This window comes from Cnephaeus nilssonii (genome assembly GCF_951640355.1).
Source record: "Cnephaeus nilssonii genome assembly, chromosome: 17".
In the NCBI taxonomy this organism is placed as follows: Eukaryota; Metazoa; Chordata; class Mammalia; order Chiroptera; family Vespertilionidae; genus Cnephaeus; species Cnephaeus nilssonii.
The window spans coordinates 37974372-38118550 of record NC_137088.1 but is presented as its reverse complement, the minus strand read 5'-3'; the positions used below and the strand labels follow the sequence as shown (position 1 = coordinate 38118550).

The window sequence follows — 144179 nt, the reverse complement described above, 5'->3', positions numbered from 1 at the left end:
AATTTGCCAGAAGCATCTTTATGGCCTGCGGCGGTATTCAAGGCCCTTGAAGGCATGTCTAAGAGATCTCTGTTTATGGTTCCCAATAGGACCTCATCCAATTTCCTCCGGATCACCAGTGTGCATTTTTTTTTTTTTTTTTTTTTTTTTTGTACTCCAGCTCCAATTTTTGTCTTCCAGGCTTGAGCATGAGCTAATGCTTCCTTCCAGGCCTGTGCCAGTCAGATCCTTGATCCTCTCCCCTAAGCAGCTGGCCCTCACCCTGAAGGGCCCACCACTAAAAGCCCATCAGGGGCCCCTGCCTCAGGGGGAGCCGCATTTTCACAAGAACTAAATTAACATTCTTTTTAAAAAATGAGAAAATTCTCATTAACAAAAAACACACCCTATGTTTTAATTTTCACTCTTAATTATAAATTTTTTCTTGTTAATTACTACACAAAATGAGGTGCAATGGGTCACAGGATGCAGGTTCCCGCCCTCCCCCCTCCCCCTTCCCAGTCCTGCAGCACCTAATTATTCCAATGGAATTAAAATCCCAGCCTCTGCACTCTAGGTTATGAGGACACAAACACCCACCAGGCTAAGCTAATGTAAAATACATCTCCCTAGATTCAGTTCCTAGAATTGCATGTTTATTTATGAAGGATAATTAAATAGTTTAACAAACACATCATGCTTTCTTTCTATGTGCAAGGCACTGCTCCATACACTTCACAAGAACTATGACTCTTGTAATACTTGCAATATGAGGAACCGAATAACCCTATGAGGGTTACCATCTTGTAACCCTAGGAGGCAGGGTATTATAATGATTAGCTACATTTTGCAGATGAGGAACGCAAAGCACAGAGAGGTAGAGCTACTTGCCCAAAGTCACATAGCTAGTCAGTAGTAGGAAACAATTTAAACACAGGCAAGCTGGCTGAATACAGTGTCTGTGCGCATAGCCACGATACTAGGCCGAAAACATTGTGATTGGAATTTTCCACTACACCTGGGAAAACACGAATGCCGCCAGGACAGATGGTAAGTAAAATCCACCATCTCAAAAGAGCGAGTTTGAGTGACCCCTGATGGCCACTCTGAGATGATGCTGAGGAATTACCTTGGGGTCAGCCCTGGCCAGTTCTCAATCTTGCCTAGTCATTTCACCTCTCTAAACCTCAGCCCCTGCTGCTGTGAGAATTAAAAGGTTATTACTTGCAACGTATTCAGAGCAGTACCTAGCGCAACTTACGAGTTCAATAAATATTAGTATCCATTATCGTTTTGCAGATGCAAACATCCCGAGAAGCAATGACTCCCTCAAAGCAAAGCCACAGAGCTGGAGCATGAGGGGCCCAAATGGAGACTCAGATCCGTGGGCCTTGCCGCCTGAAACAGATTCTACTACCTCGGGTGCGGATTCATTTTGCCCTGTGCTCTGCCCCACCTGCTGGGATATCTGTTCATTCCAAATATCCTCAAGTGAGGGCTCCTGGCTCCAAAGAAAGCCCGAAAGCCATCAGAAAGGAAAGCGATTTGGAATTCCAGCCTTGCCCACAAGCCTGTAGCCAGTGACTCCTTATGGAATCAGACAGGTTTGCGGTCGGCCTTCACACGCCGGTGTGGTCAGTGTGTTGAATTGCTGTTTGTTTATTTCAAGGCTGCGCTCCAGTGCCGTGATGGTTGGAGAAGGTAAATGTGAGCCAACAAGGGAGAAAGCGCTACACAGGCAACCCAAACAGTCAGCAATCGATATAATTAATCTGTCGGAAAGCCAGGCACCGAACTCAAGTGAGTTTGCTGCCAGTTTGAAGCATTTGTCTTCAAGGCGGAGATGCATTGAGTCTGCTGAGAGAACCAGTTTGCATTTCAAAGATGCCTTGAGGAGAAGGGGTACCCTGGCCTGCAAACAAGAACTCCGAAGGTTTGTCATTCCTCAGCACCTAGCGAAACAATCACTCCATGACGGTGGCTTAACTCTGTTAGAGGCTCAGCTGTGTGGATGGGGCATCTCTTCACATTTTGTACCAGAGACCCTGGGAGCTTCTCTGCCCACATGTTTGTGGCAGGTGTGGATCATCCACCTGGGGAGTCAGATTGTAAAGATGAGCCAGACCAGCCACCTTTCCCTCCCAGTACGCTTCTCCAGAGCCAACGCATCCATCAGACACAGAGGTCCACAGCAACACCTTTAGGGGACCTTGGACCTGGCTCAATTCCTTTCAACATAAAAAGAAACAGCCCTCGTCGGTTTGGCTCAGTGGATAGAGCAGGGGTCCTCAAACTTTTTAAACAGGGGGCCAGTTCACTGTCCCTCAGACCGTTGGAGGGCCGGACTATAGTTTAAAAAAAACTATGAACAAATTCCTATTCACACTGCACATATCTTATTTTGAAGTAAAAAAAACAAAATGGCAAAAACACCCACATGTGGCCCGCGGGCCGTAGTTTGAGGACGCCTGGGATAGAGCCGCGGCCCTTGGACTGAAGGGTCCCGGGTTCAATTCTGGTCAAGGGCACGTACCTCAGTTGCAGGCTTGATGCCTGGCCCTGGTCGGGGTGCGTGCAGGAGGCAACCAATCAATGTGCCTTTCTCACATCGATGTTTCTCTCTGTCTCACCCCTTCCCTTCTACTCTCTCTGAAAATCAATGGAAAAATATCCTCAGGTGAGGATTAACAAAAAAGCAAAATAATAATAATTTTTAAAAAGAAACAAACTTTTAACTTGATGAAAATGTTTTATACATGATGTTAATATAGTTCTCTTTATACCAAGTAATTTCTCACTACACCTGTGCACTTTCTTAATGCACACAGGGTCACTGAAGGTGAAAATTCCTAGGTCCCATGACCCGAGTTTCTCTAAAGGCCAAATGCACAATGTGGTTAAACGGGAAAAGACTTCACTTTTAAAATGTTAACGTGAATAGAAAGCAGCAAGCTGATGGAGAAATGGCCCTTGGCTACGTAGGGTCCATGTGAGGCCCATGGCCACCCCGGAGACTCTAGCCCCAAAGGTGAACATTCCCAAATTACGAAAATCCTGGAAATCATAACTTCATGTGTGGGCACAGCCCCAGTCATTTCGGGTCCCCTGAAGCAGACACAGGGCCCCTTCCCCATCCTCAGACCTTCCCCTGGGCTCCCACGAGCCTCTAACCAGTGGAATCTGCATTTCTGCCCCAGAGGACTTTCACCGTCTAGGACTGTGGACAGTCAACCTGCCAGGCCTCTCAGGAGTCAGTGTACAAACACGCCGGCTCCCTTACCCCTCCATGGCATCACTGTGAGGTGTGTGTTTGGAACCATTTCCCAGTTGAGTTCGATCATGCATCTCCATTGCTGGTTTTCACAGTTCACTCAAGAGATAATATTCAAAATATCTAAGAAATTCACACAACGCAGTAGCAGAGAAGCAAACAACCCAATTAAAAATGGGCAGAGGCCCTGAATAGGCATTTTCCCAAAGACATACAGATGGCCAACAGACATGTAAAAAGGTGCTCAATAGCACTAATCATCAGGGAAATGCAAAACAAAACCCCTGTGAGATGCCACCTCACAGGGGTCAGGATGGCTATGACCAAAAAGCCAAAAAATAACAAGTGTTGGCGTGGAGAAAAGGGAACCCTGGTGCATTATTAGCAGGACTGTAAATTGGTGCGGCCACTTCAGAAAACAACATGGAGGTTCCTCAAAAAAATTAAGAATTGAACTAATATACAATCCAGCAATTCCACTTCTGGGTATTCATCTGAAGAAAATGAAAACACTCGCTTAAAAAGATACATGCATCCCCATTTTCCTTGCAGCATTATTCACAGAAGTCACAATATGTGAACAACCTAAGCGTCCACAGATGGGTGAGTGGATAAAGAAGTTATGGTGCATACATGCAATGGAATAATATTCACCCATGAAAAGAAGGAAGCCTTGCCATTTGTGACAATGTGGATGGACCTTGAAGGCATTAAGCTAAATGAAGTAAGTCAGACAGAAAGACAAATACCAGCTGTCTCACTTACATGTAGAATTAAAATAAAATAAAAACTAAGCTCATACATACGGAGAACAGATTATTGGTTGCCAGAGGCAGAGAGTGAGAGGTGGGCAAAATGGGTGAAAGGGATCAAAAGGTACAAACTTCCAGTGGTAAACAAGTCCTGGTGACGTAATGTACCGCATGGTGACTATGTGACTATTGTTAATAATACCGTCTTTCATATTTGGAAGTTGTTAAAAGAATAGAGCTTCAGTTCTCATCACAAGAAAAAACTTCTGTAACAATGTGTGGCCATGGATATTAACTAGACTTATTGTGGTGATCATTTCACATTATATAGAAATATCGAATCATTATGTTACACACCCGAAACTAATATCATGTTGTATGTTAATTTTACTCCAATAAAAAAAAAAAATAGTGCACCCAATTGGCTGCCTTCTCTTCCTGGCATCACCTCCCCACACCTTCTATACTTTCTTCCATCTCACAAATAAAATCTTGAACTCAAATCCTCAATTCAGGGTCTACTTCTGGGAGAACTCAAAGACACCCACCCTCTGTTAGCAATCATCAACCGGTTTATGCTCAAGGCACAGTGTGAGCCTCGGGGAAATACACACAAAGAAGACAGAGCTCACCCACTCCCGTGACCCCACCCAATCCCTTTCTCCTAATGGATTTTTTTTTTTTTTTTTTTTTGCTTATTTTCCACAATCTGTCCCTGACTTGATGTGATAGGACAATTTATTGATACATTAAGGTTTTTTTTCTTCATTCATTTTTTTCTCTGCTATCTACCCAATGCCACCATGTATTTCCTTGACTTGGAGAATTTTGGAAAAGCAGACCCTGCTTAAAGTCAACAGCTTTGCCTATGCATTGTAAAAACCTAATTTAATTGTCATGAATATGTTAGATGTCCCCAAGGGGGAAGGGAGGGGTGGGCATTCTGTCTTAAGAGTAGCAAAAAAAAAAAAGAAGGAAAAGAAGTTTCCAGAGGTTCCCAAGAGTTGCAGCACCCCAGGAGTAAAAGGACATTGGTGGGACCCCAACCTCTAGACCCAGCCCCAAGCGGTGGCAGCAGAGTCCCCAGACTCCAGTGGACCAGGCGAGCTGGGACACTGGGCCCCTATGGAGTAACCAGTGAGGACCAATGCTTCGGAGCTACCTAAGACCCTGGCATCCAGGGCCTTAGAAAGACCCCAGGGAGAGGAGCCGAATAATCATGAGATAGAGCATATTAGCACCCTGTGCAGTGGAAGCTCACAGATGAGTTTAAATTGATCAAATTTAAAAAGAACTTGATGGGTCATGTCAAAGGGACACAAGAGCTATGGTAGACAAAATCAGGGCCCCTCCCCGAAGATGTCCATGCCATAATCCCCAGAATCTATCTCTATGTTACCTTACATGGCTAAAGGATTTTACAGATGTGATTAAGTTAAAGATCCTGAGATGGAAAGTGCTATGGACTGAATTGCGTACCCCTCAAAATTCATCCATTGAAGCCCTTAATCCTCTATGTGACTGCATTTGGAGACCGGCCTACAGGGAGGTAATGAAGGTTAAATGAGGTCATAAGGGCAGGGCCTTAATGTGCTAGGATTAGTGCTCACAGCAATTCTACTTCTGGATATTTATCCAAACAAAACAGAAACACTAACCTGGGAAGGATATATACATCCCATGTTCACTGAAGCATTATTTACAATATATTGCCAAGACATGGAAGCAAATAACAACCTATGTGTCCATAGGTGGATGAATGGATAAAGAAAATGTGATAGCCTATATAATAAAACCCTAATATGCAAATCAACCAAACAGCGGCACGACTAATCGCTATGCTGCACACTGACCACCAGGGGGCAGATGCTCAACACAGGAGCTGCCCCCTGGTGGTCAGTGCACTCCCACAGGGGGAGTTTTGCTCAGCCAGAAGCCAGGCTCAGAAGCTGGGCTCACAGCTGGCGAGTGCAGCAGTGGTAAGGAGCGAGGGGTCCCGGACTGCGAGAGGGATGTCCAACTGCCACTTAGGCCCACAGTTCTGGACTATGAGAGGCCACAGGCTGGGCTGAGGGACCCCCTCCTCCCCCAGTGCACGAAATTTTGTGCACCAGACCTCTAGTATAGATATAAATATGGATATGGATATAGGTATAGGTTTGGGTATAGGTATAGTTATACACACATACACACACAATGGAATATTAAAGCTTGTCATTTACAACAATATGGATGGACCTTGAGGGCATTTGCCAAGTGAAATAAGTCAGAGAGAGAAAGAGAAATGTCATATGATCTAACTTATATGTGGAATATAAAAAACAAACAAAACCCAAACTCATAGACACAAAGAACAGATCAGTGGATGCCAGAGGCAGAGAGCAGGGTAACAAAATGTGTGAAGTGGGTCAAAGGTATAAACTTCCAGTATAAAATAAATAAGCCATGAGGATGTAATGTACAGCATGGTTACTCTAGTTTAAAAAACAATAATTCTACCAAGTAGATATTCTTGTTACAATTTTATAGCTAATAAAAATACAAATAATGTATTCACTATTGTGATAACAACCATCATTATCATTAGTTAAGTGTTTACTATATGGCAGGTGTTATAATAAGTGCTCATATGTATATACACTGGATCTTGCTAATTCTAAGGTATGGTCACTTATAAGACACATGATTAATTTAAAAGAAGAAAAATTATCTATACATATAAAAGCCAAGCTACCGGAACGCCAGAATGACTGAAATGACTGGTTGCTATGATGCGTACTGAGGCCGGCCAACAGGCCCGATCAGGGGGGTGGCTCCTTCCCTCCCCCTCCCCACCCCCCCACCCCAGCCAGATTGGGGGCAGGGCTGGCTGGCCAACTTCCTGCGGCCCCTTCCCGCTGGCTGACCCCGCCCCCAATTGGCCCCCCACACCTCAATTGGGGGCAGGGCCACTGGCCAACTGCCCATGGCCCCTCCCCCCAGCTGGCCCCACCCTAATCAGGCCCCGATCGGGGGCAGGGCCAGCGGCCAACCTACCGTGGCCCCTCCCCCTGGCAGTCCGGCCCAATCAGCCCCCATCGGGGCGGGCCTGCGGGACCCCACCCATGCATGAATTCGTGCACTGGGCCTCTAGTAAACTATAATAATAAAACACTTATGGGCTGAATTGTGTCCTCACAAAGTTGGTATATTAAAGTTCTAACCCCCAGAGCTTCAGAATGGGAATAGAGTCGTTGCAGATTACAGATGTAATCAGTTAATATAAGGACGTACTGGAGTACAGTGGACCCCCGATCCGATAGGACTGGTGTCCATGGAAAAAGAACTGGTGGCCATGTGAAGAGACAGACACCACGCAGGGAGAATGCTGTGGAGACTGGAGTTCTGCAGCCATAAGCCAACGAAGCACCAAGAGCTAAGAGACGCCTGGGACAGACCCTTCCCTAGCACCTCAGAGGGAGCGTGGCCCTGCCAACACCTTCATCTCAGACTTCCAGCCTCCAGAACATGAGGGAACAAATTGTCTAAGCCACTCAATTTGTTGCATGTACTTACATTACAGCAGCCCTAACAAACTAATATACATTGGAGAATTTGAATTACATGATATTAAAATGTCAGTGGTCCAATCATGAAATAAGGTAGTTTGGTCTTCACTACAAATCTAAACATGCATGTGCAATGCCTCGTTTAAGGGAGATAAGAGTTCTGTCAAACCTCCAGATGGACCACAGGTACGTGAAAAGGGGCGCAACGTCACTTACCATCAGGGGAATGCAAATCCAAACCACGAAGAGATACCATAGATGGAGAAATTGAGGTACTAAGTATCTTACCCAAGATTCATGTTATGCATTGATGGAGCCAGGACTGAATGCAACACTGGGTTCTTAAATAATATCTGTGCTGCCTCCCAGAGGCCCCTGTGACTACACATGTGCAAGCACACATGCGTGTGTGTACACACACACACACACACACACACACACACACACACACACCTAGATTTATACTTAGGTCCTCAACTTTTAGACCATTTAGAACTAGTGACAAAGTTCCATCCCCAAAGAGGGATGACCATATGCCCAAGGGGACTCACAACTTACTATTCTTTTTCTCACTCTGTGGCCAAAACCAGTACAAACTTTGCTCTTTGCTCAGGCCACTTTTGTGCCTAGAGCTTCAGCTCTTCACTGAGAGATTGACATTCTACAGGCCGTTCCTCGGTACAATTTTAACCAAGAGCAGATCAGAATGGGTTCTCCTCGAGGGACACAGCAGGAATGCAGACAGAGGCCACAGCTTGCCCCTCCGCACAAGTGGGACACAACATCTCAACGTCCCTTTCTGAAGCCTCCCACATGGCTCAGGGGACATTTGGGCCTGGCCTGGCAACCCTGCTGAACTCTGGGCGTGCCTCTCAGCACTTCACCCATTCGCTATGTTCTTTTCGTTTTTAAAAGCATCTTGTGGAAAGGGCATTTGCAACAGCCCTTAGAGATAGTCCATTTGGTGAGGAGTGGGGAAAATGTGAAGACAAATGACTCCAGGGTTTTTGTTTAGGAGTTCAGGATAAAGTGCCAGGGCTCCACGCACACCAGACGGGTCAACAGCTGCTGGTCGCCAGTCCGCAGCAGGAGGCTGGCTCTGTCTGTTCCCTGCAGTATCCCAGGCGCCTGTCCCGGAGCCTTGCACACAGCAAGCACTCAATAACTCTCTGAGAATTCATGAAAAGGGAACATCTCCTGTCTCAGGGGTTTTTCAGAGTCCCCTGGCTGTGCCTACAATTTTATTATTATAAATTCACTAGAGGCCAGGTGCACGAATTTGTGCACGGGTGGGGTCCAGCCGGCCCGCCCCAATGGTGGCCCATCGGGCCGGACCCGCCAGGGGGAGGGGCTGCAGGCAGTTGACCAGTTGTCCCCGCCCCCAATTGGGGTGTTGGGGGCCAATCGAGGGCTGGGCTGGTGGGAGCAGGGGGTGGCGGAGGCTGATCGGCCCTGGATCAGGCTGGTTGGCTGCCACAGTTCACATCATAGCCACCAGTCGTTCCACTGTTCAGGTCACTGGGCTTTTATATATGTAGATTCCTTTGGACTTAAATAAAAGTGTCCTAATCAAATGCACTAAGGATCAAAAGTCAAATATCTTACAAAAGGGGAAGAAAGAAGAATTAAGAGCATAGGCAAATAGAAGCCTGAACAAAGAAGCATGACAAGACCTCCTAGTAGCATGTGCTAGGGACTCCCCAGGCAGCTCCCCAGACATTAGTTTTGCCCTGAAATGACTAGGTCCCCAGGATGAAGGACTTTCAGGCTAAAATCAGGAAAGTCCCACGCAAACTGGAGTAAGTTGGTTATTCTATTTGCATCCTCTTATTTAATCCTCACAACACTCCTAGATGGTACAGATGTCCCACTTTATAGATGAAGAAACAGAGGTTCGGAAATGTAAAGTCTTGCCTAAAGCCATACAGAAAGTGGTTCATTTGGGCAAGACTTAAATCAAGACATGTCTAGTTCCAGAGACCAAGCTTACCAACCTGACCTTGCCATGAAACCCAATGGACTTCCTAGTTTATCCAAATATCATTCCAGCCTCTTAATCCTTCCAGGGCAGCAAATCCTGGCTCACCACCTTTGAGAACTTCCTGGAATAGGTTCCATGCCTTCCCGGGGCAAGTCTTCAATAAAAATCTGTTGAGTGAATAAACGGTCAGTTGGGAAACCATCCCCTTCCTCCCCGCAGTCTAACCTGCACAGTGACCTCTACCCTTGGGCCTCCGTTTCCCCGAGTTTTTCTGAAATGGAAGGATCTGGAACCAGATCTTCAAAGGTATTAGGTTGGATAGTGCAAGGAGGAGAGGGCGAGCGCCAGGAGGGCGGAAATGCATGAACACGGCAGGGAGACGGGGCAGCATGGGCAGGAGGTGTGAGTAAGCAGACTGGAGAAGCATTTGTGTCAGAGCGATGGGCCCAGAAGGCAGAAGGCTCGGGATGCCAGGACTAACCCGGCTCTTCAAAGCGGGACGGCACAGACCAGGGGGACAGAGATGAACCTCTGGGTAAAGGAGAAAAGCTTTAGACATCTGTTTACCTTTTCTCATAGTTTTTAAATTTCTCTTTTGTATGCTTTATAATGAAAATATGTGTTACTGAAGGATACATATGACTTATAAGTAACATACATATGTATACTAGGGTCTCAGTTTTACAGCTGAGGCGCAGTCAAAATACTGGAAATCACTGTATTTGACTCAGGGGGCGCTTACTTTTCTTAAAGTAGGGAAATGAACTGGTCAAAGCCCACACTATAACTGTTCGCTTTACCTTTACACCCCCAAAATCCATGGCACTTTTCTTCCAATTTCTGGTTACTTATTGTGCTGTATTATCTCAAGTTGAACTAGCTATAGATTTGTGTCCATTCTGATTCTTAGTCACATTTGAGATCACTTAGGCTATAACTTGAAGAGTACTAGATTAGTTCTGAATGGCCAAAAATGAGCCAAGGGGACTGATATTCTGTGCATTTATGACTCTTTTGTGTTTAACACTGATAAAGGTATTGAAAAATACATTGTTATTTAGAAGATGCTGTGTGTTGGCACCTGGAATATAAAAGAGGAAGGAAGTGAGAGTGAGCGGATGAGGAGGGAAAAAGTGGAGGGGAAATCTCACTGTTTAATGCAGACTCAGGCATGTGAATATATTGCTACAATTCAATGTAATAAGTACTGCTATATAGTGGGTTTGCAGTAAACAGTATTGACTAAATGAGATTATTTTAAAAGTTAAACAAAAGGGAAATAATAAATGTCTTGAAACCCCAGAGGAGCAAGTGCCTGGCTTGGTCTGGGCAGAGCAGGGAAGATTCAAGGTGGGCGTCATCACACCAGCATGGAAGCCTCAATCCCAGTCATCCTAGCCGTGCCCCTCCGGGGAGAGGGAATGGGTCAGGGACAAGGTAGGTGAGGAAGGTTGGAAGAGAGATGCTATATAGATGCTGCCTGAATCCAGAGACGGAAGAACAGAGACATGAAGGAGACAGACAGGAGTGGGTGGGGAAGGTAGAACAGGGAAGGGAAGAACAAATCCAAGGCTTTGCATTCTGCTTTCACAACTACCTCATCCAACCACTAGATGTCACCAAACACAAAACCTGCTGGAAACTTAGGGGGAAGGAAGCCAGGGAATCTGATCTTAAAGAATTCCTGGTCTCAGAGCCCAGGAATTATCTTAAAGCTAAAGAATGTTACACCCAAATCACTCTAGGTCAAGGAGAACTGATGTTCATAACTGTCGCCGAAGGATTTGCCACAACTCTGGTATCACAGTATCTCAGTAAACGTTCAGAACATCCCCGAGGGGCAGTACCACTAGTAGCCCCATTTGACAGGTGAGAACACTGAGGGCCTGAGAGAGGTTCTCACGTACTCAAGTGCACACAGCTAGGAAGAGGATGAACTAGGATTAAACCCAGGTCTTTCCAACTTTTCTTCTACACAATGACATACGTCCCAGGGCTGAGACATGCTGTCACCAGCACCCTGAGTCACCGGGCACAGGCTCAAATGGCAGACCTGAGCAATTCTTTCATTCATTAACTCCGCTATTCTAATACAAGTATCTCTCCCTGGTTTTGCAGCAGCTGGAGGGGAATGATAGCCTGGATGACCGCGAACAGCAGAACTTTTTAAAATGTTTTGCCTCCATTATATATGTTGCACTTTATTTGAAGGGATGAGGGAGGTATTGTGTTTTTAATCAATTTATGTAGCTTCTCAGTGTTGTCTGGTGTGGGATATTACTCAGCTGAATGTATATGTTGTCTGATACAGGAGGTGGGTGAGAATGTAGACAGAAAGAGAGACATGGCCCACTATGCGGCCTAGAAGGCTCAGCCAGGTTCCAACTGCCATTCCAACATCAAAAGTTTAGGGACAATACAGTTTGGAGTGGAGATGTGCTACAAGCCTAAAATACACAGATTTTGAAGACTCAGTGAGAACAAAGAAAGTAAAATAGGTATACTAATAAAAGTGTAATATGCTAATTAGACCAGGTCAACCTGACATCTTCTGGACAGTTAGGGGGCGAGCAGGCCAGCAGGGGGGCAGTTAGGGGGAACCAGGCCAGCAGGGGGGCAGTTAAGGGGTGATCAGGCCGGCAAGCAGAGGCAGTTAGGGACGCAAGTGGTTAGGAGCCAGCGGTCCCGGACTGCGAGAGGGATGTCCAACTGCCGGTTTAGGCCCCATCCCACAAGGCAGTCGGACATCCCCCGAGGGGTCCCAGATTGGAGAGGGTGCAGGCCGGGCTGAGGGACCCCCCCACCCCCGTGCACAAATTTCATGCACTGGGCCTCTAGTCTTTAGTATGTTTATATTGTTTGGCTAATGATATTTGGGATATACTGAGCTAAAAAAAAACCACACTATTTTATTAAGTTCACCTGCTTAAGTTTACTATTTTCCTGTGGCTCCTAGAAAATTGAAGATGGCATCTGTGGCTGGCACTCCAGCTCCATGGGACAGTGCTGAGCTCCTTCGGGCATGTCGGCACCGAGTGCCATCCTAAGGGGCGTGGGCTCTTCTTGCAACAGAGGCTAAGCTGTGGTTTAGAAGCACCCGGGGAGGGCTGCCTGGGAAGGGAAGCTATGGGCCGGGAGAGCCCTCTGGGGGCTGCTGGGATTTCCCAACTGCGACATGTTTAGGACCAAACACAGCAGAGAAGGGAAACTTGAGAGAGCTATTTAGGAGGAGAAAATACCTGCCCGGTCAAATTGGGAAGATCGCACTGCAAAAAGGCACCTGATCCGGGTACAGTGTTCGGAGGGAAGTTTCTACTCAGCAAATCACACCATCAAGCCTCGCTGGCTGATGGGGAGCACAAAGCTGAAAGGATAGTTTTCAGGGCACAGGAAAATACAGCGAGAATGCTTCAGTGAAGGGCTACTCCTGTTTCCTTGTTAAGGATCCAAGAGAAAAATCCGGCCTCATTAGGCTCCAGACAGCAATACCCAACAGTGTGCTCTTTTAAACCTCCCCGCAAGGCTGCTGACAGGAAAGGCCGTTGCCATGGAAGCAGGCCCCGCCGGGAAGCGGCGTGGCGCAAACACAGACAGTCTCACGGCCCGCTGTGTCCACAGAGCCGACCGGTTGGTAAATATTGCACCAGGCGCATACCAGAGCCGCAAAGCAAACAGTAAGTCATCCCGAGGCCGCGCTGGCAGGGCTCCACGAGGAAATGTTGAACTTGGAAACGGCGTGGCTCGCTTGCCAACTTACGAAGGACCATCTCCCAGTGCAACAGGGTGACGATGGGGCACCTCGACATTTGCTGGACAGCTGGCCCTGGAGCATCGGGCTCGACCTGCACGGGCCCATTTATATGCAGTTGTGGTGGGGGGTTTTTTCAATAAATACAGTCGGCCCTGCAAATATATCTGCGGGTTTTGTATCCAAACGTGTCGCATCCGCAGATTCAACCAACCGTGGATGGAAAACAGTGTTTTCGCATTTGCAGATGCAGCTTCCCAACCGCAGATTCCCGGCCGCGGATTTCCATCCAGGGTTGCGTGACTCCACAGATGCAAAGGGCCAAATGCAGCGTCAAAAGTTATTGACTTGTCAACCCTCCCAGGTAGTCCCCGTTTTATTAGATGGAGGCCATAGCTCTGGTCTAGCAAGAGTAGAAAGCTGGCCTGTATCCTCAGAGAGCCTGCTATCTGAAATAGTGTTTTTCAAAAGGTGGTCTCCTCACCACCCTTAATCAGAATTAACTGAGGGGATTACCTAAAATGCGGGTGCCCAGGCCCCATCCTAGACTCATTGAATCAGAACATCTGGGCGTGGTGCCCGGTAGCCTGTATTTTTAGTCAACTTCCCAAGTGATATTCATGCCCAATGAAGTTTGAAAATCAATTCTCCCTCCGTTATTTTTGCATTTCTTAAATGAATTCTTGGAGCATCTGCATTGGAATGTCCTGGATGCCTGTCTGTGAACATCACCCACATCCAAGAAATCCTGATCTCTGGTCTCAGGAACCAACGTGTAGAATGAGACCTCAGGTGATTCTTACCCACAGAGAGGTTTGAACCACTGGCCTAATGCACAGTAAAGCAGTGCTCCTCGCCCCTGCACGCATAGGAGGCTGGAGGGCTTGGGAAGAAAGAAACTCTACGGTAGGTAAAATGCTACCAAACAGCATCACATGCTACAGACAAAGTGTAATGTCGATGCAGCAAACTTCTTTGTCTTGTTTTCGGAAATTGTCACACACCCCAGCCTTCAGCAACCACCCCGATCAGCCAGCAGTCATCAACCTCAAGACAAGACCCTCCAACGGGTAAAAGGTTACAACTCATTGAAGGCTCAGATGATGGTTAGCATTTTTTAGCTATAAATTATTTTTTAATTAAGATATATACATTGGTTTTTGATACAGGGCTAGTTACACATACAAGACTACAGTATAGTGTAGCAGTAAAGCGAAGCATGAATTTTTTGGTTTCCCAGTGCATATGACATGCTGTATTGCTATATTTCCTTTGATGTGGTAGTCTGGAACCAAATCTGCAATATCGCTGAGGTATGCCTATACAAGCTTTGAACACCATTATCAATTCATTTAGGTATACTAGGAATGAAATTGCTGGGTCATATGATAATTCTGTTTAATTTATTGAGAGACTGCCAAATTGTTTTTCACAGGGATATACCATTTTATATTGCAACCAGCAATGCATGAGTTCCAATTCTTTCATATCCTCACTAATACTTATTTTCCTTTTTGTTGTTATTGTTATGGCCAACCCACTGGGTGTGAACTGTTATCTCATTGTGGTTTTGATTTAGTATTTCCCTAATGACTATTGACATTAAGCATCTTTTCATGTGCTTGAGGGCCATTTTATCTTCTTTGAAGAAATGTCTATTCAAATCCTTTGCCCATGTTTTAATTGGATTGTTTGCATTTTTGTTGCTGAGTCATGTTATTTATATAGTCTTGATACTTACACCCTTATCAGATACATGATTTAAATAGTTTATCCCATTCCAAGGGATGTCCTTTCACTCTCTTGAAAGGCCATACCATCTTGAAGATTAATTCAATTCCAAGGCAATGTCATTACTACAGAAGTTCATAACAGACAAGGGCCTGGATACTTTCAGTCAAAAGCATTCCAAGGAGAAATTGAAGCCTAGAGAGCTACAGTGGCTATTTCAAGGTCTCATGGACACTCACCAGTATTAGAAAGGACAAGGAGGACATTCAGTCCACTCCCCTAACACCCAACATGCATTTGCAAACATATACACATGCATATGATATCCTTTTATGTCCGGAATGTTAAGAGCACTGAAATACACCCATAGAAAGTTACCTCTTCTCAAAAGACAAAATGCAATACACCTTTAGAATTTGTTTGTTCATACCCTACTTCCTTTTCAAAGGGGTTTTGTAGAAGCCGACAACAAAGGGTCTAATGAGGTTAGTAAGGTAAATACAGGAGTAGTGAATCTAGACAAAGGAAAAGGAAAGAAAGGAAATATGAGGCATAGTAGCATAGATAACATAGAATCTATGAGTAGCTCCAGATTTTGCTGTGAGCTCCCTGGCATCCTGGAGGGGAAAAAAGAAAAGAAAATACTACATAATTCTTAGTATCAGGGCTAGTTATTCTTAACAAATACTTTTCCTAATGGCAATTCCCCAAAACATCATCAGATAGTTAAACATGTTTTGGTAAGTGTTTCTGAGCACTGACAGGCTCCCATTAGTGCTTTCCCTTGATATTTTGCAGTAGAGCAGCTCATGCAGACACAGAAAGGTGGTCTCCTAACCACAGAAAGGTGGTTAGGAGACCACCTTTAGAGCTAAGAGGAGATGGCATATAATCTTGGGAAAGGTGGAGGGCTCACGCGTTCAGCTGCACACACCATCCCCGATATAGCCATCCTCAAACATCAAGGACAGTCTACACCACACATCTCTAGGAGTGGAACAATTCCAGAGTCTTAGATAACTTTCCAGGAAAACAGAATGGGTAGTCTCCAAGTCCAAAAAAATTAACAATTCCTTTTTTGGAGAGAGAGAACTGCATCTGCGACATGGGAAAGATAAATCTGTGGAAAAAGTCCAGATAGACGTCCCCTAGTAAGATGATGTCTTCTGAAGCAAGGAATTTTCCAGTAGCCGATGCTGAGTGAAGTAGCAAAGCAAGAGTCTTTCTCCCGAGGGGACTGTTCACTATTTTAATTAATTAATCCAACCCTATACAACTGTCAATCGAATGTATGTGAAGGTGGGAAAGAGGGAGGAAGTGGAGAGTCAGGAACCAGGAGAAGTGATCACCGTCAAGCAGAGTTCTCCTTTCCATTGTGTCTACAGATACTTTTTAGTTCTTGGGTTAGAGATTCCAAGTCATAAAATTTAACAGATTAGTCACTATATTCATTAAGAGTCTTTCATCAAAGGCAACAGAACTGATTCAGATTAACTGAAGCAGAGAAGAAATTTATTGAAGGCTCTGGGTGACGCAGAATCAGAGGAAAACTCCGAATCAGAGGAGGGAAAACAAGGCTTAGTCTCTTTAGGACACAGCATTCTTGATTAATCACCCCCAGCCATGTATGCTCTTGCATCACTCGGCAAGAGCGAAATTCCTGGGTGGGAGAGTCTGACTACTGCAGCTTGGGTCAAATGTCCATCCCCCAGCCAGGGGAAGGCAGATCACCTGACCAGCGGTTCTCAGTGGGGGGCGATTTTGCCCCCAGGAGACACTTGTCACCGTCTGGAGATACTGTCGAGCATCAGTGGGTTGTGACAACTAGGGATGCTGCTGAGCATCCACTGAGGCACAGGCCAGCCCCTACCACCAAGAATCCTCCCACCCCAAATGCCAATAGTGCAGAGGTTGAGAAACCCTGATCCCGACTGATGGGCCCCAAAAGAATGCAAAGAGGACATCCCCTCCATGAAAAACTGAGGAGTACAGAGGACACATCCAATGTCTGCTCCGTTCACATTCCCTTGAACCCCTTTGACCTTCTCTCTTCCCCCTGCCCCAGCATGTTTCTCCCAGCGCCCACGCGCAACCTTCTTCAAAGGATGTTGCTTGGGCTGCTGGAGCCACTTGTGAGCTCAGAGAGCCAGGGGACCCGGAGTTGACAGCTCCCATGGGTGACCCTGAGTTGGGGGCGGGGGGGAATTCAGCTCTCTGGCCTCAAGTCGGTGCAGTTTACACTCCAGAGCTCCAGTGGAATCGGGCTGAGGCTAAAGGGTCCCTTGCTGGGCAGCTCCTCCTGTCCCAGGCCTACTTCCCGACTTCCTTACCAGGTTCTCCTGGAAACACATTCTTTTTCTTAATTAAATGTATTGGGGTGACACTGATTAATAAACACATAGAGGTTTCAAGTGTACAATTCTGTGATACATCATCTATATATCACACTGTGTGCCCAGCAAAGTCAAATCTTCTCCCTTCACCATATATTTCTGAATAGCTCATCTGAACTTATATCCCCTCTGAGGGTCTGCTTTGGGGAACCTGGCCCAAGCCAAGGTGCTCTTCCCAAAAGGAAGGAAAGAAAAGATTGCTGGGCAGCCCAAAGCAACAGAGACCCACCATAACGCCACGCACCTTCCTGCCCGGCTCCCAGCTCTGCCCTCGCTACGTGACAGCGCACTGTGTGGCCCAGGGTTAAGTGCACGGGCTTTGCAGTCAAACCTGCATCTGAAGCCTGCTTTGGCCACTGTGCAGCTTTGGGTGAGTTATTTCCTCAGTTTTTCCCTGTTCCTATCTATAACAGAGGCTAATGCTAGGACCTTCCTCACAGGGTGGTCTTGAGAGTTAAAGGGAAGAATAGGAAGCCTTTATTCTGGGGTGCAGTCCTTTTTGAATGCTGATCAAATGGGCACTCATCCACTGCAGATGCTCTGATTACTAATCTTTAGGAGAATCTCTGGCACAGCGCAATGAACACTATGCCTGTAAATTAACTAGAGCTGCACGACGTCAGCTTTCAACGCGAATCCGGGAAGGAGGGGTGTGCAGGAAGGTGACGAAGACACTTGCAGTCTGTGAAGTGATGAATACCTTCGCATCATTCTTTTCATTTTAAAACTGCACCTGTCAGAATGTCTATCACCAACAAATTAACAAACAGCAAAGGTTGGCCAGAACGTGGAGAAGAGGGAAGTCTTGAGCACTGTTGGTGGGATTGAAAACTGGCACAGCCACTGTGGGAATCAGTATGGAGATTCCTCAAAAAAATAAAAAATAAAACTACCTTTTGGCCAAGCAATTCCACTTCTGGGTTTTTATGTAAAGAAATCTAAAACACTAATTCAAAAAGACATATGCACCCCTATGTTCATTGCAGTGTTATCTGCAATAGCAAAGTATGGAAGTAACCTAAGTGTCCATTGATAGATGCCTGGATAAAGAAGATGTGGTGCGTATACACAATGGAATATCACTTGGCCATAAAATAGAATGAAATCTTACCATGTATAACAACATGGGTGGACCTAGAGGGTATGAAGCTAAGTAAAATAAGTCAGACAGAGGAAGGCAAATATCATATGATTTCACTCATAGGTGGAATCTAAAAAAAAAACAACCACACACACAAAATAACTGAACAAACAAAACAGAAACAAACCCACAGATACAGAGAACAGACGGACGGTTGCTAGATGGAAGGGGTTTGGGAGGCAGAAGAAGGTGAAGGGATTAAGAAGTAAAAGTGGCCACAGGGATGGAAAGCACAGCACAGGTAATATAGTCAATACCATCGTAATAACTATGTGTGGTGCCAGGTGGGTACTGGACTTACCAGGGGGGTCACTTTGTAAGTTAAATAAATGTCTACCCACTATGCCGTACACCTAAAACTCATGCAATATTAAATGTCAACTCTAATGGAAAAATAAAAAGAAATTTTAAAGTACATGGTTACCTTCTGAAAATCAGTAATAATAAAAACAAAGCAAGAAAGAAAGAGGGAGGAAGGAAGGAAAGGAGGGAGGGAGGGAGGGAGGGAGGGAGGGAGGGAGGGAGGGAGGGAGGGAGGGAGGGAGGGAGGGCCATTGTATCTAAGTCAGCTAAGAAACAGCGGCCAGGAAGTGCCCCAGGCTAGAGGAATTCTGATGGGTGGGTTGCAGGCCAGCTGTTATCTAGAATGACACCTTCGTAACCAGAAGCAGAGACTTAAGGCTCCAAGATGCTTTCTCATTATTAACAACAGGTTGGTGCTTTCTAATCACTACCAATACATTCAGCAAAATCACCTCTGTGGCCAGCCCAGGCAGCATCCTTTCAGATGGCTGGAGAGGCAGCGGCTCACCCAGGCAGGAAGAGACGATTAGACAGAGGGAGAATTATGGTGCTTAATCACAGCAAGGAGACGGGGGAAGGCATGAGAGAAACCGAAGTGTGGACCCCTGGGAAGCTGAATTGCTAGTTCCTTGTGGAAATCAGCGTAGCTGAAGTGCAAGGTGGAGATAAATGCCTTATGAATGAAACATAAGAGGCCGCTAGTCTGCAGATAAGAAAATTAGATGTTTGCAAGCAGCAGAGATGAGCAGAGGAGAGCCAGCAATCCTCACGATGTGCAAACACAGTCCTCCAAGTGGACTGAGATCAAACAAAGGCTATTAAGGGAGACCTAGAACAGGGGCAGAACACTGGTCCCTGGGTGGGAAGGGAGGAAGAGCTCAAACAGCTCTCACGCCTCTGCCTTCTCTGCTGCTTGTCCGGTAAAGACATCAGGGTTCTCAGTGAGGTGAGGAGGATGCATGCTTCTAAGGCTCCGCAGCTTTAGGAGTTCTGATGGGGGGGGGGCGGTTTGCAGGCCTGCTGTTATCTAGAATTACACCTTCGTAAGGAGAAGCAGAGACTTAAGGCTCTAAGATGCTTTCTCATGATTGAAATAGCCACACGTGGCTAGTGGTTCTGGTACAGGAGCCCCTAGCCACATGTGGCTATTATTTAAATTTAAAATATTTAAATAAAAATTAAAATTTCGTTTTACAATGGCACGGGGTGCTAATTCCAGCTCGGTCCAGCTAATTCCAGCTTAAGCAAGTCACATCCCTCCCAGACCTCGGAATCCCTCCCAGTAAGTGAGGGGGCTGACAAGGTCTGCACGATCTCTTCCAGTCCAGTGTCCTCTGCTCTGCAGTCTGTCCTGGAAAACAAGTCAGGAGGAGCGTCCCAGATGAACAGCCACACATAGGCCCCTGCAGTCCCAGCGCTGTCCGAGGGCGTGGCCTTCCAGGCACAGCCTGTCACTTAGCACTTAGACTTAGAGTGTGCCAGGCTCTATACTCAGAGCTTGACGTCTATTCAATTCTTTCACCCCTGCAACAGATGTGGAAACCGAGGCTCAGAGAGGTAAAGTCACTTCCCCAAGCTCACAAAGCGGGGAAGTAGAGCCAGGGATTACACACAGCAGGCTCCGGCATCCGTGCTCTTGACCTCTGATGACTCACAGCATCAAGCACCACCAGCAGCACTTATTCAAAGTAAACATGCTCTTCCCACTTGGCACCCCCGTCCTGGCCACCCCACAAAGCAGCAGGAGACTAAGGGGGTGAGGAGAAGAGACAGGGAGGGGAGGAGAGTGAGAGAGGGGACAGGAAGGAGATGGGGAGGGAAAGACGCCAGACAGACAGAGATGGCTCAACAAGGGACGGCACTATCTGGTGTTCCAGTCTAACACCTGGCCAGACAATGGATGAGGTATTCCTTCCTCTTGCTGGGAGGAGAGAGACTTGAAGACAGAGGCAGTGGACAGAGGCTGGGGGCAGGGTAAGTGAGGTCCTGTTGGTTCGGAGCAGGCTAGTCCCTGGAGGAAGCACTTCTGACCTGCACCGGCTCATTTAATCCCCACCACAGCCCCAGGAGACAGGCACTTCTTGATCCCACCGCGCAGGTGAGGAAAGTGAGGTACAGAGGGTGGAAGGATCGCCCACAGTCACACAGCCAGTAAGCGCTCCCCTGAGTCTCATCTCCGCTTAGTGAATTATCTTCAGTCCCCACGATCATGAGTTACCGTTGTAGCACTTAGTCCAAGGGCTTGATCCCGGAGGAATGAAAGAAACGCTGCACTGGGAGTCAGGGGGCCTGGGTCTGGGGCCACCTCTGCCCCCAGCAAATTTAGATCTTGGCAGGTTCTTTCTTCTCTCTCAGCCAGCGTTTCCTCATTTATAAAATGACCATATTGACATAAATGATGAGCTCATGTAGGAGTAGCAGTAGTAATAATATTAAAAGTAGCCGTGGTGGCAAAAGAAGAACTAATAGTAGATGCAATAGTGATTGAAGTCATATTAGTAGTAATAGAAGTAGGAGTAATAGAAATAGCAGTGGAAGTCATACCAGTAATAGAAGAAGGAAGAGGAAGAGAAGAAATAGTAATAGTAGTGATGAAGGAAGTAGTACTAATAGAAGAAAGCAGAGGAGTAACAGTAGTAGTCATAGACATAGACACAGTAGTGACAGTAGCAACAGAATTAGTAAAATATAGTACTAGTAACAGATTATGTAATAGGAGAAGTAGTGGTAATAATGAGAGAAGTAACAGTAAAGATAGAATAGCAGTAGTAATGAGAGAAGTAAGAATAATGATAGTCACCGAGGAGGAAGCGGAGGAGGAGGGAAGGAGAAAGACACTGCCAACATTCACTGACAAGCACTGTGTGCCAGGCACTGTGCCAGGCACCGTTCCAGACATCACGCTGAGTGTGGCTTGTGCACTCACTCCTTACATCCTTGTTAGATAACGACCTAGAGTTGTGCCCGTTTTACAGATGGGAAAACTGAGACCTGGAGACATCAACCTGTGCAAGGGGGTGGGAGAGTTTGTGCCTTGACCGTCAGCTGTGTTGCAGGTTCCCAGGCGCCCCCACCAGGTCTGGCTGCCTCTTCTAAGGCCTCCCCACAGGCTCCACGGGAGTAGCTCTGTCCTCTCAGCTTTTACAGTGCTCATCCAAAAGTCTTGCTACAAAACCTAGCAATTTGACCCCTTGTCTTCTGGATTAGAAGGAAGCTTAGAACTCATTTCCCTCAGCTAAGGTTCTGCATAAATACTTTCCATGGAATGCCCTCTCTGCTTTGTTTGAAAGATCCGCATGAGACTGGTTGTCACCCAACACTCTGTTGATGTTTCCTTTTTAAAGAACATAACGTACATTCTTGGGCTGGATTCAAACATTCTTACATTTTGTATTTTTCTTTAAAAAAAAAACAACTATTTATGGAAAAACATAATCTTTGGAAATGTTAGGTGGAAGCCCTGAGTTCTCGCTTCCTCTGTGATGAGGGGCATAAGATGTCAGCCCTCAGCAATTCTGGGGGCATTACTCCCCTCACCCGCCCCAGGACTGGCACAAAGCTTCAGAATAAGAACATTAATTGAGCATTCGGTGTGTTTCCGGCACTGTGCAAAGCATTTACATGCATCTTTTTCATTTAAGTCTCTCCATAACCTTATGAAACAGGGTGTTGCCATCAGCCCCATCTACAGGTGGTGAAACTAAAGCTCCCAAACATTAAGAAAATCTCCCATGGTCCTAAGTGACAAGGAAAAGAATCTTAAATACAGGTCGGTGTGAATCTAAACAGGACTCCGGATTGACTGGGAATGGCTGCAAATAACCAGCTAAGGGAATGTAAGAAACTACAGAAGGGATGAAAACTTCATTCAGCAACTGACACACACACACACAAATGAGCATGAGAGGTCCCTGGTAGCACCCACCTAAGTAAGATGGGAAGGGAGAGGCTCTGTGAATATCTTCACAGTCATTCATTCATTGTTTATTCAACAAACATGTACTGACCACCTGGAATGCCAAGCAAAGACTTAGGAACTGGGGATACACACAGCTGAGGGGGAGCCAGCAAGCCAATAGACAGTTACAATTCAGTGGGAGAAATGAAACGCCTAGCTTAACACAAAAGACTATAGCAATCTGGGAGGGGGCCTGATACAGCCTAGGCGGTGATCAGAATAGCATTAACTTACAGAGTTTCTGGGAGGACTAAATGACACAGAAAATGTCCAGTCCAGCACCTCCCACAATTGTTTTAGAATCCCAGCATTAATCACAGCTATTTGTGGATGTGTGTGCACCAATGGGTTGTGAATTATTCTGGGGAGGAACAACATGTGTTTCTCTCTGTATTCTCATGCCTCAGACATAGTACCTGCTCAATAAATGCTTGTCAAACCCGGCCGGCGCGGCTCAGTGGTTGAGCATTGACCTGTGAACCAGGAGGCCACGGTCAGATTCCCAGTCAAGGGCACATGCCAGGGTTGCAGGCTCCATCCCCAGTATGGGGCATGCAGGAGGCAGCCGATCAGTGATTCTCTCTCATCATTGATGCTTCTATCTCCCTCTTCCTCTCCCTCTCCCTCTCCCTCTCCCTCTCCCTCTCCTCTCTGAAAGCAATAAAAATATATTAAAAATAAATAAATCAATACTTGTCAAATTCAATTGGATGCCACTCTAACAGGACCCAGGCATTTTAGTGGCTTCAGCCTGCCTTCTCCCTGACCTGCAGCTGTCTAAAGAAGGCAAACCCATATGGCTCATGTCTTACGCAGAACTTTAAGAAATGTTGCCAGCCATGAGAAAATGACCATGCCCTGGGTTCCCACACCCAACAGAATTGTTTTCAATCAAGTGCCTAGTCTGCACTCTGCCCTTCTGACCCGCGTTGTCAGTGTGAGCAATCAAGAGGTTACTCTGAGAAACTGCACGGAGCGAGCAGGAAATAACATTTGGTTGGTGTCTGAGCCCCTCGTTGCTCTCTCTATGGATGCGTTTTCATGTTCACTTCTCAAGCAGAGGTCCGTTCCCCCAAAAAACTGTTCTGAAGACACAAGACCTAATGTCCTAGCCCTTTGCTGCCTAAACTTGCCAACTGTTCCCTTCTTCAGCTCAGGAACTGTGTCAACTTTCAGATCCTGACCACAGGCCACAGAGGAGCCAGACATGCTAACCAAATATTATTTGCTTCCCTGGTTGCTAGTGCATTCTACAGGAGCATTCAGCTCCCAGAGTCCCAAGACTCTGCAAATTATTACCCCAACCCTTCACCACTCACTCAGGCACCAGTCATATTCTCAGACACCTCAGGTGGCTCCAGCGTCTCATTCCAAGTGTTGACTATGCTTTCTTTTTCCAACGTTATGAATGTGCTTCTTTTTAAGACATATTTTGCTTGGAAAGATCTGCATGTCCTCACTACAGGTCTCTCAGACTTCACCAGCATAATATATCCCTTAAAAAGTCAAGCACAACTGGTCAAAGAGCTTCAGTGCAGACATTCAGCAGGAAGGCAGCGAGATCTGCTACCTCGTTCTAAGACAGTAGTGGGGTCGGGAGGGGAAGGCTGTGAAGGGCATGAGGTCACAGACGTGCCATCAGGGGACCATTCTTCATTCTGAAAATTGTCATTTCCTTGGAATACCTCTTCTGTTCCACGGATGTTAGGCATGTTTTCTTGTTCAATGAGAAAATGGAAGGAATAGGTCATTGAGGCCTTCCATTTTTCTCATTCTTGTCATATAAGCATGCAGAAACTGGCCTCTCCAAAAAATGCTACTAAGTTAGGGCAGCCCAGGGATATTTTGAGCCTGCATTTCTGGCCATTTCTCTCTGTTTTATGTGGCTTCCTGCTCTCACATCTGATGAAAATAGCTCTTTCCATAGCAACACCACATAGAGATATGGCAGGTTTTGGTTTCTTTTTAAAGAAATACTGTTTATCTTGAAACTGAACAGAATTCTCCCCCTCTTTCTCTCACTCCTCAATCACACCAGTGTTGGCAGGCTCTCTTGAGGGCATGTGAGGACATCTTAGCCATCTTTACCAAGAGACGATAGTTCTTTCTCTAGTCGCCCATATGACATTAATCCTGTGTCCTTATAAACAGTTCTGAACTTTGAATGCTCAAGTCCAAGTTCTTAGCTTGATGTTCAAGGCCATTTACACAATGGCCCAACCTGCTTGTAAATGTCCATGTCCTAGCACTGCCTACATTTTACTTGGCATGCCAACAATGCCATGATGCTTATCTGGGACTCAAATGTACCTGGACTTCATGGCCAGTCCCCCATTTCATTACAGTCAAGTTCAATATATCACCTCCTATCAAACAAGCAGTTGCTTACACGCACATAAACACAAATACATAGACACTAAAATATACTCTCTATTACATTCAGACAGTAAAGTAGAATTTTACTGAAGGTCTGTGGAGAGAAACTGAAGAAAGGCATTAGGTTGTGATCCATTTGGCCAAATCCTTTAATAATTCTTTTAAAAGTATTTCCTCAGAGTACCTTTCCCTATGATAACTGTCAAGTGTATCTCTCCCCCCTTTATGCAAAAATCATTCTCCAAAAGTTAAACTCTTTCTCCTCACCCCACACTCAGCTCAAATATCCACTGAACAAAATAAGAGCCAGGAAACCAGCTGGCAGGTTTCAGTGAAACCAGGTCATTAGGCATACTCTGGTCACCCAGCGTTCCTGGTGAGTCCCTGGCTGGGAGAGGTGGGTGCTGATGCTCAGTTCACTGTGTAGAGTTTACAGATACATCAGGCAGCTCTGACTCCACAAGTGTATGCGCTGGTCCCTCTTCCTGGAATGCCCTTCCCACATTGCCTATCTGATGAACAACTTAAGGCTTCAAGATCCAGGTCAAGAATCACTACTTCTGAGAAACGGTGGGGATTTCAGACATGTTTCCTCATCCAAAGGGAAAAAATGGAAGTCCAGAGCAGACCACTCTGACTTAGCACTGTTACATGACCCCTGGGTTTCATACTTGTTGGCATATCCCTTGGCCCTATTATAGTATAAATTTCTTAAAGGGGAAGTCCTCCTACCCAAATCTCAGGCCAGCACAGTGCCGGCAGAGTGTATAAATGTACCAATAAATGTTTGTCATATGTAATTTTATTTTTATCACACACTGAGAGTTAGGTGGACTGGGGGCATATATGAATAGAAATCACTGGGCAAATTCCTTTTCCTTTCTCAGACACAGGATATATTGTGTGTGCATGCTGTAAACACTTTCCATGCATTAACTCATTCAACCAACACAGTAATCCTATATAGTGTACACTATTATCATCCATGTTTTACAGATGGTGAAGGTGAAATTTAAATTTCCCTTCCACAGATTTGTCTTAATTGTTTCAAAAACTTATCTCCCACCCTGGGAGGCCCCTCTGCAGGAAGAATCTACACTCAGGCATGACTATGTGACTTGCTTTGACCTACAGAGAATAAGAAGTGACATGTGTCGTCCTAGCCAGTGTGGCTCAGAGGGTTGGAGCATCGTCCCATACACCAAGAGGTTGTTGGTTTGATTCCCTGTCAGGACACATATCTAAGCTGCAGGTTCGATTCCCCAGTCAGGGTGCCTATGGGAGGCATCTGATCAACGTTTCTCTCTCTTTCTCTCTCTCCCCTCCCCGCCTCTCTAAAATCAATAAACATATCCTTGGATGAGGATTTAAAAAAAGAAGTGATGCGTGTAATTTCCAAAACTGCAAGAATCAGTATGTCTCAATTCCCCCTGCCCTGTGAGCAGCCTCTGCTCATCACCCTACCGTGAAGATGATGTAGGACAGAAATACAGCTGACCCCATGTTCAAATAGTACAGCAAAAAAATGAGCCTTTGTTTTGACCATGATTTGGGGGTCATTTGTTACCTCAGCATAACTTAGCTTAAACTTACGAATAAACTCAACCAACCCGGTCTTTTTTCAAGTGAATGAGATTAACATCCATCTATTCCCATAAACCATGAATCTGGAATTTATCTATGGTGCCTCTTCTCCCTTCTCCAACCCCTCCCCACGAAGACAAATTCCAAGTCCTGTCAGTGTACTTACTAAAACTCCCTGAACTGGACTAGCACCTTCTTAGGTCAGGCCACGGTCATTTCTCCCCTAGGGCTGCTGAAATGATATATCTGAACTCCCCAACCCCACACTCCACCACCTTTTCCTCCCTCTATACTCCCCTCCACCGATGCTTTAAGGACAGCACCAATCATGTTACCCTGGTGCTTGGAAGTCTTCAATGCCTTCCCATTGTTCTCAGGACACTGAGCAATAGCCTGAAGTTGGAGACAAGTTCCTCTGTGACCTGGCTCCTGCCCACCTCCCCAGTCTCATCTTACCCCACCCTCTCACTTAGCCTCAATGATCCAGCCACTCTGGCCTTCTTTCCACCTGAAATAGGTATGTTATCTTCCACCTTTGAGTCTTCTACCTGGGGTTCTCTCTCCACTACCCACCATCAACCCCCACCTGACTCTTCAAATGTCACTTCCTTGGGGAAGCCTCCAGGACCCCCATAGTTCTGGCCCCTTAATTAAGTCTTTCATTGGATCATATACTTCCCTTTCATAACATTTTTCACAGTTGCAATTTTAGATGTATTTATAGGATTGCTTTATGGAGCCGCCTTCTCTACTAGACCATAAGCTTCGTATTAATGAGAATCATGCCAAATTCATCTCTTAATGTGAATACCCAACAATTTCTGAAACATGGAAGCTGCTCAAACATTTGGTGAATGAACAAATGAAATAAAGTCCCTTTCCATTTGTATATTCTAGGGCTCCTTGTAATGCTTGAAAACCCGCCCCATTCAACTTGTTGGGTCCAAAAAAAAACCCAGATACGATACTAGTAATATTTCATTAGTGTTTCTAAAGATCCATTTACATGTAATTTCATCTACTTAGGCCCTCTGGCCATGGAGGTAAGTTAAACTCAGGACTGCTCTGGATACTGGCCCTGGACTGAAGACAAATAAGATGAACGTGAGTACTGACAAGTAGGGCTGGGTCCCTGCAGTCTCAGAGTTAACTTGGTCATGAGCTAAAATGGACTGTTTTTCTTTTGGAATGTGTGTAGATGAGGACCAGAAATGGAGCCCTGGCTGATATTTTCCCTCAACAACCAGCCAGGGATTTGGACATCCCCAGGGCATGGTCTGAGCAGTCTCATATAAACAGTACCAGAGGCCCACAGCGGGGCCCCTGTGTTTTTCTAGGCCACTGGTCCTGACACTGGCCGTGCCACTGTTCTTACTGATGGTGGTCAGAGGAAGGAGGGCTGGGCCGGCCGCCAACAGATGCTCCGTGATCGGCATAGCTGTTTATGTCAGAGTTCCAACCCGAGTTCCAAAAAGCACCCTTGTTGAAGTTCACAGGACAGGGGAGCCCAAGCGTCAGCAGCATGGAACAAGGGAAAGAAGCAAGTTTCCCCCATGCTCCTGGGTTCAAATCTCAGCACAGCCACTCAGCAGTGATGTAAAATCGGGCAAGTCACTAATTTCTTTGAATCCTAGTATCTTCATCTGTTGAGTGGGGAGCAGGGTGAGGATAATTCTTTCTACCTCTGAGATTATTAAATGCATATGAAGCACCTAGAGCATAGTAGGTACTCAATAAACATCCACATCTTCTCTCCATCCCTAATTCTTCTTCCAGCAGAGTGGAATTCTCAGCTTTTACCCAAATAACTAAGAGAGTGATTCTTTGAACCTCATACTCTCATCCTTAATTTAATGGAAAAGATGAAATGTTTTTAGTTCCTTTAGAAGAATGACATGGGGGGGGGGTCGGTGAACTGTATGAGAACCAATAGAACATTAGAGAAATGACTGAACATTAAGAAATAGCTTGCCCTGGCCAGTGTGCTCAGTGGTTAGTGTTGGCCCATGCACCGAAGGGTAGCGGATTCGATTCCCGATCAAAGGGCATGTACCTGGGGTGCAGATTTGATCACTGGCCCAGTCAGGGTGCATGTGGGAGGCAACCAATCGATGTGTCTCTCACATCAATGTTTCTCTCTTTCTCTCTCTTCCTCCCATTTTCCATTCTCTAGAAGATGGAGGAGGAGGAGGAGGGGGAGGAGAGGAGGAGGAGGAGGGGAGGAGCAGGAGGAGAAGGAGGGGGAAGAGGAGGAGGAGGGGGAGTAGGAATCTCGCCTATCTTTTCCTGGGCCAGTGGGCCAGGCACTGAGCTGAGGGCCAGCAGTGTGACGGTGGGCAAATCACCCTACTATGCCTCCACGGCACCTGCTGAATAAGGATGATCATGACAGCTCATCATAGGGCTGCTTCGAAGAGTAAGTGCTTAGCACTGCACTCAGAGTAAGTGTTCAGCAAATGCTAGATCCTGTTTTCACCATGAACACGCTGGAGCAAGTGTGCTGGCTTCCCAGAGCGGAGCGGACCGCATGTCCTTCCTCCCAGCTCGGCGCTTAGCACATCGCGTAGCTTCAAATCGGCCAGCATGGCATTTACACCACGGAAATCAGAAAACACTACAGATAAGGACCTCTTTATTTTCAGAGAGCTTGTTATCAGCTATTTGCCAGCACGGAACTCTAATTATTCTTTCTGTCCCCCATGAAGAAAACGTCGCTTCCAGGGAGGCTAAGTGACTTTCCCAAGGTCACACGGCCAGTGAATGGCAGGTCTGGGAGTTACATCAAGTCTGTTTGGCATCAAATTTCATAGTTTCTTTCCATAAGAGATGTTCTGATATTTAGAATAAAGGAAGAGGCAGCAACTTGCATTTTTAATAGGTTCCGTATACTGTATATTGTGAAGGTCTTAAAGGGAATCAAATTATCTGACCAACTATTGTTAATGTAGCAAACACCTTTATAGCATGTGCTTTCCCTTTCTAACAGCACTTCAGTGTTCCTTCATGATCCTAGTCATGACTATGAGGTCCTTCTTACTGTCGTCCCACTTTCTAGATGAGATAACGGAGGAGAGGGGAGAGGAGTGGCTTGTTCAGGGTCACGCCGCGGAACAGAGGTGCCTCCCTGAATCTACTAGTGACTCCACCATCTGCTGTGCTCTCAGCCACGGGGCTGAGCTACGCCTCCATGACATCCAGGAGCGTTGGCCTGGAGCTCCAGCACAAAACCCGCCCACTCCTTAGCCCCGGGAACTTAGTGGCACTGTGCTTTTCCTTCCGGAATCACAGAGAAAACATTGACGGATGCTCCACCATCGCACCACGGGGGCAGAAGTCAGTTTGCACAAGGGCCCCGCAGGTGGACTTCTTCTGTCAGCAGAATTCTAACTGTGTCACGAACCTCTCCTCTGGAGCAAGGCCTCGTGTGGCTGAGGGTTGACGGCTGCGGCCTTTGAGAGCGCAGCCCGAGGTGGTGCGTGGGAAGGATCTATATTGATCATTTCCTATTTGAAGACTGATTTCTTTACCTAATCAGCAGTGTTTGACTCCCACGTTTAGGAGGTAAATGAGGCGAGTCCAAATAGATTCAAATTCCAATCACTTCTCCCTGAGTCCATTGCTGTGCCCTTGGCCCTGGCTGATGGTATCACTGCCTGGAAAACTGTGGTTGACTTTAGATGGGTCTCCTGGCTTCCATTCCTGCTGCCCAAAACTCTGTTCTCCAGAAATTAAACACAGTGAGACTGATAAAGTATAAACGACATTATGTAACATCCCTGCCGAAGCCCTTCCGTGGCTTCCCCTCATACAAGAATCAAATCCAAACTTTTATCATAGCCCATCAGACCCCAAGAGATCAGCCATCAGCCAATATCCTCAACCTTATCTCCCACCAACTCCCTCTATTATCTCAGCTCCAGCCAATGGGCTTTCTCTTTCAGTTCCTCCCACAGGCCAATTCCTTCTCACCTCAGGGCCTTTGCACTTGCTGTTTTCCTAGCTTAATTTTTTTTCCAAATGGAGATATGGCTGGCTCTTTGTCACCATTCAAGGCTCAACTCTAATACCACTTCCTCAGAGCACTTTCTGTGATCGCCCCATTTAAAGCGCTCCTTAGCATGTTCTATCCACACTTTATTTCCTTCAGAGCCCTGTCACTTGCTTGTGCATTTCTTGGTTTAGTTATTTTTCTCCTCCACCCCTTCAAACTAGAATATAAAGTGCATGAGAAAAGAACTTTGTCAAGTTCACAATTGTCTCCCCAATGCCTGAAACAGTGCCCAGTACCTGATAGGTGTTTAATTAATATTTGTTGGATGAACAAATAATAAGCAATGAAACATACGCAATGGCATGACTCCACCCAGTGTCTGATAGTCTTGGGGTGCTTTTCCCGAATAGCAGGGCTGCTGTGGAAATGTCCTATGGTATCATTTCTGAATGGAGGAAGAGGTCTCCAGAACTGATTGACATCCAGCCCAAGTCCTCGGGAAAGCAAAGTGTCTGTGGGATGAGGAGGTACCTGCCATTCTGCCCACACTACATCTTCCGATTGGAAAGAGAGGGTGACAGACAGAGCCGCCCGCTCATCAGACCTTTGTACAGTGTGGCAGGAACTGTGACTTGTTTCTAACAGAATGAATAGAGCAAAGGTGACAGCATTTCATTAAACAAGACTCCACCTCAGCAGACTGGAGTGAGAGACGCTCTCTCCCTTGCTGGCTGCCATGCTGTGAGAGGGCCACGTGGCCACGGCCCGCAGGAATCCTCTAGAAGAGCAGTCGCCAATCTTTCGGACCTCACAGACCACTGGTTAGCAATTAGCAACCGTTGCTCTAGAGCAGTGGTTCTCAGCCTTTTTAATGCCACTACCCTTTAATACAGTTCCTCATGTTGTGGTGACCCTCAACCATAAAGTTATTTTCGTTGCTACTTCATAACTGTAATTTTGCTACTATTATGAATCGTAATGTAAATCTCTGTGTTTTCCGATGGTCGTGACCCACAGGTTGAGAACTGCTAGCAGGGTCGCCTAAGACCATCGGAAAACAGGGATATTTACATTACGATTCATAACAGTAGCAAAATTACAGTTATGAAATAGCAACGAAAATAACTTTATGGTTGGGGGTCACCACAACATGAGGAACTGTATTAAAGGGTCGCGGCATTAAAAAGGCTGAGAACCACTGCTCTAGAAGCTGAGGATGACCTCCAGATCACAACCAGAGACAAACAAACAGGGACCTCAGTCCTACAACCAGAGCAGATGGATTCTGCCCACAACCTGAGGAGCTTGGAGTAGTTCTTTCCACAGTCAAACCTCTGATGAGACCACAGTCCTGGCTGGTAAGACTCTAAGCAGGGGACCCAGCTGAGCTGTGCCAGGACTCCAAACCCACAGAAACGGTGAGGTAATTAACATTGATGTTGTTTTAAACCACTAACTATGTAGCAAGTTGTTACACAGAAATATGTAGTAAATTTAACACAGAGGAAATTAAAGCCATTCATTCATTTACAGAAAGGAAGGTCCTTCACTAAAGATGTCTGCACTAAGGCCAAGTCAGAAGCGATTAGAATTTATAGAGCCTGCCATCAAGAAAATGAAGAACACGAGGCATTTCTTTACCACTCCAAAGACAAGCTTGGTGAACCAATGGCCAATACGGTTGTGATGCCCCCTGGTAGTTTGCATTAAATTAAGCAAAATGCCCCTGTGGACTTGTCTTCTGGAGCAACCCGGAAAAAGACAGCCAGGCCTGGGAGGAGAGATTCCCAAGGGATAGTGCATATACTGAGAGGAGAACAGAGCAGGCTGAGACCCTGGGCCTGTGAGAAAAGGAAGGAAGAAAACATTTTGTTTAGCTCAACAGGGCCCCAAAATGTAAAGGGAGGCTTAGCAAGAAAGGATCATGGGCTCCCAGGTAGTAGCTACCCTCTCTCCTGTCTCTCTCTGGAACAGCTATAAACAGCTTCAGATCACTGACTTGCTCGGGCAGGAGCGTAAGGGTGTGCCAGGGCACACGTAGTCTTGGTCTCCCTGGCAGTCCAGTTCGCTAGGTGAGCTGGGCTCGCTGGGAGGTACACGATGATGCTGGATAGCACCAGCACTGGGCTGCATTCTGAGTATGAGTTAGGCTTCAAGGCCAACCACTTCCCAAACTCCTGGGTCAGTTTCACAACACACTTGTTATGATCCCATGGGGATCATCCTCATCCCTCGCAAGTCATTAAAGTCAGTGCCTTGTGATGGCTGCCACCAGGCACCAGACAGTTTGGGGAAGTGAAAGTACAAAGATGTAGCACAGATGCAAAACAAATAAGCCATCATTGATAGAGCCAAGGGACCCATCTACTTCCTAGGGCATTATCTTCACATCGACTGGCGACCTCTTCCCACAACAGGGTGTGTTTCCTGCTGGAGGTTATGACTCAGCCGCCTGCTGTGGCTGGCGTGTCTGTCGGGCAGGCTCCAGGTATGCTCTGGGTTCTCTCACCTTCTAGGAGCAAGGAGAACACATGTCATGGGGCTAGGGAGGAGGAGGAAGGTAGAGGAGCTCTCTGGGTTGTAGAATCAAGGAAATGAGGGAAATGAATGGGACTGAGGGACAAAAGGCGTTGGAATAGGGTTGGCATGAAACCAGAGGGGAGAGGGCTAGACCAAGCCCAGGCTGGATCAGCACTAACGACCATGAGCTTGCCTTCAGTGATAACCATTCCCCTCGAGAAGTGGTTCTCAAAGTGCAGTTCCTGTCTGCACAGCATCAGCGTTACTTAGAAATATGTTGAAAGTACAAATTCTCAGGCCCCATCCCAAACCTACTGCATCAGGAATTCTGGAGGTGGGGCCGGTCAATCTGTGTTCACAAGACCTCCGGGGAGTTTCAATACATGCTCACGTTTGAGAACCACTGCTCTTGGGTACCCAGGGCCCTCACATTGTCCAAATCGAGGCTCGATCTGGAAAATAACTGGGGTTTTGTCTATATTTTTCTCACCCGCCCTCATGGAATTGTATGAGTCCTATCTGCCAGGCCTTCTCATCACTACTCTCTCCTCTCCCTGGTCTAAGCCACCTAGTTCACGCTCCGATGTTAATGCTGGTCATAGAATGAATTACCGGCCCCACTTTTTCATCCCTCCCTCTAACTGGTGCCTTTTGCCATGAAATCATGCAGTCCCTCTGCAAGAGGCAGATTATATGACCCCATCCCTTTCCTTTGGGCTTGGTCCTGTGACTTGCTCTGGCCAATGGGGTGATGCAGGGGCCTGAAATGTGCCTGTGCATCCCAGCTTGCCCTCTGACCTCTGCCAGCCCAGGCGATGGGCTCCCCAGGGAACCACCACCCCTCAGCCTGGACCCAGAGTGAACACATGTATAGCAGAGCCTGGGCCATCACATAAGCCAACGCACTGACTTACAAGCAAAATTGTACACCCCAGGATCCTGGGTTGGTTTGGTACCCAGCCAGCAATAGCTGACATTGGGCACCTATGGATTTGGGTGCTGGTCTCCTGGGTGATCTCTCTCCCCATGACATCAGACTCCTGAAATCCCAGCATCTTACAGCAGAGTCACCTTCAGGCACTTGTACGGACACAATGAGGTATATACTGAAGGGGGACCAGTTTGAGGGACAGGGAGCTCTCCCCGTCTCTCCAGCCGACTGGGAGCAGAACTCGCACAAGACACTACTGAGTCAGACAATGAGAAAGACAGAGGACCTCGTGGGAAACAAGGTCAGAAGGAGAAACAGGAAAGGATTTGAACAGAAAGGGACAGCAGCTTAGGATGAGAAAAAAGTGACCAGTGATGTGTCATGTTGTATCCTCACTACCTCCCCCTGGGACGGCCCCCTGAGGGGATGTACAGGTGTCTCAGCTCCAGGCAAACCCACCTTCTTGTACTCCCGCTCTGGCCGTGCTACCTGCCGCCGCCTCTTAGCCAGCCTGCCCTGCAGCGGGGAGAGCAGCAGCGCTCAGTGGGAGGTGGCTGGGACTGTTTGCATTGAGGGAACTGCTCACTTTGGAAGCCAAGCACTCCCACCAGGGTCCTAGAGAGCAGTTTATGGTTGCTGAAGTCCTCTCGGGTTGGGTCACAGTGCCACAGGGGCTCCGAACTAAGAGCCACCTGGGAACCTCGATGTCGGAGAGGCATGCTAGCCACCACAGGACAACCCACCCACGCAAGGAAAGCTGAGGTCACCCCGGTCATCGGCACATGGCTCCCTTGTGTGGTGCATGATGCTTGCTCTGAGCACAGCAGAGGCATTGCCCTACAAGTCAAGTCCTGTCCAAAGAGGAAATAATTTCATGAGCATTTTCTGGGCACTCAGGGGTGCGGATTTGGCAGCTTCCAGTACTGCGATGATATGTTGTGAAATACCCTCTCTTTTTAACCCCAGTGAATTCAGCGGGCTGGGCCATACCAGTATCAGCCACCCCATCTGCAGCACAGGGATGTGGGCTCACCCCAGCTTCTCAGAAAGAAAAGGAGGTGAAGGATACTACCACTGAGCACTTGCTTTGTGGTTTACATAAATTGCCTTGATTTACCTCCTAACTCTACAAGGTGGTATCCTTATCCCCATTTTACAGATAAGAATAGTAAGTCTACAGTTGTTAGTGGACAGCCAGAGCTGAAATCCAAACAGCTAAAACCAACATTTGTATTCTTGCTATAGTAATGTTATTATAGGGACTTGTCCATTTTATTAATAGTCATTTTAATATTAACTCCTTGAGGACAAAGACTGGGCCTACTCTCTCCCTGGGCTAAATTTTACACTCATTGTCACCTCTAGTCTTCTCAACATCAGTGTTGTCCTCATTTTACAGATTAAAAAAGTAAAGCTCAGAGAGGTTAAGTAACTTGCCTTAAGATCACACAGCTAGTAAGTGGTAGAGCTAGGATTTGAATACAAGTCTGACTCCAGAGTCTGAATTCCTAATCAGATGCCATTCCTTAGGTTGTGAGTATCTACGCATTATGAGAAGTGGTTATCAAGAGGAAAAGAACTCCGCAGCAGTCGCCAACCAGTGGTCCGCTGGTTGGCAACCGCTGATTTAAGGAAACCTAGAGCATTGCTGCCTAGAAGCCACAATAGACACCCCATACCTCAGAGACATGTGACCTTGCTAACTAACGTCTGTGTCTATGGCAACCGTGAAGCTTCAAACATACTTTGGGAGTGAATTCTACCCGCTCATACAGTTGCCCTGACCCAGCCTCTGGAGCCCACCTTTGGAAACCATGACGACAGTGAGTTTTAAGGAGCATCTATAAAGTAAATCACTTCTTGGATGAGAAACATTATTAAAAATGTATTCCAAAGGGTCACACTTCCCCAGCCTGAAAATATCCAAAGATGGAGATAAGAGAGGTAAACTGGAAGAAACAGCAAGAGCCATGTTCTATGATAGTTTCCCTTAGTTCATCATGAGCTGAGAGTAACCCAGGAGGGGTTTCCCTCTGGGAATATCAGGGCTCCCTACCTAAGCTCATATCATAATAAAGAAAACAGTTTTTTTTTTTTATTTCTAAAGACCTGCTTTTTCTGTTTGGCTTGGTTTCACCTGCCTACCATCTACTCTCTTCTTCTGCAAGCATCACCCTATTTTTCCTAGAGGGAAGCCACCATCTCCCCTTGGTGTTCTGGGGGTTGGGAGAGGAAAGTTCCACTCCCACTGCCAAGGGCCCCAGATGCGCCCAGGTCTCACCAAGTAGCATACTCTTCGCCTGCCCACGGGATTGGTTCAGGATCACCTCTCAGTTCCATCGGAGTCCCATCGGAGTCGCTCACAGGGAGCCTGAGGCTTCTCCTCCCCTGCCGGTGCCTCCAACTGCGCAGGGGGATGGTGGGAGGAGACTGTCAGGGGACCTTGCAGAGGGGCAAACTGAGAGATGGGTGTGGGGCTTGGGGCCTGACTATTTGAGCCACTTTGGCCAAATGAGCAGGAGTAACCTCCCTTTCCCTGTGTGGCCAGACTTATACTGAGACACCTGTCATTTCTCTACCAATGGCTACCAAGGAAATCTTAATTAATTTAATATTAATGAGTAAAATCCGGGAAAGACCCACAAACAGCAACCCCTGTATCCTGGAGTGCTGGACTGGAAATCTAATATTAACCAAGCACCTTCTATGTCCCACAGCCTGGGCCAACAGTTTTCTTACCCTGAGGGCAACTACACTTGCTTCTACCCAAGTGGTGCTTCTTACTGAAAAAATCTCTCTGCTCGTCTCTATCCAGTGCACTCCTACTCATCCCGCAAAACCCTCCATCACCTCCTCCTCTAGAGTTAGGCGCTGCCTCACCTGGGCTCTCACAGCACCAGCCCAAAACTCTGTTACCACCTGTGTCATACTTCCTTGTTTTATTTATTTATTTACTTACTTATTTATTTATAATAAGTCCTTATTGTTGAAAGTATTACATATGTTCCCTTTTTTTCCCCTATTGACCCTCTCCAGGCCGCCCCCACCACCCCCACCTCAGGCCCTCACCTGCCCCATTGTCTATGGCCTTGGGCACGCATATATGCATACAAGGTCCTTGGTTGATTACTTCCCACCCTTCCCCGCCTTCCTCTGAGATTCAGCACTCTGTTCCATGCTTCCATGTCTCTGGATCCACTCCATTCATCAGTTTGTGTTGTTACTTAGATTCCGCATATGAGTGCAATCATGTGATATTTGTCTTTCTCTGGCTGACTTATTTCACTTAGCATGATACTCTCCAGGTCCCTCCATGCTATCCTTCTTTGTTTTATATCTAACATATGGTGATCTTTTTATTACCAAAATATGAGTTATTCAATGTAAAAAAAAAAATCCTAAAAAAATGAAGAAGATAAAAAGTGAGATCAAGTCTCCCTTTCAACTCAGTGTCTCTCTCCAGAAGTAAACATCAACAACACTCAATGTGAATCCATCCAGATGCTTTCGCTCGCATGCAGTGAACTGTGTGTCTGTCCCAGGACACAAGAACTCTCCAAGGGCAGGAATTTGGCTTCCCTCGCCTTGTACCGGTACTGTGGGGCCATTCAGCCTGGATTCCAACCCTGGCTCACACATTCATTAGTCTGCGACCTAGGATGAGTTAACTCATCCATACCATTTCCCAAGACCATGCACACACTGTGGACTGGACAAGATGAAGTGGGAGCTGGCAGGAGACGTTCCTTCCTCAAAAGGAACTTAAGCCACATCGGTACTTAAAACCAGTAAGAATGATCTTAGCTGGTTTGGCTCAGTGGATAGAGCATCGGCCCGTGGACTGAAGGGTCCTAGGTTCTAGTCTGTTCAAGGGCATGTACCTCGGTTGCCGGGCCCTGGTTGGGATGCATGCAGGAGGCAACCAATCGATGTGTCTGTCTCTCTCACATCCATATTGTTCTCTTTGTCTCTTCCCCTCCCTTCCATTCTCTCTAAAAATCAATGGAAAAATACCCCAGGTGAGGGTCAGCAAAACAAAACAAAAAGCAGTAAGAATCAAAACAATTAGAGATAGGTCCACAGGGCTTTGCAGGAAGAGAACTGAAGCCCAAAGACATAGGGCCGATCCATGCTCTCAGCCAGCTGCTGGTGCAGCTGGGGCAAGAACAAGACCTCCCAGCCCAGGTCCAGACTTTGCAGTAGGAAGACAGCGTGGCCCTGGTACCCTGGATAGACAGCGGGTCAGTCAGGCCCTACGTGGATAGCTACGTGACCTTGAACAAGTAGGACACTCGGTTACTCCATTGATAAAATGCAGGTACTAATTCTTTCATTGAATTAGTAACAAGAACATATAAAAAGCCCTCAAAACATCAGTAAATAAAATACAACCAAGGAAATAGGAAAAGTGGGCAAAATAAACAGACAATTCACAAAAGAAGAAACATAAGGTCAAAAAAATATATATATGAATTAATGTTCCATATCCTTAGCGCTCAAGGAAATGCAAATCAAAATTACAATGGGAGACCACTTTTTTATGTCTATTAGTGTGGAAACAATTTTCAAATATGACAATTTCAAACACTGCATTGGACGTAATCTGCAGGCTCTCAGATATGTTGCCGGTAAGTGCACACATCAGGGCAACCACTTTGGAAAACCAAGATGCACAAGAATGTTCAAAGGCCATGTTTACAAGAGCAAGACTCTGGCGATCACCCAAAATGTCCTGAGGAGAAGACTGAATGCACCGCGAGATACAGTAGTCATGCATGTAGTAGTATGTAGGGTAACTTTCTACAGCCGTCATTCAGATGAACCACAGAGAAGTCACCATATGGATGGATCCCAGCAAAGTATTACATGGAAACCAAGTCCCTAAAATTAGGTTAAGTGTGGTAGCCTTTTATATACAGATAAAAAAGGAAAATGAAATATACATATATGTTTATGAATTTACAATCACACATATGATTGTATCGAGAGGAAAGCCAGAGGGTGGGGGACATGGGGTTACCTCTGGCAATGGTTACCTCTGATGGTGTTAAGGAGGGAGCCACACTCTTGTGTTTAGAAGTCCAGGTCATGAGTGTTCATCTCGTCATTAAAATATGTAATGTTTGGTGCGTGTCATAAACCCAGAGTCATTAGTAATCTAATTCTGTGAAGCTGAGGACCAATGACAATGCGGACAAAGATTCCACTTGGCAGTGAAACGGAATTTTTGGACTGGAACACGCGTGTTCCCTGGGCAGGATTGTTCCCCGGATGCTTTGTCCGCCAGAGTCAAAGAATGAATCCACGGACGGACAGTGGTAGAGCAAAGGTGAAAATTTATTGAAGAACAAGTACAGACTCCATGTGGGGAGGGGGAAGGGTCCCACTGAGTACCTTTTCCCCAGGGCTTATAAAGGCTGCAGATCCTGGTGCCTTGATATCCCCTCTGATGGGTCACTATTCCCTTAGACTGGTTACCATAGTAACTCCTGAGCTGAAAGGTTGAACCTCACATGGAGGTTCCCCTGCCCCCCCCCCCCGCCCCCCCTCCTGTTTTCCTATCCCTATTCCCTTTGGGGTTTCTTCTCCTTCTGGATGAAGGGCTTCCTTCCCTTTATTTTGTAAATATAGGCCTTTTGCTGTTCCCAGCTCCCTCATTCTATGGAAATGTACCTGTTGCAGCTTTTCAGCCCCCCCATTCTATGGAAATATACCTTCTGCTGCTCTGCAGCCCTGTGCTTCCTCCATGGTCCTCTTAATTTCCAAAATTTCCTAACCCTGTCTTTTTCACCCCTAAAAATTCCTGTCTCAGCAGGTGTGGCATGAGGGTTCAGGGGTGGCCCAGCTCTTAGGCAGCTCCCTAATAGCAGCCAGCTCTGGGGTGGTGGGTCCGTGTATGTGTGGCTCCAACCCAGCTTGAAAGGAGCTAAAGAAGATAAAAGCCCTTTCCACACCACCTCCATCCACCTGGGGACTCAACCGATTCTGTGAATCGATATAATCTCTTGGCTCTTTTGAGCTCCAGGTTTGAAGATCACACAAGTCTTGTCTGGTGGATAACCAGGCCCAGTTATTTCCAAAAGTCTCCAGCTGACCCTCTCTGAATGGTAGCCGCCCTCTTTAAAGTTCTGTGGCGGGTCCGCACTGCCCTCCCTTCTGAAGTTACACCCCTAGTTGGGTGTCTGGCCCAAGGATTTCACCCAGCCTCGACTCCCGGTTAAAAGAAAAACTGCTTTCGGCAGGAAGGGGGCGGGGACACCTTGTTGACACTGCTCTCCCGAGGCTGGAGGTGAGTTTTCTTTTTCCTCCCACGCAACACAAGGAACAGAGAAGTCATTTAAGCCTCATAAATACTGGCAGGCTCCAAAAGCAAGTCGCCAGCCTTAAAAACATGTCTCTGTTTCCTTTGGCCAATTTGCAAATCCAGTCATATTTTCAGATAGCAAGATAAACAGAGGGTGGGGACGGGGAAGGAGGCCTATCTTGGGCGGACCAGCATCCTCACAGAGAAGCTCGGAGGAATGGCACTGGATAGAATGGCAGCCACGCCCACACTAGCCCCAAAGCCAGGAGGGTAATATTTTTCTCTGCATCTTCGGGTAAAAAAATCAGAATGTCCGTGAAAAGGGTGCCACACCTATCCCAGTCTCGGGGCTCAGAGGCAGGGAACAGGTCGGCGGGGGGGAGGGAAACTGGTCAAGTCTGTCCTCTCCAGAGCTCTGGGATGCAATGGGCGGCCTGCAGAGGTAGAAAGTGCCCCCATCTCTTTAAAAAACACAACTCCCTGCCCTGTGGTGAGCCCCTCTGGGCAAGGCTGCGGGGGAATGTTCTCAAGTTGGTAGGAGCAGAGCAGAAGCTGGAGGGTGGGAGGCTGAGACCAAAAGCCTCTGAGACTGAAGGCTGAGTCTGCCTAAGCTCCAGAAGCCTGTGACTCTAAGAAAGACAATGAACCAAGAGACTAGACCAGTGGTCGGCAAACTGCGGCTCGCGAGCCACATGCGGCTCTCGAACAGCGGTTTGCCACTCTGTTGACTAATGAGTTTGCCAACCATTGGACTAGATGATCTTGAAGTTTCTCCTCCCCTCACCATCACCAAACCCCTGGACTTACAATCGGTTCTCTATGTCTCTGAATTCAGGCTCTTCTATGATGTAAAGCTCTACCCTAACTGGACTGTGGGCTCCACGGAGGCAAGGATTTCTGGGTGTTCGCGTCCCTGTTATCACAGCTACAACAGTGGCTGACACTAAGTACTGGGGAGACATTTGTTGATGAATATGGAGGAAAGAACCCTAGCCAAGGCCGCTACTTCTTTTCCGTAGGTGATCCAAGGACAGACAATGCCTCATCTGGCTGCCGGTGGCGGTGGCTGGGCCGCAGCAAATGCTCATCTTTGGAGCGTCTCTGCACAGACTCAGAGAGTCCTCCCGCCCCCGTAAGTCTAGCCAGAGCCACACCTGGAATCTAATGTCAGCTCCGGGTTACGTCATGTTGGAGCAGCCCTGAAACGTCCCCCTACACCGACACTAGAAAGGAAGGTGTAAACTGGCCCGGGACACCAGATGTATAAAAAGACTTCCGCTGCCCTGGGCTTCAAACTTTCCCGTGTTGTTGACATCGAACCCTAATTATGTTGACATTGGTCTCCAGGGTAAACAAAGCTTACAGGGGAAATGTTTGGACCTCGAGATTCCTGTTTGCTCCAAGTTTGGACAAATGTCCGGAATAATGAGCATTTCCATTCATTTCCTTTTAAAGCGCTGCTGATAATGGAGCTAAATGGACAGCCCCAAACCATTCCTATTGGTCAATTGTCAAAAAACAGTCTCTGGAATGCAATCAATACGCCCCACCCCGGTGGAATTTCTCCTAGAGGAAATGCCAAGAATGGTACCTCCATGAGGGCCCCGAGGTCCTGAGAGTAAAAGCAAGGAGAGAAAGGAGAAGAAGGGGAAGTTAGGAGAGATGAGGGTGCCAGACAGCAACAGCTCATCTGACTGCTGATCTCCATCCTTAGGATGAGCCTGGTACAAAATTAAGTCTCTGAAGTACCTGTCCGCATTGAACCCTTCAACAGCCTGAGACAAAGATTTTACATTCTCCATTTACTAGATGAGAAAACTGAGGCCCAGAGACGTGTCCAAGGTCACACAGCTGAGGTGTGACCGGGCTAAAGCCTGTGCTCTTGACCACTAGTCTGCCCTGCCTGTCTTTGTGCCCAAATCCTGCTCCTCTCTCTTCTCCATATGCATCCTTCCCCATCCTCCGAGGATGGTTTCTGAGTTGCACTGAGACTCCTCAGGCCTGGACGACAAGAAAGTGAGCATATGAAGTAAGGAACTAACGGAGGTTCCGTGTGGCTGGGTAGTAGATGGCGAAGGCTGGAGATGGGAGCGAGCTCTGTGGGTAAGCCAATGAGCGGGCCCGGGCAGGGTTTGAAGTGGGGAGGAGCGTGGCCAGGACTGTGTGTTAGAAACATCATGCTGACTGTGGCGTGCCAACCCTCCTGGGGCCCCAAGCAAGACAGAAACCGCGGGGCTGAGGAAGTCGTCTGGCCCACGGCACACCCGGAAGGGGCAAGCCTGGCCAACCTCGGGCCAGTAACCTAGTCTGGGGAGCCGGTCCCTGCTGGATCTGGCAAGGAGGCAGTCATGAGCTCAGCAGGAGAGAATGCAAGTGTCCCTGGGTTAGAGTCGCCAAGGGTCTGCTCCTGAGGTCACAGCGGGGCCATCGCACAGAAGGGCTGGCCGAGAGCCAGAGCTACCTCTGTTTCTGACACGGGTGGTGGTGTTGCATCAAACTGGAGTCAGGCTCATCCTTGGCACATGAGGGCTTAAAGCTCTGAAAATGAGCACCAGGAACTTGGCTACTCTGAGTATGTCCAGAGCCCAGCAGCAGCAACATCACCTGGGGGCTCCTCAGAAATGTAGAATCTGCCCTGGCTGGTGTTCTCAGTGGTTAGAGCGTTGCCCACAGACCAAGGAGTCAAGGGGTTCAATTCCTGATCAAGGGCACATACTTCCTTTGCAGGTTCAATCTCCGGCCCTGGTTGAGGTGTGAGCAGGAGGCAACCAATTGATGTGTCTCTCTCACATCAATGTTTCTCTCCCTCTCCCCCCCTCCCGCCCCCCTGCTCCTCCCTCCCTTCTACTCTGCCTAAAAATCTTGGAAAACATATTCTCTGGTGAGGATTAAAAAGGAAAGAAAAAAGGGAGGGAGAGAAGGAAGGAGAGAAGGAGGGAGGGAGGGAGGGAGGGAGACATGCAGAATCTCAGACTCCACCCAGACCAGCTGACTCAGACTCTTCAAGTCAGAAACGCTGCCCCAGAGCTGCCCTACGTAGGATCAGAATCCCAGAGGAGCATTTCTTGAATCTGCTTGACATATGAACTTCCCCAGGTGAACTAGATACATGCTGAATTTTAAGAACGAGTACAAGAAACCTGTGAATGTCATAAGGACGTCAATATAATGGCATTCAAACCACATCTTTCAGATGCCTCCCCCACCCAGGAAAATGACAGAAGTTCCCTTTGCGATGCCACGGAAAAATACCATCAACCTCTCAGAAAGGATGTGTGACAGCTCATAAACGGAGCTGGTGGGCAGCTAAGTAGAATGAATTACAGGAAAACGCCACAAGCCCACAACCCACTGAGCACCTTTCTCCACATTTGGACTACGACAGAGCCCCAAATCCCACCCCTGGTTTACGTCCACGCTTCTCGTTTAAAAGCACAAGTTTTCCTAGGAAGAAAAAGCATATTTGCATTCAGACAAAGTTGATGACTTTTCAGAGCCTGCTTTTCCCAGTGGCAATCTGTCAGCAAGTCTCATTCTACCTCCAAAGAAAACCTTGAGGGTTCCACCTCCCCACACCTCCACTGCTGCGTCATGTCTCGTTTGCATGTCCGCCAAGAGCGTCCCAGCTGGTCTCTCTGCTCAGACTCCTGCCTCTCTCCGATCTGTGCCCCACGTGGCACCCAAAGTGGTCACTGAAAGCGGTAATTCACATCATGTCATAGTCTAGCCGAAAGCTAAGAACTGCCTGTATCACTTTCCTTGGCTGGAACAAATTACCACAAATATGGTGGCTTAAAGAAAGCCTTATTGTCTCACAATTCTGGAGGCCAGAAGTCCAACATCAGTATCACTGGCTTGAAATCAGCCTGTCGACAGGGCCATGCTCCCTCTGGAGGCTCTAGAGAAGAATCTGTTCTTTGCCTCCTGCGGCTTCTGAAGGCTGCCAGCATTCCTTGGCTTGTGGCCACATGAGTCCAATCTCTGATTCTGTGGTCACACTGCCTCCTCCTCTGTCTGTGTCAACTCTCCCTCCGTCTCCCTCTTTATAGGGATAAAGGTGATGGAATTTAGGGCCCACCTGCAGAACCCAGGATAATCTCCCCATCTCAGGATCCTTAACTTAATCACACCTGCAAAGTCTGCTTTTGTCATAACATTTACAGGTTCTAGGCATAGGAGGTGGATATCTTTGGGGCTTATTATTCAGCCTACCACCCTGCCTTTCCATTGTCCTTGATAAAATCCAAAGTCTTGACTGTGACCCCAAGGTCTATGTAACCTGACCTCTCTCCACCTCTCAGACCCCATCTTGCTCCACTTGCCTCCTCTCGCAGCCCATGCCTCGGTCTGCTTTTAGATCTTCAAGTATGTTCCTGCCACAGGGCCTTTGCCCTGGTGGTTCCTTTCTCTTGGAATGCTACTACTCTTAAGTCTCATTTGGCGAATGAACGAATGTGATATTCCCAAGAATTCAGAAAACAAGTTGGTGGGAAAAATAGAAGCAGCAGCACGGGTAGAGATTAAACCCACCTACTTCTCTGTTTTACCTATAAAGTTGTTTGGCTAAAGATTTGGCTAAAGGTGCTTGTACCTGCTTTTTTTTTTTTTCCTTCAGTTGCCTAATACCTCCAGTTACCTGTAGGCTCTTTGGGAAGGAGTTGCTTAGACAGCAGTAGCTAAGCTAGAACGGGGTATTGATAGGAAACTCACATGGAACCATCCGCAGCCTCCTTGATCTTGGAAAAATAAGACAAGGTACAGAAAGCTATTTGGACTTCCAGCAATAATTTCAATGATGTTTCTTCTTCTAGTGATCAATGAATGCTCATTGTTGATTTTGGTGGCAATTTGTAAAGGCCACTGCTAATGGCTGCATCCTGACCCACAGACGGGAGCCCGGCCTGTGATTGAATGACCTTTGATTATCTCCTGACTCTGAGAGCAGGTCTGTCACTAAATGGCATTCCCAGGGTGCTATTATGATGAAATGTACATAGATGTTCTTTCTTGCCCCAGAGAGAAGTCGGAGTTCTGTATAGTTATCTGAATCAACAGCTGCCGCTGTATTATAGCTGGTATGTGGCCCCGACTGATCCATTCCCCCTGTTCCAGTTTGCCTGGGTCTCTCTCCATTAGCACCTTAATTCCTGCATCCCAAGTGATCCCTCAGTTTCCGGTAAACTGGGATGACTGGTCATTCTAGTGGTAACTAACAGGCCTATCCTTAACACTTGAGGGACCCAGGGCAAAAGGGTGCAAGTAGAGGTCTCCATAGTGTCTGTCTAAATATATAGATATTATAAATCACGTTAACACACTGCTAAATAAGCGTGTTCCATCCTCCTACTGTGATAAATGTCTTCAAAACAACCCGGAAGGCCAGGCTTGAGCTCTGAGCTCTAGGTCTCCCACCTGGCTTCCAGTCTACCTCTATCTTCTCTTCTCACTCCTAGCTGCCCCCGCCCTCCATGGGTCTTGCTCATTTAAGTGCAGACACTGAAACTCCATGCCCATAAACAGCCACCTCTTATTTCCCCCTCCCAGGGTCTGGGGGCCTAGGGGTAACTGTGATAATGTCCATACTGGGAGGAGAATACCCCCAGGAAGAAGCCCACTCTGCTCTGGAAGTGGGATTATGGCTTTTCAATCAGGGTGTTCTGGAGTTCAGGGAACCTAAGCCTGGCCTGGAAGAGTGGGTCACCAGAGGGCCAGAGTGGGGTCCCTAAGACAAAGGCCCCTTGAAATTAGAAACCATGAGCCGAAACCGGTTTGGCTCAGTGGATAGAGTGTCGGCCTGTGGACTGAAGTGTCCCAGGTTCGATTCCGGTCAAGGGCATGTACCTTGGTTGCGGGCACATCCCCAGTGGGGGGTGTGCAAGAGGCAGCTGATCGATGTTTCTCTCTCATCAATGTTTCTAACTCTCTATCCTTCTCCCTTCCTATCTGTAAAAAAATCAATAAAATATAAAATAAAAAAAGGAAATTAGAAACCATGAGATAATTTTCAATTACCAAACACACCACCAGGTCCTACTGGGCAAAGGTTAGAGCTGTTCAGCTTGAAGTAACGTTTGCACAAAGCCTTATAGATGCTCTCAGACTCTTCCTAGAAAGAACCAAGGTCCTCACTAGAGGACATGAAATACTATAGTAGGGAATAAACCTGTGGCAAAGAGGAGACCAGGAGCTTAAGACCCACCCTTCTGAGTCCATGCTAATGCAGGACTTCTGTTTTCCTTCTTGGGATTCACTTTGATGGATGATGCAGATTGTGGTCAAAGTGTCAGTAGGTTAGAAGCACTACACACTGAAATGACTGGTCTGCTCTAGCAGCTTTATTCATCTGAGTGTGGCGAGCGTCAGGCGCTGGTATTACACAAATAACAGCACAGGGGTGATATATTATGAGGTGGTGGAAAAGATCACGAAGGCAGAAAACACTGATGTCATGGTTCAAAGCATACGTCAGATAAGTTGGATTTAGATAAGGCCTCTGCCATTTGCTAATAGCAAGTCATTAGGTGAGTTACTTTGCTTACTTGAGCCTTGGTTTTTCTTTTTTTCTTTTATTTTTTTAAAATATATTTTCTTGATTTTTTATGGAGAGGAAGGGAGAGGGATAGAGAGTTAGAAACATCGATGAGAGCGAAACATCGATCAGCTACCTCCTGCACACCCCCTGCTGAGGATGTGCCCACAACCAAGGTACATTCCCTTGACCGGAATCGAACCTGGGACCCTTCAGTCCGCAGGCCGACGCTCTATTAACTGAGCCAAACCAGTTAGGCCAAGCCTTGGTTTTTCTTGCTGTACAAAATCGGGATCCAAATAAGACCAACCATATGTGATTGGTATGAGGATTGAGATACAACATATAAAGAACTAAGCCAGTGTCTCTAACATTGTAAGTGTTCCAAAATATTACCTGCTTGTAGTAAGAGAAGAGGTGGTGATGGTGGTGAATGTGATAGTGACGGTGGTGAATGTGATAGTGATGGTGGTGAATGTGATAGCGATGGTGGTGAATGTGATAGTGATGGTGGTGAATGTGATAGCGATGGTGGTGAATGTGATAGTGATGGTGGTGAGTGTGATAGTGATGGTGGTGAATGTGATAGCGATGGCGGTGAGTGTGATAGCGATGGCGGTGAGTGTGATAGCGATGGCGGTGAGTGTGATAGCGATGGCGGTGAGTGTGATAGCGATGGCGGTGAGTGTGATAGCGATGGCGGTGAATGTGATAGCGATGGCGGTGAGTGTGATAGCGATGGCGGTGAGTGTGATAGCGATGGCGGTGAATATGATAGTGATGGTGGTGAATGTAATAGTGATGGTGGTGAATGTGATAGCGATGGTGGTGAATGTGATAGTGATGGTGGTGAGTGTGATAGTGATGGTGGTGAATGTGATAGCGATGGCGGTGAGTGTGATAGCGATGGCGGTGAATGTGATAGCGATGGCGGTGAGTGTGATAGTGATGGTGGTGAATGTGATAGCGATGGCGGTGAGTGTGATAGGGATGGCGGTGAATGTGATAGCGATGGCGGTGAGTGTGATAGTGATGGCGGTGAATGTGATAGCGATGGCGGTGAGTGTGATAGCGATGGCGGTGAGTGTGATAGCGATGGCGGTGAACGTGATAGCGATGGCGGTGAGTGTGATAGCGATGGCGGTGAATATGATAGTGATGGCGGTGAATGTGATAGTGATGGTGGTGAATGTGATAGCGATGGTGGTGAATGTGATAGCGATGGTGGTGAATGTGATCGTGATGGTGGTGAATGTGATAGTGATGGTAGTGATGGTGGTGGTGGTGGTGGTTGTGGTGGTGGTGGTGAATGTGATGGCGGTGATGGCGATGGCAGTAACTGCAGCATTGCACTAGTAGAGTAGTACTAGCTGTTGTCAAGAAGGGGCAGTACCACTGTAGTTATATGGGATTTAGGCAGATTAGTTGGATTCTAAGGCTCACTATTCTTGAGTCTGGAAAGAAGGGAGACATCTTTATTGATAATGAGATATTGGGTAAAAGAACCCCCTGTGACAGAAGAGATGATGTATGAACTAATCCTGTGGTAACTGCAGAATACCAAATAGAACTGCTGGGAGACACAAGGAAACATGACTCACTCAAGCCTTCATTGAAAACATGTGGCATAAACCCTGCAGTGCCCTCAGCACAGAATCATCGCAGGCCGCGTGAGGGACGCCAAGAGAAGCTGCTGAGGGAGCTCACCGTTGTATTCATGGTTGGACGGGCTCAAGCTGAGTCATCCTAGCGATTCAGCGGCATCTCAAGCGATAGAAGACGGATCACTCACAGGCCAGCCTGAATCACCACCTCCACTAGCAACTAACCCCATCCCTGGCCAAACTTAGGTACTACTCAATTTGTAAATGAATCATTTCTAAATTAAGCATGAAGATTTCCAAATTAGCTCAAAATGCTCTAACATCTGGACAAGAGATACATATTACTGAGTTGGAGGAAGGGACATTAAGAGAGAAGAAAAAAATAGAGAGAAGGCTATGTTCTCTAAGAAAACTATTTTCTTTTGAAATATTGGGTCTATTTTTACAAAAATGACTGACTCACTTTATTTTTCTGATCATTGAAAAGGAAGGGGAGTGTGTGTAATGATTGCTTTACAACCAAATAAAGCTGTCATGTGGACATCAGCCTTTCTAAATGGGTTTATATTATTCTAGCTACATTTAAAACGCACATGCGAGCACAAGATTAATTCCTCAGTTGGATTGCCCAAGGTCTTTCTACTGTTACAAATAGCTTCCCGCAAAGCTTTCTCATGCCTTCTGGGATGCAGGAATATAGCTCACCTCACAGTGCTCTCTGACCTGGTCACCCCAAGTTCTTGTTCCTGTGGACTGCGAGCCTCACCACAGAGCTCTTGGCTCTTGGGAATACACCAGAAAGGTCCAACGGCTCTCTTTGCCCTGACTTCTCAGTGCCTTTTGCTATAGGCTTTCCAGTTCCAGGGCACATGGGGGAGGGGAGGAAAGCGTTCGTAGTTATTTACCCTGAGACAGATCAGGGTTCAACTCCTGGCTCTGCCACTTCACTCTACACGACTACAGACAAGTGGCTTATCCTCTGGGAGCCTCAGCTTCCTCATCTGTGAAATGGGGATACTTAGAGTGCCTAACTGAGGATTATTGGGAGGATTAAGTGTGAGCATATTTGTAAAGGGTTTGGCTCAGTGCCTGGCTACATGGCAAGAGTTCCACAAATGTTAGCTCTTAATCCTTCTAATGGAGGAGTATTTTGGAGTTATTTATTCAGACACCCCAGAAGTTAAGCCACTTGAAACTGATGTTTTAGGTAATAAAAAATTGTAATCTTCCGCCAAACTAAACTTTCACCTCGGGGCCCACGCTTTTCCAACCATGAGGCTCCCCATTCATCACCTTTAGTTGTAATTGCTTGTTTAAGATCTGTCTTCCCAAGGAGAGTGGATCCTGTGAATCCTTTCTCATTGCGCATGCCCAACACCCAGCAGAGCTCTTGGTACAGAAAGAGATAAGCAATAGTAATTTGTCGAATGACTGAAAGATTGAATGACTGATATACCGATGGAATGGCAGACTGAATGAATGAACCACAGACCAAATGGCTGAATGACCAACTGAGTGACTCACTGAATGAATGAATGAATGAATGAATGAATTGGTTATCTAAACTCAACTGGATGATATGAAAATACTTTCCTAGCATGACAAAAGATGAGACTACTAAATACAGAATTTTAATTTGAAAAAATAGCATCTTTGGAGGGAATATATTATAACTGTTTTTTAACATCTTACAGTTCAATTCTTTCCTCCCTAACCCCCCAAAGATGGGATAATGTTAGTACCCTACTGGAAAACATTACTCACTCCACACTCACATGGCCCTCAAAATGCATATCCCCCAACCTCCATCAGAACCAGGATCTGCTTGAAAGCTTCTGGCCTCAGTGTGTCTATCCATGTCAGATGACATCATGGCCAAACCATGTGTCTTGGGCTATGAGAACAACTGGGGGAATCAACAGGAAGCCCCAGAGCGTCCACTGCCTGACTTCTGATAACTAAGAATCTTTCCTGAAATCTCCCACCCACCCCTTTCTTCTGGGTGAGCTCATCCAGGCTTTCCAGAAAGGCTGGTCAGTGGTGAGGCATTGCTGGACTTCGTCAGGGGGATTTGGTGTCTTCATACCTTCTTCATCAGACACAGGACACACTCATCTTTCAGAAGCTCTGGAATTCTGCCCATGGACGTCTGGACATTCCATTGCTTTCCCACGGGGCCTCTTAGGGTGTACATGGTTAAGCCATAGAAGATCCAAATTGTTTTTAAATTAAAACCTGCTACAAACGAACATCCTAAAACAACCTCTGAACTAGTATTTTGACTAGTCTATCCTCCTACAAAGAATCTGTGGTTGTAATGAAATAAGTGAAACACATATTCAATGTCATTTTCCTGGTAAAGGGAGGGGGAAACTCCTAAATTCAGGCTGATCAAAACCCTAAAAGTCACCGAGAAGATTTTCTAGTAAGAGAACCAAACATGGTGACTGGCAATTAGTCAATAACAATTACACAGCTGCCAGGAATCAAGCGCCTTCTCCAGGCCAGGCACCAGAGCACACGTTTTCTCTATATCAGAACATCTCATCGGCATGGCAGTACTATGAGGCTGGTATTATTGCTTCCATTTTATGGAGGGGTAAACTGAGGTTCCCAGCAGGTGCCCAAGCAGGAATTTGAAGCAAATTGTCTGACTTCAAAGCTGGTGCTCCTGCCCCTCCACAGGCTGCACCACAGCCAGACAGGAGGAAAGGATGACTGCCGATGAGGTGGGATGGAATGGTGGGATGTAACTGAGGCGGGATAAAACAATGCCTGAAATCTGCAGGAAAGCATGGAGAGAAGACCGCGTGAACACATGATCAGTTTTCTAATAGATCCACTGTCATCAACGGGAGAGCCCCTCAATAGGCCCCAAGGGCTGGAAAGAACAGATGGGTGACAGCGCTGGGGAGAGAGTGGCAGCCCCAGGGAACGAAGCACCTTCTGACAATGAGAGCTGTCCAAAGCTGCTGGCCCCGACTGCTGACAGAGTGAGCTCTCCGACAGGGGAAGCATCCAAGCAAGGGGTAGGAACCATCCTGTCGCGTGCCACCGAGGTGAGGGTGGGATGCCTTTGAGGTCCCATCCTACTCTGTTTGCTTTGGGTAAATGCTCACTCATCAGCTAAGAAAGCCCACCCCTGCCTGCACTCAGCCATTATCTGTCACGGACGAGCAGAAAAAGATCTGTTCAGTGTGACCGTTTCATCTCCTTGAGGATAGAGGAAACAATGATGGGGACCTGCTATTCTGAACCTATTCATGATAAACAAGGGAGAATTGAGTGCACATGAGAAGGGAGAGGAATCCTGGGGAGAGGAAAGAAATATGGCCATTACTGCATACCAAGAAATGGGTTTACAAGGTGCTTTACATAGCTTCACTCCTAAAGCTGGGTACCACCCTCCTGAGGTAGGGCTGATCATTTCCATTTGAGAGCTAGAACAATCAGAGAGAGGTTGGCTTGCCCATGGCCACGTAGCTAATATGTGGTAGAGCCAGGGTTCAAACTCAGATATGCCAGACTGCAAAACCCTCACTCTTTTCTCAACAGCGTGCTGCCAAACCCAGTGAGCTGGAGGCTGGCAGGGGCACTGAGAGAATGGTACCCAGGGAAGGTAGATTTTGATGGGCAGAAAAAGGAATAATAACGTGGGGAGGCCTGGGACAGGAGTTGGCTGAAGGCGCCTGCCCCTGCCTTGACTTTTCCCAACAAGTCTGAACCCTCGGGTGTTTACTTAGAAATGTCCTTGCTTAAAGGACGCATGTATCGTCTCAAGAATGCTTACCCTACTGATAGTATCGAATAGTTAATTTTAGTTCAAGCTGTTGTTACAATAAAGCCTAAGGAGGCAGGTGAACAGGGCTATTTGCTCCTATAGCCAAGCAGTCCCTTAGCCTCTCTTCCACAGAAAGGTGTGTCAGAGTAATCCATTCCTCCGTCACTCAGGGTCTACTTGCTGGTCAGCCCCGGCAAGTGGTTCCCCGTGGGAGGAGCCCTGGCATAATAAGGCTGCAGCATGGGTAGTACACAAGGAAGGAGGTCAGAATGGGATGCCCAGGCAGGTCAATTTAATCAAAGAGGACAGGCAAGAAGGAGAGAAGAGATGGATCAAGCCAGACATCACCCCCTGGGCACTTCAGTCTAATTCCAGCCCTGAGCCTAAGCACAGAGCTGGTCCCAAATCACAAATGATGCAGGTTCACACACACAGGACCTCAGATACTTCAGTCTAAACAAAACCCACATATGTCAACTTTGCCCCAAAGGTAACATCCAGAAACATCTTCACCGTTATTTTCCAGAGTATAGGATGATTTCAGTATCTCATGGAGAGATGTTACCAGGGAACGCAGGTTCGCGAGGCTTTGGAAAGTTAAAATGCCAACATGGCAAACAGAAAGGAAAATGTGAGCATGAGAAAAGATGTGAATGATGACTTTAACTACACTGATTTTTATCTCCTTTGTCTCCTAACTTCTCCTGAGAAACAGGGGTGCCATGATGCTCCCCAGCCCCTCACTCATTAGAGATTTTCTGATGGGTTGAGCAGGCCTGATGAGTAGACTCTTATGCTAAAATTGAATTTTATTCTAAACAGCCCCCATAATTAGGTTGCTGAGGGTTACCTACAAGTAGACCACAGGGGTTAGGTGTGGGTGTGTGGCAGGGAGATGAAATTTCTCTCACTTCCATGCCAGGGATGCAGACCCTATAGCACAGGGAGTACATGTGATTAGCAGAGTTTGGCAGGTGGTAGACAGCCCAAGCAATGGTTGCTGGTGCTTTAGTTGTTGTTTCATAGGTTTTATCAGTAACAACTTTGGAGTCTCGTACACGTGGATCCAAATTCAGGTTCTGCAACCTGAATTGTAACCTGGGGAAAATTAATGTCACTGGGGCTCAGTTTGCTCTTCTATAAATGGGAATAAGACCACCTGCTTCAAGGTGTTGGGAGGATACAGTGAAACCGCCCTTAGAGAGTGGGAAAGTCATATTGATAGTAGCTCAGAAATGGCACTTGGTACCAATTATCCTGGGCATGCCCTTTGAGGCTGGAAAATCTCCCCTTTGAGAGGCCACTGTTACACCCACCACCCAGAACCTCCAAGCTAGTCCACCCCACCCAAAACGCCCCTCCTCCAAAGATCAAAATCATCCTTAGACTAGGAACTTGGAGTCGCAGTACTAACCTCTACGCCTATATAGTGAGTCACACCAACACCTCACCACCAATGGGCATGTACTAGTAGAACACAACACGGATTTTGCTGCATCTCACTGCAAACCCCACGCAGGTCAGCAAATCATATTGATTCAAGCTACAGAGGGCCCAGCCCGGCAAAGCGCTGCACATTCCCCAGCGTCTCACACCCAAGCCTCATCTCCAAAGAGTCAAGGCTGGCTTCCTGTTAGCTGGAACCCTGGCCTGGAGGCACTCCACACTTGGAAAGGCCGTCAGGGCTTAGACCAGGCTTCTGCACACAGCCCACACTCACTCCTCACAACGAACCCATTTTTACAGATGCGGAGACTGAGGCACAGGGAGTGAAATATCTACTGTCACTGTCAGTGGCCAAAGGAAAACTCCGCAATCTTCTCATGACACAAGAGCAGCCATGAGAAAGCCCCCAAATTTACTTTTTGCCTCTCCCAGCACTTCTACCTGGTTTTCCTGTTCTAATTAGGTGCCAAATCCCAATTCCTTTTAACGAATTAACGTGCCAATGGCAAAAAGACTATATGAGAAACAGACCGGGCAGCCTATATCTCAACAGCCTAGGGAAGGTGGGCGAGGCATCACCTAGACCCCCCCTTTGGCTTCCATATGGGTCAGGACCCTCCGCGAAGGGAGAGTAACAAAGGGCCTATTGACGAAGGAAAAAACAGGGTTCAAGGAACTCACTAGGGAGGAGGAAGCACCCCAGGCCAGTGACAGCAGGAAGCCAGGAAGCAGGGACGCCCCAGGCCCAAGGGGCTCAGAGGGAGAGCTGTCCCCAGGCGGCCAGAGCTGCGACTCTAGGAGAAACACCACCACCTTCAACACCCAGGCCGGCAGCGGCGAAGTGGAGAAATTAAGGGCACCCACCTGACCTCCGCCGGAGCCCCTGCTGGCTGAACCGACGGGAGGCCGGTGCTGGAGCAGGTCAGCCTCCCAGGCAGAGCGGAGGAGCCGGGAAGGAGGGGCTCTGGAGGGACCTGAGGACATCCAGGGTGCCCCCAGGCCTGGGTCCTGTCTCCCCCTTCCCCCGGCCGAGCCCTCACGCTGCCCAGCGGCTCCTCAGTGAACCCAGCTGGGTTTGGATCCTGATTAGCTCTGAGGCTTGAGCAGAGCCTGTTTCTCACCTGTAACTGGGAACCACAACCTCGACCACCTGGGGTTGCTTTAAGGCTGAACAATGCACCCTCTGCCCCACCCACTGGCTGCCGGCGGCGTTTTCTAGGCCTGTTTGTGAGCAGCACTTCCTTTTCATCCCACAGCTCAGCACCTTAGCCAGGCTGCAGCGGGAGCCCAGCTCTCGGAGCTCGCTCTGCCGCCCCGAGGGGCCGAGAAGAAAGATGCAGGAGCGTGGGCCTAGAAAGACAAAGACCCAGGGAGCAAATCTGGGGCAAGGCCCAAAAGAAGAACACCAAGGCACGGTTCAGGGCAAGCTCAGTAACCTACTCGGATGTGTCAGAGCAACAAATGACAAACTCTGTAAGGAAGTTCCCAACTCTCAGCCTAGAGCCCAGCCTTGTCGCTGAGAGACTGACCATCCTGGGCTCCTGGGCCAGGGCAGCCCTGCAGGAGCCCGTAGGAAAGGACTCATTAAACCAGTGTCCAAGCACAGAGCTCAAGTAACGTGCGCCAGAAACACCGCGGGGCGCATGTCCCAGCTGCTGGTGAAGATGCATGAACAGCAGGTCCCACCAGCTGTGCATTTTGAAAAATAAAACTTTATTAAATCAAAAATTAACAAACACACACACACACACACACACACACACACACACAATTTAACCTCATAAAGTACTGACAGCATATAGAAAATACCAGGCACGCATTCACCTCACCTGTTCACTTCCTTCCTGCGACCCAGAGGAGCTGCTGCAGAAACCAGATGATAACACACACACACACACACACACACACACACACACACACGATGGGTAGGCTGAGTGTAGCGTGAAATATTATACCTATGGAATTTTTTTAAAATATATTTTATTGATTTTTTATGGAGAGGAAGGGAGAGGGATAGAGAGTTAGAACATCAATGAGAGAGAAACATCAATCAGCTGCCTACTGCACACCTCCTACTGGGGATGTGCCCGCAACCAAGGTACATGCCCTTGACCGGAATCGAACCTGGGACCCTTCAGTCCGCAGGCCGACACTCTATCCACTGAGCCAAACTGGTCAGGGCATATACCTATGGAATTTTAACGTGCAATATGGTTCCACCACCACCACCACCACCAACACCACCACCACCACTAGAACCCTCTCCGAGATAAAGAGTAAATGCTAGTTTAAAAAGGAGCTACTCGACGCATGTAACTTGTTGCCCCAGGAAGCTTCAAGAATTACGAGAAGCAAGGGTATTTTTAAAAAGAGGCACCAAACTTCACTCCAAGAAGTAGCAGAAAAAAAAAAAAAAAGTAGCAGAGAATTAAACCTTTAAAACAGACCCAAGAATCATGAGAATGTTTTCTGTGCTATGCACCAAAGGACCATGAACTCAGCAGCTTAGAACAACACTCATTTATCATCTCATAGTTTCCATCAGTTAGGAGTTCAGACATGGCTTAGAAGGGTCCTCTGCTCAGGGTCTCACATGGCTATGATCCAGGTCTCAAGGGTTCAGCTGGGGCTGGGGTCTCCTCTGAGGCTTGGCTCCTCTTTCAAGTTCACGTGGTGTTGGCAGAACCCATTTCCTTACAGATGTAGGGCGCATGGCAGCTTCCTTAAGGCCAGCAGCATCTAAGCAGAGAGCTCTCCTGTCTCTGACTTACACAGACTTTCTTTTAAAGGGCTCACCTGGTTAAGTTAGGCCCACTGAGGACATCTCCCTTTTGATGAACCTATTACGGACTTTAATTACATTTGCTAAATCCCTTCACTTTTCCCAAAAATCCCACCATCTTTGCCTCATTCTATGGATTACAAGTAAGTGACAGGTACCACCCACACTCACGGGGAGAGGATCACGCAAAGGCCTGGGTCATCGGAATTCCACCTACTGTGGACAATTATAGATGAACTAGAGGCCCGGTGCACAAAATTCGTGCATGGGGGTGTGTGTCCCTCAGCCCAACCTGTACCCTCTCGGCCTAAACCGGCAGTCGGACATCCCTCTCACAATCTAGAACTGCTGGCTCCCAACCTCTTGCCTGCCTGCCAGCCTGATCACCCCCTAACCACTCCCCAGCCAGCTTGATTGATGCCTAACTGCTCCCCTGCTGGCCAGATTGACCCCAACTGCCCTCTCCTGCAGGCCTGGTCACCCCCAACTGCCCTCCTCTGCCAGCCATTTGTGGTGGCCATCTTTGACCACATGGGGCGGCCATCTTGTGCAAGAGCATGAGGGTCAATTTGCATATTCCCTCTTTATTATATAGGATATGTGAATATACTTCATAAGGCAGGAGGAGTAAAGATCATTATCCTCATTTTTCATAGACTCTTAAATATATTGCCCAAATCGCTGAGCTCGCCCCCGGGACAAAGCTGAAACACACAGAGATTTTCTGGGTCTGAATCCTGTGCTCTTTCCGCTCTCTTGTCTACCTGGCCCAGAAGGGAATGGCTCCACCACGCCATCAGGTGGGAGATGGATCTGCTCCTCAGACCAAAGGGATCACTTGCCAAAGGGTAAACAATAACAAATCTGCGTTGTACGTGGCCTTGCAGATGATGGTCAGCCACACCACTGTTAGCAAAGCGAGGATCCAAATGCAGGGCTCTGGACTCCTGGCCCAGTGCTCCTTCCCCATGGGCGGATCTCCTTGTGTCTTTCCCTGTCCCTGCCAAAGACAGGCTATGAGGCAGGGGAATACTTGGTTCCAACAATCATGTTTCGTTTTTATCCTGATGTTTGGGCCTTAAAGGCAACGTCTTTCTTGATCTAGGAGGGCATCCAAAAATATGGAAAAAATTAAGTAGTTATTCTAAAATTAAAGTTACTGTAAGAATGGCAGGTAAGAAACCAAAAATGTTAAACTCTGAACAATTCACATAAATATGGTACAAATGATGGTCCAAGTGGATACAAATTAAAATACATTATGTGGTTCATGGTATACATATTTATATCAATTAGTACACTATTAATATACTATGTGAAAAAATATAGTATAAAAATCATAACCAAAGAGAAGCTATCACTTAACTAAGCCATGCTTGCTACATTGTAACAATTTAAAAAATCATCATTGTGAGCGAGGGTTATTGGGATTTCCTAAACTATCTAGCATGAACCCAAAAGATCTGGGTTCAAGGTTCTGCTTATCCTCCTTCTAGCTTTGTGATTTTGGACAAATGACTATCCCTCCCAGCAAAGTGCTTGAAACAGAGTAGACCAGACACTCAGCTATGGGTGCCCAGCCTCTCGGTCTCACCATCTGATAATGAGGGGTTGTTACTAGCCAGGTTTCTACTATTAGTACTTCTTGGGTGTCCTTGCTGTGAGTTAACTGGTAAATCAGATATTGCCACACCCCTGCTTAACACTCTCTATAATTTCTCTGTCCAATACGGTAGCTATTGAGCATTTGCAACGTGGCTGATCTCAACTGAGATGGCCTGAAATATAAGACACACCTAACTTCAAAGGTGTAGCATGAAAGAAAGACTGTAAAACATCTCGATAACATTTTATATCAGTCATACTGCGCAATGTTTTGGGTTAAATAAAATATAAATAGTTCACCTGTTTCTTTTCACTTTTTTAAATGTGGCTACTAAACATTGTAAAATGGCATATGGTGCACATTATATCTCAGTTGGAAAGCAATGATCTATAGCTTCTTACTGTTCTCAGATAAAAATTTAAAACCCCCTAGTGTGACCTACAGGGCCCAACAGGACCTAACCCCTGACGACCTGTCTCAGGTCCTCTCGTACATTCTCCCTGACCCTCACTGCCCTCAGCCAGGCTGACCTTATGATCCCTCTGACGTAGCAAGTGCATGTCCATCTTGAGTCTTTGTACTCATGACTCCAACCTTCTGGAATTTTCTTTCCATGGTGGCTCTACTCATAGCTGACTCATTCTCCTTCTTCAGGTCTCTGCTCACATGTCACCTCCTCCGTCAGGCCTTCCTGGACCACCTGATTTGAAGGAGTCACACATCTAGTAAACTCTTCCTCCATTTGTGCCCCCCAAGGCACTTGTTGCCATCCTTACTCAGTTACCTTATTTAATTATCTGCTCGCCTGCTGAATGCCTGTCTCCCCCCGCCCCCCCAACCCCCCCACCCCCAACAGAAGCCATGTGAGGCAGAATCTTTCCTGTCTTATTCACTGTCTTTTGTATTCACAGCTCAGGACCCAGCCCATTGTAGTTCTCAGGTCACCATTTGTTGAATGCATGAAGGAATAAATGAATGAATGGTGAAAAGAGCATAGGTCAAAAATCCCAGTTAGGACAAACCCAGTTCTAATGATGAGGGCCACGCCCCCATCTTACCAGGCACCCATTCTTTTTCCCTACAATCAGTCCTCGACGGTCACTTTAGGAGGCAGTGGTGTAACTGAAAGGACATGGTCTGGAGGTAGAAACTCCGAGTTTGAATTTCAGTTCTGCCACTTACTGGTTGTGTGACCCTGGACAGAGCCCTTGACTGTCCCCAATCCCCATTTCCCCCCAGAGTGGTTGTCTTGAAGTTCAAATAAGAGAGCATCTTATAAATATACCAGAGAGCCTTAGGGATATTTATAAGACCAAGATATTATTGAAAGGGAGAGATTCTTTCATTTACCTGGATGTCCCCAGTACCCAGCATGGGGCTTGGCTTAAGGCAGGTGCCCCCAAACTGCTGGATGGATGAATGAAGCTTCTAATGAGTGAAGCCTCTAATAAGCCCCAGCATCACAAAGCAATGAACCTTGGGGAAGTCATCTCTCTGCTGTTCCAGCCTGGAACAGAGACCTCATTTGTTCTCCCAGGGAAGCACATGGACCCAGAGTTGGAGTGAGGCTGAAGGGTACTGGCCACATTGCCTCCATTTTCCAGAACAGCCCCAAATAACAGCAGTCTGTCCAGGTGTCCACAAAAGCTCTGTTGGTCTCCTGGAACATTTGGCTCGCAGGGTCCGAGTCAGCATCCTCAGCTGGGGAGAGAGCGAGCTCCGGCAGGCAGCAGGATCACCTGTCAGCCACCACACGTTCTCTTCCAGAAAGGAGAGTTCGAGCCACTCCAAGCAGTAGCCCGGGATTCTCACACTCGGAGAATCAGCCACAATATCCGCTTCCTTAATTGAAACTGGGGCCAAGGGTAAAAATTAGGAGAAGGGGGGGGAGTGTTGTGTTTGGAGGTAACGGTGTTAAAGTTAACAACATTAGAATTATTCCACGGAACAATGATCTCTCAAGATGGGGCAAGAAGGTGCCCGGGAGGGGAGTGGGAAATGCGGTCGCTGGGCGGTTTCTGCCAGCTTGCACGGGACAAGGCTTGCCTTTGTTCTTCTCCTGGCGCCAACAGAAGGCCTTCGGGCAGGACAGCTCAGTGCAGCCCTGTTGTTCCTAGCATTTGCTACCGAAAGGCCTGTTCTCGTGGAAACCTCTCTCGGCCAGGCTTCTGTTGGCGATGGATTGCTTTATTTACACACCGGCTTAACATGCAGCCCACCGTGGAAGTTTGGGCAAGCCAGGCCAGGGGTAGCATTGCACCCTCTCTCCCTAGTCCACGTTGCCTGCTCACTGCGGATTAAAAACCAGACTCCAGCCTCCGTTCATTCAACACGTGTTCTGAACATCTATTACATGCTGTGGTTGTGGCTATAGCTGGGAAGCAAGCAAGACAAACACCAACGACAGCAGAATTCCATGAAAGAAGAAAAAGGCCACCCCGGGTCTTGCAAAAAGGGAGTCACCAACAGAAAGCCTTTTCCAGGAGTGTGGGATCACCATTTGGGATCACTAGTCAAGGCTTGTGGTTGCTGGGGCTGATGATCTGTTAAGAACCAAAAGGCTTTAAGAAGGAAAGGGCCTCCAAGAAGAAGGTCCTAGGGTGTGGCCTGCACTGCAGCTCCCCCTGCACCCCCAAATCAATCCCACATGGTGTGCTTTGAAACACCACCACCCTTCAGCCCCTCTGCAGCCAGGTTTTATTTTAGCCACCTGAGCCTGGTGTCTAGCACTGCCAATGTGGGTTTCAGGATGGAACCCACAGAAAGAGCAGTTTTCTCCCCAGAGTGAGATGGGGCTTGTGTGTAGTCCTCTGTCCTGGCAGGGAAGATGCGTGTGGGAGCCCAGGTCCCTGGAACTGGCTCAATAGAGGAATGTGGACTTACAGGCAGACAACAGGGCATAGAGGGGAGCCTGGCCAGTGCTGTCTTACAGGAGTTGTTAGATGCTGCAGCACAAATGTCCTGAATTATGGTTTGTAATCCTGTGCCCCTTCTCCCCAGGTGAGTTCTCCCTCTCCGTCCCGGGTTAAAGCCTTGCTGGAGAGTTCCACTTCAGACCAGGTACCCCCTCTGATCATATTTCTCCACCTGTCAAATGGGAGCGATCGATCGTCCTCGTGGTAATGAGAGGACCGCAAGGACACAGTAAGAAAACACGCCGATGGGAGTGAAGATGTACATCTCGGCATTCATAAAATCAGGATGGTCTTCTCTTCCCGCGGAAGCAGGAGGATTTACACCAGAGCAAGTCAGGAGAGGCAGATTCATATTTTACAAACATCAAGTTAAAATACGCATGACTCGCTGGTCCGCTCACCTCCTCTCTGGGGATTGGAGAATTTGCCCAGGTTTGGGGAAAGGGAGCCAGCCAAGGCGATGCCGCTGCAAACCACCTGCCCTCCCCTCGGCTGTACCCCTCCGAGGACGATCAGGCAGAAGAGGTGGGAGGGGAACATAGCTCAGCATTTATTTTTGGACCCAACTCACTAAAAATATCTCCGCCTTCCTGTTTGATCACTCTCCCTTTTGACCTGAATGAATCGCGTCCGGCGGCCCGCCCCTCCCTCTGCCCGTTGTCCTTTAAAGGAGAAGGGCGTGGGGACGGGTTCCTGCCGCTCCAGGGACGGACGCGAGCCGCGGGGGCTGGCAGGGGCCGCTGCACTGACATCAGGGCAGCCCCAGCTCTGCGGCAGCCTCCAGCCCAGCCCGGGCCGCCCAGAGGGAGGGGGGAAGCTGCGCGCTGGGATTGGCCGGCCCAGTGCGAGCGCCCGCGCGGATTGGCTGGCGAGGTTTTAGAGGGAGTCCCACTCTCCAATTAAAGGGCCCGCCGCGCCCCGCTGCGCGCAGAGCTCCGCCTGGGCCCGCGAACTTGGCCATTCAGCCAGCGCTGTCCCGGCTGAGCGCCCTCGCGCCTCCGCCTGAGAAGCCAAGGCGCTGCTTCTCCAGCCCAGAGAGGATGGCGAAGGTGGCCAAGGACCTCAACCCGGGAGTCCACAAGGTGAGCTGCGATATGTCTGTTCTTACCCAGACGTTTTCTTCTCCCGGTTCCCTCTCCCAGGCGTTCCTGGAGACTTAGCTGGAAGCAAGAAGGAAACTCACTAAATTCCAAGACTTCACAGAAAACAGAATAGTTGGGAATACTTGTTTAAACTAATAGGCACCCCTTCAGGAATAAAAACAAACAAACAACCACCACCAAAAGCCCTGGTGTAAAGTGTTTGCAAGGAGTCTTAGTTCTTTGGTAATGCTAATTAAAATTTAAAGAAGGTGAGAACCTTTTTTTACATGGTAATCCAATGGTGTGTAGGGGGAGGGGGAACCCTACCTCTCCCTCTCCCTTCCCCCTCTAGCGATTGGGGTGAAGGTTGGGGGGCGGGGGACTGGCTTGTACTGTTTACTCACAAGGAATTCCCCCGTTCGCTGCCACCCTGGTGCTCTGTGTTTTCCACACGGTTTTTCAGTTGGTGATGTTGGCAGTGGCCGCGGTTCCAGCACAGGGGAACTAATTTGTCCCCGAGGTCTGCACGTTTCCCTTTCAAGAAGGGCTGGCCAGGAGCCCAGAAGGTCATGGGTGAATTACTGCAGGAGGGGCCTGCGGCTGGGCCCGCAGCTCCAACACCCACCAGTTACTTACCTGAATGCTGTGGGGGAGAGGGCACAGGCCGGAGGCTTACAGGACAGGAGCTGGAAGGGAGCAGACATCCTTGGCCCAGGGAGAAACGGAGGCCCGGGGTCAGACAGAGCTGGTCCCAGCAGGCGGCAGGGAATAAGGAAAGACAACATTGAAGCCCTGGCCCTGCCTCTTCTGAGCTGCCCCATATGGACAGTCACTTTTCGGAGCCCCTCTTCCCGTTTCCAATGCCGGGATGATGGTCCCCACCCCACCCACCAGCACAGTCACAGTGATGGTACGGTACCGGTTAATCTCCTAAGGCTGTCTCTGCCTCCACCACCCCCTTTTTAAAAAGACCTAACTGGCTTTATTGAGGGATTCATGAACGGGGCAGTATCCTCTGTACTAAATAGAGAGGTGCTCCAAGAAGTTCCAAATCGGTTATTTTTAAAACTCAGACTTCAGAGGACTTGGTCTTGCAGGGCAAAGTCCTCCTTAGACATCTGCTGCCATGACCTGCGGGGTAGAATGAGAAGGGGGGGAAAAAAGGAAATTATGTCAGAATCAAAATTAAAATGCAAGCCCAGCCACTTAGAGGCGCAGTATTCACGCATCTGATTTATAGCTGTGCCCCCGCACCGCTGACCTGCGGCGACTCCCCCGCGGAGTCCAGCGGGCCCTTCGGAACGTCGACACCCAGTCAGCCCTCATCCGGGCCTTTCTCTGGAATGCACCGTGCCCCCTTGCATTTGCCGGACTATTTGCAGAATCAGGTCCTCTCTCCTTCCATGGAATTCTCACCACACTTTCGACTCACTTTACAGTTGAGGGTCTGTGGAACCGTTTATTCTTGTATTATTAATTATTGTATTATTTTCCATATGAACAACTGTAAACCTACCTTTGCCCCACCCTGTATGTACCCTATGATGGATCTCCGCGGCAAGTCTAGTAACCATCTGTCACTGAACAAGTTCTTACGATATATATTCTGGACTACATTCCCTGTCTTGCTTTTCTTTTTCTTTGCATCGGAGAGTGTGATTATCTAGGTTAGAGGTGGGACATGTTCTCCTTCTTGTCCCCTCTGGCGTCAACTTCCTCGGCCTGCAAAGGGTTTATTTTTCATTTAGATCCAATTACAGGCTTAGAGAAAGAATGTGGTGGGTAGAGATGAAAGGGCAGATATTTTTTACCTCTTGGGCCTGTGACAATCAGTAGGAAGATCGCCACTTTGTAGCTTAACCAATGTCTTCAACTCAAAGAGTCAAGGGAAGGGGGTGGGGGAGAAGCTCTGTTTGCTGAGCGAATACTATATCATATCCAGGGCATGCTGAAAAGCTTCCATTGCATATTTACTTGTTAAAACTGCAACAAGCGGGGGGGTGTTATAACATTTGGCATCCGAGTGCATAATCACATGTAGGCATCTCAGAATGATGTCATAGACTCTTAGAGCTTCAAGGGACCTATTTACAAAATGAGAAATGATTTTAAATGGCATATAAGCTGTCTCTACTGCCCTACACCCCCCAATACCGCCCCCCCCCCCCGCCCCCGGAAGCTGGAAAGTCATAAAAAGGTCTTCAGGAGAGAACATAAAACACATAACAACTGGAGTAGTCTTGGAGGTCATCTGATCAACCCTAGACAGACCGAGGGACTCACCATGGGTCACAAACAGTTAGTGACGGAGCTTAGAAACAGCTCCCTACCTCGTCTCCTCTTGCCAAGTCCAGTGTTCCCACTGGATGGATGCTCTTGAGTTGTTTTCCCGCTGGGGGAAGAGAGGTCTTGTAACACAGCATTCCCTGAGAATGACGAAATAGCCGGCACCGCTTGGTAACAAAGGGCCTTGAAGGCCACATGCCATTTCTCTTGGTGGAATCAACCCTTATTGTGGATTTGTTCTTCTGTTGTTTATTAAGTGTATTTAAGAATTTGGGGTACTGGTATTCATGTAACCAGATCTGGGTTCAAATCCCTGCTCTGCCACTTACTACCTGTGTGCTCTTGGGCAAGCTAATTAGCTTCTGGGTCTGTGCCCTCTGCTGAAAATTGGGGAGACAGTAGCAGCATCTACTTCCCAAGAGGATTGTGGTTATTAAATGAGATGATATATACAAAGGGACTTAGCACATGAGCTCTTAAATAGAGTCAGCCATTATTATTGTCACTGGCGGTGGTATATTTCCATGGGTGTGTGAATGCTGAAAGGAGTCTTTGGGTGAATGAAGGACACACTTTTTTTTTTATAAGTGTCCAGAGCAACTAATTTTCATTTGGCTGAACCAAAGCCCATTGCTCTGCCTTGATGAGCTAGGACAAGGACCAATGATCTGACCTTCATTCTAGCCCAGCAGATACATGGAACATGGAACTCTTTTCACTTTTTAGATAAGGACACTCTGAGGTCCAGAGGGATCTTGCTTCTTATCTGAGGTCGCTGAGAACCTGTGCTGAAGCCCATTGGGCTTTGCAAGTATACAGGCCCCTCGGCTGCCAAGGAACTTGCAGGAATTCCGAAAGGACTAGGACAAAGAGATCTAAGAGCATGCTCGCTGTTGACTGAGGGTGTGCCAATGGACTGGCTCCAAAAGGTTCTATTTTTCACCCCTCAGCCCAATGTCAGGGGAGCATTCAATGATGGTTCTTCTGAGCGCATTGCCAGCTGGGCGTCTCCCTCCATCCTGTCCACATCCTATCCCTCTTGGCTTTCCTGTCCTTCAGCTTTCTCCTCCCCTCTGTACTCAGCCCTTCCTGCTTTCACCTCCAGTTCCTGCAACGTGCAAAACTGCTGGCATGTCGCCTGGGTGAGCAGATCCAACGTAAACACGGCTCCTCGAGAATTGTCGTTGGCTCCCTCAATCTTAGAAATATATTAAGCTGTCACTTAAAGACCTTAATAGCCACAGCATTGGAGACATGCCCATAGGTGTACGAGCAACTTGGCCCCAAAGAGAGCCTTAGTTAAAAAAAAAAAAAAAAGGAAGAAAGGAAAGGAAAACAAAATAAATTATCTAAGACCTTCTTAAACAATGCCCCCAAACAGATGCTGAAGCCTTTACTTTGTAAATTGCAGGTGCTTGTCATATTGTGCAGATGTGTCTGAATATGTAGGGTTGGGGGCTGATGATTGGCTTTTGCCTATGCATCTGCCTCCTGTGGTGAAGGGAGGCAGGGGAAGGCTTAATCACACAGCACCTCTAGGCTTTAATCTAAGCATCTCAGCTCCAAGGCCTTCTACAAGTAGGACAGTGGGAAGGTGACTTACCCGTTCCCCTCTGAAGGTCCTATAGTTTAAATCTCTCCACATTAACTGACCAAAGGTGATGAGGGAGTAAAAAGAATAGGTTGGATTCAGCAAAGGCCGGGGACCAGGAAGGAGGGACAGGCTCATGTGCCTTTCTTTTTCACCCCTACTCTGCCACTTGCGGTGAGGATAAGGCAAGGAGCAGGTGAGGACTAGAGTCAACCTCAGCAGAGGTATTTGATTTGACTTTAAAAAGGGACTCATTCTTTCTTTCCAAGTTGCTTACTCAAAATAGTGTGTGTAAAATAAAGTGAAAATCTGTCTTGTTAAGTACAGACCTTGGGAGTTCTCATATCTCGAGTGTTCGTCCAACATGGTTTAAATATTTATTATAAGGAAAGTTTTGGGGCAAGGGGATGAGTCGTTATAATAACTGTAGGCATGTATGCACTGGGTGACGTTGGACAGGCCACTTTTCCATGAAGTGGCAGACCTTGGATGGGAACCTTCTAGTACGTTGGCCTTTCCTGTCTACCAGGCTGTCTCCCAAATAACAAATGATTACGGAAAAGTAGGCCTAAAACTGTTTCACTGAAAGCAGAATTGTGGAGCAGCTTTTCAGGACACCCAGAAGAAGAGACAGTTGCTTTGTAAGTGCCTTTGTCTGGAAATACCTCCTCCCAACCTTCCACCATCCCCTGCTTTTATTGGGCTGGCAGCTGCCATGATCTCACCAGATGTCAGGGGATCTCACCAGATGTCAGGCACTTCTACAGGAGCCCCTCAAGTTCATGCCATTTCCTTAACTTCACGTGGAACCTGGGGTGTCCCGAACCCATCTCAGAGCTTCGTATATATCAATGGCACAGATCTACAGAAATTCAACTGTTTTCACAAAAACAGAAACAATAATGCAACTGCAAAGCCTTGTAAAACTCCCAGATCAACTCTTTGGCTCATTGTCTGCTCTTTCATATGAGAAGCAAACCCTTTTACATTTGTGGTCTTACTTTTACCATTGATTTGGCTCTTGCCCCTCAGGACTCTGCGGGGAGACTGATTTGTCTGTTCTCTGTTAGGGCAGACAAGTTCGAGGGAAGGCAAAAGGGAGGGAGGAAAGCCATTTCTTGAATGCACACAGGGCGGTTGACATTTTCTCACATCTCATTCCATTTAGCCTTCAGGACTACCATGCGAAACGATCAATGACCTTTTCAAACGTGAGTAAATTAAGACTAAGGGTTTAAATCAGGCGTCCTCAAACTACAGCCCGTGGGCCACATGCGGGTGTTTTTGCCGTTTTGTTATTTTTACTTCAAAATAAGATATGTGCAGTGTGCATAGGAAATTGTTCATAGTTTTTTTAAAACTATAGTCTGGCCCTCCAACAGTCTGAGGGACAGTGAACTGGCCCCCTGTTTAAAAAGTTTGAGGACCCCTGGTTTAAATCATTTGCCTAAGATCAGAAGATGGCAGGTTAAGAACACAAACCCATTCTTCTCTGATTCTGAAACTTAAGCTCTTTCCACTCCAAGAAGAAATAAGAAGCAGAGGTCTGGTGGAGAGGGATTACGATCATTGCCATGAGCTTCACGGAGATTAAGGCCTTCCTACACAGTGATAGTCAGATTCAGGAACCACCCAGCATTTGCCATATGTCACTAGGCATCTGTACCTCTCTGATACCACCAGGTCATCACCAGGTGTATACTACCACCCACACCAAGTCAAAGCCATTTTCCAGGTACAGAGCAAGGGCTTCTAGATTTCTCCTGCTTCCTAGTTTTCTAGAAGCCTTGTAGAATTCTCTAGGGAGGAGTTGTAGGCTGGCAGGGAGACAATCTAAGGCATCATATAATGTAATCCTGAATCACTAAAGAAGCAGTAACACTTGACAGAAAGAAAAAAAGAAAAAGAAAAAACTCGCAGAGATCCCAGGCCCAGAGCTTCCAGGAAACTCCAGCCTAGGGATAAGCTTGTGTATCCATGCCTGGTCAGGCTGACTCATGCTCTACCCCTAGCACGTGAATCAGGACCAAGCAAAACATGGTGCAGGCCCCCACCGGGACATGCTTTAAAAGGAAATGCGATTGCTGAGGGGGCAGGAACCAAAGGCTCCATTTGGCAACTCGCTCTCGGAGGACAAAGCAACACCGGGGTCCAGCCCACGGTTGCTGTTTCAAATCCACGTGATTTCTTTATGGGTTGTTTTTCTTTCCTTCCTCCTGTTTTAAAATACGGGCTTCTTTGTGACATCAGTCTTTGGAGAAAATGCAAATGAGTCGCTATATGAAAGAGCTGAGCCAAATCTAATGATCTGCTTGGTCAGTTCCTTAATGTTGCAGATGGGATATGGGGGAGAGAAATGGTGTATCCAAATTTTACATGTGATAGTAACTGAGAGGTGCATTGACTCACAGCATCTCTGATGAATAAAGGAGAAAAGGGTATCTTCTATGTTCCTTCACTTCCATGCTCAGAATACTGTGATTTCAACTTTACATCCTCAGAAGGTCAAGTGAACATTTTGGCTATGAACTTAGCTTTGGCCACAAGGTTTAGAGGCCATTTAGAGGGAGTGGTCAATCACATGACCTTTGCAAGCATAGCATCTAGATGTGACTCGTGTTCTGCCATTTGCCAGGTCTGCAACCTTTGCCAAGTCGCTTTTCTTTTCTGGACCTCTGGTTCCTCACTGGAGAAAGAAGAGTTAGTAGTAGTCCTACCTGTAAATAATAGTTAATGAGATAAAGCAGGTACAGTGCCTAGATGCATAGTAAGTGCTCAAAATATATCCCTCCTGCTGTTGCCGGTATCCCCATCATGAGCACCGTGCAGAAATCCCCGAGGTAGTTAAGTGCTGGAACGTGGAAGAGCAAGTCCAGCTTACCTACGTCACACGTGGCTTCTAAGCTATCAGATTGCAGGACCTTCTCTTTGTAGCTAAACTTAGACCCAGCCATAAATATACTCAGGCCTCATCATATGCAAAACCATGACAATGACAACAATTTGCCCTGCGGGTCTGGTTGCTACACTTCCAAAAAAGCAGCCGTCCCCGGAGAGGCAACCAGTCATTGGCCTCGGATGTGTGATCTCACACAGGCACTTCATACCCTCACCAAGCCTTGGATGTCTTACTTATAAGTCAGGGTAACAGCCACTCATTTCTTCATTTAGAAAATATTTATTCAGTGCTTATTATGTGTCAAGTGCTGTGCTGAGTGCTGAATACAAGACAATGACTAAGAAAGCTTTGTTCTCAGCCATGCAGACTTGAGTCTGATGAAATTCATTTCTCAAAGATGGGAGAAAGGCCAAATAGTGCCGCTCTTCTGTGCTTCTTTATGTCCCTCAACCTCCGCCACCACACACACACACACACACACACACACCTTTTTCTTTTCCTTTGATATGCACCCTCAGATTTCCCAGCACTGCACACATCTGAGCCACATCCCAACTCCGCTCATCTCAACAGTGTAACAGTGGAATGAGCATGATAATTCTTTTCCCAGTTGTTGACCTTAAACAGAGCATTGAGTGGAGAGAAGTCTGAGGCAAGGGGGACTGACCACCACTGGCAGCTCTTAGGTACCACTAGTAACCCGTGGCCACGTCCGCCTCCTTCCTGACCTGTGGCGGTAGACAAGTTGTCTGTGCTCGGTCTATGTCTTCAGAGGCTCTGTCCTTCGTGGTGTTGATGTCAGGGGCACCAAAGGGCAGGAGCATAGGGAAAAGGCTCTCGGCTGACTAATACCCCGTAATAAACCTGCCCTAAGGAGACAGCATCTATTTGGGCTGCATGACTAAGTGGCATTTCCAGGTCTGATGCTGAGGCTGAGCACTGAGGTGACTGGCCTGGTTCATCTGCTGGCTGGAAGGGGTGGAGGGAAAGTGGAACCCAGCCCTGCCCTCGTCCTAGAGCAGAGCCACCCACCTGCCTGCCACACCTGTGCTCCCCACCCCAGCCCTGGCCCTGTGGTCTTCAGTGTCCTTGTTAAGATGGTCTGGCCCTCATATGGGGAGGGGTCAGCACTTGGGGCTTCTTATTTTTAGATGAAGCCAGGAAGAGAGATTTTTTTTTTTATCTTGTTAATGGATAGAGGTGACATTAAAAAAGGGATCTGTGGGCCCTGGCTGGTTTGGCTCAATGGATAGAGCGGTGGCCTGCAGACTGAGGGGTCCCAGGTTCGATTCCAGTCGAGGGCACATGCCCAGGTTGCGGGCTCAATCCCCAGTGGGGGGCATGCGGGAGGCAGCCAATCAATGATTCTCTCTCATCATTGATGTTTCTATCTCTCTCTCCCTCTCCCTTCCTCGCTGAAATCAATAAAAACATTTTTTTTTAAAGAAGGGATCTGTGGATAGAATTGAGGGTACCCATAATGTAAATGAAGAAGAATAATGCATCTTTATATGCCCAAAATCAAAGTGAAATTTAGCATTTTCTTCAATTATGAATGAAGACAAAGACCTGGCGCCTTCTTTTTTTAAATCAAATAAAACTATTGTATATGACATTCACATTAAAAAAAGATAGCTAGATGCCGGCCCTGTGTCCTTGACACCAATGGAAATCTGGTATTTTCGTAACCTATTCCAGCAGTGGGAGATGCCCAAATACCACTTCTACTGGTCCCATTCTGAAACAGTAGTAATTACATCAGCTGCTAATTAATTTAATAAAGGCACAAATGTTATTAAATTTGTTTTTATAAATGTTTGTCATTCTACATATTATATGCATTTAACACATTGTTCTGGGAAGGAATGCTTTCATGTTAGTCAAAAGAACCCAACTATATTAAGACCTCCATTGAAATAAAGCTTTACATGCACATATATACATATATAAACACACACATGCACAACTATAGTGGATTGAGATCTGAAGTACTTGAAGTAGAAAAACTGGGTTTCAATCCCAGCTCTGCCACATGTTTCCTGTTACCTTGGACAAGTCACATTAGCTCTGAGCCTCAATTTCTTCATCAATGAAATGGGCCTAAAAGTTTTCCTCACACCAATAATCTATTTAGTTCTTAACACAAAACTTGACAAATAATGAATGTGTATTAAACATGAGTTATCACTATTAAAAGAACTAATGAGTGAGGTGGTAAAGAGAATAAAAACATTGTTTTGATGTTTTTTATTCTATTTATTGATTTTAGGGAGAGAGAGGAAGGGAGGGAGAGGTGGGAAAAGAGAGAGACGTCAATTTATTGTTCCACTTATTTATGCATTCCTTGCTTGATTCTTGTATCAGTATGTGCCCTGACTGGAGATCAAACCCGAAACCTTGGAGTATCGGGACAGTGCCGTAACCAACTGAGCTACCTGGCCAGGGCCAAAACATTCTGATGAAACTTACTACCTACCTCTGATTTTACAAACTTTAAAAATTTACCTTCTGCAAACACATATGCCATTATATGCCAGGGACTGAGCTGGGAAGTGGAGAAGTAAAAGGAAAGGAACAGCCAGTTTAGCCATCCAAGATTATACCGGTATCTAAAGCCCTTGATCAGAGATACAAACATGGGACTCAGAGATCAGAAGAGGAGGTACTCAATTTACCTGGCGCTGTCAGGGAAAGCTTACCCAAAAGGCGACATGTGAGCCAAGTGTTGAAAGACAAGGATGGATGAGCTATTAGGATCGGGTCACAGTCCAGTTTCATGCCTTCCAAGTCTGACACCAATGTTTTCCATCCTATTTAACTTCTAATTTGAGGGGTATCATCCATCTTACACTGTGGAGAAACGCATTCCCCTGTATCCATCCATGATGCGCATCTATGATTTTTCCATCTGAGAACTTGCTCCTCTTGCCTCTCAACCAACAGCCTTTGGGGTGGTGAGATGGCAGGGCCTGCCAAGCTGGCCTGCAGAACACTTCTTATGGCAGCGGCTGGAGGCTCCACTAGGCCCAGCAGTGGAGTGCCAGCAAGCGCAGCCCCTGAATTTCTTGCAGGAAGATGTAGAGTCATGTTATATCAGAAGATAACTGAAGATAGATAGATAGATAGATAGATAGATAGATAGATAGATAGATAGATAGATATAGAGAGCAAGGAACAAGACACACACACACACACACACACACACACACACACACACACACACCTAGGAGATTCAGCGCACTGCATGTGTAAAAACATGAAAACACTTCAAAGTGTCTTCACCTGTAAACTCTGAGGCCATTTAAATGATTATTAGAGGAACAGAAATCCCAAGTAGGATTCTTCGGTGAACTGAGAGGAAGAAAACCAGCCTTTGAAACAGGGGAACTTGATAGACAAGATCCAGAATCCTGCAGCAAAACAATGCCCTTTGCACTGCTCCGATTTCCGATTTCTGGCTGGTCTGTAACGTGGGTTCCTGCTTGTCCTGTTGTAGAGCAGATGATGCATCAGAATGAACAACACATGGTTTGGATGTTAAAATGCCACTGGGGGGATTGTTCTTGATTTCTGTCAGTTGCATATGGTATATTAAACAGAGAAAGAGAGATCCCGGATGATTCCCTGCTAATTAACTAGAAAAGGACATTATGGGGATCCTCCCTGTGTCTGCAAGGACCTGAAGAGGCAGGTTTGGATGGAAAAGCTGTGTCTCCGCATGTCTGCCTCACACAGCCAACAGGCCCAAGCAGCCCGCGGGGAGAATGCGCTGTAAGAAGATTCACGCTAATTAGAGCATCTCCTGTTACCCACGCTGTACCTTTCCTGGGACCCAGCCCAGACTGGGGCCAGCACAAGGGAAATAATCATTCCTATTTGAAGAATTCTTATACTGTATTTTTCAGCAATTAGAATTAATTTTCAACAGGTGGAGTGGGCTTTGGCGATTCTTGAGGTCAACTTCCTTGTTTAACAGATAAGGAAACAGATCTGGCAGGTTAGGTCAGAGAGCTTGTTAGTAGAAGAGCGAGGATTAGAATTTCGGGTGTCATAGTACTTCAAGTCCAGAAAGACTTAAAAACTCTATTTTTGTCCAAGTACCCCATCCAATACCTTAAACGTGAGATGAACTGGGAAGCTAAATGCTGTAAGAATACCACTGGTGAGCATTTATTCCTCCTAAAGAGATCTTTTTTTTCTTAATCCCTCTAATTATTAGGTAGCTTTTTTTTTTATTTGAGCTAAAATTCCCCCCCTTTCTCTCTCTCCCCCCCCCCCCCCATCTCCTTCCCTCCCTCCCTCCAACTTCTCACCATTAGTTCTCTATTTCCTTAGTTCAAGTTGAATGGCCAGTTTCTGTTCAGCATCACTTCTGTGTACCTCCTCCATCTGGGCAAGGTCTTCCCTCTCCTTCCTTCTTTACCCAGTGGGCAAGGCCACTCCCACACCACCAACTATCCGGTTTCTTAGGAGAGTCTTTACAGTGGAAAAATGTGCCAAGACAAAGGAATAGGAAATTTTAAAGCACTAAGAGAAGTACTCCAAACCCAAGTCGAAAATACTCATGAAAAATTAGCACCGTTCCACATGCAAGGTGCCTAATTCATAAAAAGGAGGAAAGAGTAATATGAAATCAGAGAAGGCTATGGAGGAAAAGATGAAAACCTTGGTAAATAAAGAAAATATCTTTTAAAAGTTTTTTTAAATTATTTGCAAAGTTGCCATAGCTTATTACTTACTATATGGAATGCTAGAACAGTAAGAGAGCAATCTAAGTTTTATATCCTTGTGACTTTTTCATCTGAAGGGAGTGCTCAATAAATAAATATGAAAGCTGGCCATTAAAATTAACTCTCATTTAAAAATACATCTAAGAAAGTGAAAGACAATCCACAGAGAGAAAATGTTCACAATACATATATATCTGACAAAGGATTGTATCCAGAATGTGTAAATAACTCCTATAAATCAATAATTTTTAAAAGTCAACCCAATTTTTAAATCCTCATCTGAGGATATTTTTAAATTTATTTTTAGGGAGGGGGGAGAGAAATATCAATGTGAGAGAGAAATATCAATTGGTTTCCTCCCATACACACCCCAACCAGGGATTGAACGCACAACCTTTTTGATTTATGGGATGAATGCTCCAACCAACTGAGCCACCTGGCCAGGGCAAGACAATATAATTTTCAAAAATATAAAGGATGATTTACTGAAAAAGTATGTCACAAAGAAAGATGTCTAAATGATTAATAAGTGTAGGAAAAGATACCAAACCTTATTCATCAGAGAAATACAAATTAAAAGGACAATAAGATAGCATTATGTTCCCAGCTGAATGGTAAAATTAAATAATGACAATAGCAAGTGTTGACAAAGATGTGGAGCAACTGGAACTCATACATTGCCTGGGAGAATGTAAAATGGCACAATCACTTTGGAAACTGGTAGCTTCCAATAAAGTTAAACGTATACCTACCCTATAATCCAGCAGTTTCACTTCTAGGTATATAGCCAAGACAAAGGATCGTCACTTCTGTCCCCAGGAAAAAGCTTGGACAAGAGTATTTGGAGTGGTTTTATTCATAATAGCCAAACAATGGAAATAATTCAAACCTCCATCAATAGAAAAATGAATAAACAAATCATTTTATATTTATACAACAGAAAACTAATTAATCATAAAAAATATCTAATATTTGCAACAATAAGGGCAATCTTAAGTATGTTTGACAGAAGTGAGTCACAAAAGCCCACCTACTGTGGTCTTCCATTTATGTGATCTTCAAAACCAGGCAAAACCAATCCACAGTGATCAGAGTCAGAAGAGCGGGTGCCTTTGTAAGAGGCTGTTATTGACTAGAAAGGGGCATGAGGGAACTTTCTGGGGCACAGGAAGTGTGCTGTGTGTTCATCTGGACGGTAGCCACAGAGAATATCCATGTACTCAAGTGAATGCTTGAGATGTGTGAATTTTCACTACATGTAAATTTTCCTTGAAATACTGTTAGAAAGTAAAAAGGACAATGATAAATAATTGGAAAGTGTTATGTATCCGAATAGCAGAAGGGTGTGGGGACAAGGCACTGAGGGCTGGGCTCTTGCTGCAGCCCGTGGAGCAAGCATGTGAATGAACAGCTTTGTCTCAGGGACCTGCTCCTAGGGCAGTGGTCGGCAAACTCATTAGTCAACAGAGCCAAATATCAACAGTACAACGATTGAAATTTCTTTTGAGAGCCAAATTTTTTAAACTTAAACTTCTTCTAACGCCACTTCTTCAAAATAGACTCGCCCAGGCCGTGGTATTTTGTGGAAGAGCCACACTCAAGGGGCCAAAGAGCCGCATGTGGCTCGCGAGCCGCAGTTTGCCGACCACAGTCCTAGGGATTCTTTCGAATGTTTCCACTGACCTTCGTTTGGAATTGAAGTTTCTGTGTGATGGGTCCCTTTTCAGCTCACCTCTCGCTACAACATTCTGCCTCCCCCACACTGATTGGCCACTCGTTCCCTGACCATATGTTTTCTTCCTCACATGCATGCTGAAAGGCCTTCTTCTCTATGGGACAAAAACCTGCCCATCCCCCAGTCCCCTCCTCCATGAAGCCGTCAGTCCCCCGAACTCCTGGTGTGGATTTACTCCCTTACTGAATGGACGGTTTGAATGGCCCTGGAACATGTACGCTCAGCCTTGCCTGCTTAACCCCTGTACCTTAATATCCTGTTGCTGCCTAAATTCTCCATTTATAAGTCCTTGACTCCGGGACCATACCTTATTCCCCTTGGTGTGCCCCTAGAAAGCCTGGCATATAGTAAGGGCTCAACAATGGCACTGGAGAGAAAAGGAAATAGAATGAAGGATACAGGAGAGAGAAGGAAGGGGATCAAAGGAAGTAAGAGCAACTCGGTTCTCCATCCTGACAGAGGGGAGGCATCCTGCAGGGCTAGAAAGGGGGAGAGAGAACATGAGGCCGGAGGATACCAGACAGACGTGGAGCAGAGCAGGTGAGACCATTGGCCGCTTCCAGTTGCCCCACACATGGCGCTTAATCTAAAACCTGACTCGTGGACCAAGATCAGGAGTAGGGTGAGGGGAGAGGGAAGGACTTTCCTTGGTGCTGTTGTTTAGGTTTAGGAAGGATCTTGAGATGAAAAGGAAATGAACCTGAGAGGGTTGGGGAAGGCACGATTCCAAACCAGACCCTGAACTTCTAACGTCTGGTTCCAAGTTTATGATCCTCCTTCCAGTTTGTCTACAAAAGGATTGACTTTAGGGTGGAGGATGAGCCAAGCCTTTGACGTGTTTCCTTCCTTCAGACAACTAACTTGAACCTTCATCTGAACCCGAGGCCCCCTGTTTCTGGCTGGGAGTCTCTTGAGAACAAACTCCAATGGTTTGCCTGGTCTGGGAGGCGGTTGGCTCAGATCTCGAGACAACAGCAGCCCCGCCTCAGGAGAGTTGGCCCTCCTGAGAGGCCAGAGTCAGCGAGGCCACTGAACACTGGCTGAAATTGGGTCCAAACCACTCATCGCTCAGACCCATATCTCCTTTAAGTTTCTAGTCCTTGATGAATATTTATACCCAAATAGGGCCAGAGGAAAAGTTCCATCTGTGTGGATTTTAAGAGTTTTGCCTTTACTCAGCTCCGTTGACCAAACTCAGGAAAGTGGTGGAATCTTTGCCAAGTACATGCTCTTTGAAGTGTAAGAAATTCTGAGAAGGCGCTGGGCCCATCATATTTCTTCTTATCCTGAAGACTGGGAATTGGCACTCCCTTTTCTAAAAACGCTTAATATCAACACCTCTGGGCTTTGTAATTTTAGCCAAGCCCTTGACACCGAGCTGACTGGAAACAGTGGGTGACAGCCCATGCTAAGTTTTGCTGGGGGGAAATTGCTTTCTTGGTTGACATTTTTCCCATGTTTTAAAAATCATAATGGTTCAATTAATCACTTTACTTCTGCTCTTTACTTTGCTAGTAGAGAAATATCCCCACACTTTCTCCTTAGTTTTGCGAATTATTCCATACTTGTCAGAACCAAAGCACCAGAAACGTCAACCACGTTCCGCCCTTGGGGCAAAAATAGAAGGCTTGCTCTTGCCCTAGGCCTAGCAGCTGCACTTATGAAGCATGGGCCACGTGCAGGCATTGTTCTACATCGTTCTACATCGTTCTTTCCTAATGTTCCCGCCAACCCCATTTTACACATGAGTAAACGAAGATTCAGAAATAAGATTTAGGGACTAAGTAAATTGCCATGATGACATAACTAGTGTGATGGATGTGCATTAAACATAGGGAATCCAACCCATATCTACACACTCTTCCCTCTGTACCTTTCCCATCTCTACCCAGCATGTTCACACAGCAGGGTTCCAGAAGGATGGGCCGTGAGCATGCTGGTCATACGATGAATTCAGTTGGTACACAGGCATGCATCCACAAATTGAACCCCATGAGCATCTTCCTCCCTCTCCAGTTCCTCCTCCTTCAGATTATGTCAAGGAGACAGCCTCCACCTGGGGCTAAAGTGTCTCTAAAGCCTCGGACACTTACCCAACTCCACGTTCAACAGATGGAGAGTGGGCCTAGGTTCAGAGCATTTAGAGAGCAACAGTATTAGCAAGAATTTAATAATGTTGTTTCTTATTTACTGTATTTTTATGGTTACCTTCCATTTTTATACATTTTAGGGATAAAGATTTCAAGAAATAAGTTTTTAAGAAATGATTTGTTTAAAGAAGAAATATAAGTTAAGATACCACACAGACGGTATATTGAGGACAAAACTAAGGAAGGAGGAACATGAGTCCCTTAAATACCTCATGTTGGTACTCTCTACAGCACTTTACAGTTTTCAGAGCATCTCATGTACATCATCACAATTGATTCTCAGAACAATCCCATGAAGCCCGTAGGGATTGTGATCCATTTTAAAGATGAGAACATCAAGTTTCAGATGCAGAAACTGCTCGTCAGGGTCACACAAGCAGTGAAAAAAGTAGCCAGGACTCAGGTTCAGCGCCTCAGCTCCAAGGCCAACAGTTCTCCCTCACCCTCTGCCAGCAAATCATTTGAAGGGCGGGCGTGGATAAAGGGATATTCCAGAGCAATGCGCCAAGACCAGAAATGCCACGGAAAGTCTGCAGAACTTAATGACTCTCATGGATTGGCCTGGCTTTCACAATTTCCTGGTGCTAGTATAGATTCTGTTTCATGGAAAGCCTGCGGTTGCCACATTCTGAGTTTCTCTAAAGAAGTCTGATTTTCTCTAGTGAAGCACCTTCCAGAAAGTTCAGAAACTGGCACTCCCATCGGGGAACATCTACCTTCTGGGGTACATCATGGAAGGGAGGACACAAACTAGAAACGGGCCCCTTGATGAGGAAAAGCCTGGTTCTGCCCAAACAGAGGAGCTTTCTTCCCAAGTCTACTTGCCGTGAGCAGCTGACTGGCATTCAGACCACAGGTCCAGGTGACTGCATGGGCAGGGATACCATAAACGTGGGAGAACCAGTGCGTTTGAGGGGCAAAGAAGGTGAGCTGGCAGTTCCATTGGTCTATACACTGAGTGGCCAGATTATTATGATCTCTGAATGCATAATAATCTGGCCACTCAGTGTATATCCTATATAATAAAAGGCTAATATGCAAATTGTCCCTTTGGCCAGGAGTTCGACCAGCAGGCAGGCCGGCCAACTGTCCATGTCCCCTCCCCCTGGCCAGGCTGGCTCGATCCCACCCATGAATGAATTCATGCACCGGGCCTCTAAAAATATATATATATTTTAGAGGCCCGGTGCATGAATATATATATACTGAGTGGCCAGATTATTATGCGTTCAGAGATCATAATAATCTGGCCACTCAGTGTACATGAAGACATTTTAGGAGCTGAAAACACCCCTGGAGATAAAGCTGAGAGCTGGAGGGAATAGTTTAAGCCATTTGAGTAGATTCATACATAAGAGAAGAGCACATTGAAAATGAAGAGAAGACAAGAGCCAGTGCTAGAACCTTGGAAGGGAAAGGGGAGCCATTGAAGGGGGAAGAGAAGGGTTAGCCTATAATCCTAGAAACCAGGGTAGTTCTTTTTTCTTCCACCCCCTCTGCAGGCATCAGCTTTTAATGCACCAAGAAGCATTGATGAAAGGCAAAAATGAAAGTGTTAGAAAATAAGCCATTCAAGCAGATGTTTATTGAGGACCTACTATGTGCAAAGCATTATTTTAGGCACTGGTGACAGAGCAATGAACTGGACATGCAGGGACCCTGCCCCCATAGACTTACAGTCTGGCAGAACAGAATGACATTAAAGAGTTATATCCACAACGAACTAATTAGAGTTGTGATGGGTACAACTAAGAAGTACAAGACACAGGGTTTTCTAAGACCATATGTTAGGGGTGTCTGAGGGAAGATTAGGAGTTTGTTAGGTGAAGGGAGTGGGAAATGGTCCAAGCAGAGGGAACTGAACGTGGGCAGGCTCAGAGGTATACAGGAATTTGGCATTATTCCTGGGGCATATGGTTAAATGAATAATTCTAAATTTACTCAAGGGATAATTTTCTGGAAAGAAACTTGGCTTCTGTAGTTCTGATTTTACATTTTAATTGTGTTAAATGAGCTTCAAAGGTGAGACCTTAAAAGTGAATCATTTGTAAAGTGAATTACCATGTACTAATGCTTGTTTCATAAAACTGGGCTTAGAGAAACCTGGCCTAAATACTCTTTAAGGTGTTTCCATTTCTAAGAATCTGTGACTTTCTTTATGTCAGATTTTCTTAAACACAGATTTCAACGGTATAAACTTTGTACAACTACTGCATTATATGGGGTAAAACCAAGGAAAGGAGGAAATACTTGAACGTATATTGAATGTTAGTTTTAAAAACATATAACAGCAAAAAAAGAGAGAAGAGGGAAGCCATTTATAAGAATACTTGTTTTAAATGAAAAAGTCTTGCTAAACGTCAGTACACTAAAACATAAGTGTTTTTTTAACATCAAGGCACCAATAGTGGATGAAAGGGGTGTGTATGTGTGTATTTGTGTGTGTGTGTGAATGAGTGTGTGTGTGTGTGAGTGAGTGTGTGTGTGTGTGTGAGCATGAGAGAGTGTGTGTGTGTGAGTGTATGTGTGGGTGAGTCAGTGTGTGTGTGTGTGTGAGTGTGTGAGTGTGTGAGTATGTGTGTGTGGGTGAGTGTGTGAGTGAGTGTGTGTGTGTGAGTGTGTGTGTGTGTTTGTGAGTGAGTGTGTGTGTGTGAGTGTGTGTGTGTGTGAGTGTGTGTGTGTGTGTGTGAGTGAGTGTGTGTGTGTGTGTGTGTGAGTGTGTGTGTGAGTGAGTGTGTGTGTGTGTGGGGGGTGAGTGTGTGAGTGAGTGAGTGTGTGTGTGTGTGAACGCTTCCATTGTATGAATTAACCTAAGAACTTGGGCCTGAGATTCCCAGCAGGAGCCATTTGCATAAGCAAGGCCTGCAGACTTCTAATAACAGCTGTACATGGACACAGCACATTTCCTTTTAAGACATTAAGATTCAAATAGGCAAGATTACAAATTCTCCAACTTGGTTTGCTAAGTCTCTCCCATTTCCAAAATTATTCCAATAAAAGTGTGTTATCATTGGAAAGATCAGAAATGCTGCAAGTTAAGAAATCAGAAATGTGGGTGTGCGCGCGCGCACCCCCCCCCCCCCCCCCCAAATTACATCCTTATAGGAAGACCTCAGGCCGCTGAAATCAGGAGTCTTATAAACCCTGGTAGGTACAATAAGGAAGCATTGCTGGCCTCAAGCTTACAGTTTTCTACTTGAGGAGCCAGTCTATTAAGAGCTGAAACCTAAGAACCATGAAGCCAATTCGATTTTAATTTCCAAGCACAACCAGAAGATACTAGGCCTCGGGACACCAACAGCTTGTTCTCATTTAGGAAATGGGGGCGGGGGAGTAGAGAGTCCCTACTCAGACTTTCTTTTCTTTCATTGTGACATCCCCAGAGCTCCTTGGTAAATCTCCAGATAAGATTCCCAGAGGGTCTGGGTAACCTCTGGCCCACAGTGAGGCTGGTGGTTTTACTTATCTCTTCCAAAAAGCTGGCAGGGCCTGTCCAAGAAAAGAAGAAGAAGAAAAAAGACTATTTCAAGGAAAAAATAAATAAATTACAATGGAGCCTCTGGAAGCACTTAGCTTGGCAAGAAATGCCAGGACAGCCCTTGACCTGCGGGATCCCGTTCACAGTGGAAGAAAACAGGCCCCCTCTGGGAACCCGTGTGTCTGGAGCGGTCCAGAGAAGTCTGGAAGTGCGGAGGCAGGAGGACCCCCACACACACCCACCGACTATTTCCGTGAAGCAGGGAACCCCTCAAATAATGGGCCGACTTTTCTAGAAACAGGAAGTTCTCTAAACAGAGGAGGAAGGTTTTGCCCCTCCGCTGATCCTGTCAGCCTGCGTCCATGCACTTCCTGTGCCGTTGGCTGGTCAGTGGCTGCATCTCCTTCAGAGGGAGCTGGTGTCAAAGACCACACTGGTTCAGCCTTAAAAGTCCTATCCCTGCCCGAGCCTGTTTGGCTCAGTGGATAGAGTGTCGGCCTGCGGATCAAAGGGCCCCAGGTTCGATTCCAGCCAAGGGCACATACCTCGGTTCCAGGCTCCTCCCTGGCCTGGGCCCTGGTCCTGGTCGGGGCTCGTGCAGGAGGCAAGCAGTCGATGTGTTTCTCTCACATCGATGTTTCTGTCTTTCCCTCTCTCTTCCACTCTCCCTAAACAAGTCAATGGAAAAATATCCTTAGGTGAGGATTTAAAAAAAAGTGCTATCCATTCAGTGCAGCAGGGTCCCTCACACATGGACTCGTAGGCCTGATTTGGATACAACCACGTGTAAACATCAGCTCTCAGCAAGAAACAAGCAGGGAAGAAGCCCTGACCCAGCCAAAGAGTGTCAACCGGAGGGGTCAGCGTCCTCGCTTCTCCGTGGCCCTCGCGCAGATCCAGGGATAAAAAGATATTCTGCGGTCACCTTCGGGATAAAAAGATATTCTGCGAACACCTCGCTGCTGCCCACTCTCAACTGGGCGAGGGCGCCCCGCCTCGCCGACTGCTTCCTGCAGCTGCTACAGCTCTTCCATGCAAGCGTCGTCCCTGAGTCGGGCCTTTCCAAGAGCTGCAAACTCTTGAAAAATGTTCCGATTTGAGTCTTATCACCGCTTTGCCTATTTTTCATGAACGTGCTAAAGACACAAAAAGGTACAGTTGCTGAAAAGGCAGACAGGAGAAAGGAAAAGGAAGGCCAGGCCATCCCTATCTTGCTGGCGGAGCGTCGGCTGCGTCGTGCCAAGTGATAATGGGGTGGGAGGGAGACATGACTAACCGGCCAGAGAGAGGAGGGGACTGGGGCTGTAATCATTCATTTTGCGTCGGGAGATTTCCAGGATGCAGTTAAGAGTGGGGTCACTGTTGGGGTGGGTGAGGTTTTACAGGCAGTCACCCCAAGGCAGGCTCAGCTGCTCACTGCAGCCGCGGCCCGGGGTCTGGGCATGCTCCCGGGTCTACAACCAGCTGGGATGGGTGAGCGGGAGGGGAGGCAAAGGCAGGGTCTTAAACAGAGAGACTTTTCATTTTATAGTTCCCTCTCCACATCTGGACTGGCTTTTCCACTCGGTTTCTCAGAGCCAGATTAACCCTTTGTGTTCACACCTTGGGGATCTCTGATCACTTCCTCCCCTGGAGGGGAAGAAAGACCCAAACAAGTGGTAACAGCAGTAGATGTTCCGTAAAGGCTCAGGCATGGTGGTCAGGAGCTAGCTCATGGGGCAGTGGTCGGCAAACTCATTAGTCAACAGAGCCAAATGTCAACAGTACAACGATTGAAATTTCTTTGGAGAGCCAAATTTTTTAAACTTAAACTTCTAACGCCTCTTCTTCAAAATAGACTCGCCCAGGCCGTGGTATTTTGTGGAAGAGCCACACTCAAGGGGCCAAAGAGCCGCATGTGGCTTGCGAGCCGCCGTTTGCCGACCACGGTCATGGGGGAAGGGAGAGGTACCAAGCCTGGGAAAACCAAGGACCTCCCTGAGGAAGGGGCAGGAGGAATTGGGCAGTGGTTTCCAGAACTTTCCCAGAGGCATGTTCATCGAGGGGCCTGGCAGGTGATTAGGACCCACCCCCTCCCCGAGGGTCCGTGACCCCCACCCACCCTGCTGACCTGGCCCCAGCACAGCAGGCTTCTGATTCCCTGCTCCTGCCTCTCCGCCTTGACCTCAACTCAATCTTACCTGTTAAACACAATGTGTAGAGCAGGCGTCCTCAAACTACGGCCCGCGGGCCACATACGGGTGTTTTTGCCGTTTTGTTTTTTCACTTCAAAATAAGATATGTGCAGTGTGCATAGGAATTTGTTCATAGTTTTTTTTAAACTATAGTCCAGCCCTCCAACGGTCTGAGGGACAGTGAACTGGCCCCCTGTTTAAAAAGTTTGAGGACCCCTGGTGTAGAGTCTGTCCCGAACCCAAATTCTCCTAAAGCTGAACCTGGACAAACTATCTTGGCAGACAAAAACTAAACAAAACAAAATGCCATTTCTTATGGAGGGTAGCAAGTACCCTTTGGTTGGGCATTTTTACAGAACTTTATTTGGGACATCAGACACTGCTAACATCCTGAGCTAAATCCATCCAACTAGCTCTTCCTACCACAGCCGTCCACGTGATACATTTAACATATACAAATCATTTAGTGGGAAAAGAATTGAATCTGTACTGCGAAATACCAACAACCCAGGCACTTGTGCAATCAGAACGTCACCCACTAACCGTTCTCCTATTCTGTTGCTTTAAATAGGATCGGTCTTTAAAAACAAAAAAGGAAAAAAAAAAAGTTTTCCATCCATAGAAGTCTAAGTACTAGATCACTTGCGCTAATCTCACTTTGTTTAGTCTGTGCATTTCTATCCTCATTACACAATTCAGGAAAATGGTAACTAAATTGAGGAGATTTCTTCACATCTGTGCTTGCCCAGACAGAGTAGTGGAAACGGCCAAGGGCAGGGGGGCGGGGGGGGGGGGGGGAGAAAGGCCGCAGCCACACGTGACCCTGCGCGCACGCACACCGCACACCGAAGCCACCTCTGATGCAGATGAGGGCTTGCTGCTGCCGGTATCGGAGTAGCAGTGCTTTTAGGACGCGCTTTATCTCAAGTGGTTTCCCTGGCTGATTTGCACGTACGTCATCATGGAGCCCACAGGTCCAATGGTGCAGAATGAAAATTCAAACAGGAAGCCAGTTCCGCACACTCCTCTGCCTGGTGCTACCGTGGCTCAGCCTGCTGTCTGGGGGCCAGATGGGTTAACGCCAGACCCCCCCCCCCCCCCCCCGCCCAGGATCGGGGCTACAGGTCCCACTCTTCCCTCTCCCATTTGGGGAGGCAGTGTTCTCTTGGCCACGCCGGCAGCCCCAGCCTGAGGCCTCCCCAGCCAGCGGAGGAGCGTCCGCAGGGAGGTAAGCGAGCCAGAGGACAGGCAAACACAGGGCATCAGTTCTGCCTGAGACTGGAGTGGGCAAGACGGGGAACGTCCATTTTACACCAAAACAGGAAAATACTCATTACGGAAATGCATGCCCAAAGTCATCCTAATTAAAAGCAAACAGGAAAGAGCCTTGTTGTTGGCCTTCCCCAGCATCCCTGGGGTTCCGCCCCCCCTCCCCCCCCCCCTCCCCCGCACCACCGGGTGACAGGGCCCGGCACAGGGAGGGTTATGGTCAGGAAGGGTGGCAAAAGCAGAGGCAGGGATTGTGCTGGTGAGTTACCGATTTCATTACTCGGTTAAGATTTTGTAGGGGCCTGGGTGAAAAAAATGAAGGGATAAAGCAAGCAAACAAACATCTCAGACAATAGTATGCTGATTCCCAGAGGGGAAGGGGGCTGGGGGAGGTGGAAGAGGGGATAAATGGTGATGGAAGGAGACTTGACTTGAGGTGGTGAACACACCACTTTAAAAAAAAAGATTTGTAACCCTTTTTTAGCAACTTGTGTTTTCAGTTGTTGGGGAGCTTCAAATAGTGGAAGAAGTCCAGGCCCCTGTCAGGATCCTGGGGTTCTGGGGCAGGACAGTGAAGTGCCCCCTTATACCTCCCCGCCAGGCCACTCCCCAAAGGACCAAACTTCTTAAGGGAAAAACAGACCAACAACTCTGCATGATGCAGCTCTTGACCATCTGGGGCCTCAGGTGTTCCCAGTTTGGGTTCCTCCGTCTGACGGGCTCTCAGTTCCCAGCCCCCCATGGCCCTGCAGGGTGGGGAGGACTTCCCTGTCCTCGGGCCCAGCAGAGGGTTCTCCATATCCAGGGGAGCCCCTGAGAGGAGACACCCAGCCCGCGAAGCTTAGAGGAAGAGGAAGGGGTTAGCTTCCCCTCCTTACGGCTGTTAAGAGAGTTACTGCATTTGGCACGGAAGCCTATGAGGCAGGCTTGTGCCAGGGCAGGTGGGACCAAAATGAAATGACAACAGTCAGGCCTGCGTGAAACGCACCTTGTAGGGACTGTGTGTGCAAGGTGAGAATGGTGGAGGGGGTTAAGCCAATGGCGTTACAATCAAGTCGGAGCAGCTGAGGATGCACGAGTGTGGCCCAGTTGTTTCCAAACCTGTCTGCACATCGGAACCCCTGGGGCTGTGGCTACTGGGCCTGGGCTGTGGAAGGGTGGAAAGGCCCTCCGGTGATCCTAACGTTCAGACAAGTCCCTCTATCACAGTGTGGGCCCCGGGGCTGGCGGGCAGCTCCGTTCATTAGAGCATCATCCCAATAGACCAAAGCTGCAGGGTCCATGCCAGGGCACACACAAGAAGCAACCAATGAATGCATAGATAAGTGGAAAACACATCGATGTTCCCCCCTCTCTCTCTCTAAAATAAAATTTAAATTTAAAAAAAGTGTGATCCCCAGACCAGCAGCACTGGCTCCCCTAGACTTGCCAGACCAGAGTCTGCATGTTAGCCAGCTCCCAGGTGAGCTTTATGCTAACCCCTGTCAGATCGATTTGAGCAGCTCTGCTCTTTCTCCTTCCTGGCACTGATCATTTATAATTCTACATTTCTGTGAGTCATTTGAGAAACAAATATGGAAGGGCCCCAAAGTATCTTGGAAATGGCTTCTTGGCACCACCTGCACTATATTGGTTAAATTAAGGTAGAGATTCCAGATTGAGAGAGACCTGGGTTCAAATGCAGCCTCTAGTGCTTTAATTTGACCTCTTTGAATCCCCTTAGTTCGGGAGCCCAGCTCCCGGTTTGCCTAGAGTTTTCCTGGTTTTGTCAGTGGAAGTGTTTCATCCAGGCCCCGAATCCGTTCCCGGCAAAGCCACACAGCGCGGCAGCCTTCAGTGGGCTCGTGTGCAGCCTTGGGAGACCAGCTATGATCAGGGGTTTCAGACCGATGTTCCATCCCCATCACCAGGACGGCCTGAGCAGCCAGGGCTGGGCCCCACCCGCAAAGCGCTGGCTCCGTAAGTCCGGGGCGAGGACTGGGGATCTGCAGGGCTAACAGGTTCCCAGGTGCTGCTGGGGGACCGGACCTGGAGGGCCTCGGAAGGTGGTGCGAGATTTGCATGAGCTCAGGCTTAGCCCAGTGACTGGAAAACCGCAAAGCCTAGTACTTGTTACAGCCGATAGGAATTCTTTTAATTATGGAAAAATGGGACTTACTGTAAGAACTACGTACAGTGCCAGATGGGTACTAGACTTATGGGGGAAGAGGAGGAAGGTGGAGATTACTTCGTAAATTATGTAGATGTCTAACCACTATGCTGTACTCCTGAAACTAATATAAAATAATATTGAATGTCAACTGCAATTGACAAATTATATATATAAAAAAAAGATGGGACTTAAGCTGGTCCCTAAAGAGTGGGTGGGGTGGAAGCCCTCTGGGGTTTAGGTGACCATGAGTAAGACTGTATATTTAGGAGAACTTCCTGAGGCCCAGTGACTGGGAAGAGAATCTGGGTGGAGACGGGAGATGAGGTGGGAAGTAGAATGGGAAGATGTGGAAGGTGAGGCGGCCACATCACGGGAGCGCCCTGACATCTAACACTCAGCAGCAGCCTAGAGCCCTTTAAGAGGGGTTCAGCATTACTTCAAGCAAGGTGGGTGCTCGCACCCTCAATATAAACAAGCTATTAAGAGTTGAGAGTAAACCCAGAAATGATAGCAAGTTGGTTACGGTTTTTGTCCCTTTAAGTGATAAGTCTCTAGGAAACTGATCCATCGTCACAGCTTGGGTCACAGTGTGACTCCAACTCCCCGGAATGGCCCTAAGCGTGGCTGACGGGTCATCATTTCAGGGAGAAGCTGTAAACTAGGTGAAGCCAGGCCCGGCGCTTTCCTCCCGCAGGCACCGCTGAGGACTCCGACTCACTTTCCTCTCCGGCTGCCGCCTCCACAACTGCCCTTGAGGCCTGTCCGTTGCCTTGAACATCTGTCTACACTTTAGTTTATTTAGCAGAGCAAGGCAGGAAGGTAGAAATCCCGGGATCTAGGTGGTCATGACCTTTTCCCACTGCCCCCACCCTAGCCCTTCCAGGACTTCCCACCCCTGCAAACACACCCTCCCACCCCTGCAAACCCTCCCTGCCACCCCTGCAAACACACCCTGCCACCCCTGCAAACACTCCCTCCCACCCCTGCAAACACTCCCTCCCACCCCTGCAAACCCTCCCTGCCACCCCTGCAAACACACCCTGCCACCCCTGCAAACACTCCCTCCCACCCCTGCAAACACTCCCTCCTGCCCCTGCAAACCCTCCCTCCTGCCCCTGCAAACCCTCCCTGCCACCCCTGCAAACACACCCTCCCACCCCTGCAAACCCTCCTGCCACCCCTGCAAACACTCCCTCCCACCCCTGCAAACACTCCCTCCTGCCCCTGCAAACCCTCCCTGCCACCCCTGCAAACACACCCTCCCACCCCTGCAAACCCTCCCTGCCACCCCTGCAAACACACCCATCCACCCCTGCAAACACACCCTCCCGCCCCTGCAAACCCTCCCTCCAGCCCCTGCAAACACACCCTGTAAACCCTCCCTCCCACCCCTGCAAACACACCCTCCCACCCATGCAAACCCTCCCGCCCCTGCAAACACACCCTCCCGCCCCTGCAAACACACCCTCCCGCCCCTTTGGATCCAACAGGCCTGATGCCCAGGGCTCAGACCAGACTCGGAGGAGGCTGTCGGGGTCTGGAGACTCCTGTGTGGTAGGAAGTCACAGGATCTGGATTCCACAGACATGAGTGTGAATCATGCTGAGCAGCAATCCCATCAGTCCCCCGAGCTTGCTTTTCTCATGAGCCAAATGCAATCCACCCACAGCCTAGGGCTGATAGGAACATACTTTGTAAACTGTAGGGAGCTCAGTGCAGAGTGCCACAGCAGATCGGCTGAGAGCTCGCTCTGAGGTAAGGCTCCCTGGTTTCCCTTCCTGAGCTATTGGCTCCTCACCTCTCTGGGCCTGATTCCTGGTCTGAAAACGAGGTTAGTAAAAGCCTCTCTCTCGTAAGGTCATCCAGTAGCTTTAGTTAAATAAGAAAATGCCTGGCATTTCCCCAGCACATAAGGCGTACTCAATAAATATTAGTACCGTCATAAACATCAGGAAAGAGCAAGCGTTTGCTTGAAGGCCAGTACAGATCAGTGTGCATTTAGAAGGTGCCACCCCAGACAAGCTCCAGTCCAGACCATTCTGAAGGCACAAGTTGCTTCTCCTGCCCAGACGCGCTGTCCTGCATCGCCGGGTGACTGGGAGTAATGATGACACCTCACGGGGCTGCCATAGCTGTTACGGAAGAGAATGCTTAAGGAAAAGCACCCCGTGGACGGTCAGGCTGCTATTATTTGGGGGTTGCTGATGGTAGTGGGGTAGTTTCCGGGATCATTTTTCTGGATATGATCTCAGTTCTTCTCTGGACCTTCTCATAACTTCACTCCGCCCAGCCATCTCCACCCTCTCTCCTGGGAGCCTCGAGGGGAGGCTTTGTTTTTAAGTAGCAGAGCGTGCTGACCAACGACCTTTAACAACACATAGCGTGTGGCGCTTACTTGCAAAAGACGTGTCAGAGCAGTTGACTTGGAACAGAATTTAGCGCCAATTCAGAACACCCCAGCTCAGAAGGCAAACCCATGCAGAGTCAGGAGGGCGTGGGGTGGTGTTAAGATGTAATCTTCTAAAAGGTAAAACCATGACTCTTGTGCAAATATGAAATAGAACTTAGCAAAGATTTTAGTCCACTCATTCGCCAATGGAAGAATCAGTATGAGATTCCGATCAGTTCAAAAAGCATTTAAGAGAAGCATGGAACAGACAGAATCTCAGAGGGAAGGGTGGTGGAGGGAAGAGATTAACCAAAGAACTTATATGCAAACATGCATTGCCCCTGGGCACAGACAATAGTGCGTGAAGGTCTGAGCTGAGCTGAGGGGGAGGAGGGGTGTCACTTGGGGGAGGGGGCATCTGTAATACTTTCAACAATAAGGATTAATTTTTTAAAAAAATTTTAAGGAGCTAGGTATTCATAATCAATTTAATGTTAGGACAAGAATGATGGGTTAGGTACAAAACTGGTTCATGTCCTCTAGGACAATAAACCATAACCTTTGGGGTTATCTTCTTCAAAAGGACAAAAAATTATTTGCATCTGCATCGCCACTGGAGAAAAAGCTCCAAGTTAACATGTAACACCAAGTCTTGGAGCAGAGCAAGGTACATTTCTCTAGATAATCTTAGAGGCGTGGGGCGGGGCAGTGCCATATCACCAGCACATAATGTTGAAAGGATGAACCACCCATCTCTCTGCCTGTTTCCAAGTTTTGGATTTTTTTTTTAATCCATTTATTTTTTAGGGAGAGTGGAAGAGAGAGGGAAAGACAGAGAGAAACATCGATGTGAGAGAAACACATTGACTGGTTGCCTCCTGCACGAACCCTGCCAGGGCCCGGGCTGGGGAGGGGCTTGCAACTGAGATACGTGCCCTTGATCGGAATTGGACCCGGGACCTTTTGGTCTGCAGGCCGATGCTCTAGCCACTGAGCCAAACCGGCTAGGGCTGGATAATTTTTAACAATGGTAAATAATTATTTCACTTTATAAACAACCTTTCAACCTTATATGATGCTTACAAAAGCATTGCTGAGACAAAAAGGGCAAGGAGAAAACCCATTCATCCGAGGCGAAAACTGAGTTACAGGGAGAGAAGCTGAGCTGGGAGGAGAACCCCCATTGCCAAGTCCAGGTCTCATGCTCACCCCTAAAGTCCACATTGCATTTCCCCTTTCGGGTTCCTCTTCCTCTGCAGCCCTACATTGTTCTTGGTGGCATTTTCCCACCTAAGATTTCCCCTGGGGTTCGTCTGAGGCCAATGCTCAAAGGCAGGAGGAGGCCCTGTCGCCCCGCCTCTTCATCCCCAGGGGACTTGGTCTGAGTCCTTGTCAGCCCCTCACACAATTAGGTTCCACAACATCAGATGAACCAGATCCTAGCATCCGGAGCCAAAGAAAATTGTCCAAACATTTTATCCTCCCCTCCAAAAAAAAGGACAGAATCGATGCTACATTCCAAGAACCCATTTTTTTCAGTGACAGGTCCTTTTAAGCTCTTCTCTGCTTAGCTACTGTGGGCCACTGTGCCATCTGTCATCAGAGACGCAGTCCGCATCAGACAAGCCCACAGTTTATAAGCCGGAATATCTCACTTGAACACGATTTCTGGTCGGCATTGCCCCGCCCCCCACTCATAAGCAGGATCATTTTCTGTGTCGGAGAGAGCTGGGCTGGCTGGCTCCGGGCTGATAGCACGCAGTGCACGGGTGGCTATTTAATGTGTTAAACTGTCTGCCAGGAAACTGGCTGCAAGTGTGGCCTGATGCCCCAAATCTATTTCTTCCTCACAGCGAGCGCCATTTATTTTCCTCTCCCAGGGACTGCTGTCGCCATGGAAACTGTCCCACCAGCAGGACGGAGACAGGGTCCAGCCCTCGGCTCCCTACACTTAGTTAGAGAGGCAACACATACATGTGAAACAAAGTCAAGAGTAAGAAAGACGATGTGTGGGTGTGCAGTTAGGCAAGCAGGTCCTCTGAAGTCCCCTAGAGTTCTGAAGCTGGTGAGGGGGGGGGGAGCTTTTTTGAGAACATCTGGGTCCCTCAGGCTGTTTACACAAGATACAATGACAACGACAGTCGGTACAGAGTAAATGCAGGCTGCGCCCCTCCCGTGCAGCACCCATTTCTCCCTCACTAACTGCGTGGGGCAGGTGGTTCTCATCGTCCCCGTGATACAAACGAAGAAACAGACTCCCCAAGACCCGTCACCTGCCCACATTCAGGGGAAGAAAGGCCCAAAATGGGGAGGAAAACCCTGACCGTCCAACCCCAAAGCCTGGACCTCTAACACACAGCCCCCTGCTCCCCACCTCCCACCTCTCCTCTCACTTCCCATCAGGCCAGGCTTCAAAGGCGCCGGCAGCCAGGTGCATCCCGTGTCTCCCATTTCCGTTTGAGCGTGTGATCCTCCCTGACCCTGGCCCTGGCCCACTTTATCGCATCGCACAGAACAAGGGCTCTGCAGAGCAAGATTTGGGCAACCCCGATTCCGGCCAGGTTTCTCATTTTACAGAGGAGCAATTTAGGCGGGGCGAGGAAATGAGTTGCCTCTAGCTGCACAGCTAATAAATGTCAGAGTTGGCACCACAGGGCCAGCCCCCCTCCACCCCCACCCCCACCCCCCTGCCCCGCCGCCAGTGCTCCGCTTGCTGTGTTGCCTCACATCACTGTTTCTAATCCAAACCCTGAGCCAGCAGACGCTCCCGGCCAAGCACCAGGGCTAATCCCCTTGTAGGCTGACTGCTAAATCAGCCACTCATTAGAAGAACCATAAAGCTCAAGCACGCAGGGTGCGCGGCCACTTAGGAAGTGCTTCCACTCAGCTCTCCTGCTTCCAGGCCTCACTGCCTCTGGGTGCATTGAAAACAGTCCAACAACGAAGCCTGTTCATAAAGTGTATGCCTCCCAGAGTCACCTGTGAACTACTACGGAGCGGGAGAGGATAGCTGTGCTTCAACCAGTGGGACCCAAGGTGTCAAGGACAAGAGGCGGATGTCTGCAAGGTGTCCCAGGTCAATGGCTTTAGGGAGCAAAGTGCTGCCTGTGAATGAGCTTAGGACGAGCGGGGGGCGGTACGCATCATCTTGTTTTTCCATTTTAACACGAATCTTAACACCACTATGAACATGCTTCCCTTCCCATACCTGCAACATGGCTCTAGCTCGCCGAAGCTGTGTTTATTAGAACCAAGAGCGTGGACCCGTCCCAAAGAGCATGCTCAGACGGCGGCCCCCTGCCCGTCGAGCCCGTGTGTACCTTTTTGCCCTGGCACATTCTCTTCCTTCTGCCAGGAATCCCTTTCCCCTTTCCTGCCAGCTCATCTTGCACTGCCCTCATCCATAGTCACCGCCTCTAAGATGCCGCCCGGGATTTCCTATACGGGTTTATTGAAACCTTATTCTGTGCTCCTAAAGTATTTGTGAAAATAACAGCAGCTTCCATTTTTAGTGCCTAATACAGTCAGACTCTTCACATACGTTATCTCTGTACCTGTTTGGCAGGCTCAGCTGGTCCAAGGTCAATGTGGCTGTTAGGTCACGAGGCTGGGTTTGGAATTCAGGTCTCTCAGGCTCCAGAATCCATGCCTTTCTACTACACAACTGGCAGCTTTCTTGCCTCAAATTTACCACTTCCCGGAGCAGGTGATAAATATGTGTTTCCTACTCCATCTGCCCATAGACCGACTGCCTCTGGGGCATACCTGAGTCTTATGATGTATCCCTGTGCCTGGCACACAGGAGATGCTAAATAAACGGTTAGTGGAGCCCTAGCTGGTTTGGCTCAGTGGATAGAGCGTCGACCTGGGGACTGAAGGGTCCCGGGTTCAATTCTGGTCAAGGGCACATGCCTGGGTTGTGGGCTCGATCCCCAGTGGGAGGTGTGCAGGAGGCAGCCGATCAATGATTCTCTCTCATCCTTGATGTTTCTATCTCTCCCTCTCTCTTCCTCTCTGAAATCAATAAAAATATATTTAAAAAAATAAAATAAAAAAATAAATGGTTAAGCGGATCAATAGCTTGTTGAATGATGAGCTTATCCCTTTATCTAATTAGCTGATGGAGCCTTGTTTTTGATAAAATCATAACAATGTACCAAATCACACTCCACACACACCACTCCCAATGTAGAATCAGGTAAGTTTCTCAGCCAGCAGATCCATATGCTAACCCACTGCTTCTCCAGTTCTAATGTAATACAAGACTCCTAATTATATATATATATATATATATATATATATATATATATATATATATATGTATAGTTATTGACTCTTTAGAGAGAGAGGAAGGGAGAGGGACAGAGAGATAGAAACATGGATGAGAGAGAAACATCATCAATCAGCTGCCTCCTGCATACCCCCCACAGGGGATTGAGCCCACAAACATGCACATGCCCTGACTGGGAATCAAACCAATGGCCTATTGCAAGCATGTCAAACTCAAAGGCTAACACGGGCCAAATAAACAAGGGTTAAGTTTATGCGGGCCGCAAAAAAACAAAAGCTTCCACTTTCATAGAAACGTAGGCTTTTTTCGATGGAGACATGCTGAATACAAGGGGCTGAAATTAATGAGTAATCGTTAATGAGTATTCGTTGTGGGCTGCATGTGGCCTGTGGGCCGCAAGTTTGACATGCTTGGCCTGTTGGTTCCTGGCTCAACGCTCAACCGTTGAGCTGCCCTGGCCTAAGTTTTGTTAAATGGAAGGTTCCGATTTAAAAGGGCTGGGTGGGGCCTGAGGGTCTGCATTTCTGGCAAACTTCCGGTGACGCTGCTGATTTCAAGACCTCATTTGAGGGCCATTTGGGTCTAAACGCAGTAGCAGCAGCAGCCATTGACCTTCTGTTCCCTTTGGCTGGTCACGAAAAATACAACTTCACTCGTGGGCCGTGCTCCTCCCAAAGCAGGACCAGACTGCGAATGCTCCTGGTTTGCCATGTTTTAGCCAAATGTTTAAGTTAGGCTCTGGGCTGTAAACATTTGGCAGCATGAACACGGGTTTGCACTTTGGTTTAGTCACACCCTATCAATAAATTGCAAGTGAATGAGGGAGAGGGGACATCTGCTGGAAGATTCCATTCCAGTGACAGTGGATGGGGAAGTGGAGGAGAGGGAGGGAAGTGGCAGAGGGTCCATCCCAGCGGCCTTGGCAGCTAGTGACCACTGCGGGCCGGGAGGGAGCCCCGCTGCAGTGCGATGGCAGTGCCCCCCCTTGCCCACCGCCTGCCCTGCGGCCACTCTCCCAGCGGGTCTCCCGGTAAACAGTCAGCGATGGCTGGTTCGTCTCAAGCCCTGTGCGCCCCACACCATCCCTTTGCCGGCATGCTGAGTGTCTCAGAGGTCAGGCACCCCGGGCCCCAGACGTTTGGGAGGAAAACACCCTCTCTTCTGCTCCTTTTCCAGATGTCCCTGGGCCAGCAGCAGTCAGCGCGAGGTGTGCCTTGTTTGAGATGCAAGGGGACGTGTTCAGGCTTCGAGCCACATTCGTGGAGGTAAGGGAGTTCGTCAGGAGGCTCCGTCCCCTTCGCTTCTGGGCGGTCCTCTCAGGGGACCCTGGTGATTCTCTGCCGGGGCTGCTTGGGATGCACGCTGTGGGGGGGAGTGGCCCCGGGACCAGTGCCCTCCCTCTCGGCCTGACTCAGAAATGCCGGGGAGCCCTCGGGGAGCCAGGATGAGCAGGAGTTTAGTTCTCCCTTAACCCTGTCACGGCGGAGGCCCAGCCCAGCAAGCGCTGCCCCCAGAAGGTGGGGGCAGTTGTTAGCTGGTGCTTGGTCCTCTCTGGGTAGAGCTCTGGCCTGGGGTTTGGTGCCTGGGGCTGCTCTCGTCCTGCTGCACCATCCTCCCTGTTGGTGATCTCAGTGCCCCTGAGACAGAAGTCGGGGTGTCCACATACCTAAAACCAAGACCTGGAATTCACACCCAGCGGGGAGGACCCCAAGAGCCAGCTGGACTGTTCTTTCTTTTTTTTTTTTTTAATATAGTTTTATTGATTTCAGAGAAGAAGGGAGAGGGAGAGAGAGATAGAAATATCCATGATGAGAGAGAAACATTGATCGGCTGCCTCCTGCACACCTCATACTGGGGATCAAGCCCGCAACCCAGGCATGTGCCCTGACAGGGAACTGAACTGTGACCTCCTGGTTCATAGGTTGATGCTCAACCACTGAGCCACACAGGCCTGAATGGACTTTTCTTTCTCTTATTCACTGAGGGCTCTGAAAACTGGAGGTGGGGTTGCCACACTGCACAGTCCCGCTGTTCACATCAGCATCTCTGTGGCTGGCACCCAGGAGCTGTGCAGGGCACGGCCTGCGTGACTGTCCCTGCAGCCCTGTGAGGCGCTGTAGGGCATGACAGCAAGAAAGCGCTTTTGTCTCCATTGCCAGAGCAACGCCTTGTGGGCATTCAGCGGGGGGGAGGGGGGGGGACAAAATCTGGGACGCGTTCATCTTAGAGATATTAACTTCCACTGTGAAATGGCAATTACAAAAGTACTGAACTGAGCTAAATCTTTTGTATTTAAATGTTAAAATAACCCTAAGTGGTATAGCATCTCCATTCTGCAGATCAGGAAACTGAGGGTGGGTAATGGGCAGATGGCTACTAAATGGCAGCATTCAGACTCGGGTCTGTGGGCAACCCCATCCCATTCTGCAGCCCTGCATGCCGTGAGCTTTCACATCACAGAACTGTTTCCTAGCTCCATTCCTTGACAGTCCTCACCTCAGAGGAGCTCGCGTGGTCTTCTGGATGCAAAGACCTTCAAAAGGTCATCCAATCCCAATTCCTGTCCCCTGCACACATTCCTCCCACTGCGACAACACTCCCAGGAGAGGGGTCCCCCTCATCCCCCCAACCCCGGTTTGGCCACTTGAGCTCTTTCTGGCCTGGAGGAGAGTCAGCTTCCCTATCACGTCACCCCATTGGTCCTGAATCTGCCACCAGGGTGTCAGGGTGCCCGGGTCGTAGGACAATGTGTGGAATCATCAGCTTAGGGCCTTCAGACAGCTCCTTTCAGAGTTCTGGGGGCAGCGGGCTGATGATCCCTAAATGCTCACACAGAGTCCGTTCAGCAGCGTGTCCTTCTTTCACCAGGCTCACAGCCCCGTGCTTTCTGTTGGCTGACACCCGGGTTGTGTTTACCATAGTTGGTCCAGTTTTCTCGGTGTTTCTGGGGGGAGGGCAATTCTGGGCCCGGGTTCCTCACAGCTGGAAGCAGGCGTCTCTCAGCATCGCTTACATCCCTCCATTTCCTCACCATCGGATTAACGATTTGAACATCGAGTGAGTTTATCCTTGAGAAGGGCAGATTGCAGCGTGTCGGTCCTGCATCCTGTGAACTATTTGGTTAGAACAACCTTAACAGGGACCTAAATTCAAGCCACCCAGGAGCAGTGAGGTCCCACCTTTAGGGGGGAAACCATGTCAAACCACTTTTACGCCCCGTTCCCATCCTCTCCTTAGTCTGAAATAGAAGGAAAGATCCAAGCAGCCGGCCGGGGTTAGTGGGAGAGGCCCTCAGGGAGTCACAGGACAGCATTCACGTGCCGACTCTGCCTGGACAGGGCACCGCCCTTCTCTACGCCTCAGACTTCCCAGCTGAGAAACGGGGGCGATGGAGCTGATGTGCTCTGGGGTCCACTCTGGCTTTACAATCCCATCATTTCAGGCAAATTGCTTATAATCAAACAAACGGTTCACATGGTTAGAATTAGAATGGAATTCGTATCAGAAGCACAGAAGGGGAGTGTCACTGAGAGAGGAGGGTGCAAGAGCAGGCTTTCAGAACAAACATATGATGAAAACAAGGGGGCGACTCCCGGCAGCCTTCCTTTCTGCACCCCACTCTCCCCATAGCCACGCCGGCTCCTTGCCCACCTGGCAACCCTCACAGGATGCTGCATTCCCTCAAGGTGGGGACCCCTCTGGGTCTCCAGGTGTTTCAGAGAGAGTCCAATGCAAGGTCCCTCCCCAGCATGCAAAGATTTTTTTATATTATTATTATCCTAATTAGTTTTATTTTTTCAATATACACTGACTTCAGTGGGTAGAGAGAAAAAAACAGCCCTGATTTAAGGAAAACTGGAAACATAATATGAAAAATGGAAGGGAGACCACTGGCTGTTCAAGTTACAAAATGTGGCATTCTTCAGGGGTCGCTCTTGATAGACTCTCCCAGGCTCCCCGTGATGGCACCCTTCTCCTGTGGCCCGGTCCCCTTCTCATGGGCAGGCGATCGTTGTACAGAATTCTGCAGTAAAATAGCTGGGCTTCCTACGTTTTTCAAGGAACAACCTGGAGAAAGTCGACCGGAGCTGCTTAAAGTCCTTAAAGGGACCGAGTGGTGACTGTCCCACTTTGGTGTGCATCGGGATCACCTTGGGAACAGGATCCCAAATGCCCAGCCGGGGTCCCATCCAGACCCATGCCTGTGACTAGCGGGGCCAGGGCAGGGCATCTCCAAGTTTACCCAGCTCCCCGGGGGATCTGGATACGCAGCAAAGTTTGGAGACTCCTCAATAGACCAGGCGTCAGCAAGCTGTCTGTGACGAGCCAGAAAGTCATCATTTTAGGCTTTGCAGGAAAGGCGAGAGAATGGTATTGATCAGGAATAAAATGTCCCAGTTCCACAAATCAAGCAACCTCTTCTCATGAGAACGAAGAGACCTCGTCTTAGCCCCGCGTCGCCTTTAGGGTCCTCTTCTCTCTTGAAGTGCCAGAATTATCCTCGAGTTTGTCCATTTTGACTTTTCTCAAATTGCAGTCTATGAATGGGAACTTGGGCTGCAAGCTTCTCCTCAAATACCGTCTTCCCCACTTGACATCACACGGCACGTCAGTTCACTGAAGACAGGAAGCAGCTCACACTAAACAATGGGCTCCGCCTCCTGTAACCCACTGTTTTCCAAGCTCACCTCCACGGAGCCCTTGTCCACGTGCCACACACTAACGCCCTGTGGTCCCTCCAGCGAGCTCCCACACGGCACATGCACCTCTCCTGCGGCCCCGCTGACCCCACTTCACATTTAGTTTCCATCCGATGCTCTCCCCTCCCACCCCTCCTGGAAGTTCCCTGAAGGCTGTGAAGGGGCCTCTTCCCCTCATGTGACACGAGGGCTTCCCCACCTCAGTGCTGCTGACCTTTGAACCGGATGACTCTCTGCTGCAAAAGGGGAGCTGTGAACTGTGGGATATTTCACAGCATCTCCAGCCGCTACCCTATAGATGCCACAGCACCCCACTGTGACAATCAGATGTGTCTCCAGACATTGCCAGGTCCCCCAAATGCAGTCCCATCCCAACGGGGCCCGTTGGTCTCAGGTAACCATGTGTCTGCTGCTAACCTTTCCAAAAGCTACTCACGTTAAACTTTGCACTTGCTTTCAACAGGGCAGATGCTGCCAGCAGGAGACCGCCTCTCTTTCCTGGAGGTTGATCTCACTTGTCCCCATCTCTACCCGCCCCCAGGAAAATATGCAAGTCCTGCAAATGCAGCCAAGAGGACCACTGCCTGAGCTCCGACCTGGAAGATGACCGCAAGATTGGCCGCTTGCTGATGGACTCCAAGTACTCCACCCTCACGGCCCGCGTGAAAGGCGGGGACGGCATCCGGATTTACAAGAGGAACCGGATGATCATGACCAACCCCATTGCCACTGGGAAAGATCCCACCTTTGACACCATCACCTATGAGTGGGCTCCCCCCGGAGTCACCCAGAAACTGGTAAGACAGCTTCCTCCAACCAAGTGGTTATTTTCTTGCCCTTGTAAATAAATGTTAGCCAAGCCACAGATTCCCACATTTCAAGAGGGCAAGGTTACAGAAATAGTAGAAATGGCTGTGGTTTCATTTCTGTTCCTACCTTCCAATGTGACCTTGAAGTGAAGACTGTCTGGGCCTCGGTTTCCTCATCCATAAAATGGGTACAGTTGTTCATATGACCTCTAGAACCCTTCCACCTCTAGTACCTGGCTGCTCATGGTTCCCTGTGGGCTCCTCACTTCTAAACAGAGGATGGCTTATCATCCAGACGTCTCCAACTGCTTGTCTTCATCTGAGCTATGTTCATTTCCCCTTAGCGTGGCTGGGATGTGCCATTTGCAAGCCTTAGGAGAGCAGAAAAACAGCCCTTGCTTCTCCCTCGCAGCTGAAGTCTCTTGGGCTTAGAAGGGAGAGTCAAACTGGCTTTTCCCAGCTGTGGGAGGAGGCACCCAGAGAAGGCTGGGGCAAATAGTTGGAGAAGGCCTGAGGAGGGTAGAAAGGATAAGGCCCACAGAGAATGGGTGACTTGCACAAGTCACCTGGCTACCCCCCGGAATCTCTGGATACTCCCTAGATGGCCTGTGGAATCTCTGGGGGCTCATAGAAGTCCCCATGCTGGGCCTCGCCCCAGACCCTTAAGTCAGAAGCTCCAGATCTCAGGGTCAGAATCCCCAGAAGTGAGCAGTTAAATGCTGCCCCAGGTAGCGCCACGTGCAGCCACCCTCAAGACCCACTGGACCAGTCCAATTCTGAGTGGACCACTCGAATTTCAGCAAGCACCTCCATCACCTGGAGAGCTTGCCAAAATGCATCCGGGACGCTTGGGTCCTGAGATTCTGCACTCCTGACCAGCTCCCAGGCGCTGCTGATGCTGCTGGTCCCAGGCCACACCTGGGATAGCAACAGCCTAGGTGGTTTCTGCAAGTTAGTGAACGAACAGAGGCCCTACAGTTTGTGAGACTCAAGCCTGACATTTAGTTAAATCTCGCCTGGGAGAAAAGGAGAGCCTTTGGAGTCCTGCGTGGTTCTGTCCCCACAGACTCCTCCCACAGCTCCTGCTGCCCCCTGTCACTCAATACCCTGCTGCACCCCTGTCACTCAATACCCTGCTGCACCCCTGTCACTCAGTACATGACAGCCCACTGGCTGTCCTCCTTCCTGCTCGGAACACACTAAGCTCTCAGCCTCCTCAGGGATTTTGCACTTGCTGTTCCCTTCCTTGGTGTGTCCTTTCCCTGTTCTTGTATGGCTGGGTCCTTCTGGCAGTCAGGTCTCTAACTCTCCAAACTACGGAAGATGCCACCCTCTCTCCTATTCTCCTCTCTCTCGGTTCTCCATTGTTTCTTCAGAAGCTTTTAGAAGCAAATATAATTGTCTCTGGAGCAAAGCAAGGCCCACGAGGGCATACTGTCCTGTGCACTGTCCTGTCGGCCCCTTGCACCGAGCAGGGCGCATAGTGGACTTGAGTATTGGTGCTGCGTGGTCGGCCTGCCCAGTGACATTCCACATGGGTCTGTGGACGCGTGCCCCTTCACAAAACCCTTGCAAGTAGGCCACAGTGAGAAGCGCAGACATTGAGAGTAAATGTGGGGGAAGTTTTGTAGCAATTGGCATCCAAGGGTGTGATCCCTGTGGTCAGAGTCCCGTGAAAGTCTCACGTGACAGGTGCGCCTTCTCACCACGTGCAGGGGCCCACAGACCTCTCTGCTGTCGGGGGGAAAGCTAGCCAAACCCCTGCCCCTCACCACAGAGAGTCGAACAGCACAGTTCCAATCCACGCAGAAGAGGGGGGTATCCCCTTCAGGGAAAGTGGACAGAGGCAAAGATTTCCTTTTATTTTTATTTTTATTTATTTTATTTATTTTTTTTTTTCAAGAGAGAGGGATAGAGAGTTAGAAACATCGATGAGAGATAAACATCGACCAGCTGCCTCCTGCACACCCCCCACCGGGGATGCGCCCACAACCAAGGCACATGCCCTTGACCGGAATCGAACCCGGGACCCTTGAGTCCGCAGGCCGACGCTCCATCCACTGAGCCAAACCGGTTTTGGCAAGATTTCCTTTTAAAAGCTGTATTTTTGAGAGGTATGTTTAAAAGGACACGTCAGCATTTGTGAGCTGGGCCACCCTGTGGGGTAGGAATCATCTTACATGTAAGGAAACGCAGGATGGTTAACTGGCCTTCGCCAGCTTGAGCGGCTGGGCAGGGGCAGATCCCGGGCCACAGAGGGTGGAGGCCACAACAGCAGCACCAGGATGTGCCGGCCGCTTCCGAAGGCGGGGCTGCCGCCAGTGCGCGGGTCTGGGTAAGCCATCCAGTGGGCCTCTGAGATGGCAGCGGCAGCTGATGCGAGCAGCTCTTAAAAGGGCTGGCTGTGGGCGTCAGGAGCTGGTGGTGGTGAGATCCCCCAGGGCTTGGCCCCAAACTGATCAGAGGACGCACCGTCGGGCCATGATTAATGCTGGCTCCTAAGCCACAGGGCATAAAGGCCCCTCTGTCGGCCCTGCATCTGGCCAGCCAAGCAAGTCACATTCTTGAGGTTGGACTACTCTCCCTTCCTACTCAACGTCCCGACTTTGTTCTTTTAAGTCCCAAATGGTGGGGACTGATTATATTTTGGAAATGGGACCAAATTTTGCTGTCATCCTTCCCAACCGGAATTAAAGCCAGAGGAATCCTTAAGCCTTAAAACCTGGTCACGGTAAACCTAATTGCTAATATTTATTGAGCATTTACTGTGCGCCAGGCACTATCCATGCACGATCTCACCTTCTCCAACCTTCTTAGGGATGTACTATTATTACCCCCAGCTACAGGAGGGGAAACTGAGGCTCAGAGAGGTGGCACTGCTGGCCACATGCCCCACAAGAACCCATGACCCATGGGCTCCCTGACTCCAGAGCTTGGGCTGTTCCCTGCCAGGCCAGGCCAGGCGAACTGGGCAGGTGGACGGGGAGGCAGAGAGACGGTGCCCAGCTGGGGCTTGGAGCTGGAACAGGGTCCCCGGGAAGGAAAGCTGCCTGTCTCCAGGGCCCCAGCCAGGAACCTATGAGCTCTGCAGGCCACAGACACCCACGGCCAGGACAGAGCCGTGAGCGGTCACTGTGGGCGCAGGGATCGGCTGGGGGCTGGCCAGCCAGCCACTGCTGCAGGCTTCCAGAGTTTGTTTGTCAGGCTGAGCAGGAAGGGGTGCAGCCCTTTAAGGCCAGAGCCACAGACATATCCCGGGACTGGGGAACCCTGGCACCAGGCCATCCGGACCCAGTCCACCCACCTGACATGATGACACAGGGAGACTCCCCCAGCGATGGGGGACATTTTTTTCTCTTTGCAAATCATCCGTCTTCCAGAGAAGCGGAACAGAAGGGGCTGAGACCCAAGCTGCTGAGTTCAAAGCTGCCTCTATCACAGACTAACCGTGTGACCTGGGGAGTTACCTAACCTCTCTGTGCCTCAGTTTCCCAAGAGGCAGTATGAGTACCTTCCTGCTAGGGTGTTGTCAGAGGTAAATGGGTTCACGTACGTAAAGCACCTAGAAGAGCGCCTGGAACTTAGTAGCCGCCACGTCGTGGCCATTCCCGTCATTCCTTAAACCTCTCGGCCTTAGGGAGTGGGTGGCCTTCATGGAAGAGGGGACTCTCCCAGGAGCGGAGTCAGCCGTGCCACTGAGGCGGCTTCACCACCCAGGCAGAGCGAGCCAAGCTCTCGTTTCCACTTCTCCGAACGCCTTCCTTCAGGCCTGGGAGCAGGGCGGGCCCCAGGCAAGAAATGGGAAGAGCTCGTGTGGGCGTTTCCTCCCAGGGACTGGCTCCTGCCCAGCCTGCTGGTTGTGGGTCTGCGGCTTCCCTTGTCCTCTGGGTGGTCTCATCCACTCCCCCAACCCACTGTCCCCAGAAGGGTCCTGACCTGCAGGGGTCCTGCTCCAGACGCACCCAGGAGGGCCTTCCAGCCCCTCCAGATCCCTAAGTCAGAGCCTCCGGGTGGGCCCAGGGGAGCTTTGCACAGGTCTCCCAGCGAGGCCTCTGCAGCGTAAAGCTGGAGACGGGGCTCCTCAGACCTACCTGTCTGGCATGTGCTGGAAGCCACCTGCAGTCTCAGACTGGTCAAAAGAAAAACCATGCATCACCCTGGCCTTCCCAAGACTGGTTCAAGGATAAGCCCTTCCTAGACGGGTAGTGAGCTGTGTAGCTCCATAGAGATCCTTGTTCTTCCAAGTGCTGGGTGAAGGATCGTGGCCTCTTTGGCCAACAAGAACCCCTCACCCCCTTGGCCCCTTTCATGGGCTGTAGACCAGGGGAGCGCCGCTGCTCAGCTCTCCCTTAGTCATGGTGGAGATCAGGTGAGTCACCACAGGCTTCTCACAATCGCCAAGACCATAATGATCATGCAGCCTACCCTGAACTTTGCAGATGAGAGAACTGAGGCCCAGAGGGGTCGGGCACTCTCTCGGTCTTACACAGAGAGCAGCAGCAGGGCTGGAGCTGGAAACCCACGTTTCCTGACACCCCAGGACTCTGTCCCCCATGCAGGCCATCTCCCGCCTCTGGGAAAACACCGTGAAAAGTGTTAGGGACTGCGCAGGGATTAACAGGGGGCGCTGTGGGTCCACGGTGCCAGAAGGAGCCTCAGCTGGTGTCCCTGGAATCCAGGGCAGAGCCATGGCCACCATTCAACTGGAACCCAGGTCTCCTCCTCCATTTTCCAAAAACACTCTTACCCAGAACTCATTTATGATGAAACTCAGCATACACCAGGCTCTGGACTAGTACCCCCACCCAGCTTCCTCACCCCTGCTCCCTAAAAGCAGACGATGGCTCATTATGAATTGTAGTATGACTTTTCAAGTTGATTCACACAATCCCCAATGGTGCGATATGAGACAGGCAGGTTCTAAGACAGTAAGTTCGTCAGTAGCCACCTGGGCAGTGGGAATCAAACAACCTGGTGGTGTGTCAAGGTCACGGCCAAGGTCAGACACAGAAATGGAGAGCAGTTGTCAAGGATAAACACTTTGCTTTTCAGTTTCTCGTGCTGCGTGGCTCTGACCTTTACTTCCCCCTCTCTCCCATCCCCAGGACCCACCCAACTAGAAGATTTCTGTTCATTTATTTTTTTCTAAAAAGGCCAGATTGGTGGTTATCTCTGACCATATTAATATTCAGATGGTTACCATTCATACCCATGTGGAAATGTTACTGACTTCAGACCTTATTGATTCTACTGTTGGAAGGTGTCTTTGCAGATTTTTAAATTAATAAACCATGAAAACCCTTACATCCATAATGATTTAATTATATTTTTCCAAGAAAAGCAATTTTAAACTAGATTGACTTTTTTAAAATTAGGCATCGACATGAGGTTAGTAAAGTAAAAATATTCCATTTTGAAGGAAACAAAATCCATGTCCCAAAGCCAGCAAGTCTAAAATGAACACCTGCTTACGTCACACCATTCTCATCAAGAAAGTGACCTGTGACTACCACTTGGGTGTTACCACTCCTTCCCTGGGAATCCTTGGGTTCGGCCAAACCCTGAAGAAGCTGGAGAAGGTTCCCCAGTTCTCGGGTCTCTGCTGGGGCCGGAGAGTCATGGTGGGTTTCTCCCCCTGCCCAGGGCCTGCAGTACATGGAGCTCATCCCGAAGGAGAAGCAGCCAGTGACGGGCACCGAGGGCGCCTATTACCGCCGCCGCCAGCTCATGCACCAGCTCCCCATCTACGACCAGGACCCCTCTCGCTGCCGCGGACTTTTGGAGAACGAGCTGAAACTCATGGAAGAATTTGTCAAGCAGTATAAGAGCGAGGCCCTCGGCGTGGGAGAGGTGGCGCTCCCGGGGCAGGGCGGCTTGCCCAAGGAGGAAGGCAAGCAGCAGGAAAAGCCAGAGGGCACAGAGCCCACCGCCCCGACCACCAACGGCAGCATCGGCGACCCGACCAAAGAATACGTAAGTCTCTCCCAGGCCTCGGGGCTGCTGCAGCCGCCGGCAGGCCTCCTCCCTCATCCATGCACTCGTTCATGCAGTCCGGCCTCCAGCAGCTATTGGTGCTCGTTTACTCTGTGCCTGGCACTGTCCCGTGGACAATAACACAAGGTCACTGCCTCCAGAGTCTCTCTGTCCAGTGGCAGTCACAGACAACCAAACTGTGGCAGCTTAAGGAAAGGGCATCTACGCTTGCTTGGGTGAAGGTGGGTGTGGGTCAGGAGCCGAGGCCCACGCTGGCTTCAGAGCTAGGAGCCACCCAGGCCCTAAAGAGGTGAGCATGTGCCATGAAAGGCCCCGAGAGCAGAGCAGAAGATGGAAAGAAGTCCCGTGTGCTTAAAAGCAGGGTGAGCTGGGGGAGGCCAGGTCAGTGGGGATCCCTTCCTGAAGAGTCAGGCCATGCATCTGTCCGTCCATCCATTCATCCATCCATCCATCCATCCACCCACCCACCCACCCACCCATCCATCTATCCACCCACCCATCCAGCCATCCACCCCCCATCCACCCACCCATCCACCCATCCATCCACCTATCCATCCATCCATCCATCCACCCACCCACCCACCCATCCATCCACCCACCTACCCACCCATCCATCCATCCATCCATCCACCCACCCACCTACCCATCCATCGATCCATCCATCCATCCATCCATCCATCCATCCATCCATCCCTAAGTACTGATCAGCCTGTGCTGTTTGCTGAGCCCAGGAAATCAAACAAGCAGGATACTCTCCCCACGTGGGAGAAAGCCATGGCTTACGGCTTCACTCCAAGGGCCATGGGAGCTGTGGCAGGCTCCTCGGGAGGTATCGTGGGATCGGAGCCGGGCTTCTGAAAGCTCTGAGCCAGAGTGAGGGTGATGTGCTGGGGGGTGATCCTCTGGAGGCTGTGTGGGAACACACAGAGGAGCCAGGGTCTGGGTGGTGGAAGCCTCAGGGATGGGTTTGCCTCATTCTGTCCCCCAGGAAGTGAAAGGACCAGCTTGAGATTGTCACTGCTGAGTTTCGTGGCTGCCAGCTCCCTTCCACCTTTTGCACCATCCCCCTCCCCCACACCCCGCAGCAGTCAGGCGGCCTCAGGCTTCTATTTGACATTTGGAGACAGAAGCACAGGTCCTCAAGCAAACTACCTGGCTTGCTGGGAAGAGGCTGCAGTCACTGTGTGAGCCAGACACCCAGGGCAATGCCAGCCCAAATGGCTCTGTCCCCGCTGCGGCATTGACGCAGACTGGTTATCTCAGACTGAGGCCTGCATCTCCCACCCCCGTGCTGTTGGCGCGTCCCTCGAGGATTACCATCTACTAAACTGTGTTTATCTGAGAATTAAGGCAAAAGAACAGAACTTACTTTCTCTACCACACATTTGGGGGTGATGTTGAAAAGACCCATTTCTCAGGAGGACGACACGTCCCAGGGACTTTAAAATTAGATCCTGTTTTATAAACAGATCTCCTCCCCGACTCTGCCTTCTTTCCGCCCTCAACTAGCTATTTGTCCTTAAGGATTAATCCTGTGTAATTCCAAGTTGGAAGGCGACTTCTTTAAGTCGTTGTGACATTTCCCAGTTGCCATTCCCGAGAGACAGATGTTGATCTAAGAAGGTATTTTCTCTTTGTCTCAGCCCCACACTTCGTTCAGGGTGGAAGTGGGGCAAAGGTGGCTTGGGATCCCAGATCCCTGCCCACAGTCAACTTTAGGAAACACTTCTGACACTTAGGAAGCATTTAAACAAGACCAGACCGTAAAGGGCAGATTCCACAGTCAGAAAATAAGGTAGGGACTCCAAAGGAAGCCACTGTGACTGGCCTGGGGGTTGTCCGTCCTCCCCTACCCCCCCGTCTTATTGCAATAACCAATTATGTGATTAGTGGCTTCAGGTCTGTCACCAGCGCTAGAGGCTGAGGTCTTGTCTTGTTCATCTCTGTACCTGCAGCAGTGCCTTCGATAGAGATAGTAGGTGCTCAGTAAATATGCGATCCATGGATGAGTGAACAAACGCATGAATGAATGAATGTTCAGACTAAGTTGAGCCTGGAAAGATGGGGACAGTCTGGATGGCCATGTTGCCTAGGGGGAGGAGGAGATCTCAAGATCACATTTATAAGCACCTGGTTCGAGCCAGATGCGATGCCACTCTCTCAGGGTCTTTGTTTAATCCGAACAGTGGCCTGGTGGGGTGAATTGCACCAACCCCACTTACAGGTGAGGAGTCAGAGATTCAGAGAGGATTGGCAATTTTTCCAAGGTCCCCCGCTTCTAGGTAGAAAAACATGGATCTGAAAGTCTTAGGCAAGAATCACATGCAAGGTCTGACTTCTGCTCCCCTGATGAGGGCAATGAACTTGACTCGAAGTGGTCAGGGCATTCAACTTCACCTGGGGGTGAGGAGGAAATTGTAGGACTCGGTCTGATACCCCAAATCCAGAGTTTTATGGAGAAAATGGAAGCCCAAAAAGGGGCACGTGAAACTATTGTACTAGAGCTGTATTGGTAACATATCGCCGCTTATCATCCTAATAGTGGTCATTATTACTGCTGCTAATAGCTACGGTTTAGTGGGCATTGCTGTGAGGCAAGGCAGGGCGTGCTGAGCTCTGCTGTGTCTGAAACTCCCACACCCAGGGGCCTGAGGGTTCAAACCAACTGATAGACCGCAGTCCATCCTTCCTGCTTCCAAAGGCCAATTCCTCGGAAAGCTAATGCAAGGGTCAGTGGCCATGTAAGTTTGGGAGACCTCAGAGTGAATAAAAATGAAGGGCTTAACGCAGTGGTTCTCAAACTACAATCGCTAGAAGGCTTGTTCACATTCGGAGGACTGCGTGCCACCAGCGCTTCCTGCTTAGTAGGTACAGGTGGGGCCCGAGACTCTGCATGTGTCACGAGCCCTCAGGGCGATGCTGACACTGGTCTGGGGGCCACACCTGGAAAACCACTGCTAAAGGGTGTTATAAACGACCTCACGTATCAGCTCAGCAGAAGTGGTGTCAGCAGTGGGTCTGGGTGAGGGTCCAGGAGATGATAACCTAGGCATTTCCCAGGTTTATGTGGCCTCCTGGCTTAGGGGGTCCAACTGGGAGAAGGCTACATGTCAGTCTCACATTTTCTGAGTTGTCCGTGGGGAGTTCTGGAAACACAGGCACAGCATTTAACACACTGCTTTAGACCCGACCCTGCCCCCCGTGTCCTTGACCACACGGCACTCAGCAATCAGGGGCACCAACCAGCTCCCCCTTTTCCTGTGCTGCGCCCCGCCGGCACTGGAGGCCAGTTCTCCTGGGAGCTCACCTGGCTCCATCCTGGTGCAGCTCAGCCTGTCACAGTCATGACCTTCCTCGGGCACCTTGGGCGGGGCGCAGGCTCTGGTGAGCAAGGTCAGCTGCCCAGCCCCCTCCACAGCCCCTCCACAGTGTCCTCAGAGGAAAGGCTCATCCAGACCAGAGTGGAATTCCCCCCCTCGGGCTGAGTTCCGAGTGAAGCCAGGTAACGCAGGGCCAGCCTAAGGGCCCGCCAGGCTGTGGGGACAGTGCCGCCTGAGCCCGACCCATCCTATGGGCCAGAGCTGTCCCGTCATTCGGATCTGAGCAGAGTTCGCAAAGCTGCACCCCCAGCTTTCAACCCCAGGCCTTCAGGCGACCTAAAACCAGCCATGGCACATCTGAGGTGACCAAGGGCGGTGGCTGCCCACGCGGACCGCAGAGCAGTCTCTAAATGTGTTACTGTAATACGGAGGTTAGGAGAGGCAGACGCCACAGGTGAGGCCTTGAGAAATCCCTCTTCGTGAGGACACACCATGGCAGAAATATCCCAGACACTAACTCACCGCCTTTTCCCTCCCAAGTCATGCCTTTTCAATCAGTGAGGCCAATTAAAAACCCCAAATTATTTAGCCTCCCTCTCTTGCCCACATTTGCCCACTATGTGCCTGTGGATGGATGGGAACTCTTTACTGCATAGCAGGCCCATTCATCTCTTTGAATCGCCCTAACAACCAGCTAGCGGTGTTATAGCCATTTCACAGATGTGGAGCCTGAGTCACAGAGAGCTTAACCCAGTGGTCGGCAAACTGCGGCTCGCGAGCCACATGCGGCTCTTTGGCCCCTTGTGTGTGGCTCTTCCACAAAATACCACGTGTGGGCGCACACGTACAGTGCGATTGAAACTTCGTGGCCCATGCGCAGAAGTCGGTTTTTGGCTCTCAAAAGAAATTTCAATCGTTGTACTGTTGATATTTGGCTCTGTTGACTAATGAGTTTGCCGACCACTGGCTTAACCGACCTACTGATGAGAGATGTGGCTGGGATTGCATCAGACCAGTGGATTCTAAAACTCCTGGGGGTGAGTTAGAACTCCTGGGTGGGACCCAGCATGTGGATACTCCAAGGCAAGTGGTGTGTATTTAGGTTTTCTGGGGTGAACAGTAGTGTTTGGAGTAACTCACAGCCCAGCCCAATGGATAATTTGGGGACCTCTTGTCTGGGTGCCAAGAACAAGGGAAGGACTTGCCTGCCCACCCCAGTCTCACCCACCGTGGGTCTTGGGGCTTCAAAGGGTTCTGTGGCCAGGAAGCTGCCAACTCCAGCAACCGGGCCCCTGTCCCACCAGAACAGGGACGCTCCAGACTCCCTTTCCAGCCCCCCTCCCACCCCTGCCCACTGCTCCCCACCTCTCCCACCTGGAAGGAGGCTATGGGTGTCTGTGCGCCCTGCGGACAGTCACCTTCCTGCTCTGATTGTGACCATCTCTACCAAACCATTTCCCTGCATTTAGGGAGCTTGCTGGATATTCTCTCAGAAATGGAATCTACAGATTTCCTGGGCATGGTCCTTTTGCCCAGGCATTTCCGCCCTTCCCTACACCCCAAACTTGTAACTGCAGACGGGGGAAAGGAAGCCAGAACGTAACATTTAATGCAACCTCCACCCTTTAGTGTTTATTATTCTGCCCCCAGCCCTTGCCCACATCCCCCCTTATCAGGCCAAGCCATGCCAAAAAGAGTGACTAAGAGGAGGGGAGTAGGTTGAGAGAAGGGAAGAGCTTCCTGGAAGTTGTAAGGATTTGTTAGTTTGGTCCAAAGTGCAGTATGGCCCCCACCCTCCTCTTCCCTCAAGAATGCAGAGGAGGGACTGGCGTGGGCCCGCCCTCCACGGAGGTCTGCCTCTCAGATGGAGCCTCAGCAGCTGGCAGCTCAGCCGGACTCCAGCCCCAGCAAGGGACATATTTGTGGGCAAGGGACTTCCAGATCTCTGTCCGAGCAGATGTTTGGCTTGTGGGCTTGGCCCGCTGGCCTGCCTGCCAGCCCCTCTCTGGGAATATGAAACCACTGCCCCACCCCCCACCTTGTGCCCATCTGAGCTGGAGGACAGGAGGATTCCAGGCCCAGAGAAGCAGCCCCGAAAAATCACCATGGTTACCAGGCTCCTCAACATCTGCCTCCCTCCTTCCTTGTGCTGGAAATATTTTAATAACAGTAAAGAAGTTATTTTTTTCACAGAAAATTCCCTTGATGCCACTTTTTATACTTGTAAATACTTTTCCATGTTGCCACACAGGCCTCACAAGCATTTCTTTTCTGAAGCGGACCGCATAAGATTCCATTGACTAAAAGAGGGATTGGCAAGCTCTTTCTGTTACAGGAAGAGAGGGAATATTTTAGACTCTGCAGCCACACGGTCTCGGGCACAGCTACTTGCCTGTCTTTGTAGCACTAATGCAGCCACAGACAGTGTCAAAACCAATGACACTGTTGTGTTCCAATAAAACTTTATTTGTAGACACGGGCAGTGGGCTAGATTTGGCCCATGGAAGTAGTTTGCTGACCCCATAACTAGAAGAACCATAAAAAAAATAGTTTTTTTATTAATTACTTTGGCTTTATCTGATTTTATTTTGCAATTATAGGTTCATGGAAGATGGGGATGATGATGATGATGATGATGATATCATCAACCACCTAGGTTGTGCTAGGCCCTGAGCCAGGATGTCACATAGTTATTTTATTTAATGCTAAGAATTATCCTACAAGGTATATGATCCCCTCCTTTTTGAAGACTAAGATATTAAGAGAAGTTCTTAGCCAAGTTAAACAGTGTTTTCAAACTCCAGGTCACAATCTGTCAGTGGATAGTAAATCAATTTAGTAAATTATAACCAGAACTTTTTTTTAATTATAATTTTTTTAAATTATAAAACGCAGAGGTGCTTCAGGGGTGGTAACTATTTTTCGGGGAAGCTTTTGTCTCAGGGTGTGATGTGCACATGTGTGTACTCTATCGGGCCATACAATGCATTTCCTGCTCTGGATCACGGACGAAAAGAAGCATGAGAAAATGTAGTAGGAAACTGTCTAGTGACCTCGCTGGGGAGTGGTTAAATCAGACTGGAACTCTCGTCCCACGCCCCGCACAAACCAAAGACCGGGCACTCGGGCTGCACGAGCCCCGCGCCGAGGCTCTGCGCCGGCGGCTGCCCAGCGATGGCCTCGTGGAAGGCTTCTCCCTGCCGGCAGCCCCTGTGGCAGAAGGGCCGTCGTTGCCCACACACTGATAAGCAAAGCTGGAGAACGCCCAGCCGATGGCCTCCTTACAAGAGAAGCGTTACGGAGCCTTCCTAGTCCCCTCTTCCGCTCCACCAGACACCAGCAGGGGCACTCAGTTAGAAGTGCCTCCATCAACACACAGGAGGGCTTGAGGGATAGAAACTACTTTCCTGGGGACCTTTGGTCTCCGGGGTGTGAGTGCATGTGTGAAATGTGCCCCGTATTCAACCACCTGCCCCAAGGACATGTGAGGCCAAGGGGTGGCCAACCACAGTGACCTCACATGTAAGGCATTTCCCACGGGCAGGGCCTGCCACCTGCTTCAGAGGAGGAAAGCGAGGCTCCATGAGGCTCCTTGTCTAAGGCTGGGCAGTGATGAAGTCAAGGTAGAGACCTCAGTCCAGAGGCCATGGTCCTAATTATGGTACCCAGCCGGCCCGTCCTGCTCAGGCAGGAGCCTCAGGAGGGTGATAGTTATGGGGAAACAGAATGCAACAGGGTAAGGATGCCAGAAATGACCAGGAGCCAGGAAAGAGAAGGGAAGGGAAGGGAAGGGAAGGGAAGGGAAGGGAAGGGAAGGGAAGGGAAGGGAAGGGAAGGGAAGGGAAGGGAAGGGAAGAAAAGAGAGGAGAGGAGAGGAGAGGAGAGGAGAGGAGAGGAGAGGAGAGGAGAGGAGAGGAGAGGAGAGGAGAGGAGAGGAGAGGAGAGGAGGAGAAAAGAAAAATAAATACTGACTCGGATACGTAAGGCTGCAAAGCAAAGATGGTGAACAATCACCATAAGAGGAAATGAGGAGATGCTGTTTATAAGTAAATTGGGGAGCATTTGTATTGGAAAGCACCCAGGGCGAGTTCAGGCCTTGTGCTAATATTTACTGTATTGTAATGGCACTTTCACAAGGCACTCTGGGTTCAGACCGGGTAGGCCTTTGGATAAGAGCCGTCCAGAGGAGAGCGCGGGATTGGACAGGACTCTGGCAACCCTGACGGAGAGATTACCGCTGCTTTAGAGGGTTCTCCGTATCTGCTGATCCCTCTCTGAAGGCCAGCGAGGCTCGGTCCTTAGAGACAGTTCTTTGGCAGGTAACCCTTGGCCACTGGCCTTAATCTGCTGTTGCCTAAAACTCTGTGTCTTGATTACATCCATGACAGAAGTCTTAAAAAATCCCTTGTGCCCACATTCGATGGTCCCGTTACCTAAGGCTACCCATCAGAATTCCCCAGGATGCAGAGCAGGGGTGGGGAACCTCTTCTTTCCTGCCAAGGGCCATTGGGTATTTGTAGCATCATTCGCGGGCCATACAAACTGATCAACTTAAAAAGTAGCCCGCTCTATTTGGTCAGACACTTAATGAACTCATCCCTAAGGCCTTGGCAGGCCCAGACCACATGACGTTCCCCACCCTGATGCGGAGGCTTAAAACAATAACCTCTGTTGGCAATGAGGGCAGGGCTCAGTGGGGAGAGCTAATCGCTGTCCCCACGGCATCAGCAGGGGCAGCTCGCAGGCTGGGGCTGGGCTTCTCTGACTCACACGCCTGGCCTTGGTGCTGGGAAGACGCGAGCAGCTGGGGCTGGGCCAGCCGTCGCTGCTGTGTGTCTCCTCCCCTGGGTCGCCCCAGCCTGGAGGCCTCAGGACCTCTCCTGCCTGCCCTGGGCCGGGGGTGTGCAGCGGCAGAGGGAGCCCATGGAAGCTGTGTGGCCTTTGCTGACCTTCCTCGGGCATCTAAGTGATCCCTTCCATTGGACAGAAGCAAGCCATTAAGGCGGGACCACATTCACAGGAAGGGACTTAGACACCCCACTAGATGAAGGAGTGCCCGAGAATTTGCAACATCATTTTCAGACACTGAGGGACCCCAACCCTGAGGGGTCTTAGTGGCTGAGGTGGATCTAAAATGCGCCTCAGCTTTCTCAAAGCAGGTGTTTTTACAGATCACAAAGGCCCAAAGTACAGGATTTTCAAACTCTTTCAGTTACACCCTCTCATTATGAGGCTGGTCACCGGAACAGGGACAGGACAAACCTTCAATGGCACAGGGAAAACGTCATGTTTGTTCTACCTGTGACAGGTTTGTGCCACACGTCCTCCCCCCGGGGGAATAGTCTGTAAACTGAGCAGTATGGCAAACATAGGAAAGGGTCTCATGAGCTCTGATTTTTATTTTATTTTTTTTAGAGAGAGAGAGGAATGGAGAGAGAGAGAGAGGCATCAAAGTGAGAATGGAGCATTGATTGGCTACCTCCTGCACCTCCCCCTACTGAGGATTGAGCCTGAAACCCGGGCATGTGCTCTGACCGGGAATCAAACTGGCAACCTTTTGGTGCATGGATGATGTCCAACCCACTGATCCACACTGGCCAGGGCACAAACTCTGATGTTAGATAGCAGGGAGTATGAGTAAGAACCAACTGATATGCTAATGATAAATGTTCTTCTCTAAGCTTTTTCACATAGTCCCAGAGGACTTCTACTTGACCACACTATCTCCTTCATAGGCAAAGTAGCCTAAGAATGACCACATCGGGCTTTCTTAAAAATAGTCTAGAATTTAAGCAGGCCAGGAATTCTAACTGGATTCCGCTGTACCCCAATCAAATTGGTGATACCATTTTTGCTGGGTTTATTTATAAGGTCATTTTGAAACACTCTATGACAGTGGTTCTCCAACTGTGGTCTGCTGACCACATCAGCATCCCCCGGGAACTGGCAAATTCCTGTGCCCCATCCCAGACCTACCGAATCAGACTCTCTGGGAGAACAAGCCCTCTGGGGGAGGCCGGACAGACTCCAGGCTGAGAGTCACTATCTTAGAGACGGTCGGGTTGGAGTGAGATCAGAGCAGGCCCACCAAGCCAGGCACTGGTTGTAGCTGAGTCTGTGGTCGTGCCAGACAGTGAAACTCACACAGCTCAGAAGGAATCCTGGGCCTCCTAACCCAGGGCAGACCCCGCCGTTAGCCTGTCTTTGTCACCTGGGAAAGTGTTAACTCCTCTGAGCCTCAGCTTTCTCATCTATCAGGGGCGCTGGGGCAGGGAGTCACAGGAGGTTTTAGCTAATTACGTTGAACTCTCATGAATTCCACTAACTGTGTTGTCTCATTTCATCATGCAACAGCCCTGTGGTGCTGTTAGTATTAGTAGTAGTATCCTCATTTGACAGGTGAAGAAACTAAGGCACAGAGAGGCCGGGTAACTTGCCCAAGGTCACACCTCTCAACCATCTCCTGCACTTTAAAATTGTACACCACAGAACCAAAGATTATAGAAGTTTGTTCAGAGAAAGGTGGGGCCGGGATTGTAGACCCCAGCAGGCCAGGCATTCTGACTCTTGGAGGCCAGCCTGCCCCTGGTGGCTGGGGGACCGGCAGGTGACAGTCAGGACAGTCGGCCCCATCATTCTTGGGGAAGAGGCACAGAAAACAGCTCGGAAGCAAGGAGGAGTAAATTGGTTCCTGACGCATGCTGACAGGGCTCATTACCCGGACGTCTTACTTTCATAAAATGGCAGTGGCACTGTTTACTGAGAAGGGCTGGCTACCATCAGCAATGCGGCCAGGAGCCAGGGATGCTGGGAAACAGTGAGGGAAGAGGCCGCCTCAGCGAGGCCCTTGACAAAGGCCTTTCAGACAGCAGAGGAGCCGAGACCAAGCTCGTGAGCACGAATCCCTCCTCCTCCTCCTGCCGCCAGAACTCTTTCTCTACAGTGCAAACCAGCACGGCATTCCTCGCCTTAAGAACCAGCAATGGCTCCCCATTACCTCCAGAGTGAATCCCAACCCATGACCTGGGTTCAGAGCCACCCATGGTCACCCCCAAACTGCTCCTCTGACCGTGTATCACCCATTTCCTTCTCTGGGTCCCGGGTGCCTGCGGATGCCCCGAGGCCAGCCAGGTGCTTTGGTGTCCCTCTCCCTCCCCACTGATGCATCAGGGTGATACCCAACCCGGTGTCTTGGGCCGACAGTAAGTCCCTCTGTGGGAGGAAAGGACTGGAAACTTCATTCCATGAAATTTAGAGAGCCAGACAGACAGACAGACAACTCGCTTGGTACTCAGCAGCCCTTGCCAAATAGTTGACACTTCCCAGCTACGCTGGAGATGGTGAGAATAAATGAATGCTGACTCATCACTCACTTTTGGTTTGGACGTCTGATGGGTTACTGGCGAGCTGGGAGCTGGGACTGGATCGCGTGCAGCGGCACGGGGCTCCCACACCACTCATTCCTGTGGGCAGAAGTGAAACCACAAACCCAGCACGTTCTCAGCGCCACCAGCAGGCGTCGGGGCAGTTAGCATTCCTTCTCTGGGTGTTCATCCAACGGCCGCGGTGCTTGGGGCGGCACGTGGACACTCTTTGTCATTTGGTTCTCTTTCCCCACCTTCCACCGTGTTAATTTTTATTTCCCCTTCAGGCACAGGAGAATAGTAGGTATGTGATTCAAGTGTTTAAATTAAGGGTACTAAGTGTGTAGGCTCTTCACATATGCCTACTCATCTCTATGTGGCAAAACAATAACCTCTCCCATGGGAACTGGTGCTTAGTAACATGGGGTTCTCCTCCAACGCCAGGTCAGCAAGTGTTTCTGGAGAAGGCCAAGCTGCAAATATGTCAGGGGTGGTAGGCCAAGATCCAAATCGACGATGTCATGTGGGTACTTTATGTAACAAGAGAGAAAACAATTCTCCACCATATTTTAAATGTTTGTAATTCAAAATACAGTTGATCCTTCAACAACACAGGTTTCAACTGTTTGGGTCCCTTGCAGTTGAAACCCATGTTACTCAAGGGTCGACTGTATTTTCAATCCACGGTTGGGAATCCAAATACGCAGAGGACCATTTTAAGTTATATGCCGATGTTCTACTGTATGGAGTGTTGGTGCCCTCAACCCCCATGTTTGAGGGTCAACTGTACAACATTATAATTAAGCACACGTTTTCGTAATACAGGTTGTACTAGTCAGTTCAGGGTGTCATTACGGGGAACTGAGAATAGCACAGAGCAGGTGGCTTAAACAACAGACATGTATTTTCTTACCGTTCTGGAGGCTGGAAGTCCAAGATCAAGGTTCTGGCAGGGTTGGTTTCTGGTGAGACCTCTTCCTGGATTTTGGATGGCCTTTCCTCTGTGATATCAGGAAGAGAGAGAGAAGTTGCTTATTTCTGGTCTCTCCTCTTACAAGGATGCCAGTCCTGATTAGGGTCCCACCTTTATGATCTAATTCAACCTTAGGTACCTCCTTAAAGGTCCTGTGTCCAAATACAGTCACCTTGGGGTTAGGGCTTCAACTTGTGAATTCAACATAGAAATGTGGTGGAGACACAATTTAGTGCATAACACAGATCTGCTAGTGAGAAAAATTGAATTTTTTTTTTTGAGAAAACATTTCACTGAATTGGAGCTCAAACATAAAACCCATTCTTCTCTGGTGGGTCCTACCAGAGCAGGCCATGGTCAGGTTTGGCCACAGCCACAGTTTGTCAACGCCTAATCAACATGTAGTGGAACAAACCTTAGCTTGAGACAAGTGTTCAAATCCCAGCTCTGTCTCCTATCAGCTGTACGTTACTGAGCAGTCACTGAATCTCTCTGAACCTCAGTTTTGCCATATCTTGGGGGGAATAATGAATTCCCTAAAAGGAAGAGAGCTCTAGGAGGGGAAACAATTCTCTGGGGTTTCTGTAAGAGGTATTAGTAATAATATGGGTCCTGAGCACCGTGCTGGACCCAGACCTGCTCTAAGGAAATGCTAGCCACCACCACCACCACCACCACCATCATCATCATCATCATCAGAGTTTTGAGGAGCAGGAGATAACTCCAAAATGACTCAAAGGGTTTTATGGATTGAGTATGTACTCTGGGTAGGATGTGATGAGGCTGGCAATTTACCTCTGTGGTTTTCCTCCCAATTTAATGAGAACATCAGACAAATCCCTACTGCACAGCGCTCCTCCTAACTATCAGCGTCATCGAAAACAAGGGAAGTATGAGAAACGGGCACAGCCAAGAGGGGCCTAAGGAGACAGGACGACTACATTCAATGTGGTGTCCCGGAGGGGGTCCTGGGACAGGAACAGGACATTAGGCAAAAGCTAAGAATACCACAGACCAGGTAGCTTAAACAATAGAAATTTGAAGTTTGGACTTCAGTTAATAATCACATCTATGTTATTAATTAATCATGACAAATATACCAAATTAATGTAAGCTATTAATATGTGTCACAACTTTTCTTTAAATCTAAAACCGTCCTAATATTTAAAGCGTATTGCAAAATAATCATACACGGGCAAAAATCCATTCCACGTACGAGGTGGGCCAGTGGGTCTTCACGTAACAGGATGAAAGGCTGGCTGAGATGCTTTCAAATTCCATAGTATCTGACTTTTGGGAAACTACCACTCGAATTTTAATGTAGAATCAAAGAAAACTGTACACAGTTTTCTGGGAAGGCGATTAAAACACCCTCCCTTTTCCAGCTTCCTATCAGCGTGCGGCCAGACTTTCTGCACGGAGTTCAAAGAAAACAACATCATGCAAAACATGAGAAGGGGAGGCGGAGTTCAGAACCCAGAGGCCAGTCATTAAAGGGATTTGCAAAACTGTAGAGCAGGCCACTCTTCTCACTAAACTTTTCTGTTTTGAAAAATAGAATGATTTTTAATTACAAATATTTATGTTAACATACTGGTTTATTGTCTAATGAATTAATATGTAATTACTTAATTTTTTCCCTCAGTTTTAATTTCTCTGATGGTAAATATCCATAGCTATCACTCCATGAACAAAAAGTTTTTATACTCTTTTTAAGAGTGTAAAGTGTCCTGAGAACAGAAAGGTTGAGAGTCACTGTGCTAAACAAGTATTCTATTTGGTCCTCACACCAACCTCTTAAGTGGGCACTATTAACCCACTTTGCGGATGAGAAAACTGAGGAACGACAGTAACTTGCCTGAGGTCACCCAGGAAGGAAGGAGACTGGAGTTGAAGCTGGACCCTGTGTCACTTTGCTCTCCTGACTCGCTTGTATCTTCGGGGTTCCCCCCCACCCCACCCCTCCAGGTCTGTGAGCTCTGCAAGGGCGTGGCACCTGCCGACAGCCCCGTGGTCTACGCGGACCGGGCCGGCTACGCCAAGCAGTGGCACCCCGCCTGCTTCGTGTGCGCCAAGTGCTCCGAGCCGCTGGTGGACCTCATCTACTTCTGGAAGGACGGTGCGCCCTGGTGCGGCCGCCACTACTGCGAGAGCGTGCGGCCCCGCTGCTCCGGCTGCGATGAGGTGAGAGCCCGTGCGGCTGCGCGGCTGGGGCACCCCTGCGATGGCGGGGGAGGGCCCAGAGGCCAAGGGGCGTGTGGCTTCACTGATGATGTGACCCAGAGAGAGGAAAACTGAGGCTCAGGTTGCACTCCATGCTCTCTGCCCGTTTCGCATCTGGAAAATGGGGCCAGTATCACTTTGCACCCCTAGGGTTGCTCGGATGGGTCAGACGCTGAGTGCCTGTCCAGCCTTGGCCTTGGCACTTAGTAGGTGCTCAGAAGGACAAGACTGGGTGTAACGGGAGGCAGGTACCTGGCTCTGCATCTATTACTTGTGTGGTTACCCAGCTGCTGTGCCTCAGTTTTCTCACTTATAAAATGGGCAGGATAACAGTGCCCATGCCATGTTGCTATGAAGGTACGTGAGATACTAAATGAAAATGCTTGGCATGGCCCTGGCCAAGTAACTAATAAGTGGGGGCTGCTGTTAGTCTTAGGATAAAGGAGTATAATGTGGTATAATAATGCAACATTAATATACTCTAATACAGTAGCTAGAGATGCTATGAGAGGGGTTCAACGCTCCAACATAGGTTAAGGCTAGAGGAACTCTAAGGTATATTAATAATGACAACAATGACTACTGTCTGCATGCCGATGGTGACAGGAAACACTACACTTATCGTTAGGCTGTCCGCACCAAGGTAGTTAATATTGTCTTAGAACGTAACGGGCGGGGGGGGGGGGGGGGGGGTTGGGTTTGCAATTGACCCAAAGCGTGTCCCAGAGACTAGACAAGAAAAGCCTGCGGGTGGTGGAGGACTTCTCTTTCCATCCGAGAACCTACGAAGCCGTGACTTGCACCAAACACTGTACTCAGCGCCTCAGACTGGTGTCCGATTTCTCCACGGAGGCAGGTCAAGGTCAAAACAAGGTCAAGGATAGGCTGAACCACCATCCTCCGACCTGCCCTCAACACACCGTCTCTAGCAGGCTCGTTTCTTCTGTTCTCCTCCCAGATCATATTCTCGGAGGACTACCAGCGCGTGGAGGACCTGGCCTGGCACCGGAAGCACTTCGTCTGCGAGGGCTGCGAGCAGCAGCTGGGCGGCCGGGCGTACATTGTCACCAAGGGCCAGCTTCTGTGCCCGACGTGCAGCAAGTCCCGGCGCTCCTGAAGGGCTGCCCGTCCACGGCCGGGACCCACCGGCGCCCACGGAGAAGGAAAGCCAGGTGTGGGGAGCCCTCCTAAGGGTCTGACGTGACAGCCAGCCGGCCACAAAACCCGCGCTATTGTTTCCCGAGAGAATATATACGCACATATATTCTAGGTTGGGTGGTGGTGGATCCTTGAGGGTCAATAGTTTCAAAGCCAGAAATGACCTGAGAAGTCTTAGGATGGAGTTACTTTGTCTTTGTGGCTGTTGTGTCCCAGCTACCAACTAGAGACTCAGCGGGCATCCTGCAAGGGGCCTCCGGGAGGAGTTTCCCAGGATGCAGTTCTGAGTGAGGGAACCGCGTAGCTGTAGAGTGCGCGTGCTTTTTCGTGAGCCTGGGAGCGCCTCCGGGGGCAGGCTGGGGTCCCAACGATCGTTTGTTGCCTCCTTTCCGATGGAATTTGAACTTTAAATAAAAACTTTTGGCATGATAAACATAGCAATAAACATTGTATGCAGACCACACACGCCCTTATCTGGTTATTGCCACGGAGGCCGTGGTTTCGTGGCACCCGTTTAGCCCGTTCCCTGGATGCGGTGCTGGCACAGGCTCTGAAGGTGCGGGTGCGCCTCTTCGCCCATGTGCCTCCTCTGGCTCTCTGGAGAATGTAGGTCCTTGGGGCAGGATCCCCGGCCCCCGTTTCGGGTTTCCCCAGATCCCGGATGGAAACGTGTGCTATGTTTCATGGTGTCGCAACAAGCAGCCTCCTGGGGACGATGAGCTGCTTAAAGAGAAGGGACCCTACTCCCTGCCTCAGAGCCCAGCAGGTAATGGGGGGCCCCTCTGGGTGTACGACCAGGTAGAGTGTTGGGGAGCCGCCAAACACGGCCATGGGACACGGTGACTTGTGTGGACAGACCTTGCCAACTGAACATTGAATGACCAGATACGCTAGGTGTTGGAGTGCGATTTTCTCTCTTTTTATGGCCTCTCTGAGCGTGTGCAGCTTCCAAGTTAATTTCTCTCCCACCATTTCTAAGAAAAGACATCTTTTTCTACTGCAGATACAAGGCACAAAAAAGGCACGAGTCCTAGAACTCCCAGTCCCGTCTCCAGACCTTCCTTCTTTCTTAACCTTCCCATCTGTTGCCAAGTCTCTTGAATTTTATCACCCAGATTTCGCTCTTGCCATCTCTTATCTGCAGTCCCCCCCTTCATGTGCTTTACAAGTTTGGCCAAAGCTACGGCAATACCCTCCTCTGCAGCCACACTCGGTTTCCTGCCTTTTCACATGTCTCTGCAGAGAGAAGCTGTGAGTGCCATCCTCGCCCACTCTCCTGGCTCTCTAGCGCCTCTCAAGTTAAGAACCAAGTGTTCACCCTGATGTTTAAATTGTCCCAAAACTTGGCTTGTCTTTCTGGTCTTATGACCCATAACTTCTCTAGATTTCTCTTTGCCTATTTCTCCGAGACATCCGGAAACTCCCTTTGATCAAGCTCCCCCCACCATGCTTCTGCTAGCTCTGAGCTGGTTACGTGAAGACCAGTTCCTTCTGTTGAAATTCTCCCTGTCCTAGAAGGTGCTTCGCAAGTATAAGCTGCTTCTCAGTCCCTTCCCAGAAACATCAATGGAATATTCATTCATCTACTCACTCATTCATTCTTTCCACAGATCTTCAGTGAGTACTACAGCGTTCCAATTCCTATACTGGGTACAGAGGTATAACACGCAAACAAACAAACAAAAACAAAACAAAAAACAACACTGGATTTTACAGTCTGCAGGGGAGATTCTGGGCAAATATCCCACAGTCAATGTGAAAATACATCTATGGATGCTATAAAGGGGAGGTACATGTTGCTATCTTACCTTATAATAGAGAAACATGCAAATTGACCGCACCTCCGCTATGCCCACGATTGGGCCGCAGGAGGCTGGGGGCGGGACTCCGGGTGGCATATCCGCCGTTGAGAAGATCAAGATGGCGGTGCCCAGTGGCCGGGCCCATGCCGCCGCTCCGGGGGTCCCGGGGGGCGATGGGCCACCCAGGGGGGCGTGGCCTGGCCCCTCCCGCCCCTTCCGGGGGTCCCGGGGGGCGATCGGCCACCTGGGGGGCGTGGCCGGCCCCTCCCGCCCCTCCCGCCCCTCTCGCCCCTCCCGAGGGTCCGGGGATCGATCGGCCACCTGGGGGGGCGTGGCCCGGCCCCTCCCGCCCCTCCCGGGGGTTCCGGGGGTCGATTGGCCACCTGGGGGGTGTGGCCCGGCCCCTCCCGCCCCTCCCGGGGGTCCCAGGGGCCGAGGCTTTCCGGGCCTTGGGCACCAGCGGGGAGCCTGCACAGATCGCAGGAAACCACTGGGGGTCGGCTCCTGTGATCAGTAGCAGGGACGCTGGGTGCGGCGAGCCCAAGGCCAGGAAAGCCTGGGGCGGATGCTTTCCCGGCCTTGGGCACCAGTGGGCAGCCTGCACGGATCGCAGGAAACCACTGGGGGTCGGCTCCTGCGATCCTTAGCAAGGATATTGAGTGCCCCCGAGCCCAAGGCCACCGCCTGGGGCCAAGCCCCGACCCTGAAAAAGGCAGAAGGCGGTGGCCACAGCCAAGGCCTGGGTCCCTGGTGCCGGCAGAAAACTGGTGCAGGCAGCCAGGTGAATGAAGGTCTATTGCACGAATCTTCGTGCAAACGGGCTACTAGTAAAGTATATGAAAGATATTAGACCTAGTCACGCATGTCAGATGTGCTCTTAGGAAAGTGACACTTAGAACTGGTAATTAAAGAGTACACCTGAGTAGGCAAAGAGGAAAGGGACAGTTAAAGATGGATATGAGGACGGCATGTGCAAAGGCCCTGGGGCTAAGGCGGCACCAGTTTATTCAATACTATTAACTGCTTTTATTTATTTATTTATTTATTTATTTATTTATTAATATTTTTATTGATTTCAGATAGGAAGGCAGAGAGAGAGAGAGAGAGAGAGAAACATCCATGAAGAGAGAGAATCATGGATCGGCTGCCTCCTACACGCCCCCTACTGGGGATGGAGCCTGCAACCTGGGCATGTGCTCTGACCGGGAATCGAACCCAGGACTTCCTGGTTCATGGGTCGATGCTCAACCACTGAGCCACACCGGCCGGGCACTATTACCTGCTTTTAGAGATACAGTGGTGAGCACGGCCCTTGCTTGAGGCAGAAAGAAGACTGTTGTAGCAGGAGCACAGAGTGACGGGGGATCAGATTGGCACAGGCCTCAGAGGTGCTCCAGCTTTGTGGGTGACAGAAAAGGCTGGTCTCTGTTCTAGAAGCAATGGGGAGCCTTCCAAGAGCTTTAAGCAGGGGTTGGTGACAGCTAGACAGGAAGATTATCACTTGCCAGATCTCTCCTCTGCTGGAACCCAGCATGATGCCTAGTGAGTGGGAGTGATGGCCCACAACAGACCCACGGACCCCACCCAGAGCATGCTCCTGCCTTCCCGTGTCTACTGATGACACCCCACCTTGCATTTGGAACACCTAAATTGTCACTGACGGGGTACCCCCCGCCCCTGATGGATCACTTGGTACAGTCCTCTCTCTCCCACCGTCTCTTTCCCTCCATCCCCGAGGTCATATTTCACCTTGAACGTTTTCTGCCCAGACTGGCAATAGTCTCCTAGGGCAGCGTCGCCAACCGGTGGTCCAATCGTCCCTTCAATGTTTATTGCTTAGCATTCTAATATAAGGACAAGCTTATTCTCCTTATGTATTTATACATTTGGGATGGAGTTACTTTGGAATTACAGATGTCTTTTTCATCCAACTGTTTATCATTTGTTGCTATCATTGTTTATTTTGAGGCTCAAATTGTTCCAAATTTGGCCAAAGAAAGCTCCTTCAAGCTGGCTATGTCTTTCTGGCATGTCCCCATCATTCTTTTTCTTCTTTTTTTATAACAGACAATAGCTCGTTCTTTCTTTTCAATATATTTTTATTGATTTCAGAGAGGAAGAGAGAGGGAGAGAGATAGAAACATCAATGATGAGAGAGAATCACTGATCGGCTGCCTCCTGCACACCTCCTAGTGGGGGGATCGAGCCTCAACCCAGGCATGTGCCCTGGACCAGAATCGAACCTGCAAACTTGCAGTCCTTAGGTCGAAGCTCTACCCGCTGAGCCAAGCTGGCCAGGGCCCCATCATTCTTTAAATACAACTTTACATTCTGTCACGGCAAGAAATGCCCGACTCAGAGCCGCCTGGCACGCGGAGCAGGGAGGTGGGGGGGGGGGGGGCGGGGAGGGGGAGCGGGGGCGCGCACGTCGCTCCCCACCTGCCCTGTGCAGCCCGCCCACGCTCGCTCGCGCTCCCCGCCCGCCGCCTGCCATCCTCTGTCGGTTTTCTCGTTAGTCCGCCGCCTCCTAGTCTCCGAGCTCGGGACACGAGGACCCGCGTCGTCGGTGCAGAGAGGCCGGAGTCGGAGGTCTCCCGAGTGCCTTTCGTCTGAGAAGTTCAAGGCACTTTGTAGACCTTGTGCCACAGGCCGCGCGTGGGTCTTGCAGCCCACTGGAAAGCCATGGCCGCCATCCGGAAGAAACTGGTGATGGTTGGCGATGGAGCCTGTGGCAAGACTTGCTTGCTGATCGTGTTCAGCAAGGACCAGTTCCTGGAGGCGTACAGACCGATGGTGTCTGAGAACTACGTGGCCGACGTGGAGGTGGACGGCAAGCAGGTGGCGCTGGCCTTGTGGGACACGGCTGGGCAGGAGGACTATGATCGCTTGAGGCCCCTCTCCTACCCGGACACGGACGTCGTCCTGATGTGCTTCTCCATCGACAACCCTGACAGCTTAGAAAACATCCCGGAAAAATGGACTCCAGAAGTCAAGCATTTCTGTCCCAGGGTGCCCATCGTCCTGGTTGGGAACAAGAAGGACCTTCGACATGAGGAGCACAGAAGGCGGGAGCTGGCCCAGATGAAGCAGGAGCCGGTAAAGCCGGAGGAAGGCAGAGAGATGGCCAACGGGATTGGCGCTTTTGGGTACGTGGAGTGTTCGGCAAAGACCAAAGACGGGGTGAGGGAGGTTTTCGAAATGGCCACGAGAGCTGCTCTGCGAGGCAGGCGTGGGAAGAAGAAGCCCCGGTGCCTTGTGTTGTGAGCACAGCCTCGCGCGGCTCCTTCTGAAGTGCTGTTCGTTAATCCTAGTGTGTGACTCCTGGCCTCTTCATTCACCTATAACTTACCGGAGATTACAAACCAGAAGTCATCTTGCTACCAGTATTTAGAAGCCAACCATGATTATTAATGACCCAGCCCACCTGGCCCGCCGGGTCCTCTGACACCGCTCTAACAGGCCTCCTCTGCACTCCCACCCGACACACCAGGCGCTGATTCAAGGAATTCCTTAACTTTTTGCTTCTTTCTGGAAAGAGAAATGGTAACTTTTGTGAGTTAGGCTGTAACTGCTTCCTAACCAACATGCCTGGCCTGTCATCTGTCAGCTGCAAGGTGCTCTGGTGAGCTACCGCTTCAGAGCTTTACTCCTGAGCAGATTCTTTGTCAGGCCTCTGGAGAGGGCATCCAGTGTTTTCAAAATGGCTCAGCCAGAGAGGCCAGGTTCATGCAGCTGTGGCAACGTCACAGTTCTGTGGTTTCATGTTAGTCACCTTATATAGTTACTGTGTAATTAGTGCCACTTAATGTATGTTACCAAAAAAATAAATATATCTACCCCAAACTAGATGCAGTATTTTTTGTATAATTGGATTTCCTAATACTAATATTTGTCATCCCCACAGAAAGTGTGTTGGTTTTTTAAAAAAAAAAAAAAGTGTACCGTATTTTCCGGCGTATAAGATGACGTTTTAACCCAGGAAAATCTTCTATATGCCCAGTCGTCTTATACACCGGAAAATACGGTATTTGAAAATAATAAAGAGCTAATATGCTAATTAGACCAGATGGTGGAACAACCTTCCAGAATGACCAGTGGGCGGGGGGTGGGGCCACAGGGCCGTGAGGCAGCCGGGGTTGCGAGGGCCTACTCTTGCATGAATTTCGTGCATCAGGCCTCTAGTTTGAAAATAAAATCAGATGGAAAATTCAAAAAAAAAAAAGGAAGAAAGAAAGAAAGAAAAAGAAATGCCCGGCTCAGGTTGTATTTCCTTTAGCCCAGCTTTGGAATCAGCCATTCCTCAAGGAGTTCCCTCATCTGAAGCCGGTGCTGTTGGGTGGAAACTCCTGGTGCCACCTTAGAACCTTGAGGAGACACGGGAACCAAGCCAGTCACAGGATTATGGAGCTGAGAGTTAAACAGAGCATAGGTCCCTGGTTATGTCCTCGAGCCAGTGACCTCGGCTCTGGGCTTCTTCTTACACGAGAATTATTTCTTTATTCTTTAATGCAGGGTGATCGATTTCCACATTGTCTGATCAACTTCTTTATCAGAGGGTTTCCCATCAGTGGGGATCTTGGTCATTGTAGCCAAAAACAATGCGACTGGTACCCAAGAAGTGTCACGTTTCAGCTCGTGTGAATCACACATTTCTGAAGCCATTCTACTCTGTAGTTGATTTGAGTTTTTAATCAAGTCTGTCCCATGGGGATGCAGACGACAGTGACATGAGCACTGACTCACTGCGTTATCAGACTTCGGCTCCAAATGTTTGGCTTCCGACATGAGAAAGTTACATGAAAGACAAGACTGCAAGGGCATCTGTGCTGGCCGTTGACATGTCTCGGCCATTGACAAGCCAATGCTGGCGCGGCTGCCGCCGAGGGAAGAAGATAAGAGCCTTGCCCTTTGATCGCGGCTGCTGTTTGCATCCAGTCAGATTCTACTCGTGTGAAGCAAAATGATCTCTTTGTTTGAGTCCTCTGTTCTATGATAATAAAGCATGCAGGCTTCGGCATAAAGTGTCTCTCTGTTCTGAGTCTGGGACAATGTTGGTTCTTAAACAACAGAAAGGATTTAGACTGCAAACAGAAGAACTGTTATCCGGGCCTCTCTTGTTGCAAGTGAAGGAAATCCAATTCAAACCAGTTTAACACCCCCCACCCCACGCCCCTGTGCCCCAATTAGAGGGAATTCACATTCTAGAATTTACTTTCTGGTCAGAAAGTTCAAGAGAAGGGCTAACTTCAGGAACAACTGGATCCAGCCGTTCAAATTGTGAAGTTCATTCCTTTCGCCATCTCTCGCCTCTCTTTTCCTCCACAGCGGCTTCACCCTCAGGCAGCTCACCCAGATGGCAGCAGGCGAGGCCTCCGCAGCAGCGAGGGTCCCTTTGGCCCTGGGAACCGCTGACCCCAATGAACAGGAAATCCCTCCTTCTGGGGCTTTCAGGGAACGACTCTGGTTGTCCCCATGTGGGTCACGTGCCTTTCTTTTGACCAATCACTGCGCCTAGATGGGCAGGGTACTGAGATTGGCCTTGACCACGGTGCCAACCAGCCAACTTGATGGGGAGGAGAAAGGATTCGAAAAGAGAGCCACACCCAAATCAGATGAAACAGGCCCCTTGTGGAAAACAGGCCTTGTGAGAGCTGGAGGTAGCAAAGAAACGCCTTCTAGGCAAAGCAGAGCTGGCCGAGGTCTCTGAAGAGAGGGACGGTGGGTACAATGCAGGGGCAAAGCACAGGAAAGCGGTGGTCAGAGAAACTGGAAGAGAACGAACCCACGGAAGCTACGGGACGAAGACTCCCAGGATTGGGGAATGGAGGCACCTGGGAGGCCGGGGAGGGCAGCAGCAAAGAGCAAGGATAGAAGCCAAGTCACAAAGCTCATCTTGAAGTAATTATCATGCCACTAAAAATCTCATTTGTCTTGATATATTTTTTTAATTACTGGCAAGGAAAGGCTAATGTTTTTAAAGGCGGCCTAAATAAAATGGTATTCCCTAAAGGAAATGTCTACAAGGTTTTGTGGTGGCCTCTTCTGCTTAATTTTATGGAAGGTGATGGAGACTTACTAAACTGTTTTTATGGGGAACGTTTAATAAATGTGAGGGATGTACTTCCATGCGTTCAAATATGGAAAGTTTTAAAATAGAAGAGTGACACAAGCAGCAAATGATCCCAATATGCTAGATTATGCAGGCTGCTGGCTCAGGTTCCGCTTCTTAATCAAATATATAAATTATGAAATATTGTTGCAGAAGATCGCCAGCCTTGGCCCTACAAGGGCATGGCTTGTGCTTCGGTTGACAGGGAGCGCTGCGGCGCTCACCTTCCGCTGATAAGGGGAGAGGCAGCAAGAGCCGACAGGCAGGCATCCTTGGCCAACACCAGGGACCATGTGGTGCCAAAGTGGATGGAAGAACGTGCTCCCGCCAAAGTCCCAGGCCAAACAGGAAGGTGTTGGTCAGCTCAGTGCGTCACCTGTGTGGTCCCCCTCTGCAGGAGAGGTGTCTGTGATTGCCTTGGACAAGAGTTTGCAAACAATGGGCTATACTATGTCAGACACTGTGGTTTGTCTTCTGAACAATAGGCAACTCACTCACTGGTTCATCCTTTTATTCATTCATTCCGCATGCATTTACTCAGCACCTACTAGGCCCCAAGCAGAATCCCAGCTTGTGCTCCTTCCCAAGACAGTCCCAGCCTCTTCGCAAATAACTCTAGCCGTCCTGATCTCTCCCAGTCACTCGCCAAATAGGTCCCACGTGCCTCGCAGGGCAGCGCTCTCACGGACAGTGTGGGCCTTGGAGCTAGATGCCTCCATTCTCACCCTGACGCTACTGTGTCGCCTTAGAGAAGACATGTGGCTTTGTTCCCGGGTTTCTCCGTTATAAAATGGGGAGAGTAGTAATATTTGCCTTACAGGGTTGTTCTGAGGATTAAAGGGGTTTGTGCATGTTTAAAGGTCTAGAACAGCTCCTGGCACATAAGTGCTCCCTAAGCCCCGGCTTTTATCCGTATTGTTGTTGTCTGTATGACCCAACAGTGGACCGTGGAGGAGGTGGCTCCATTGCAAGATCCTCTCCTCTTAGAAACAGTGGTTTAAAAAAATTGTGGTTTTGTTTTTTTTAAAGTCCATCAGCAAACTTCCTTTCCTTGTTTCTAGTCACTCAAACCTTCTAATAAATGCTCAAATATGACCTGTCCACAGGGAACATTTCAGCCTCTTGACACACACACACACACACACACACACACACACACACACACACACACACACACGGTGAATGAGCTACCCCTGGCATGCAGATTACTGCAAGCAGAAGGAGAGCCCAACTAACTCCCGAGGAGTTGTTTTTTACCTTCTCCTTTCCCTGCCTGGAGGAACTCAGGAAAACCTGCTTCAGGGAGGAAACCTCAGCATATTCTCTTTGGCACCTGTGAGCTCCGTGTGGCAGACTGGGCGGCCCAGCACCTGACCCTCCCTCCGTGTCCCTCTGTGGCCAAGCACACGTTTGCTTTCCTCAGCTACCTGTCCATTGCCGACTTTCTCTTTGAAGTCCCAGACCTCTGCCTCCCTCTCCTTCGTCCAGAAGGGCATTTCAGCCTCAATGCTCAGCATGCCCTCAGGTCCCACATTCCTGGGGAACCCCCATAAGTTGGTCACTTGCTCCTGATGATCCATCTCGTGTGAACTGATTATTAGTCCAGCCAGAAGAACTTAGAAAGGGGGGAGGAAGTTTTTTTTCTACCCTACAATACCTCTTGGTCTAGCTGCCATTTCAAAGCCAGGCATTGCCTGTCCTGTATTCCTGCTGTCACACACACACAACGGGTCCCACCAAGTCTTAAGAGAGAACCTGAGAGAAGGCTGGGAAGACATTCTACTAATAAGATCGTACATTTTATATCTCTTCTGACTCCCCCCAGGTGTAAAGGCCACTCAGAAACTGGAATGCCCAAAGGCCTCCAACTTGGAAAGTAGAGACAGGCGTTTGCTGCTAACCTCACGCCAGGAAGGGGACATTCCCCAGAAATGCTTCTCAGAAGCAGCGTGTGTGGGAGTCACCTGGGGAGCTTGTTAAAATGGGGTTCCGGTGCAGCAGGTGTGGGTTGGGCCCGAGAGGCTGCATTTCCAACGAGCTCTGGGCGTCCAAGCTGTTGGTCTGAGGGCCACACTTGGAGTAGCAGAACCACAGCCTGTGAGGGGACGGGTAATCCAACCCCTTGCCTGAGAAGTGGGGAAACGGAGTCCGGAGAGTAGAGTGGTTTTATCAGGGCCACACAGCAAGCTCAAGGTAGAGCCAACATCCTTCCTGGTCCGCTAACCGGGGATGGGGTCCCCTTGCCTACAGGACACGGGCAGTGAGATAAAGGGATGAAGCAGGCCAGGTGCCAACTGCAGGGACCACGCTGCCCCTATGCCTGCTGTTACTTCACTTTTTAGAACATCAGCAAAACGTACCTGTAGGCTATGATGGTCTGCAGGTGGCCAGATTGCATCCCCCATAACCTAGACCAGGGCCCAGCAAACTTTTCCTGTGAGGAGCCGGAGAGTAGCGATTTTAGGCTTTGCAGGCCATATGGCCTCTGTTGCAACTACTCAGCTCTGGTGGGCTATAGTTTGTTAATCCCTACCTTAGCTGATTAGACAAACTAGAGGGGGTGAGGGGAATGGTCTCTATTTTTTTTTTTTTTTTTTGCAAACTGTGACTTATAAAACAGTATTTTAAAATGGTGGTTTTAAAAATTTGTGTCTTTCCAGTAATGCTGTCTGTGAGTTTGTAGACATGGGGACAGAAGTTAACTATCTCATTTCTGAAGTTCCCTCAAAGGCACATTAAAGGAAAACAGTGCATTCCTAAAATGAGGATTCATCTTAGAGTTCATTTAATATGCTAGAGTTTCTCCCTCCAGCCCCTACAAAGTTATTACTTAAGTGGATGGTATGGACTAAAGGGAATTCTTTAAGTGGGAAAAAAAAAAGACCAAAACTAGAAATAAAATATATGAAAGAAAAGAATATCTCACTAGAAAAGGCAAACATATAGTGAAGGTTAGTAGATCAACCACTTATAAAGCTAATATGAAAACAATTAAAGTGGCAATAAGTACATGCCTATCAATAATTATTTTCAATGTAAATGGCCTAAGTGCTCCATTCAAAAGACATATGGTGTCTGAATGGATAAAAAAATAAGACACATACATATGCTGCCTACAAGAGACACACTTCATATCTAAAAACACACACAGACTGAAAGGGGATGGATGGAAAGAGATATTTCATGCAAGAAGAAATGAAAGAAAAGCTGGGGCAGCAATACTTAGACCACATAGACTTCAAAACAAAGACTGTAACAAGACACAAGGATCCTAATAATAAAAGGCTAATATGCAAATTGTCCCCTCAACCGGGAGTTCGACCAGGGAGCAGGGTGGCCAACTGCCCTTGGCCCTTCGCCCCTGGCCAGCCCAGCCCGATCAGGCCGATCAGGGTGGGCCAGATGGACCCCACCTGTGCATGAATTGGTGCACCGAGCCTCTAGTATAACATAATGATAGAGGGATCAATCCAACAGGAGGCTCTAACACTTGTAACCATCTGTGCACCCAACATAGGAGCACCTACATACATAAATCAAATATTAACAGACATACAGTCAGAGATGGACAGCAATACTATAATAATAGGGGGCTTTAACAACCCACCTACACCCCATGGAGAGATCTTCCAGACAAGATCAACAAGGAAACGTTGGCTTTAAGTGACAGTCAGACTAGATGGACTTGGATGTGTACAGAACATTCCATTCCCGAACAGTAGGGCACACATTCTTTTCAAGTGCACATGAGCATTCTCCAGGCTAGACCTCATGTTGGGCCACAAAACAAGTCAATAAATTTAAGAAGATTAAAATCCCATCAAGCATCTTTTCTGACCACAATGGCATGAAACTAGAAATCAGTTGTAAGAAGAAAACTGGAAATAATAACACGTAGAGGCTGAACAACATGCTGGACATCAAAAAACACCTTGAAAAAATGAAAATAGAAGCACTGTTACAAAATCTATCCGACCATCGGAGGCCCTTCTACGGGGGGAGTTTATAGCAACATAGGCCCTCAGGAAACTAGAAAAACCTCATGTAATCTAACCTTAGACCCAAAGCAACTAGGAAAAGAGGGAGCAGAGCCCAAAGTTATCAGAAAGAAGGAAGTAATAAAGACCAGAGCAGAAGTAAATGAAACTGAAGTTTGAGACCTCACTCTCCCTGATTTCAAATAACTAAAACAGCATGGTACTAGCACAAAAGCAGAATAAAGAACCCAGAAATAACCCCCCGCCTTTATAACCAATTAAATTTATGACAAAGGAGGCAAGGATATACAATAGGGAAAAGTCTTAATAATGTTGGGAAGCCCCAGCCGGGTGGCTCAGTTGGGTGGAGCATCATCCCATACACCAAAAATTTGCGGGTTCAATTTCAGGTCAGGACACATACCTCAATTGCAGGTTCCATCCCCATTTGAAGTGTGTACAGGAGGCAACTGACTGATCTCTCTCTCACTCTTTTTCCCTCCCTCCCTCTCTTCCTTTCTCTCTAAAATCAATAAACGTATCCTTGGGTGAGGATTAAAAATTATAATAATAATAATAATAATAATAATGTTGGAAAAACTGCACAGCTACATGCAAAAATACAAAATGCACCACTCTCTTGCACCATATACAAAAGATAAACTCAAAATGGATTAAAGACTCGAACATAAGACCTGAAACCATAAAACTCCTAGAAGAAAACACAGGCAATAAACTCTTTGACATCAGGCAAGGGCAACAAAATGAACATAAACAAACGGGACTACATTCAACCAAAAAACATTTGCGGAGTAAAGGACACCATCAACAAAATGAAAAGGTAACCTACTGAATGGAAGAAGATATTTGCAAATGATATATCTGATAAGGGTTTAATATCCAAAATATATAAAGAATTATAAAACTCGGCATCAAAAATCAAATCATCCAATTAAAAATGAGCAGAAGACCTACACAGACATTTCTCCAAAGAAGACATAGATAGTGAACAGACCCTTAAAAAGACACCGAACATCGTTAATCACTAGGGAAATGCACATAAAACCTCCCTGAGATATCGCCTCACACCTGTCAGGATGGCTATCATCCAAAAGAAAAGAAATAACAAGTGTTAGAGAGGATGCGGAGCAAAGAGCAGCCTCGTGCACTGTTGGTGGGACTGCAAATTGGTGCAGCCACTACGGAAAACAGTATGGAGGCTCAGCAAAAGATTACAAATACGACCACCATACAATGTAGCAATTTCAGTTCTGGGCATTTATCCACAGAAAACAAAAACACCAATTGGAAAAAAATATATGCAGCCCTATGTTCATTGCAACATTATTTACAATAGCCATGCTATTGTAAATGGATGTGGTGCAATGGAATATTAGCTACAAAATAGAATGAAACTTGCCATTTGCAGCAACAGGGATGGGTCCAAAAGGTATTTGGCTAAGTGAAAAAGTCAGAGAAAGACAAATTCTGTACCATTTCACTTATATGTGGAATCTAAAAACTAAACAAATGAACAAACAAAACAGACTCATAGATACAGAGAACAAACTGATAACTGCCAGAGGGGTTGGGTGGTGGACGGGTGGAGATTAAGAAGTACACACTTATAACATGAATAAGTCACGAGGATGTAAAGTACAGCATAGGAAATACAGTCAATACTATCTAATAAAAGAGTAATATGCAAATTGACCGTCACTCCAACACACAAGATGGCTATCCCCATGTGGTCAAAGATGGCTGCCCCCATATGGACACAGATGGCCGCCACAAGATGGCCAGCAGGGGAAGGCAGTTGGGAGGGACCAGGCCTGCAAGGGAGGGCAGTTGGGGGCGACTGGGCCTGCAGGGAAGGGCAGTTGGGGGGACCCAGGCCTGCAGGGGTGAGCAGTTGGGGGGGACCAGGCCTGCAGGGGAGGGCAGTTAGGGGAAATCAGGTTGGCAGGGGAGTGGTTAGGGGGTGATCAGGCTGGCAGGCAGAAGTGGTTAGGGGCAATCAGGAAGGCAGGCAGGCAAGCAGTTGGGAGCCAGCTTTCCTGGATTGTGAGAGGGATGTCCCAGATTGGAGAGGGTACAGTCTGGGCTGAGGGACACACACCCCTGTGCATAAATTTCATGCACCGGGCCTCTAATCCTACATAATAAAATGGTAATATGTAAATTACCATCACTCCGCTATGCCCACGATTGGGCCAGTGGGAGGCACAGGAGGCGGGACTCAGGGTGGCCGGGGTAGCTGATTGGGCCAGCAGGACGCTGAGCTCGCGGTGCCAGTGGCGCCGCGAGCTCAGCGTCTGCGCCATGGCTGTGCTGGAGGCTTTCGAAAGGCCTGGTGCACCAGCGGACAGACTGCCAGCTGGTGCACCAGGTGCATGATTAAATCATGCACTGGGCCTCTAGTAATCTATAAAAGCCTAAGCGACCTAATGACGGAACAAGCAGTCAACCGCTCGCTATGACATGCACTGACCACGAGGGGGCAGATGCTCAATGCAGGAGCTGCCCCTTGGTGGTCAGTGCACTCCCACAGTCAACCTCCTGCAGACGGCCAACCTCCTGCAGACAGCCAACCTCCTGCAGCCCCTCCCCGCAGCTGGCCTGTTCCAATCATCCCTGGGACCAAATCAGGGCAGGAGACAGCCCTGATCGGCCCCAATCGCCAGCCAGGCCAAGGGACCCCACTTGTGCACAAATTCATGCACCGGACCTCTAGTATTGTAATAGCTTTGTATGGTGACAGATGGTTCTTAGACTTAGCGTAGTGATCACTTTGTAAGGTACGTAAATGTGAGATCACTATGTTGTGCACCTAAAACTCATATAATGTTGTATGTCAGCTATACTTTAATTAGAAAGAGCTTTACATTCCAGAAAGAAAAAAAGAAAGGTGGCTTAAGAATTTAAGCATGAACGAATGAAGAATGCAGAACCAACAGCATCTTTGGCACATGGGTTATTTGGCGCTAAAGGCCACTGAGAACAGTAGATGCAGGAGAAGCTGCCCTGATCATTGTTCTCATGCAGGTAGGGAACTGCCAACCCAAGTTCAGGTCCTTCTCCTCTTCATTCCGTATCACAGTCCGTCAGTCACATGCACTGAGGGCCTGCTGTGTGCCAGGTGCGGCTCCCGACCCTGGGGCCAAGCATGGACAGGCCCGGCTCAAGGCGCTTACACTCTACAGGGAGACGATACATAAACAAGAAATAAGCAGGTGCTCCTACTGGGGTATGTTGTACCAAGGAAATGAGTGTAAGGATTATTAAAGAATAAAAAATATCTACATGGGTCTCCGCTCTATTTCCTGCAACAGAGCTCCCCAAACTCATGAATGGGGGCACTGGGAGCATCTTGTTCTCCATCTGCCAGCTCTGAGAACTAGGCCCTGATATCCCACTTTGCAGAGCAGGAAATGAGTACAGAGCTGCGTTCCTCCTCCTCCTCCTCCTCCTCCTCCTCCTCCTCCTCCTCCTCCTCCTCCTCCTCCTCCTCCTCCTCCTCCTCCTGTATCAGAGTCCCAGATTCCTCCCAGTGAGGGCAGCGGGCTGGCCTCCATCACCCCCGACCCCTCCCCTCCCCCTCCCCTGCCCCAGAGCTCACAGTTCCCTCCTGCTCCTCCCCTCACACCTCCTGACCCTGTCTTGGGTTGCACACACAAGCCATTCAGAGCAATAACCTGGATTCCAGGCGTTCAAGTTAAGCTACAGTTATGCCTGTGAAATCATAACTATGTTATGCTTGGCAGAGAGGCCGCCCAGTGGGGCCCAGGCCACAGCCCACCCCCAACATAGTTTAAACATTTTTATTAGTTTAAACTTGTTTGTTAAAAATTGTTGACATTCCACATAGAACATCTATATGGCCACACTCTGTTGAGAAATCAGAAGGCCTGGCCCCATCAGCCTTGAGGGACCTGCCTCCCCATCACCACTGGCCCTTCACCAGGCCACTCACTGTCACTCAGACCGTCAGAGCCACCCCCAGGTGTCCCTGCTCTCACCCCCTCCAGTTCTTCCTTCACCCCGCCTCCCAAGGAATTCTACACCAGGCCCTGGCCACAGGGATCTCGTTAGAAAGGATCAGTTCTGTCAGGCTACCCCCTTGCTCGAAACTGTTGATCCTGTTTCTCTACGACTGAATGTCTCAACTTACAAGGGTATTCCCCCCTTCACAGCCTGGCTTCTGGCTGCCTCCCCAGTCTCATTTCTTTTCACTTATTTTCAAAGCCATCTTAAATGGGAAGATAGACAATGAAGAAATGAATGAACAACATTATGGAAGAGCTATGAGGGAGCTAAACAGGCCAGTGTGGTAAATGGTAATTGTGAGTCATCTTGGGGTAGAGCCATCTGGGATGGCTTCTCAGAGGAGGTGGCCTTTGAGCTGAAACCTCGGTGGACAAGCAGAGTTGTCTGATGAGTGGTCCCAGAGGCTCATTCAAGTTCCCTGGGGTGGTAGGTTCCAAAATGAATCTAGTCCTTCATATCTCCCTGTCTCCATCCACACCCCTAGCAATGAGACTTTGCTAACCCTCCCATCAAAGTTGAGTCTATTTCCCTATTCCTTGAATCTGGACTAGCCTTGCAACCTGGTTTGGCCAACAGAATGCAAAGACTATACTTTCCCCATTGAATTGCTTTGGCACCTTGGTTGAAAGTCAGTTGACGCTATGCATGTAAGTCTCTTTTGGACTCTCTTCTGTTCCACTGATCTCTATGTCTATCCTTTGCAAACCCACACTACGGTGATGACTACGATTTTATAGTAAGTCTTGAGTTCAGGTAGGGTAAGTCTTCCAATTTTGTTCTTTTCCAACATTGTTTTGGTTGATTCATTTGCATTTGCCATTTTCACATAAAGAAGTAATTTGCATTTGCACACAAACTTTAGAATCAATTTCTACAAAAGTGCCTGCTGGGATTTTGATTGGGATTGTGTTGAATTTATACATCAATTTGAGACAAATTGTCATCTCAACAATTTTGAGTCTTCTGATCTATGATTCTGGTATATCACTCCATTTACCTAGGTCTTCCTTCATTTCTCTTATTGCAGATGTCTTCCATTGTCTACGTCTTGGATATCTTTGGTTAAATTTATCCCTAAATTGTGGATGATACTGTAATTTCTAAAAATGTCATTTTCCAATTGTTTACTGCGAATATATAAAAACACAACTGGTTTTGTTTAGCCTTCGCTGGAAGCTGCTCACATCTGACCTGCACATGTGTTTTCAGTGCTCGGCCGGAGGCATTTGGGAGAATACAAAAAAGTTGGGACTTCCCCTTCCGCAGCTCTCGCCTGTCCAGGACTCCACCCTCCGCTCCCCAGGGCTCACAGAAGCCCCAGAGGACCAAGCTTCTGTTCCCTGAACAGAAAGATGGTGGAATTGCTACTGGAGGTTTAGCAACTGTTCATTTCACTGTGCCTGCACCCTGCCCTCAGGCTAAAGCCAGAAAAACTGGAAACTACTCCATGTTGGATCCTACTTTCACGTTTTGGCCCTTTTCCAAATCTGCTCACTTTAGTGCACTTTCCAGAGCCTTTGGGCACTGTTTTTTTGTTTTGTTTTGTTGTTTGTTTGTTTGTTTTTGTTGTTTGTCCAGAGTTTACAGTTATTCTGTGAGGGTGGATCAGCCTGTTAGGAGCCGACTCTGCCATCCCGGAGGTGGGACTCCTATTGAAAAACAAACACACCACGACAAAAAGTAAAGTAACAGGTGTTGGCAGTGATGTGGAGAAACTGGAACCGCTGTGCTTTGCTGGTGGGAATATAAAATGGAGCAGCCACTGAGGAGAATAGCTTAGCAGTTTCTCAAAACATTAAGCATAGAATGACCAGAGGATCCAGCAAGGTAACCTCTGGGCATATTCCCAAGAGAAACAAATGCTCAGACTCCAGCAGATACTTTTACACCCATATTCAAAGCAGCATTATGCACAACAGCAGAAGATGAAAATAGCCCAAGTGTCCAACAGCAGATGAATGGGTGAACATACGTACAATGGAATCTTTCTTAGCCATAAAAAGGAAGGACCTTCTTTCTGATACATGCTGTTTGCTCGTGCTGTTATAAGGAAGTACCACAGCCTGGGTGGCTTAACCAACAGAAACGTATTTTCTCCAGTTCTGGAGGCTGGATGTCCGGGACAAGGTGTCTGCAGGGCTGGTTCTTTCTGAGGGCTGAGTGGGGAGGATCAACAGTCCTCTCTCCTTGGCTTGTGGATGGTCATCTTTTCCCTGTGTCTTGCCATGGTCTCCCCTCTACACGTGTGTGTATGTCCAAACTTCCTATTCTTATAAGGACAGCAGTCATATTAGGTTAGCATCCACTCTAATGACCTCAATTTAACTTAATCATCTCATACAACCCTGACCTCCAAATACGGTTGTATTCTGAGGTCCTGGGGGTCAGGATTTCAACATAGGAATTTAGGAGTTTCCCTTAGGAGGCACACAATTCAGCCCAAAACACCTACAACATTGGATGAACCTTGGAAAATATAAGCTAAGCAAGTAAGCCAGACACAAAAGGACAAATACCATGTGTTTCCATTGATTAGGGGTACCTACAGTAGTCAAATTCAGGGACAGAAAGTAGAATAGAGGTTAAGGGGGGGGAGTGTTCAATGGGAACAGAGTTTCAGTCTGGAGGTGGATGGTGGTGATGGTTGCACAACAGCATGAATGCTTAATGTCACTGAATTAAACACTTCAAATGGTTAATATGGTAAATTTTGTTATACGTTATCCATTTTACCACAATATAAATAAATTCTTTTTAAAAATATATTTCTATTGATTTCAGAGAAGAAGGGAGAGGAAGAGAGAGCTGGAAACATCAATGATGAGAGAGAATCACTGATTGGCAGCCTCCTGCACACCCCCTACTGAGGACTGAGCCTGCAACCTGGGCATGTGCCCTGACTGGGAATCGAACTGAGACCTCCTGGTTCATAGGTCAACGCTCAACCAGGGACCACACTGGTCAAACTAAAAGAATGCTTTTAAAAAATCTATAAAAATAAATTATTACCCAGAGTTTCTTCTGTTTCACATCTGAAAATCGGTGGAGTAGTAGCAGGTGTTTCTATTTTGTTTCTGGAGAAACAAGAAATTACAATTCCCTGTTGTTTTCTTTTTTCCTTTGAATTATGTACCTCAACACAGTGACATGGACCATTATTTTAAGACAAGTGGCAGGTTATTAAAAGCAAAATGAGAAAGAGGAAACAGCTTCTGAACAAGTGTTTTGAAAATGAGATTACAGGCAGGTCTTGGGGTTGAACAGCGGGCCATCAATAACCCGGGCATTTAATTTAAATAGGATACTTGAAGTTTCCAAGATGGTGACCTGGGTGTCCTTCTGCCCAATAAAATACCATCTTTTGGGCTGCAGACTGAGAAGACTGATTTAACTCTGTGTCATTACACACTTAGAGCACGGACTGGCCCTACAAGTTTAACATACAAGGACAAGCAACTCCTGTGGAATGCACTAAAGGGTCCACAAAGCATTTCAGACTCTTCCTTTAATATTCACAACAACCTTGAGAGAATGGTAGTGACCCCATTGAACAGGTGAGACTTCCTGCAGGAGGCTACACACAGCTTAATATCTGGAAAGTCTATGTTTATTATAAACCACTTTGGGAAATACTTTTATGCTTTCCTCTGATAGTTCCAAAATAACTGCCTTTTACATGTATGTGCGCAGTTTTCTCAATACCACTTATTGAATAGAATGTTTTTACCACATTGTATATTTCTGCTTCCTTTGTCATAGATTAATTGACCATATAGGTGTGGGTTTATTTATAGGCTCGCTATTCTGTTTCGTTGATCTATGTGTCTGTTTTTATGCCAATGCCATGCTGTTTTGATTACTATAGCCTTGTAGTGTCGTTTGATATCAGGTAGCATAATATCACCAACTTTGTTCTTTCTCAAGATTGCTTTGGCTATCCGGGGTCTTCTGTGGTTCCATATACATTTTAGGATTATGTGTTCTACTTCTGTGAAAAATGCTATTGGTATTCGGATAGGCATTGGATTGAATCTGTAGATTGCTTTGGATAGTATGGGCATTTTAATGATGCTAATTCTTCCTATGCATGATCACAATATAGCCTTCCATTTATTTGTATCTTGTTTAATTTCTTCCTGCAATGTCTTACAATTTTCCATGTACTGGTCTTTTACCTCCTTAGTTAAATTTATTCCATAGATATTTTATTTTTTTTTGATGCAATTGTAAATGCGATTGAAACTTGACCACTTTCTTATACCATATACAAGAATAAACTTAAAATGGATTAAAGACTTCAATGTAAGACTTGAAACCATAACATTCCGAGAAGAAAACACAGAGAGCAAACTCGGTGACATCACTGCAGTGCTATTTTTTGAATATTTCTCCTCAGGCAAGGAAAACAAACAAACAAAAATAAACAAATAGGATTATACCAAACTAAAAAGTTTTTGCACAGCAAAGGAAACCATCAACAAAACAAAAAGACAACCCACTGAATGGGAGAAGATATTCACAAATGGCATATCTGATAAGAGGGTACTATTCAAAATATGTGAGGAACTCATATAACTTAAAACCAAAACAAAAAAAAATCTGATTTAAAAGTGTGCACAGGAGCACAGCCTGTGTTGCTCAGTGGTTTAGCATTGACCCGGGCACCAGGAGGTCACAGTTCAATTACCAGTCAGGGTACATGCCTGGGTTGCAGGCTCAATCCCCAGTAGGGGGTGTGAAGAAGGCAGCCGATTGATATTTCTCTCCCATTAATGTTTTTCTCTCTCTCCCTCCTCCTTCCTCTCTTTGAAATCAATAAAAACATTTGTTTAAATGGGCAGAGGACCTGAATAGACATCTCTCTAAATAGAGTATACAGATGGCCAAAAGACACATGAAAAGATGCTCAAAATCACTAATAATCAGAAAAAAATGCAAATTAAAACCACAATGAGATAGCACCGCACACCTGATAGGATGGCTACTACCAATAAATCAACAAACAACAAGTTTTGGCAAGGAAATGGAGAAAAGGGAACCCTCATGCACTGTTGGTGGGATTATATATTGGTGCAGCCATTGTGGAAAACAGTATGGAGGTTCCTCAAAAAAAATAAAAATAGAGCTGCCATACAATTCAGCAATTTCACTTCTGGGTATTTATTCAAAGAAACCCAAAGTACTAATTCAAAAAGATATATGCACCCCTATGTTCACGGCAGCATTGTTAACAATAGCTAAGATATGAAAGTAACCCAAGGGTGATCAGGCTGGCAGGCAGAAGCAGTTAGAGGTGATCAGGAAGGCAGGCAGGCGAGCAGTTGTGAGCCAGTAGTCCTGGATTGTGAGAGGGATGTCCGACTGCCCATTTAGGCCCGATCCTACTGGGATAGGGCCTAAATGGGCAGTCAAACATCCCTCGAGGTGTCCCAGATTGGAGAGGGTGCAGGCTGAGCTGAGGGACACCCCGCCCCCCCAGTGCACAAATTTCATTCATCGGGCCTCTAGTAGAGATAATAATAGAACTTAGCTGGGACATAGTAAGCACTTAATAAATATTAGCCAATTTATTACTGCATTGGTGATTACTGTTATATTTTTGGCAGTATGCCAAGTGCTTTAAGCATATTATGATTTATTTTATCTGTTTCTACAAATAGACATCCTATTAATGTCCACCTACATCACCTAACAACCATCCCACAGCTCTGCACAACAGACTCCTACGCCCATCTTACAGGAGGGAAGCAGAGGCTCACACACGCTCACTCCCCAAAGTGTGCACAGTGTGTTGGTTTTGAAGTCCAAGGTTTTACCAAAAAAAAAAAAAAAAAGCTGTGACTTTGAAAACCTGGTTCCACAAACAATCACTGGTTTACGATTTTCAGCGAGTCACTTTGCCTTCCCCAACCTCATTGCTCATCTGGAAGATGTGTAACCAGCCCCTGCCTCCTCCCCAGATTAGCTGTGGGCACCAGGTGCAGCTGTGGCTGGGGAGACACTTTCTTGTGATTAGAGAAAATCCAAGCTTTCTTGCGGGGGCCGGCGGGGTGGGGGGGGGGGTTCATATCTGCTCTGTTACTTACTGTCCCCATTCCTAACGCACTGGATGGAACCGAGTTGGGCCCAATTAACACGAGCTGGATGAATGGGCAAAATAATTGCTATTGCTTCCACTGAGCAAAGGTGTCCCAGAGCAGAAGTTTCCCGAATAATTCCCCAAATCCCAGCAATCCTGTGGTCCTCAGAGCAAGAGCCTGGGGGGATGGTCGCAATATTTGTCCCAGTTTTACCTGTGACTCCAAAGAGGAAACACAGATGCTGAGTTCCAGGAGAGATAGGGATAGAGTTATGCCACAGTGTCTGTGCCAGAGGTTGGTATCTTTGCAAAGACTGCCAGGATGTGCCCTGCTTGTCCACCAAGCCCTCTCCACAAGAAGAGTACAGTCCACGGGGTGACTCAGAAACTGACGCTCACACAGAGAAATTAATGCCCGTTTCATTCATGACCTTGTTTTGGTAGCTCAGGCACCCTCTGGAGGCCCACTCTCAGAGCACAAAGAAACAAGCGCTTTCTAAGTCACTCACACTGCCCTGGGGCCATCCCTGCATTCAACTTGGGTTTTTCCAATGCTGCTTGACAGAAATTAAAGTCTCATTAGTTTCCTATTGTATCGTGAACAGAGCGTGTATCTCAGGATGAATCTGCCTGAAAAAATGGGGAGAACCCTCTGGAGGAGCTGTTTGTTTGTTTGCTGATAAAGCTAGAAAGGAAACTAATTAAGGCTTTTATTTTTAATGTAGGTTTAATTTTGAAAGGCTCTGTTGCCAAGCGCCCAAAGGAATATGCCCCCGGTGTCACAATGACGTGGGCAGCTGGGCCAGAAGGAGAGGAGCTGGGAGCCGGTGGAGCAAGAGCTGTGCCCACAGGAGTGTGACCCTCCGGTCACAGTGGCGGCCACACACATCATTATACCACTCACTGCAGCACGCTGACTCAACCACCAGTTCGGCCTCTTGTCAGATGCTTAGCTGGACACGGTGCTTGGCCCCTGTGAGCCTGTTTTCTTATCTATAAACTAGGGGCCCAGAGCACGAATTCATGCACCTTGAAAGGAACCGTGGGCCGCAAGGCTGCGGTGGGCACAGGGGTGAATCTCAGACCATCCTCCGTACCCCTGCCTGGCCCCTCCGGCCACGGCCCCTGGTCCCCTCTCTACCAGAAGCCCCGCTCCCGCTGTTGCTGCTCCCACCCGCTGATGGCCCGGAGCGATTGGGGCCAGTGCGAGCGGGCCATTACCGGCAGCGGGTACAAGAGGCGGCTGCCGGCCCCAATCGCCGCTCAGGGGGAGTTGGAGAAGCCCTCAGGAGCAGTGGGGGCTGGCAGCAGCCACTCACACCCACTGACAAGAGATTGGGGCTGGCGCTGGGTGCTGGCAGTGGGTGCGAGTGGGGCCAGTGCCGGCAGCAGGTGCGAGCACCTAGTGGGACCGCGGCACACGGGAGCAAAGAATTTTCAGTAAACACCAGAGGCTCGCCCTGATGACAGCAACTGGTGCCCTGCCTTGATCTGGCACCCACCCTCACCTGCTCCACCATCCCACCGCAGCCTGCCATGTTCTGCACTCTGCCGCCTGCTGTTGATACCTGCCATGTTCTGTGCACGCTCTCTGGTGGTCAGCGACCGGTTGTTTGGTTGTTCCACCGTTCGGTCTATTTGCATATTAGGGTTTTATATATATAGATGGGAATGATTCTTGCCTACATCAGAGTTGGCCTGAAAAGTCCAATGACGTGTTGAGTGACAAAGAGACTTTAGAAATGGAGAAATGTTTATAAGAGTTTGAGCTTTCTTCAATTGCCTCAGGTCTCATCTTTCCCACCTCTGCCACCCCTTATCCAAAGAAACATTGCACCCTTTCAGGGCAAGGTCCATGTCTTGTCCAGAGGTGAAACACAGCTCAAAATGAACAGGCTTTGAAATGAGACTCGCCTGGACTTCCGTCATATTCCCAACACACTTGGCCATGTCACGTTGGGCACATTTCTTAAACGGAGACTAGGTTTTCTCTTCTGGAAAATGGGCCATAATATTTTCTTGCTAATGGTATTGTGCAGATTAAATGAAATAACAACTGGACTGACACTTAGTAGATGATCTAATGCAGTGGTCGGCAAACTCATTAGTCAACAGAGCCAAATATCAAGAGTACAACGATTGAAATTTCTTTTGAGAGCCAAATTTTTTAAACTTAAACTTCTTCTAATGACACTTCTTCAAAATAGACTCGCCCAGGCCATGG

At 48.4% G+C, this 144179-nt stretch overlaps 2 protein-coding genes across 2 annotated transcripts; both read left to right on the top strand.

The window, feature by feature from the left end:
* The first annotated feature begins 61896 nt into the window (after positions 1-61896).
* Positions 61897-120402, top strand: LMCD1 (LIM and cysteine rich domains 1). The gene is made up of 6 exons (XM_079794492.1): positions 61897-62256; positions 94577-94665; positions 98642-98897; positions 104553-104882; positions 118529-118744; positions 119742-120402. Exons 1-6 carry the CDS (start codon positions 62215-62217, stop codon positions 119898-119900), a joined length of 1092 nt encoding a protein of 363 aa, XP_079650618.1. The 5' UTR covers positions 61897-62214; the 3' UTR covers positions 119901-120402.
* A 2139-nt stretch (positions 120403-122541) lies between these two features.
* LOC307113139 (transforming protein RhoA-like) lies at positions 122542-125132 on the top strand. The gene has a single exon (XM_079794493.1). It carries the CDS (start codon positions 124426-124428, stop codon positions 125005-125007), a length of 582 nt encoding a protein of 193 aa, XP_079650619.1. The 5' UTR covers positions 122542-124425; the 3' UTR covers positions 125008-125132.
* The last annotated feature ends 19047 nt before the right edge of the window (positions 125133-144179 follow it).

Excerpts from the sequence above, each read along its gene's own strand:
- LMCD1 (XM_079794492.1), top strand. The coding sequence starts at position 62,215 with ATGGCGAAGGTGGCCAAGGACCTCAACCCGGGAGTCCACAAG. Across the intron at positions 62,257-94,576 it reads TCAACCCGGGAGTCCACAAG|ATGTCCCTGGGCCAGCAGCA; the intron begins GTGAGCTGCGAT and ends CTCCTTTTCCAG. Across the intron at positions 94,666-98,641 it reads TTCGAGCCACATTCGTGGAG|GAAAATATGCAAGTCCTGCA; the intron begins GTAAGGGAGTTC and ends ACCCGCCCCCAG.
- LOC307113139 (XM_079794493.1), top strand. The coding sequence starts at position 124,426 with ATGGCCGCCATCCGGAAGAAACTGGTGATGGTTGGCGATGGAGCCTGT.